At 36.0% G+C, this 144,179-nt stretch overlaps 4 protein-coding genes and 1 pseudogene across 6 annotated transcripts in view; 2 read left to right on the top strand and 3 right to left on the bottom strand.

The window, feature by feature from the left end:
• LOC131039690 (uncharacterized) overlaps positions 1 to 270 on the top strand; it is a 17,738-nt gene extending 17,468 nt beyond the window's left edge. For all 3 annotated transcript variants that reach the window (XM_057972488.2, XM_057972486.2, XM_057972487.2), the window contains one exon: positions 1 to 270. This exon is cut by the window's left edge and continues 431 nt beyond it. The gene's annotated coding sequence lies outside the window, so the exon portion shown is untranslated.
• Positions 271 to 17,454: 17,184 nt separating this feature from the next.
• Positions 17,455 to 20,871, top strand: LOC131039709 (uncharacterized). Its single transcript, XM_057972548.1, has 5 exons — positions 17,455 to 17,895; positions 18,283 to 18,487; positions 18,659 to 18,801; positions 19,087 to 19,951; positions 20,360 to 20,871. Exons 1-5 carry the CDS (start codon positions 17,455 to 17,457, stop codon positions 20,869 to 20,871), a joined length of 2,166 nt encoding a protein of 721 aa, XP_057828531.1.
• A 14,668-nt stretch (positions 20,872 to 35,539) lies between these two features.
• LOC131039683 (geraniol 8-hydroxylase) lies at positions 35,540 to 37,660 on the bottom strand. The gene is made up of 2 exons (XM_057972478.2): positions 36,694 to 37,660; positions 35,540 to 36,349 (listed from the first exon to the last, which is right to left on the bottom strand). The coding sequence occupies exons 1-2, from the start codon at positions 37,573 to 37,575 to the stop codon at positions 35,726 to 35,728; spliced, it is 1,506 nt and encodes a 501-aa protein (XP_057828461.1). The 5' UTR covers positions 37,576 to 37,660; the 3' UTR covers positions 35,540 to 35,725.
• Positions 37,661 to 68,242: 30,582 nt separating this feature from the next.
• On the bottom strand, positions 68,243 to 72,103 carry LOC131039727 (geraniol 8-hydroxylase). Its single transcript, XM_057972561.2, has 2 exons — positions 70,874 to 72,103; positions 68,243 to 69,042 (listed from the first exon to the last, which is right to left on the bottom strand). Exons 1-2 carry the CDS (start codon positions 71,762 to 71,764, stop codon positions 68,422 to 68,424), a joined length of 1,512 nt encoding a protein of 503 aa, XP_057828544.2. The 5' UTR covers positions 71,765 to 72,103; the 3' UTR covers positions 68,243 to 68,421.
• A 3,875-nt stretch (positions 72,104 to 75,978) lies between these two features.
• On the bottom strand, positions 75,979 to 105,946 carry LOC131039708 (geraniol 8-hydroxylase-like; annotated as a pseudogene).
• Between the last annotated feature and the right edge of the window lie 38,233 nt (positions 105,947 to 144,179).

The following is a 144,179-nucleotide window of genomic DNA, read 5'->3' as shown; positions in this document are numbered from 1 at the left end:
TTTTCATCCCCTCTAAGGATTCCTTAGAAGCCTAATGTAAAAAATGAATAGACGTGTCTAATTTTATGGTGCTCCTGAGAATTGATATAGCTACTCTTTTTCCTTGCGAGGCTTTAAGAGGATTTAGAACTAGGTTATGGTTATATTTAAACATAGTCAGTTGGCAACACCAAAGCTGCGATCTGAAAAGATCTCATTGTATCTTTTCCAATGAATGTAATATTGTAAAGTGCATTTATCCAGGTTCATAAAATCCTTTCTAGTTGATTATGGTGCTTTTCCTTTAATGAGAACAACGTTTTAAATAAATTCACAATCAGGAAGGTGGAATTGTCATCTTTATAGGGGTTCTATTTTAGAACTGGCTGGTTTTTTTTCTCTTACCATGTAATTTCTCTTCAGAATGAAAAATGATTTACTTGGATGATGTTGACGACAAAGTTGAAGACTATCATTTAGTAATTGTTTTTAATTTGTTGTTTTTTAGTATTAAAAAAATAGAACACAATTTCAACTTTGTATAATAATTAATTGCTTTTATAAGATTCTTTGGATGTTGCTTTGTCAGTAACCTTTTTGGGACCAGTGTAAACGGCTGTCCCTGACCCATTTAAGGCAAGCAGACAATTGACATTTCTCATCCTTGGTTTGCATCATTACGTCTTCTTGGTTAGTGATTGGATGTTTTCTCCTGATGTTATAGTGAAGTGCTGGGTACATATTGCAATTTACTCCCGTTTCAACAGTAGCCTGATTTTGTACTTAATGCAAAGCAAACACTTCCATTTATTAGAATCCCAATCATTTCGTTGTGTTTGCTAGAGTTCCTAACATACTTTGTGAAATATCATTTCAGTTTTGAAGTCACAGGAAAGTAGAAATTATGGAATTTTCATATTTTTGTATGCACAATCTTTTTCTTCTCATGCACATTCCCTTATATGCTTTACTTGTTGATGCTGCCTTAATGATGAGAGTTTGAAGCCTTTATCTATTTTGCTTCACAATATCAATGAAATCCATCCATTGGCAAACAATATCAACAAATCAGTGTTCCCATGGTCAAAACATCAGTACTTCATACTGATACGATACTGCAAAAAAGGATGAACTAAAGCAATCTACCGGAGTGTTTGCTGTCATGTGATTTGATTAGTGACATGGTGGGAATCAGTATTAACTAGCCTTCTGAAGGTGTGTATTGGTTTTCAAGGATGCTATTCAAAACGAGCTGTGGACCTTAACGGTTCATGCTATAGGTTTGTCTAAACTGAAATGTGCATAAGAAGATACGAGAGCCTGCAAGAATGCAACTAGAATATTATGCATCTTACAACTATGCGGTCTGAATCCTGAACTTTTTTGTTTTGACATTTTGTAATCTGGTTGCTTTGATGTCGGTTTTCATTGTAGGCTTGTCATACAAGTTTTTGGATTGAAAGCACAAGAATCCAAATGCAGCACCAGAGATCAAGATGATTTTCCAGTTTCAGCATGATAATGTCAGTGTCTTTGATACTTATTATGAAGTATGGTTCCACGTGTGAAGTCCTAACTTGTTCTTGGGTTCCAGCATAGCCTAAACAGGCCCTGTTTATTGATCCGCCTAATTAACGTTTTTACCATCAACGGGGGCATCAATCAACCTCACTTTCTTTGGATTTTTGACTAGGGGAATGGTCACTGTGGTTGAAGCTACACTACGAAGTGTGATTACTTAGAATTGAAATTAACATTACTTAGAATTGAAATTAACATTTCATTTTTGTAATAATTGTCCCTCACTACCTCCATGACTATAGATGAGGGTGGTGTAGTAGGGCCTTTTGATGGATTTAGGCGATAAGGATTTGCTTTCTTTGAGGTTTTGGTAGAGGATATGTGGCAGTATGGTTTGACTGGCTACATCACGTGTTCGCTTTTTAATTTTAGTAAAATGAGACGTCATATAGCTGCATTGTAATTTGGAAGTTCTGGCAACCATGAGTCGGTAAGGGAGAAAGGAGTGCATGAGAAATAAATTATCTTGCAAAACATATTTTTAGATATGAGTAAAGGTAGACATGTTGTACAGGAAGTCTGTGTTACATGAGGTGCTTTTGTTACGTGCACAATTAAGAAGAATGAAGTGAAGATACAACGGTTATTAGTTGAGTGGCAATGTCTAATGTTGTAAATGTAGATGTTTAATGGATTTTAGTTCTGTACGTTGGCATGCCTTTTCCAGTTTAAGATTAACATTTGGTTTCAGTGTTCATACATTGGTTGCGTGATATACCAAGAGAAGACTACTAAAACTCATAACTATGTGGTGCTTACACCGAATTACATAGGACCTTAATATTTCTAGACTAATGGGCCTTGAGGAGAAAGACCATGTTCCTCTCTACCTTTCTCAAGTTTTGAAGTTGGGCTCTTACTCGTATCTCTCAACTTCCTGTGTTACATGAGGTGCTTTTGTTACGTGCACAATTAAAAAAAATGAAGTGAAGATACAACGGTTATTAGTTGAGTCGCAATGTCTAATGTTGTAAATGTAGATGTTTAATGGATTTTAGTTCTGTACGTTGGCATGCCTTTTCCAGTTTAAGATTAACATTTGGTTTCAGTGTTCATACATTGGTTGCGTGATATACCAAGACAAGACAGCTAAAACTCATAACCATGTGGTGCTTACACCGAATTACATAGGACCTTAATATTTCTAGACTAATGGGCCTTGAGGAGAAAGACCATGTTCCTCTACCTTTTTCAAGTTTTGAAGTTGGGCTCTTACTCGTATCTCTCATCTTCTCATTCCCTTTAGTTTTAACTTTCTTCACTCCTTCCCTAGGCTTAATTCTTTTCTCCTTATCAACAGTCGGCTTCAAATTTTCGCCAATATTGGAGCCACCCACGAGTTTTATGTCTACAAGTAAGAAGGGACCGAAGTGTGACTCATCTTGCAAGTTGCACAACAAGAAGTGCTTTTGTTTTTTTTAGCAAATTGCCACATCAAGTGTTTTTGAAACAAATTATGAAAGATTTAGACTTCAACTTTGTCGTGAAACCCTTGGTTGAACATAATAAGAGACAGAGTATAAGTAGTTTTTGAACCCTTAGTTGAACATTAAAATATTATTTGTTATTAGAATTAGAATATCATATATTTGTTTTAAATATAATTCATCTATTACCTAAATGATTGCAATAGCTTTTTGGTAACTATGAATCTTGTTATTTTTAAACCCATACTAACCACTATTCATATGCAAATATATTATTTATTGATATTGAAAACACTATTCTTTTTCTGAATGTAACTTAGTGATAAATATAATTGTTATGCAATGTAGTCGATACCGATACTTTTGATAAAAGTGAATCTTGTTCTCTTAATCCTTATGATCGATATAAATGATCGAATATTAAGAACATGGAATTTTATTATAAACACTTACTTTTATTTAACATAAACTTATGAGACATTTTGATAGCCCTAAATCTTGTTATATATCTCTCTCTCTCTTATGTGTGACATAATAATTACTAAATATTTTGGTGATTGTGATGTATACCTGTCTTTATACATTATTTTATGTTCATTTTTTTTGTTTCGATGAATTTTGGTATTTAATTTGTTTGTGTAACATAATAATTACTAAATATCTTGGTGATTGTGATGTATACCTCTCTTTATACATTATTTTATGTTCTTTTTTTTTTTGTTTCGATGAATTTTGGTATTTAATTTGTTTGGAGTTATTTTCAATTGCCCATCCTTTGATTGTGAAAGTTAACTTCTCAATATTACCCAATTTGATGGTTCCATTCAAAATAACTATATTCAACATCAATTGACAAGGTTAATTCAAAGGTTAATTCAATGTTTTCAAAATAACTATATTCAACATCAATTGACAAGGTTAATTCAATGTTTTAATACAATATTGATGCTTTTTGAAATAAACATCTCATATCAAGTGATAAGATTAGATAGAAGTGTCATTTTCCTTATATTCAAATGCACATTGAGGGGTTTGGAGTTGTTTAGTTGGTTCGTTGGAATGGTGCAAGTTAATCTAGAGGGAAGGCTCAATGGTAGTGTGGGCTATGTTGCAGGCCCCGTCTTTGTCATTAACATCTACGTCAGTTCAATGAATCACACACGTCAATTGTAGATGAATCTTTGTCACTACAATTTTCTTCACGAGTTTTTTCCTCCCTTCGACACGATTTCCAAATTTCGATTGACTTGAAGCATTTTGTGGCATGGATTGATAATGGACATGCGTGCATTGCTTACATGTTCATTGCCACACTAGTACACAATAGTGTGTGCATTTACTTCGCTACTCTCATCCACCGATGAAGGAATTGTGGTTAGGTTGGAGTCACATTGCATTTTCTTTTGTATGTTTTGATTCCACAACCCCATTCTCTGCTCATTTCACTATGTCTATTTTGCAATTGGGAAATGTGATGAATCCCTTTGACTTTACAATTGGTGAGATTGGGAGTCATATAATGTGATGAATTATTTTGTTTCATTGTGTTTTTGAACACGCTCATCACAAAAGGAAAAAACAAAACTTGTCAGCGATTAGCATAGGTAAGGTTGTCTTCCAACCTCAAACTAGGCCAGTGAGCCATTAACATTTTCACATATATTTTTTGTTTATTTCAATTGGTTTTGAAGGTTTTGTAATTATGTTGAGAGGCGTAACACCATAATGGCACCCATCTAGCTATTTCTTTCGTGTAATTTTTGATGACTAGATAATGGATAATTTAAAAATAAGTTAAAGAATTAAATCTAAATTAAAAAGCAACTTTCTATTATTATTATTTATTAGGATTAGATAACAGATAATTTAAAAATAAGTTAAAGACTAAAATCTAAATTAAAAAGAAACTTTCTATTATTATTATTTATTAAATACAAAAAATATATATATTTAAATCTAGATTTAAAAGAAATAAATCTAAATAATTTTTTTTTGTTTTTAAATCTAGATTTAAAAGAAACTTCTATTTTTTTTTTTCATGCAAATCATTTCATATTCTAAAATAATACTAAATTGTAATAAATACTGACTAGAAATTAATTAATCTATGTTAAAGGCAAATATTTTTTAAATTTGATATCTTTCTTTGTCATCTAGATAAATTTTATTTATAAAATATAGGTATGCTAGTTTATTTTTAACTACAAACAATATTTATATTTGTACTCCATGATAGTTCCCATTTGCACATCCTTCAAAATGTTAACTTGTAATTATATGTGTCACACTACACATCATAAAATAAATTGATATCCTAATTCAAAAGTAATTGACATATCAATTATGGTATCTATATCACTTAAGGGTTCTATGTTGTGTAGATCAAGAGGTATCATAGTTATTTATATAGATTGTAGAGATATTGCTAATTAACAAATTGGCGTTTCAAGTTATATAATTATATTGCATTCTTATTAATTATTGATGTTTCAATTTATATATATCACATTATTTTATATAGTTTAGAATAAATAAATAAATGTTATATTGGATTGATAGTTTAATAAATAAATAAATAAATAAATAAATAATTTCTAATTACAAGTTTGAACAATTAATAAAAAAATTTATTTGCTTTATAAGTAATTGTAATACATGGAAAGTCATCGTATCAATCTTAATTACATTGTTTAGATAATTTCATTTCATGCACCATTTTTACATGGTATCAGAATATTTTTTGTGTTATGTGCCTATGAAATGATAGGAGTATATAATGGTAGATCTATGAGAGTAATTATTTTTTTGGTTTTTATATTATCTACAATTTGAGAAACTATTTGGAGGTGTTAAGAGGGAATAAGGGTATTTTTTGGTTGCACTGAAATAGTTACATATTATTTTGTTCTATGCAAACCCAACAAAGGACACACAATTCTAGTAAAAGAAGGTTGCCTAAAAGTTTTTGAATCTTATATCACATCATTATAAATGGGTGGATATGAGTGTTCAATTTTGTGCCATTGACCCTCCGTGACAGTTTTTAAAATTTCTACTAATATTCACAACATATCGTTCAATATTATAGTTATATTGGAATATGGTTTGAGTTTGATGATGACAGTGTTTAAAAGGAGTATTGTGCATGGTTATTTTAATACATTTTAAGATTAGTGATTGTGGGCTCAATTTAGGGTATACTTTTTTTAAGGTGTTAATAACACGTGTAGTATAGGAAATTTTGAGTATTGTAAGGGTGTCCACATAATAAATATTCAATGTACCTAATGCGTATTTTTTGAAGTCATTTATGTTACATGATAAAGATTTTCAAATTCACATGATTTTGCTATCAAAACGTTTAATGATGGATAAAGTGTAGCAAATTTAATTAGATGTTGGAGGCAATGAAGGATGAAGGACTTGCTAGCACAAGATGATATATTGCATGAGAAGCAACATTTCATATTTGTCTCCCTTCATAGAGTAAGGGGGCTTGACTTTTCCTATTGGTACAATTAATGTATTTATATTGATTGAGGTTTTTTTTGCAATAAAAGAGGGATTATTTCCACAATATGGGAAGAGGGATATTGACACACTTGGAGGAGATGTGGACACTTATAGGAGAGATTTTGATACACTTAGAGGAGATGTCGACTTTCAAAGGAATTTTCTCTCATTATGCAATGAGGATGGTGACACTTAATGTTTGATCTCATATTGTACAGATGTTTTGTAGGTTTTACAATTTGGAGATCCATTGATGGAATTGATTTGATGTTTCTTGGGTGAGCGAGGAGGATTGATGAAGGTGCTTCATCAAAGTCTCCAAAAGGGCTATTATGATAAAATCTTGCAATGTTCCATCCTTTGTTTAGATTGATGTACCAAGAGCAGGGATGTTGGATTTATTACATCATTTTAGTTTGATAAATGTAATAAATAAATAAATGTAATGTTAGTTTAGAATGATAAAATATTAGAGATGTTTCAGCGCATGTTTCTGAGAAGGATATCCTTTCTGATCTTATCGAGAGAGCGAATCGTTTGCCAGGCTATTCCAAGTAGATTGAAGGCTTTTCACCACCAAAAAGGGGCATTCAGTTGAAGCTACTCGACCGATCCATAGTCTTCACTCCAAGGTTTCTGTCGTAGGGAGTTCATTTGAAGAATTTAATTAGGGCATATGTGCAGGATCATAAATTCACAGAAGAATTACTGAAAAAGGTTATTTTAAATTTATCAGCATCAAATATCATCATCAGCCACCGATCTGCCCATACACATTGGCAGAATCATAAGTGTTGGATCTGTAGATTAGCAATCCATAAGCATTCATCAACACCAAGACAGATCAAATTTCAGCATAGCAACAAGCAACAACAGTTGATCTCAGATCGGACAAGAGCACACAACCCATCAATCGATAGCAAAACCATTTTTGATCTCAGAGTTATTTTGCATCTCACTAGAGGTAGCCGCACTTTACATACTACCACTGCATAAGTATAAATTTGGTACACAGTATCACATTTAGATTTGCAGGCGGGTTCAGTGACATCAGATTTTCTACTCTAGTTGAAGAGTATTAGTTTTACTGGTCATCTTGGTATGCTGATGCTGGTTTGCGGAGATCATCCAAATTGAAAAGAAACATATTATTCGAATTACTGCTGGAAGCATCGTCCTCAGTTACATTTTCATATTCATCTCCCTACCTAGCGGAAAGGATTTGACTTTGATAGATCTGGAGAATCCCTCAGATCTGGAGACTCCCTTAGGGAAATATTTGAGATCGGATATATAGGCGTTGTCTTCAAGATAAGGTTCCGATTAGTTTGGAGGAGTATTCAAACCGCTATCCCTCAGATTATACTTGGTTTTCAGACCTCATTTGTCAGCAGCAAGGACGACATTAAGTGGGCTTCAATCTTGCACCTAGGAGTCATCATAATTGAGGATTTTGGGCTTGCATCTCATTGTTGTTCTTGGGAGCATCAAATCAGGAGGACTTAATTTCAGATGGCCGTTGGCATGCATCGAAACAGGTGTTGGGGAGATGAGGCGGTGTTTGATCTGCTCCCCCCAAAGATCCTTTTGGCTCTCGAATAGGACATGTTCCACAATGGGTGTTCAAGGACAGCAAATGGGTTGATGTCTTGGCTTCGCCTGCTCACGTTAAAACATCCCAATCTGATTTCCCTTCTTTTGCATATTTTAAAGGGTTCTTTCGGTGAGATCACAATTTCGGGAAATGGCAGAAGGGTAGGCAAAGGTAGAATGTTAGGGTTTTTGGCAATAAGGCTCAGATTGATCTGCCGAATGCCTCTGCGAATTTGCAACCATTTTCAAAGGATTCAAGAGGTCATTTGCAGAATTTGGAATTGCCCTCTTAGCCTGCTTCGACTTCGATCTTGTTGATTGATGCCTCGGATGCCATTTTGGGGAAGAAGGCTCATGATCTTCGGGCTTTGGCAGTTGTGATTCAGGTGTGGGGTGATTCTATTCCTCTGTCCAAACTTCATTACAAACTTCATGCTCACTGGTATGGCACTTTGTACTTCCATGTTCTTTCTGCAAGTTCGTTTCTTATTGTGTTTGATTATGAATCTGCTAGAGATAAGGCTTTGAGTGCTCCATTTTTTGGCTTGGAAAAAACCTTATTTTTGTGGAAAGCTGGAAACCCTTTCTAGCGGCTACTAGGGTTGGCCCAAAACGGGTTCCAATGTGGTTTAAAATTCCTCTGTTACCATCTGAATTTATTGAATCTAATATATTAATGAAAATCGAGGATTCTTTGGGTAAATTTTTACTTTCTTGTTCTATGTTTGAGGATGGGGTGTTGGTTGTCAAAATTTGTGTCTTAACTTCCCCTAAATTCTCCCCACCAAAATTCTGTAACATTCGATCTCCGTTTGGTTTGTGGCATCAAAATTTGGTCAGGGATTATGGAGATTTTGGTTGCTCTGTAGTAACTATGGATTCTCCCCTATTCTTTCATATGAAATCCATTCGTTTTGGGTCGGGGGATATTGAATCTCCTTTTGATGAGAATGTGGAAACTTTTGCCTGGAATAAAGATCAATTTGTTGGGGCTGCCACTATTCCTCCTTCCCCCATGAAGGAGACCTTCACTTCTAGGGTTTCAACAGTGGCTCCTAAAAACTCTGTTATTTCCCCGAGGATTGGTCTGTCGAATGCTCCCCCTCTAAAAAGTTCTAATGTCACTACAAATATGGGAGTGTATTCTGAGCCTGTGGTTGAGTTGGGTAATATTTTAGGGGCTGAGTTCAGAATCCCTGTTGTTTTGAATAAAACCATGGGTGGGGATATTGCTCCAGATGTGGGTATTTTATTAGAGACCGTTTCATGAATCCCGAAGGTTTTGATAGATAGTGACAAACCCGTGGAGGTTGATGTTATTCCAGATGAGCATCTCATTGCTCAGGTACAGGATATTGTTAATACTAATAAGGTATCTCTTAATTCTCCTTTAGCTAATAAGGTAATTTCTTCGATTTCGGTTGATTTGGAGACTTTGGAGAATGATTTGGCTACTTTTCCCACCAATAACTCTTTTGAGCTTCTCAATATGGATAATAATTTGGTGGCTTCAGGTCTTGTGTCTTCTCTCACTCCCTTGGTCTCAAAAAAGGAGGAGGTTAGGGTAGATAAGGCACTTGTGGAGGTCACTCCTGGGCTTCCTTTGGTTCAAACCCTCTTATCCCTACTTCACCCTTGTCTACTCCAGGGAAAAGGGGTCGTAAGCCTAAACATATTAAGACTAAATTAGAAATCGATGCTGGAATTCAATCAACTATTCTTTCCTCTTTGGAGACTTCCAGAAAGAAAAGATCAAAGAAACCCTTTAGTCCACCTCTCGCAAGAGCCTTAGCTACTAAACGAAGTCTGCATAAGGTTTTTTCGGTTGGATTGGTTTCTCCAGTATCGTTGAATATTTCGAGGGGAGCTGATGCTTCCCCTCAGGCCCAATGAAGATTATATCCTGGAATGTTAGGGGCTTAAACACCCCTAACAAATGATGCTTGATTAAGTCATAATTAGACTTAATGAAGTGTGATCTAGTGTTGTTACAAGAAACTAAGCTAAACCTATCTTCGGCTGATAGGTTATTTTCCTCTTGGAAAGTTTGGAATTTTTGCTCATCTCCCTCTTCTGGGGCTTCGGGTGGGCTGGCAGTCCTTTGGAAATATTCTACTGTACATTTCTCATTAATTGCTTCCTCATCCAATTGGATGCTTGGGCTAGTTAAGAGCAGGTTGTCAAAGTTAAAATTCTGGTTATTTAATGTGTATGGTCCATCGGGGGTTCTAGAAAAAAGAGCACTTTGGAATTACTTGGTTTCTCTTGCCACTCCTCTGCGGAATGTTTTTCTGATTTTTGGGGGAGATTTTAATGCAATTACTAGTATGGATGAAAAGGTTGGGGGAATCATCCCTAATAAGCATGCTATGCTAGACTTTTGCAACTTCATTCACTCCTTGAATTTGGTTGATTGTAAACCTCTTAATGGGTCATTTACATGGACTAATATGCGTAGGGACTTTTGCCAAATTTCGGAAAGACTGGATTGTTTTATGGTTTTAGATAATTGGTTCAATTCGGGTTAGGATTTTGTGTCCTCAATTCTCCCCTTTACTGGCTCTGATCATTTCCCTATTCAGTTTTCTATTTTTGAGGATAGGGCTCCTAGAAAGTTACCTTTCAAGTTTGAGCCAATGTGGTTTAGGGACTGTTGGTGTAAATAAATATTCATTTTCGATATTATTACACTTTACTTAAGTTAACTTAGGATAATGCATCTCTTCGTAGTTTGGATTTGAGACACTTAGGGAAGTGTGCACATAGGGATAAAGCTTGTAGGAGAAATTCCACCTTTTGTGGTCTTATTTTGCTGTTACACTCCACATTTGGTGGGTCATCCACCTCTTGTGGAATATTATATTATTTCTCCTACCTACCTCTAGTATTTCTTACCTACCCTTGTTTCTCATTGAGCCACATGTCATAATGGTGTGCTCGTACATCCATATGGCCTTGCCTATATAAGCAGGCCTATATTCATTGTATTGGTTAATCCAGTTGATCATTTGCATATTGATGAGAATACAGTTTGTTCTTGTCATTCTATTGTCTCTCTTTTATGCTTTTCATTGTGCCCTTGATCTTGGCAAAATCCTACATGGTATCAGAGCCATTGGGGCTTCATTGATTGGCTTTTGGAGACATCGTGGAAGGCTTCTATTTTTGGATTTGGGGATCTTCATTTTTTGGGGGCGTCATACAACGATTTGGACATCATCGTTGAATCCGGGAGGCCTTTTCCATGAATTTCGACTATAAAGTCGACCTATTTTGGTGAAATTTTTTTTCCCCATTTTGGCTATTATTGTACGGATTTCGAAATTTTTTTATTTTCTAAAAAAAAAAAAAATCGAAAAAATAATTTTTTTTTTGGTTGCTTGGGGGTCCGCAGACCCCCCCGTACTCTGTCGTACCCTGCAGGTTCGACACCGACTGTACTTTGCAGGCGCTGCAGACTGTACGCTGCCGCTCGTACTTGTCCTTGGGCCTCGCTCACTGGCGTCGACACCCAGTCCTCCCGGCTTCCACTGCGCCCTACTGCCGCTCACTGTTCTGCGACTCCCGCCGGTCGCCTCGCTTCCGCCGTCGGTCGCCTCGGCTCCCGGCCCGTCGCCGGCCCCCTCGGCTCCCGGTCCGCCGGTCTCTCCTTCTTCGGCGACACCTTCCCCCCACCGGCGTCCACTAAATTGACGGACCCGCTTTCGCAACTGGCCCGCGGCCAACATCGTATGCTCTGTCACTGTGCCACGTCATCCGTACGGAAGCCCAGTCAGCAGGGAGGTGAAGTTTTTGCGACAGTCATATGGCCGTCAAATTTAAGACAGTAAACTGTTGACATCAGCACCGCATCAGCAGACTTTTGAAATTTTTCAACCCCTCTCCATTGAGCTTTTCAGTTTTGCAGTCCAACTTTGAAAGGCCATATCTTGCTCATTTTTGCTCCTTTGTTGGTGCAATTTTTTTTGAAATAGGCTAAAATTTCGTGATCTTTGCAGTGGTGTGGTTATTTTCTAATTTTGGTGCATAGGTTTTTTAGAATTTTTGAATTCTCTCAGCTATACCTGTCCAATCCTCAATTCTGCAACTTCAAAGGTCTCATTTGAGCTCATACGACCTCCTTTTCAGATGCCGTTTTTTTTGAAAGTGCATGTTTTTTCATCTACTTTCATAATATATGATCAGATTTTAGATATTTTGAGTGGAAATTGTACTTTCAAATATTGGTCTTATTTGGCCTATTAGGTACTTGTAAATTGCTTGGATCTTAGTTAGATCTCTTGCATTATAGTTTGAGTCTCTTTTGGCCTTATTGAGACAGTTGTAAAATTGTAATTAGAAGTCCACTTTGCCATCTTTTGCAAGTGGCCCATTGTATATGCACTAATTATAAAGTGCCAAATCATCACTTTTGGGGGGGGGGGGTTCTTTGATTGAGTGAATTTGGGGGGGTGTCTTGTGTGATTGTGCCTCTCTTTGTGCTCTTTCCATTTTTGTTGCAATGAGTCCTCATAAATTTCCACCTTTAACTCCACATAATTATGCATCATGGAAAATTAAAGTATGGAGTAAATTAATGGAAAAGGGTCTCACACATTACATAGATGGAACAATAAAAACACCACCTGATCCTAAGGCTGATCCAAATGCTCAGTTAGAATGGCTCACAAAGAATTGCATGGCTCTTGCAACTTTGCGCAAGTATGTATCAGATGACCTCATTTTTCACATTGAGAAGTGTAAAACAATCAAAGAGGCTTGGGATATGTTTCAAAAATTGTATGGTCAAGTTGATGAAATCAGAGGTTATCAGATTGACAATGAGCTCACCAACTTGGATCCCAAGAGTTTTGATACAATCCAAGATTATGTCACCAAAGCAAAGGAGCTAAGAGCAAAGCTTAAGGATTGTGGAATTGACAAAAAGGATGCTTAGTTGATATTCAACTTGTTGGACAAGCTTGCACCAGAATATGCAGCATTTGTATCTAGCTTCCAAACTCATCGTTTGACAGTGGGGAGTTCCTATGTTATGCCTTCATTTGATGCTTTCACAAAAATGTTAATATTGGAACAATCTAAGTTGTTGAACATGGGGTTTCTCAAGTCTTCAAAGTCCAAGGCTTTGGTGGCAAATCAAGGGAATCAAGGAAGTCAAGGCAAAGATTCCAACAAGAAGAAGAAGCACTCTAAGTCTAAGCCACACTAGGAAAAAGGACAATCATCCTCTCCATGACAAGGCGATTTTTCAACCTCTTCCAAGAAGGGGACACCACCTAAGAAGGATAAACCAACTTGTGCATATTGCAAGAAGTATGGTCATGATGAGCATCGATGCCACGCAAAGCAAGTTGATGAGTTAACTAATCTTCTCAAGAAAAACAACATCAACTTGCCATCTGCCTACACAAAGAAGGATTCATCTCCTTCCTCTTCCTCACAGTCTAAGGGAAAAGGGCAAGCATTTGTGGCTACTACAGGTTCTTCACAGCAGTGGATACTTGACTCAGGTGCCTCTTATCACATGGGTTCTACAAAGGAGCAGTTTTCTTCATTGGAGCTATCTAAGGTACCTCACATTTACATAGGTGATGATACACAAGTAGAGGTTGACGAGAAAGGTTCAGTTGACATGGATGATGGAACATTTGAGAATGTTCTCTATGTTCCTAACTTGTCTACCAACCTTCTCTCTATCTACCAAATCACTCACTATGGGAATGGGAAAAAGGTTGAGTTTACACCAGATTCAGTTGTGGTAAAGGAACTTGATGATGATGCCTTGGTAGCAGTGGGACAAGTCAATGACAACTCAAGGCCTTATTCTTTCTCTCACTTTGTGCCAAGTTCACCTTCTAGGGCCTTGCTTACTCATTCAAATTTAGAAAGTAAGCTATGGCATGAGCGGTTTGGTCACCTCAACTACCACTATCTTCAACAGCTCAACACTAAAGACATGGTCACAAGTCTACCTCGAATTAGTTTTTCAGAGGGTGTATGTTCAGGTTGTTCCATGGGCAAGCATCCCGAAGAGAAGTTTGATAAGGGGAAAGCTTGGAGAGCTTTGGAAGTTCTTCAACTTGTTCACAACGATGTAGCAGGTCCATTTCCAGCTCCTTCATTTAGTAAGGCCCGCTATGTCCTCACCTTCATTGATGACTACTCCCGCTTCACTTGGGTCTACTTTCTTATTCATAAGAGTGAAGCATTTGACAGATTTCAGGACTTCAAGACTCGTGTGGAGAAGCAATCAGGGAAAGTGGTCAAGAGTCTTCGCATAGATAATGGAAGGGAATATGTGTACAAAAGACTTGAGGATTTTTGTACACTTGAGGGTATTGATCTTCAGCATTCTGTCGCATACACTCCACAACAAAACGGGGTTGCAGAACGCAAGAATAGAACTCTCAAAGAAATGGCTAGCTGTATGATACATGCACGTTCTCTTGATCCCGCCTTTTGGGCAGAGGCTATCAGTTGTGCCACACACATCCAGAATCGGGTTCCTCACAAAGCTTTGCAAGGTATTACTCCTTTTGAGGCTTGGGCTGGTAGGAAACCGATTGTGAGACATTTTAGAGTCTTTGGGTGTCCAGCATGGGCTCGCATACCTCCGCAGAAATGCAAGGCATTGGAACCGTAGAGTCGGCCTTGCATATTTGTTGGATATCCTGAGGGTGTTAAGGCATACAGATTGATGGATCCAGAGACACATGATTTGTTCATTGAGAGGAGTGTTCACTTTGAGGAAATCTCTCCTAGCTTAGCCTCTCTACCTCCTCCACCTTCCTCCATTGTGGATAGTGATGTTAGTGATTTAGATGATGAGACTCCCTCAACTCCGACTCGCAGGGTTACACCTCCGCAGGGTCCACTTGCAATTGAGAAGCGTTGTTCTCCACCTCCACCTTGACCTCATTGGGCTCGACAAACACTTGAGTTCGTGGGTTCTCTTGTTGGGGATCCTTCAGATACATGGAGAACTCGATCACAACATCAGGATCTTCCACATGCATTCATTGCTACCGCTTCTGATCCACAGACATTTAGGGAAGCATCAGGGGTTCTTGAGTGGGACCAAGCTATGAAGGAAGAGTATAGTTCCTTGATGAGGAACAACACATGGGATTTAGTCCATCTCCCTAAGGGGAGAAAGATGGTTCGATGTAAGTGGATCTATCAGACCAAGTTTGCAGCGGATGGTAGTGTGGATAAGTATAAGGCTCGGCTTGTTGCGAAAGGTTTCTCGCAGGTTGTAGGTGTTGACTATATTGAGACCTTTGCACCCGTAGCCAAGATGAACTCCATTCGTTTGACACTTGCTATTGCTGCAACTCATGGATGGGCTGTACATCAGATGGATGTGAAGAGTGCTTTTCTTCATGGTGATCTTGATGAGGAGATTTATATGGAGCAGCCACAGGGCTTTATCCAGGATACTTCCTTGGTTTGCAGACTAAGGAAATCTCTCTATGGCCTTAAGCAGGCCCCCAGGGCTTGGTACGCCAAGATGGATTCCTTTCTTCTCTCCGCAGGGTTCACCAGGTGTCATTCTGATCCGAATGTCTACATTTTGCAATAGGATGACTCTCACTTCATACTTGTGCTCTATGTTGATGACTTGATCATTACAGGGAGTACCGCATCCATCATTAGCAGGGTCAAATCTGCTTTGCATTACATATTTGCTATGACCGACTTGGGTATTTTGCACTACTTTCTCGGGATAGAGATTTCACAGTCACCTTCCGAGATTACATTATCGCAGCCCAAGTATGCTCTTGATCTACTTGCACGCTTTCATATGGCTGATTGTAAGCCTGCCTCGACTCCCTTTCTTTCAGGAGTCAAGCTTGAGGCTCAGTGTTCTTCTCCACCAGTTGATGCCACTTTGTATCGTCAGCTTGTGGGTAGTCTCATCTACTTGACTCATACACACCCTGATATTTCATTTGTAGTTGGCATGGTTTCCCGCTTCATGCAGGAACCACATGAGTTTCATTGGAAAGCCGCCAAACACATTCTTCATTACATCCAGGGTACACATCACTATGGGATTCACTATGCAGTAGGCATAGGACTTCGCTTGCTTGGTTACATAGACTTCGATTGGGCTGGCGATCTTGATGATCGTAAGTCTACTTCTGCTTACAGTTTTCACCTTGGTTCAGGCCCCATTTGTTGGCAGAGCAAGAAGCAACATGCTATTGCTCTCTCTTCGACTGAGGCTGAGTATCGAGGCGCTGTTAACGCAGTGATTGAGACCATTTGGCTCCAGCAGATTCTCACAGAGTTTGGATTCACCACTCCATGGCCGACAGTTCTACATTGCGACAACCAAAGTGCTATTGCAATCTCGAAGAACCCGGTCCAGCACCAGCGGACCAAACACATCGAGATTCATATGCACTATATCCGAGAGCTCATCCAGGAGCAGGTCATTGATTTGCAGTATTGTCCTACAGCAGAGCAGGTTGCTGACATATTCCCAAACCTTTCACCGAGAGTAAGTTCCAGCAGTTGCGAGCTCTCTTGGGGGTGTGGGATGTGTCATTAGGGGGGGTCAGCTGACTTCTCCTTCCTCTCTTATGGGGGGGGACTTTTTCCTCTTTGAGGTTTTGTCCTTCTTCTTTGGGAGTCTTTTGTACATTCATCTCTCTTTTGGGGGGGAGTTTTTTTTCCCACTGGGCTTTCTCCCTTTCTCCGTTTGTGAGAGATTGCATTGCATGGTTTTGCTTGCATTTGCATATTGTACATGGGTACCTATCATGGCCTAGTAGCCGGGACCCATCTTGCATTGTTGACTTGAGTCTTCATTCCCCTAAGTTGCACTTAAGGGGGGGTGTTGGTGTAAATAAATATTCATTTTGGATATTATTACACTTTACTTAAGTTAACTTAGGATAATGCACCTCTTCGTAGTTTGGATTTGAGACACTTAGGGAAGTGTGCATATAGGGATAGAGCTTGTAGGAGAAATTCCACCTTTTGTGGTCTTATTTTGCTGTTACACTCCACATTTGGTGGGTCATCCACCTCTTGTGGAATATTATATTATTTCTCCTACCTACCTCTAGTATTTCTTACCTACCCTTGTTTCTCATTGAGCCACATGTCATAATGGTGTGCTCATACATCCATATGGCCTTGCCTATATAAGCAGGCCTATATTCATTGTATTGGTTAATCCAGTTGATCATTTGCATATTGATGAGAATACAATTTGTTCTTGTCATTCTATTGTCTCTCTTTTATGCTTTTCATTGTGCCCTTGATCTTGGCAAAATCCTACAGGGACCAACCGTTTTTGCCTTCCTTAAAACATTGGTGGTATTCAGCTCCATTTTTTCCTGGGTCGTGGATGTTTCAGCTTGTTAAGAAACTGGGCTTTTTAAAGTCAAGGATTAAGGATTGGAATGTGATGCATTTTAAGAATATTTTTGGTGAAAAGGCCAGGATTCAGGAGGAAATTGAGCAGCTTAATGAAAGCATTATTGCTTCAGGGTTGTCTCTTGCAATATATGATAAGCTAAAGTTGTTGAACTTGCAGTTGAGTGAGACCTTGGCTAGGGAAGAATCTTATTGGAGACAGAAGTCTAGGGATCTTTGGCTTTTTGAAGGCGATCGAAATACTAAATTCTTTCATTCCTCTTCTAAGCTCAAGAGACTTCACAATCGAATCTCTTGTATTCACGACTCTAATGGTAATACTCTGATAGATGAGGATGGTATAGCCGCTGAAGCTGTAAGGTTCTTTAAGTCTCTTCTTTCAGTGGAGCCGGTGGTGGTTGATGATGAGTTTGTAAATTCGATCCCCTCTTTAGTTTCCCCTGAGGATAATAGGTTGCTTATGGCCCCCTTTTCGTTGGTTGAATTGAAAGAGATAGTCTTTTCCATGCATCCGGAAAAGGCCCCGAGTCCGGATGGATTTACGACCTTATTCTTTCAAAGATGTTGGGATTTTATTGGAAAAGATTTGTTGTTAGCCTTGGAGGAGTCTAGAAGGAATAGGTCGATCTTAAGAGAAATTAATACTACTCTTATAGCTATTATTCCAAAAGTAGATAATCCTACCTCTTTTTCGGACTTTCGTCCAATTGCCTTGTGTAACACCTTATACAAAATCTTTACTAAGGCAATTTCAGTTAGGCTGTCTAAACTCCTTCCTCGGATAATTTCTTTGGAGTAGGGTGGTTTTTTGCCTGGATGGAAAACTCCTGAAGGTGTTATTGTAGCACATGAAATCCTGCACTCCATATCCCAGCAAAAGGTCCTAGCAATGATTCTTAAACTAGACATGCTTAAAGCCTATGATCGTGTTAATTGGCAGTCCCTGGTGGCGGTCTTGTATCGTTTTGGGTTTTCGCATAGTTGGGTCAAGTGGGTCTTTTCATGTATATCCTCTGCTCGCTTTTTCAGTTTTGATTAATGGTTCTCCCTCGGGCTTTTTTGCTTCCTCCCGGGGAATTAGGCAAGGAGATCCTCTATCCCCTTTTTGTTTATTCTTTTGGCGGAAGCATTGAGCAGAGCTATATCTAATGCTATGACTTCGGGTCTATGGTTAGGTATCAGAGTGGATGGCCTCCCTTCTTCACAATCTCATTGTTTATTTGCTGATGATACACTTCTGTTTGGGATGGCTTCTATGAGGGAAGCTCGAGTTATTAAGAAAATTATTTCTGATTACGCTGCCTTTTCTGGTCAAAAGGTTAATAATCAGAAGTCCAAAGTCTTTTTTGTGAATGTCCCCAGATTAGTTCGGGACAATCTTGCCCGCTTTTGGAGCTTTCATGTTGGGACCTTTCCTTGTATGTACTTGGGCATCCCTTTCTTTTTGGGTTCAGATAAGACCTCCTTTTGGGATAAAGTAGTCCATTCTATTACCTCCAGAATTACCTCTTGGAATCATAAGTGGCTAACAATGGCTGGTAAGATCCTTCTAATCAAATCAATGTTGAGTGCCATTCCTACATACTTGATGTCTATCTTGCAGGTGCCTTCTCAACTCATTAAGAAGATTAAGGTTTCCCTCAGGACGTTCCTTTGGAGTGACAACTTAGGAGGACAAACAAAGATCCCTCTTCTTGCTTGGGATAAAATATGTCGTCCCAAGGAGGTGGGGGGTGCGGGTATCCGCGACCTAGTTATTCAGAATAAAGCATTAGGGGCAAAATTGATTTGGAAGTTATATGCAAACCCACGGAGTAAATGGGCTTCCGTCATGCTTGCCAAGTATTTAAGGGGAGCACCCAATGAAAGGATTTTTACTGCAACATCCCTTCCGAAGGGCTTTGCGTTTTGGAATTTTTTGATTTCTTGTATGGAGGTGATCTTACCACATTTATCTTGGGTGGTCCATAATGGGAAAAAGGCTCATTTTTGGGATGAAGTTTGGAATGGGCATCTTGCTCTCTCAGCTATTCGTGACTGGTCCCCTTTACTGGATATTTTGTCGGATCTTTGGGGACCTTTTGTTGCAGATTATTTCAACATTGTCACCTCAGGTCCATGTTTAGTGGCTAAATGGAAGGATATCCCTCCCCTATCTATTAATAATGATATCATGTTAGCTTTTATAGAAAAACTTCGTAAAAGACCTTTACTTTTCCATATGAAGGAGGACTCTTTGGTTTGGGTTAAAAATGCTACAGGTTCCTATTCAGTTAAAGAGGGGTACAATTCTTTGGTTCAGGCCCCCTTGCCATCTTGTTGGCCTACTAAGCTTTTTTGGCATCCTGCTTGTCTTCCAAAGGTAGGGGCTTTTGCTTGGTTGGCAGTCCAAGATAAAGTCCTTACTGGAATGCGGTTGGATAGACTTGGGATTACAACAGTTTTTCCTTGTGTTTTCTGTGGTTATTGTATGGAATCGATGGATCACCTTTTCTTGCTATGTCCTTTTGCCTTTGAGTGTTGGTATTGGTTGTTTGATATGTTAGGATGGTCTTTTTCTCTCTGTCCAAATCTACTTTTACAATTTATGTCATGGCCCTTGTTGTTTCCCTCTTCGTTCTATTCATCTCTTTGGGTTGTCGCTCCATCTTTGCTGATTTGGAATCTTTGGCTTGAAAGGAATTCAAGAATCTTCAAATATAAATCCTCATCTTTGATAGTCATAATTGGTAAAAATCAAGCTTCCATTAGTGAAGTGGTGCTTGCTTTCATTCATAGAAATTTAGATCATCTCAGGTCCTTTTCTCATTGGGATAATTGGGTCACTTGGCGATGGTCTTTACTTCATTTGATGCCTTCTCATGGGGTTATAACAGATGGAGTTTCTTCGACTCTTAAGCGCAAGATGGCTAAATGGAGTCCTCCTCCTTTTCCTTCACTCAAACTTCAGTTTGATGGGGCCTCTAAGGGTAATCCGTGGAGGTCTGGGATTGGGGTAATTATTTTTGATCACTCCTCAAAGATCATCAAAGTAGTGGGTAAATATATTGGTCATGCCACTAATAATGTGGCTGAGTTTCAAGCCTTATCCTTTGAACTTGATCTTGCTCGTTCTTTAAACATTAAGGACATTGTTATTGAAGGTGATTCAATGCTAGTATTTCAGGCGGTTGCTAGAAAAAAGTGTCTCTCTTGGCACTTGCAGTATTTTTTAGAGCACATTCTCCTTCAACTAAATGGATTTTCCACTTTCTCTATTTCTCACTGTTTTAGAGAAATTAATGCTTTCACGGATTTTCTTGCAAACAAGGCTGTTGTTGAGGGTACCGATCATATAGAACTTGCCCCTTCGGATTTTCCTATCTCTTGCATGAAACTTCTCTCTTAATAGACCTTTCATTCAGAAACTTCCTTCATTCCCTATTCTTGGTGTGGTTGTCCTTTTCTTTGTTATATTCCGGATGAGAGACAGGTTATTTGGTGGTGCAGATGGCTCCTTATCTTGTTGTTGTTGTTATGGCTTTTGCTTTGGATTCTTTTATGGATATGCCTCTCCTTGATTCCTGAGGGTTTTTTCCATCCTTCTTTGCTTATTATATGGATGGGCATATGTTTGATAACTATTCTTGTGTTGTCAGGACTGCTTTTACTTGGTTCCCTTCTGGCTGTGGGTTTGTTCTCTGCAGGGCCTTGGAGTCATGCGATGCATAGAGAATTTGGTCCCTTTTGGGTGATGACACTATTTTTGTGGACATGGTGGTCTCATTTTGGGGTGCCATCTTCTTCACTGATTCCTATAAGCTTTTTCCAAGCTTCCTTTATATCTAATGCGATTGATATTGTAATCACGGGTTGTATCTGAGTTGCCTATGGGCTTTTGTAATGGGTAAATAGGCTTTTATTTTTTGAGCAATACTAAAGGGTTTTCTTACTGGTTCTTTCCCTTCAGTGCTCATTGAACCAGACACCATGTAAAAAAAAATATAAAGATTTAATATAATTTCAGTGGTTCATCCACTTTTATCAAAAAAATAAAAATAAAAATGTTAGTTTAGAATAATAATAAATAAATGTACTGTAAGAATTTTAGTTTGATAAATAAATTAATAATTAGTTAATGAGGAAAAATAAAGGCTTTATAAATCATTGTAACACATTGAAAAATCATCAAAATATACTAATATTAATCACATTTTTTTATTATATTTCTATGTATTCATGACTTAGATAATTTTAGATTTATGCTCACCACTTTTACGTGTGTGTATGTGTATATGTATGTGTATGTGTATGCGTGTGTAGTTAATTAGTTTGTAAATAGACAAATATTTTTATTATAATTTTGTTGCAAGCAATATAAAACCCTTAATCGATATATTTAACATAACTAATATATTTTATTATGATGGGGTTTCAAATTGTATATCAAACCTTTAACATAGACATAATTGATATATGCACGTGTGTATTCTGTGTTGTGTGTTAGGGGTTATCTATAACTTGAAACACCATTATAATATAAATATCTCTTTATCAAACTTAAGTTAGGGGCTATATATATAGCTCAAAACTCCATTATAATAAAAATATATTAGTTAAGGGTTATATACCTATATTAGATAAGGGCTGTGTGAGTGTGTTTTGTATATATACACACACACATTAAGTGTTATATATAACTTGAAACAACAATATAACAAGAAAATTTATGACCATTTTGCAAACTAATTAATTGATATATAAATCTAGACAAATATTATGATATTTTTATATATGCAAACATAGATTAACCTGAGGATGTATAAATAAATAACATGAACATATTATTATTGTATACAACATTTCACTCGATCACATAACATATTTGTATTATCAAGAACAATTCATTTAATCACATAATAGTAATGGTATAAACAAACTTGGTTCCTTGTATATAAATGAACTGCCTTCAAAACAATGACAAAAATAAATTGGCATGCAATCTATCATGTTGTTTTAACCTGAGAATTACATGACTTCGGAAAACCATCCATCCCTTACGATGTAACATTTTCAAAACATCGTGTAAAGGAGAATCTAGATGATTGCATGGGGTTTTTTGATGCGTTGCTTCTTAGCGAACCTTGCTAAACCAATTGGTTTTCCATGGTTGTTTGCAAAGCTATATGACTGCTACATGAATGACCCTATGTAAAAATTGAGTTACGCATTAACGTAGAATACCAAGGGCAATGGATAGATAAGTACATGAATATTGCATGTTCATTCAAAGTATTTAAGGATTACTCAAAAATATCTTTGCCTATTTTCAACAATTTGTCAATCAATTCCTTCAACATTTTCAAACCAACATTAGACCTTAGGTTATATGACTTATTTGGTTCATTGTAAGCAAGAGATAAAAGACAAAGTGATTGACTTTGTAGGGCGCTACCAAGACCTCTCCTCTCAAATCCCATATTCTCTTTTGGATGGTGCAATGGGTTTTCTTTGGAAACCTACATTTGGTCCTTCAGAGAAATGTTGATGAAATATTCCTCATTCACACATCTTTGCATGTCTCTTCATGTCTACCAAGTGTTTGTTAGGCAGTATGAGGGATCTTCCTTGTCAAGTCTCATTGGTCAATGCGAGGTTGCCACTACATATTACCAATCATTCGAAAAATAAAATGAAAAACCCCATCAATATTAATTCTTGTTCTTCCAACATTATTCCATCACAAGTTGTGGTCACAATATCTCTTGCTATGACCCCCTTTCAACATAGACCGAGGAAGCGACAATTATGGTTGCTTTCCAAACCTCTTCATTCCATTAAGTTGTAGCTACTTAAAAATAACTTGATTCAACTTCCTCCTATTCACCCTATTGATAGTAGCAAATCTCTAGCTCCTCCTTACAACCCAAAGGCCTTTTGCCAATATCATTGAACACCCAGGCATGATACTAATTGATGCATATCCCTTAAACATTAAGTGTAGGACCTCATCAAATCTAATATTATTCAAGTGGCCTTCGCAAATTAAATGACAAAATAAATAATTTCATAGCACCACTAAATCAACACTTGCAAATCTATACCAATCCACTACCTTTCCATTCAACAAAACTTATAGAGCCATCTATTGATACAACGGTCACTATTATAACTTTTGATCATCAAAATAAACTAGTGGATAAGCTAGTTTCTATGGTAGATGATCACCCTCATTGAGAACAAGAAAAACTCGAACAAGATATCACCTTCACCTACATTAATTCCTCTATGTATACACCTGGCGGTCCTCTTTATATTATTGCTAGAATGAATGACAAACCCACACAAGGAGTACTCGTTGATCATGTATACTTAATAAATGTAGGTACTAAAGAGTTCCTTTTTGTGCATGACTTGTACCAAGATAAGTTGTGTGATGAAAAATGTGCATGCTAAACTAAGGGCTAAAAAGAAAGCTAATTAATCGAACAAACACAATACATCATACACCTCAAGATTAGAATGATAAAATCAAAACAAGCAGGAAAACAATAACACAAATGCAAACCAAATGCCCGCTTCGATTTGATTATTCTACGATTGGATGTGTGCTCATGACATAGCTTCAAATGTTTGATACTACTCCATGATAGCAAATGCAAATGATAATGGATTGATGGATGAAAATGATAAAGGATGGGTTGAGTGATAATTCCATCAGAGTAACGGTATGATGTATGAAAAGTGGATTCGAGAGGTATTATTTCGACATTCAGACGATATGATTAAAAAAAGGTGGATCAGAGAGAGTTTGGTCAAAAAATGGAGGGATTAAATAGGCAAGATGAGGAAGGGAAGGAGAGGTGAAGAGGAGACACTTGTCCTCCAAAAAAGGACAAGCGACTCAACTAGATGGAAAAGGAATGACACGTGTCCATGATGACACATGTCTATTTTGGGCATCTGCCTAAAAATAGGAAGAGTGACATGCGTCAATTTTGAAAAATGCCACCCAAAATAGGATATTTTCCCCCAAATTAGGAATTGGTTAGGATGTGCATACATGTGTGGGAGGTTAGAAGGGATAAAATAAGGTTGGTTGGAGGGATGACTAGGCTAGGGAATAAGGTTGGAAGGATATGGTTAATTAGGATAGGATTGGAAGGAGGTTAGGGATAAAAGTTAGGAGCCATGTGCTCAAATAGGAATTTGAACAAAATTAATTAATCCATTGTCTTGTAAAGGGGATATTTAATTAATTAAAGTAATTAATAAAAAAAGATGGACAACAAGGATAATTAATTAATTAGGAGGAAATGAGTTGGGGAATTAATTAATTGGATTAATTAATTAGAAGAATAGGATTGGGGATTAATTAATTAGGATTTAATTAATTAATTAGATTAATTAATTGGAAGAATAGGATTTAAATTTGATTAAATTAACTAGCCAAATTTAGGTGTCTACACAAGTATAATAAATTAGACGTCTTAATTAGAGCGCATTGTGGGTCCACTCATCATACCATTGGTGTCATGAACCTTCATGTCTAGATTTGACCAAAAAGCGTAGATGTATCTTTTTCCATAATTCCAACTTCAAATCAATTTTGTGTGAAGTTGGATCACTTGTGGCTCACTTCCATGAGGTTGGTCCTATTCGTAATCCATGTGTCTAAAGTTTTCATTTGAAGGATAGGTACATGTTGCACATCCTAGTGGGTTTTGACCCTTGCCTCTCCATGGAAACTTTCACTTGATTACTTCTGGCTACAACTAGTTGATCTTGTTCAAACTCATGGTGATGTTCTATTTTTCTCATAAAAAATTCAAAGCTAGCCAAATTGCTCAATTTTCTATGGATAACTCGAGTGCCATTCAAATTGCTACTAATGAGGCTCATTGATCTTTTGCAGCTATGATAGTAATTCATCCCGTTTTACTAATAGTGAGTGTAATAGGTAAAAAATTAGGGTTTCACTAATTAAGGTAATAAAACAACTAAATTTCCTTAAAAGAACATTACATTAAAAGAGGGAGGGACCTAAAAGATCTAGGCTTGATCTCTCTAAAGAAAAAGCTGTGAAATACTAGTAAGGTTCCACTTGTGGATTAGGGTTTTATTCCCCCTTTCCAAAATTGAATTGTGAAAATGCTGAAATTAGGGCAAATGGGTGAATATTGGAGAGATCGAACATAAACAGTGAGCTACAGTTATTGTACTGAGGCACTGACTTGGATCTAAGCAAAGATGATGGTTTAGATGTGTTCCCAGAAGTTTGACCTGATTTGTTGGGACTGTGGTGGTGGTCACCTTGGTCCTCCAAATTTCTCGCTATCAAAAGGTGAACTTGTTTGCTTTTGTGAAACCTGCCAACCCTCCTAAACACGGCTCTGTACTTATTCCTAAACACAATGAAAAAGGGGAAAATTATTGGGAATAGGGATAGGGGTTTGCCTAAGTCAAACCTTGATTTAAGAATTAACCTTGAATGAAATAATGCAAATACTGAAATAACTACTGGAAAGATATACCTTAGATTTGCAATTGTTGATGATGATGCTTTTTTCTTTGAAAGCAATCACATATGTTGTATGAAATGGCATGAACATGACAAAACCCTACTCACACATACATGCTTGCACAGGAATGATGTAATTTTACTCCACAATGGTTGAATGATGAATATGCAACCTTGAATATCTCTGAAAATGCCTGATAATGAATACTGCACAGAAGCAAGAATGATAGATTGCTTGTAGATAAAGACTTAAAATTGATAGATGAAATTAGGTTGATAAAATGTCTTTATATAGGGGTATCTAGGTAAATTACCAATTAGGCCAACCTCCAATGGTCATGTGGAGCCATGTGGATCAATTCTTGTTGGGGAAATACAACTCTTGCCCAATTGAGAGGCACCATGGCGTTGGGTGCCATGGTCCAAACCAGGGCGTTGGGCATCATGGTCCTTCTACATAAGGGACCAAGATAAGGCTCAGGGGGGAGGGGTACCTCACCAGGGGACCCACCAACATATGTTCATGGTCTCAGAGCTAGAGAATAGGCACAAAACGAAACTAGAACAATGATGAGGATAAGACACGCTAAAGTAGGGGCACAAACATGAGGTATAAATTGGCTTGGTGACAATTTACAATGCTATAGTGAGAAAACCACAACTTGAACCGAGTGTCCTTCCCCAACCTTGAGCATCTAATGTCTATGTTGAGGTACACCTTTTCCATAATACCAAGAACCATGAGGAAAACACTTATAATAGCCTAAATGTCCTCAGACTATAGGGATCAGTTTTGTTCCTCTTACCTCTTTCGAGTTTAGAGGAAAATAGTACATTGTGCAAAGACCTTCTTCTCCTATTGTCTCCAAACCTTTGATGCATCCTTTTGTTCCTAATCTTGTTCCCAAATAAAGGAAGAAAAGACATTGATATTGGGAAACGCCCTAGTTCCCCTAGACATGCTCTGAATCATATAAGACAAAATTAAAATATAAAAGAACACAAGAGATGACATCATGCTATGACTCGCCAACTTGCTTTAGGGAATGAACCTTTGCCTAATATTCCTTCTCCTATGTGGATAGATCTTGACTTTTCCCCACTCTCTCAACCATCTTTTTCATCCCCAACTCCTAACTCTACTTTACCCTTGTTACCTAAACATGAGCCCTAATCATCCTAACCAATTAAAAAATGTAAGTGTTCACTGCCTTTTCCACCGTCAAGTCCATGAGATTCTTCTATTTATCCTTGTAAATATTCTTCTCCTATGATTGATAATGCTCACGACCATGATATTAACACTATCATATCACGTGGTCTTTCTGATATACTGAGATAGTGATTTAGATGGCATGGTTGAACCATTAGAAAATAATTCAAAATTGTCCTTGATTTTCACACAATCAATGGACTTAGCTTCTAGGGCTATGTGTGATGATCCTTCTTTTGTGAATGATCTATAATATATTGAACCAAAAAATTCATGTACCAAACTTGTTGCAGTCCCTCTAGCATCTTTCTCACCATCTCTTTATTATGAGCAAGATTGGGATGCAGTTGATTCGCTATAGATTGGCTCACAAGAATGATCGTACCCTTTGTCTTTTGTGTTATGCTTGCATGTGATGATATCCTTGAAACATGATAATTGATGTGTATATGATTTTTTTGTTCTCTTTGGATGACCCTTGAATCTCTTGTTGAGACAAGGATACAAAGGGAACAAATCTATTATGATATTCCTCTTAATGTATCTTCATTCTTCAATTTTTTTAAAATGGAACTTTTATGCTTTTTGGGGATGACGCAAGGCATTGAGATATTTTGGTATCTTCCATGTCAACCTAAAATTATTATTTGTTTTAATACATGATCTTCTTCCCTTGTACTTATAGTTTCACGATATTCAATAAATGAGGTCAATTTAATTTTTTTTATATCAGTTATCATACATTCATATTGACCCTAGGTCTTTGGATGCCTTATGTGCTATTGTATGATGTTCCTTGTTATATGTGGCATCACCTCAATTTTCCTATCTCGGGGCCAACCCATTGTCACGATGTGCCTATTTTGCATGTATCACTCTTTCTACCTTAAATGCAATTCCTTGGTATTGACATTAGCAATTAATTTAAGGTGGGGACATATATTCTGCATTGTGCTTTGCTTCATTCATATACCAAGAAGCTGGTTGTGCTATCATGACACCTTTTGATCATCCTTGTAGCACTCTTTTAGAGTTACCTAGCAAAGAAAATGTTCCACTTGGCCTATAATTTTTGATAGCGTTGATATGAAATTAACCTAGTAAATCTATGGATTTTGCTGGTATGTGTTATTTTTATTTGCCACTTGTGAAGTCACTTGGTAAATATGCGGATCTTACTAGTCTGTGATGTTTTCACTTTCTCATAAGCCACTTACTAAAAATGGGTTTAACAAACCTATGACTTATGAATTTTGTTTTAGATGTGGATCATAGTAAGAATTTGCAGATCTTGCTAGTCCAAGAGACCATACCTTGTATGATTTTGTTTTTCCCGTATGCTTTGTGTATGTTTGAATTTTGACCTTATTATGTCGCTAACTATAGTTGTTTCAACATATAATATTTGGTCTTATCATTGTGTGTAGCCTTTTCATCCTAATATTGATAGGATACTAAGCTTAAGGGCTATCACATCTCTCACCTTAGTGTCATCTTGTCCTTTTGGTGTTTTGGTGAAGATACTTTGGATTCTCTGTACTTTAATGTGTGTATGAATGCAAGTTTATACCCTTGCTAAAGTGGGGGCTATATGTAGCATTGTAAATTATTTCCGCTTACAATTTCATGCTAGGTTTGACACTTAGTTTAGAATTTGTGTTTGGCATGCTTGTTTAATCACCTTTCTAAAAAAATGGTTAAGTCTTTTGTTATCAATTTCTTTGGGAGAAATTATGCCTAGACTCTAGTGTGGTATACTAGCATCCAATTCTAGATTCTAAAGATTTGAATTCAAATGTTGGCCTAGTTACATAAAAGGATGTGACCTTGCTTGTTGACCTCACCTAAATGATTACTTGAAGATGCACTTAGTTTTATATATAACCTTCTCTCTCCTTTATTGAGGATGGATAATAAGAGAAAGTGACAAGATACAATACACATGGGAGAGAACATAATACAAGCACACAACAAAAGACAAAAGAGAAGAATTTATTTTTTTACTATCTATAATATGTGATATGCAAGTTTATAAATTCCATTATTACACTGAAGATTTTATTGAGTATTGTTTGATGTTCTTATCTATTATTACCATTATATATACTAACATTTTACAGGATGTCAAGGAAGCCCATTCCTTTGCCTTGTGTGAGACTTGTGTGACAATATCAATCCAACAAGGGTTATAGATATGTATGGTAAAATCTATTCTTGTCTTGTTTATCATTATCATTGGTATTTATTTAGAATCTACTCTTGGTGACAACACACCTTTTATCAACATAATCATTTGTATTGTGGATGTGGAAACATTAAACATAGGATTCGACTGAAACAAGCCCTTATATAGCACAAACCTTTTTCCTCTTTCCATCTTATAGATATCTAGGTTGTTGTGGCACAAGGAAGATTGTGTTAGGAAATGGTGTCTCAACCTTTCAATTTCAAAAAGGTATCATTGATAAAAGGTCATTGTTGATACGTGAGCGCGAGGGGTACCCCCCTTGCGGGCTTTGGTCCCCTCATTGGCTGGGGGCTAGTGGTAGCATGCCTTAGCAGGGGTTTTTGGAGGTAGCACCCCATAAACAAAATTTCATTTATAATTCAATATTTCAAATCTTGATCATTTATCATTAGGTAATATATCTAACAATGGATATTTTGTGCGCTTTGTTTTTCCTAGAAGGCAACCCTATTTTATGAGGGCATTGTATTACGACTATGTATTGTGATGTATTTTGAGAGACTGGTAGTTGTTGAGTTGCCTCTAGATCTCCGTTGGTGATACTCAAGTGTGAGAATCTTTCTCTCCAAGTATATTGTAATTTGTTGTTTGATTTTTGAATATTATCTTAGGAAAATTTTGGAGTGTTAGTTTTTTTCCCAAAAGGGTTTTCCCCATGTAAATCACTATGTTGTGGTATGCATGCTATTATTTTTACTTTTGTTAGATTTCTGTAACTATTGTAAAGATCGATAAAAGTTTCGCATTACCCTCCTCTCAAGATTAGTGTAGGAATTTGTTCCACTACCATAATTTCCTTACAAATTCGACCTCTCGATCCTTTTGGAGACTCCTAAAACCCTATCTCTTGCCTTTCCTAGTTATTGTAGATAGATTAGATTATTCTAATTATTCAAGTATATTTGCATATTAAATTTTGATTCTTCTTTGTTACAGGCATATAGGTTGTGTTGGATATGTATAGACATACAACCTTAATATTTTGCACCTTTGAGACTTTAGCATGGCATGTTGGTGTCCACATAGTGCATATGGGTTTATATTAGTTTGGCCTAATCTTTGATGCCATGTTTCTCTTCATGTAATCTTTTTGGATCTACTTTTTGTTTGTATTAATTTGTCCTATAACATCTGCATTCAATTAATTTACTCAATTTGATCACTGTCAATCTAGTTCATTGAATCATCTTTCAATCAAGTTTTAATTACAATAAAGGAACCAAACTCACCAACTAGTATGGCTCTTCCTTGGGCACTATAGTCAAGCACAACTCTTTGGTTGGATTTGTATTCTAATGTTTGGTTGGAAATATTGATTTAGAATAGTTCTATTAGTCTAGATTCTCTTTTCACCAATCAAACAACAACCACAACAAGAAATATTGGATATGATAATCCAAATTAATGAGACTGTAGAATTTTATGATATATTGATACAACAATTTTAGGAAACTTAAACACAAATTATTACATCCACAATGAAAGCAAGTGTTGTGCAAACTCAATATTACTAATAGGTACCACCATTAAAGTCCAATATGACCTCTGAGTGAGATCATTCCTTCAACTAAGAGGCTTTTTATCCTTTGGTACATGAGATTTAGAGTTATCCTTTATCAGGCTCCAATACATTTATAGGTTTTCATCCTTGAATATGTGCATTTTGACATGAGTGCTTAGAACAATTTTCTAGTTAGGGTACCCACAAAAATAAAGTTGAAGATTATATTGAATACCAAGATCTCATGACTATTGTACAATAGAGAACATCCATACATAACAAGCATTGTTTTTACCTTAAGTTGTGCCATGTGTGCTTGGATGTACTTGGAAGAAGTCAATAAATATTTATTTCAATTTATAGATATCCTCTATAATAATGGTGATTTTCCCCATAGGTATAAACTCTAACCATTGCATTAATGGCAACAAAGAACACCTTCTTTATTTGCATCATTGGAGACACTTGTGGATCCACACCTTAAATATCAAATAATGAGTAGTGAAAAATAGGTAGATGTATTAGAGTTCGTGATTTAGAGACAATCCATGACTCTTACCATTGGTTAGAGATCAAAGTTCAAGTAGGAGACATGATGGTAAGGACAAGTCAAAAAATTTGACAAGGCGAGGAAAAGGAGGAAGGGTTGGAGGAAATGGATGATGAGAAGGAAAACTTTGATAGCTTGAAAGGATAAGGGAATGAAGGCAATAAATGGATGCGAGGTATGTGGAGATGGATAAGTCCAACACTTTGACAGGAATAAAGGAAAAGTAGAGTTGGGCAAAAAGATATGTCGAGAAGGTAAAGTTTACAATTTTGGCAAGAATTAAGGAAAAGCCAAACTTAGATGGAAAGACATGCCTGGATGATAAATTATTAATCTTTGTTGACTTAGAGACTTAGTACTGTTACTATCTCCATACTTAGAGACTTGAAGGACCTTAGATGGACTTAAAGGAAAAGAAAATGAAGAATGCATACACAAATTATACTAGAGGAGATGTAAGAAATATGAAATAAACATTTTGGTCCATAAGAAATTTTTTTATAAAAAGGGGACATGACAATGACATGGCAACACTTGATATGCATGCCATCTTATGGCCATTGCATTGGGTGGACCATAACAACTTTCTATATAAGTGATTTTTTTTAACCTTGCTCTCTCCATTTCTTTCTTATGATCATAGAAACTAAATTAATTGAGCTTGTTTTTATCTTTACATGTGTGACAAAAGTCACTCATTGCACATATTCTCTATTTTGTAGGTTGTCATGAGCACAACTGCGAGCATTCACAAACATGCATGAAATGTAAATATTGAAACATAAGATGATATTAGAGTCCATTAAAAGTAATGAGTTGAACTGCATATCTTTCTATATGGTCATCATTTAGCATGTGTGCTTGTGGGAAACTACAAAATAGAGAATATGTGCAATGAGTCACTTTTGTCACACATGTAAAGATAAAAACAAGCTCAATGAATTTAGTTTCTATGATCATAAGAAAGAAAGGGAGAGAGGAAAGTAAAAAAATCACTTAAATACAAAGTCGTTATGGTCCATCCAATGCAATGGCTATAGGATGACATAGCATATCAGGTGTTGCCATGTCATTGTCATGTCCCCTTTTTATTAAAACTTGTCTTATGGACCAAATTTTTTATTTCATATTTCTTACATTTCCTTTGATCTAATTTGTATATGCATTCTTCATTTTCTTTTCCTTTAAGTGCATCTAAGGTCCATTTTAGGATTCACATACACCTATTAAAGCTTGGGAAAAATATAATGGTAAAAATTGCACACCTCTGCCAATTCCTATTAGTATTGGATCACTTTTTCAATCGATGAATAAGATAATCTCTTAGAGAATTCTCTCATGAAAAGTCCACAAAAACCTCATTATAGTTTTGCATCAATATTAAGTAGCAGATGACCAAAAATCCCAAAAGAGCTTATTAAAAAGACAAAATCTTCTTGAACCCAAATTTGTCACACAAAGAAAACTTAGTTGATATCAAACAATCTGAATATGTGAAATGAGTAGATTCTTTCCTCCTCCTCTTTTGGGATATAAGGGCCTTCATTTCCCACTATCAATATCTTTTATTCTCCATGTTTAAACTTCCAATTATTGCCTTCTACATTTGCTAATTGACCATAATTCGCTTTGATTCATTTTCTTTCAATTCGTGAGGTAGCAAGAATGCTAGTCGAATCTAGTTGAACTTCTTCTTCTAGCTCCTATGAGGCTCTACAAAAATCCATGCAAAAATCAATCCCCATTTCATTCAAGTTTGCCACAAGAGACCCTACCTCATATAATGTTTAGATTTTAAGAAACTAAAGGATTCAAATATTTAGAAGCAAGTAAAATCCTTTCAACCAAATAGTTCATAGTCACACAAGCACACTTTAGAGGAGAGAAGCACTTAGAAAAAAAACTTCCCACTGTTATGCCTTACAAAAACATTATCCAAATTTTGAAAATTTTGTTTCCATTTCTAAAGAATAGATGACTCTAAGGTGCAAACCACAACCTTATATCCCAGTAGATTGCAATGAAAACATTTAAATGAAAAGCCTTTAAAGCTGAGGAGTTGAGACCAAGAGCAATGTGAGGTAACAATTTTTATGGAATTGTTTTGGACCCATTTTAATGAAATTACTTAATACAATTACAATCAATAAATGGTATGCTCTTGTACAAAGTGCGTATCATCCTTGATTCTCCACCCCTATCCATTTGCACTCATTCTTATACATTTGAACCCATCCTATCCATACTTGCACTCATGTTGATATATTTGCCATAACTAACCTTCTATTACACTCATGTCTACATATACTTCCATATAATCACCTTTTGCCTTAATATTACCACATCCCTATCTTGGGTCAATCCTGCAATGTATGAGATAAGTCTTGCATCATGTGGAGTTGACCCAAATTTAAAATTTAAATTTCAAATATGTGGGTTGAGCCTTAGTTATTTCACTAGTCATTATATGTTGACTTGGTACATGTTTACGTGATTAGTTTTTGTCTTCATATTTAAAAGCATTCAATGTGTGTCTTTTCACATTCAAGTATTATTGATTATCATTTACATTTCCTAAATGCTTCAACAAGAATTATTTGAGGAACACTTCACTTTTGAGCACTAAAGGAACCTAACTTTGCATCGAATCATTCTAGGACATTTGCATTATTGAAGAATGTTGTCTTCGATTTCTCCAAGGCCATAAAGTCAATCTAAACAAGGGAGTCAAATTAAGAGATCTTAGCTCTTACCTTTTGAAGGTTTCCCTAAAGGTATTTTTGATACCATTGGTCTTTAATAGTTAGCAAGGAGAAAAGATCATGCTGAAATAGGTTGTGTTTCTCCACTATCGATGGGGTAATTCCGTAGGGTTGCATATCACTTCCATACATTAAGTCATTCTCATGGCGAGCGAGATTTGTCCCATATGAAATATATTTGATCCACAAAGATTTAAAAGGTTATTTGAGTCCTAAAGCACACATTAACTTGAAACATTAGTTTCAAATACTAAAACAAATAAGATTCAAAGTGTCACCAAATTTTATTGTTTATTATTATTCCACAAACTAAATACACACTCCCTTTCATTTACTTTTTGAAACAACATGTTCGATTTATTATTCTCAAATAACTATTAATATACAATCAAATTGATCTTTTATACTTGATTTGTATGCATTATTCAACTAACCTACACTAAACTTTCAAGGACAGCTTTTATTTTTTTTTTCCCCCTTAACACAGACCATGCTAATGAGTTTCATTTATACTAGGTATTTTATGTGGATAGGTAAGTCTTGTGAAATGGAAATGTTCAGCCATGATTCATCAAATTCCAGAATTCTTACCACAAGAAATATAATATGGCTTTATGTTCAGAGAATTCTTCAATTATTAGAGAAGCAAATAAATACCAATATAGTTCTGACCTCTATGCCAGACCGATCCATCCGATTCAATCCAATCACCATAATAGAGATGGTCTCAAGCATTGGATTTCAATCCAGATATCACTTTTTTGATGGTGTTCATCCACTATCAACACTATCAAAAGCACCAAATTTTGGTTCTCTCTTGTGTTTCAGCCGAAATATGTTTTCAATGACTCAAGCATCTGCCACTTTTTAATGCTTGTCTTTAATTCACTCTCTTTTAAATTCATAATGGCTTAGATATTTGAGCCATCTATTCTAATGTGTATGGATATTTGGTTGGATAAATATATTCATGAACACTTAATGATTAGTTTTCAGATCAAATGGTTTTCCAAGAAAAAGCTACTTATTGCAAAGAATGCACAATTTTTTTAATTGAAGGTTTAAAAAAAAAAAATAATAAACAAAAAGTCTATTGTCTTTAAGATCGTCGAGATCAATTTTCATTGCAAATTTAAAAACAAACTAATGTATATAAGTTATTGGTCTGTTGGTGAAGTTGAAAGATTCTTAATGAGTCTATCAAAGAGCAAGTCTTGCTGAATGCAAAATTCTGACATCATAAGAGATGAAGTCAAGATCATACCCCAAAATACCCCAAACAAACAAACCAGCATCTCTTTGCATATTGTATTGTTTAACTAACTAGTTTAGACTGCAAAATTCGTCCTGCATTTACATAAAGATAATACTTATTTCAACTGCTGCTCTTCTGCCTTTATTTCTCCTATCATACACCTTTTATTTGCAATTTTTTTTCCCCCCTCTAATAGCTCCTGCTAATGTTCAACTAATAAAGTTGAGCTTGGGATAAACGTGGTTTAGGAATAGCAACCAGAGGAACTGCTTTATGCATGACAAAACCAAATTTCTCAGACATGTCCACCTTCTCTCCAGATTGCAGAGACCAGTCAAAAGAATGAAGAAGAGAAGCTAATGTATAATGAACCATCCGAGTGGCCATGGAAATTCCTGCACAGATCCTCCTCCCAGACCCAAATGGAATATAATCAAACTCACGCCCATTGTATTCCCATTTATGAGGGTCCTGCATGAATCTCTCTGGATCAAACACTAATGGATTCTTCCACACTTCTGGGTTCCTCTGAATTTTCCAAACATTGATCATAATTTCAGCTCCCTTTGGAATGACATAGCCGCTTATTTGGCAGGTCTTATCTGGGCTGTGGGGAACAAGCAGAGGGACTGTAGGGTGCAAACGTAGTGTTTCCTTTACTATTGCGTCCATGTATGGCAGCCTGGATAAGTGGGATTCTTCTACTCTGTGGTCAAGACCCACAGCTTGTTTCAATTCCTCTTGAGCTCTCTTCATTATCTCTGGATTTTGCAGGAGCTCTGCCATTGCCCATTCAACTGTGGAGGATGTGGTCTCTGTCGATCCACTTACCATGTCCTATAAACAGATCAATAAACAAACATATCATAATTTGGAAAGTAGCAATATGCCACAATGTAGGTCACAGAGGAAATATTACTGGTAGAAATAAAACAAAGGTAGTGGCGACCCTGGAGGTTGATAGACTGTTTGGTAACATTAAATTTTATTTTGATTTTCAATTCTTTAATTAAGTAAGAGACGTCGGTTTATTTTATTTTGATTTTCAATTGTGATATTGTTGTTCTTGTCATAAGATTCAAACCTCGCTGAAATGCTCTTATTCTCACCAGCTCATAACTCAAGTAAAAAATATTTACTCCTAAAAAAAACCTTAATAACAGAAATCTTTATTAACTTACCAGGATCAGAGCCTTAACATCCCTCAAGGTGAGCTGAAAGCCCATATCATCCTCCTCAACCACAGCTCTATTTACTAGATGAAGCAGAAGTTGCAGAAAATCATTTCCCTCACTTTCTCCCTTCACCCTCTCCTGAATAATCCTATCAAAAAGCCCATCAAGCTTCACAAACACTTTCTGCATCCTTCTGTAAAGCCCTTGCACATCTAGCCTTTCCAAAAAGGGAAACAGATCTGAAAGATTGGGAATACTCCACACATCAAGCTCTTCAGCCATGAGATCCTTAAATTCCAGGACCCTCTCACCATTTTTACTCCACATCATGTTTGTAATAAGATTAAATGAAGTAGCAAAAGCCTTAGCCCCCACATCAACACTGATTCCATTCACAGAGTCCCTGTAAATATCCCCAATTGTTCTGTGCACTTCTTCCCTTCTCAGAGGATGCAGGGTCTCCATGCTCTTTGCAGAAAAAAGCTCCTTAGCACAGATTTTTCTAAGGAAACGCCATTTGGGTCCATAGGGACTCCAAAGAATATCAGACCCATCATATGCAAAGCACCTGGCTACTACTGGAACGACTCTGTTTGCAAATGTCTGGTCATTGTCTTTGAGGATTTCTTTTGCCATTGCCGAAGAGGAGACCACAATTGATGTTTTCATGCCAAACTTGAGAGTCATGAGAGGCCCATATTTGTTGGAAAGAGTAGACAGCCATTCATGAAGGTTGGGTTGCAGGAGATGAAGATGACCTAACAAGGGTAGCGCAAATGGTCCTGGAGGAAGCCTCACATTTCTCCTCTTTACAATAAACACTGCTATAATCAGAGCCAAGGCCCCTGTACCACAGTAATACCAGATACCATTGCTGCTCATATCCATTTTCTTTTACAACACAGCAGATTGATCATAAGGCCTTCCTGTAACTACTGTAATGTGGATGCCTTTCAAATTCTATGCTATAAACAAGAGGCAATTGGTCAATGTACAGAGATACACGTTTCCACGAATCTAGCAAATATATTATTTGTCGTGGCACATGCATTGAGTGCTCACTGGTATAATTTTTTATAGAATTTAATTTATGATCTTATCTTATTTTATTTTATTTTTAAGAATTGATTTTTTTTTAGATTATCTATTCATTATTTTAAATTAAATCATAGAGAAGGGTAGTTGTAATTTTGGACTTTTGAAATTTAAAAAATGTTTAATTTTGTCTGTAAGTTGACTTGATGTTAGAGTATAATTTATAAGTGTGCATAACTTTTGATCTATATAATTTTTTATAGCCAGATTAATATATTGATTCAAATGAAAGTTTATAGCATTAAATCTCATATATCCAAAAAAAACCAACTCCAAAGCCCCCAAAAAATTTCTGCACTCGGAGTGGATATAGAGTTTTACTTACAAACACTAATCCTTATCAAACCTCGTAAAGCATTCAATTTTTTTTTAAAGTTTGAAGCTACGAAAATGAAAGCATAGCAGATATTTTATGAAAGTTATTATTTTAGCAGAGGAATTTAAAAAACCAACTAATGGCTTTGAGACGGCCTCAAAAGGAAAAAAACCCTAACTAAACACCTATCTGGTTAAGAATCCTCTTCTAGCATTGATGAAGGCATTGGAGCTCGGCCTCTTCCAGAATCTCTATGCGGAGGACGACCCCTTCCACGGGCAGGAGCGCGATCAGAACCTCTGCTACCACCTCGCTTGCTCTGTTCTTCTTGGGGGTCATCTGCTTCTATTTTTGGAGGCAAGACACCATTAAGTCTAGCGAATTCTAAAAACTCTTCTTCCCTACCCAAATCTTCCAGATTATCCCCCAAAAAATGCCATTTTAGGAATCTGAGGCCCATGCCTGCAAAGGTTGTATGCTTTTGAAGGTCCTTTCCCGTAAGGTCAAGCAGAAAAGGGTAGAATTTGATCAGCTCGCTGGAGATGTTGAATAGAATTCTCTCACTTGGCCAAGGAGCCCCAGAATCATGTTGCGCCTTGTTAAGAACCTTTTGCAGTTGGAGCAAGATGTCATTAGGAAATAGTCTTTTGGTGAGGGTCTAGATTGCTTGTTTGTCAAGATTTAGATCCATGAGGGAGGCGACAAATCGAGATGAGATGCTAGTGTTATCTCAGGGGTATTCTTCCCTGCTTATATGCTCACTACCAAGGATGAGCTTAACGATCAGGATGATTGTTGGCTCAGGAAATAGGAGGAGCCTCTTCAGCCTCAGGCCCGTGAGTTTCCTGAAGGAGACTTGGCGGGTGGAGGTCGAGAGAGAAATGAGAGTGTCTGCACCAGAACATGAGATTGGTCTAGGGTAGACACTCATAATAAATCCAAACGAATCCTCACCAGACATAGCTTCAAGAATCTGTAGCAACTTGATCTTCTTTGTGTGCGATTGCAGAGATAAACTAGTTGATAATCGAGAATCTGTAGCAGCTTGACCTTCTTTGTATGTGATTGCAGAGATAAACTAGTTGATAATCTTGCAGAGGAAGCTAAATAAAAGCTAGAAGGCACTTTCTTCGACATGCATTAATGAGAAGTGCCTTGAAATGAATTCGCCTGCAAAGTTGGTGAATATTTGTCTCAAATCATGCCAAATCTCCCGGCTAAAGAGTTAATCTCTATCCAACAGACAACGCATGCCTCGTACTTAGAATGACGGCGGACCGCAGGTTGTCTTTTCGAGAGGCGAGTGGGAGAATTTGCTGATAGAAAGGCCAAGATTAGGTGACGTCTGAGATGACGGGTCAGATTCGATTCTTAAAGTTGACGGAAAAGTTTGAATTCAAAGAAGTAGCCGTTTCACCATACTTTAATGTCAGAGTTAATGCCCGAGGAGTAGAAACAAGAAACCACTGCTGGGCAAGATAGATTAACTCTCTGAAGGTTGACCTTGGGAACTTCTGCCCTGCTCTCACCAGAGCAATAGAAAGCCATCTGCTACAGATTTAAAATTAAAGTCTGCCTCTGATAGTATGTTTAGCTAATAATGGAAAAACTTTGTAGGTTAGCCTTGGCGATTGCCATCCTGCTCCCACTAATGAAAAGAGATGCCTTCTGCTGTAGATTTTGAGAGAGCATCTTCCTTTGTGTTCGCTTCTCTGTAGATATGTTCAACCTCGTATTACCTTAATATAGCCAAATTGTCAATTATGCTATCCAGAATTGCCTGTAGCCGCCAGTTTGGGGTTTTCTTCAATTTAATTGCATTGATTGCTATCTCTGAATCTCCCTCTATTATGATACTTCTTAACCCATGATTGAGACAATCCAGTAGGCCTAAAAGCAAATCTTTGAATTCTGCTATATTATTGGTATCCGGTGGCAATGGCTTGGCCATTTTTCCAATAATTGACCCTAAATAATCTCTAACCACATATCCTATACCTGAAGGACTTGTGTTACCTTTGGAGGATCCATCAAAGTTTAATTTGAACCATCCCTTCTTAGGAGGGGACCACATAGCTTCCTTTTGAGCATTAGGTTTTTGCCCAAATGAAGGAGGAATCTTGATTCCTTGCCAGTTATTTCTTATACTATCATTCGAAGAAGAAAATATTTTGGAAGAATCTATTGAGAAAGTTAGTTTGCAATTTACTGTCTCAACAATTGAGGTTTCAATTGAGATCAAAACTGATCCAAATCTCCTTGCTTTATTGTCAAAAAGCCTTCGATTCTTTTCTTTCCAAATTTCCCAAACAAGGCAGGAAGGAGAAATTTCAAAAATCTGGCTTAAAGTGCTTTCCTTAGAAGGAAGAGGCCAACATTGAAAAAGAGAGACTACATCATTAGGAAGGGGTGATATCCACCCCAATTTTGCACAAAGCCATTGCCAACATTTTGAGGCAAAAGGGAAATTCAAGAGAAGGTGATCAAATGTCTCTGCATGGGCTTTGCACAAGATGCATCTCGAGGGCCCTTCATAGCCCATTTTAGTGAATCTTTCTACAGTAAGAATCCTCTTTTTGAAGGCCAACCATGCAAAGATTCCTGCTTTTGGGATGATCTTACTGCTCCAAAAGAGCCTAATTGGAATATCATGTTCCTCTTGATTCCCAAAGTTAACTAGAACCCTATAGCCATCTTTAACATTATATTGACCTATTTTTGAATAAGCCCAAATAAGAGTATCTTTCCCTCTTCTAGGATTAATATTTCTTACTCTTGTAAGGTCTAAAAGCTGTTTGATTTAAGCAAATGGAATAGGCAATCCTTCCATAGGCTTCCAACTCCATCCTTGCATGCTAGAGGTCCTTTCCAAAACCATATAATTGCTAACCTGGGATCACTAGTGTTGTTTAAGCCAGTGCTAGCTATTGGAATGTTAAGAGAACTTTCAATGCTTGGGTATCATCCCCATGAGTCTTCCCAGAAGGGGTTACAAGAACCATCATGTATATCCCAAAACAAGGAATCTGCAATTATGTTTCTACAAGAGAAAATGAAATTTTAAGTTCTAGAACCCTTTGGATGAAAATTAGATCTATGGAGGTTTTGAGGATCCCCATCTATTAGATATTTAGTTTCCATCATCCTAACCCATGTTGCTTTGGGATCTTTAATGAACTTCCAAACTAGTTTAGCTCCTAAGGCTTTGTTCTGCAGTTGAAGATCTTTGATTCCTAGACCCCCCATAGATTTAGGTTTGATAATTTTATCCCATGCAATTAAGGCAATTTTATGTTTTTCTTCAGTGTTTTGCCAAAAGAAGTTTCTCATCTTCTTGATGATGAAGGAATTTGCACCAACAGTTAGGGATAAGAAGGATAAAAGGTAGATGGGAAGGACCGAAATAACTGCTTGGAGCATTACTAATCTACCAGCCCATGAAAGCCATTTCCCTTTCCACGAGTTTATATTTTGATCCATCTTTAGCTTTAGAGGGTCCCAAAGTTTAGTGTTGCTCAATCCTTTATCAATTGGAATGCTCAGATGTATATAGGGGAGGATGCTTGATCTACAGTTCAAAATTCTTTGGATATTAACCTCTAGGGGGGAAGGGGTGGAGAAGAAGAAAACTTTTATTTTTTCTTTGTTGATGATTTGTCCTGAAGCCTTCCCAAAGGATTCTAGAAACATTTTTAGTTGAATTGTTTCCTTGACTTTTGTTGCACCCAGCAAAACGTTATCATCTGCAAATTGTTGGTGTGTGACAACAAAATTTGTGGTTACTTTGAATCCTTCCAATAGGTTGTTAGATATTTGATTTAATGGCCCCCCCTAGAGCTTCCACCATGATAATGTAGAGAAATAGAGAGATGGGATCTCCTTGCCGGATGCTCCTTGAGGAGGAGAAGAAACTTGCTGGCTTCCCATTTATCAAGATTCAAAATTTGGGCGTAGAAATGCATTCAAAAATCCAGTTGATTCATTTTTTTGTCAAAACCAAAAGCCTGCATTATTTTGCATAGCAACCACCAATCCACATTATCATAAGATTTAGAGGTATCTAGTTTGATTATCATACTTGGTATCTTTGTATTTTGAAGAGTGTGGATAGCTTCTAAGGCCACAATGACACCATCGAGAATTGAATGGTCAGGGATGAATCCAGTTTGTTCATCTGATATAATGCAAGCCATAAGGGGCTTCATTCTGTTCGTCATGACTTTTGAGAGGATTTTGTAAACTGTGTTGTAGAGTGAAATAGGCCTGAAGTCCCCTAATTTAGAATCTTTCTCCTTTTTTGGAATAAGGGCTATAAACGTATTGTTGATTTCTTTGAGCAAGTTGCCTGATCTTCTTGCAAACTCCACAACCTTACAAGATCTTGTCCCAAAATATGCCAACATTTCTTGAAGAAGTCAAAAGGGAATCCAATTGGGCCAGGAGCCTTTCCAAAAGGAAGTTGATTAAGAGCTTGAGTTACTTCTTCCAGTAAAAATTTCTCTTTTAACTTCTGATTTTGTTCATCTGAAATGATCTTTGGAATCAAGGCCAAGAAATTTCCTTGCTCTGTAAGATGAGTACCTTCTGTGTTGGTTAGTAGAGTAGAGTAATATGAGATTATTTCTCTCTTAATCTCTTCAGGGTCTTCTATAGTTTGGTTCTAATTCAAATCCAGTTTTAAGATCCTATTCACGCTCTTGCGAATCTTTGTCACATTATGGAAGAACTTAGTATTCTTGTCACCCATCTGAAGCCAATTTTCTCTAGACTTCTGCTTCCAGAAAATTTCTTCTTTACATAGGGTATCCTCATAATCCGTGAGAAGACTCTTTTCATGTTCAAAGGAGTCTTGATCCATGCCTTCAGAAATAATTTTGGCATTTAGAACAACCAACCTCTCTTCTAAAGATGTTTTGGAGGAAAAGATGTTTTTAAAATGTTGAGAATTCCATTGCAACAACTTTTGTTTTACATATTTTAACTTTGAAATGAAGCAATAAAGTTTGGAGCCTTCAAATGTTTCTTCTTTCCACCAGTCTTCTATCAAGGTTAGAAAAATTGGATCTTTCATCCACATGTTCTCAAATCTAAAAGGAGATTTGGAGGTGTCAGAGACTCCTTGAAGGGAAAGCATAATGGGGAAGTGATCAGATCCTGAACAGGCTAGAACCGAACACTCAAAGGAGAAGGGAAAAGAGCAGAGATCCTCCAACCAGAAAAATCTATCAATTTTCTCTGAGATGTTGCTAAAACCTTTTCTCTTGTTTGTCAATGTAAAGGAATCCCCCGAGTCAATATCTAACAACCCATTCCTATCTATCCAATCATTAAAATCTTGTTGAGATCTGCCTAACCTAATAATGCCTCCCCTTTTATCTGACGCATACCTGATAGCATTAAAGTCACCTCCTATGATGAGCTGTTGATCTAAAAGTTGGGATATGACCCCATCAAGGGATAGCCAGAGGAGCTGCCTGTTTTGAGGAGACGTTGGTCCATAAGTGTTGATGATAAAAAAGTAAGTATTTGTTTGTAAGTGAGTGATCTTTACTAGTAGCCAGTTTCTATTAGAAGCAACACCTTCCACATGAACTTGAGAAGGCTTCCAGATTATCATTAGACCCCCAGAGGCCCCTTCTAAAGTAACTATTGATTGAAAAGAAGCTTGAAAGAGGGAGCTAATTCCCAAACCAAAGGAAACAACTTGTTGGCAATCTAACTTAGTTTCTTGGAGGAGGGTAATATCTGCACTGACCAAGAGAATCCTTCTCTTGATCACCCTCTGTTTGTTAGGGGCATTGAGGCCCCTAACATTCCAAGAAAGGATTTTCATTGTTGTTTAGGAAGGGTGTTTCCATTCCCTACTTTCAAAGGTCTGTGATTTTGGATTAGCTCTATGCTGCCCCTTCTTGAGTTCTTGCTTCATTCAAAGATCTGCGACCCTTCTTGGGAGGAGAGGAGCCGAAATCAGGTTTCCCCTTTCCATCTATGAATTGGTTTAGTCCCAGTTTCCTTTTCTCCTTGATCTTTGAATTCATTACAGTTAAGGGAGTATCTAGGACCAAATCCATATCCTCATCATCAATCATATAATCCTGAAGAAGTTTCTGAGTCTTATGATCCAAGTGCATATCCAAATCATGTGGAAACAAGGAAGGCGACATCATGAGAGGATTAGGAAGTTCAACCGAAAGATTGAAGCATTGTTTTGACGACAGAAGATCATTTAATGGGGAGGCCGAGCAATCAAAAATTTCCTTTGAGGGGATCCCTGAGGAGGGAGGTAGAGGGCTAAGAGGCGAATTGGTTTGGAATTTAATTGGAGATGCCTTTCCATCTAAGTGAGAAAGATCATCTTCAACCTCCATGTCTGCTTTTATGTCTTTAGCAATAACATCCTCCTCCTGTAAAATGTTAGCTATAGGCAAGTTTACCTTTGTTTGATTCTATTAAAACTCAAGCACCCCCTGCTCGCTCTCACTTAACTTTTTTCTTTCTTTTTGAAACCTTTATGGGATTCTGAGAAATTATATTGAAGGCTCCCTTAATCAGAGAAGGGGTTTTCTTTTGGCCAAATAGACTCCTCACAGTCTTGTTGGTTTGGATCTTAACTATCGAAGACAGGATGAGTGAGGGAAAGTATGGAGGAGGGTGGGGAGAAGAGGGAGAACCAGAACCTGGGAGTGACTGATATTTCAAGTTTACAATCTGATGCTCTGCAAAAAGGGAAGGTTAGTCATTGATAACCAAACACAAACAAGAAGAAAAGACAAACTATTAGTGTCAGAAATCACAAACAAAATACTTTCCTACACAAGCATATCAAAAGAGATATCAAAAGCATGATAAAATATCTAACTAAGAAGGTAAATATGATGAGGCATCTCCAAAGGCCTCCTAACATGCTCTTGGTTTCTTCTCCCTTGTTCCTCTTCTCTCCAAGTTCCAAAATAGTGTAGCTCTCAGCAGCTTTTTGCACTATGGATGCTTATGGAGGTTTGAGATTGAAGTATTTGCTTTAAATATGAATAAAAAGTTAATACTATGCTATTGATACTAAAATGATTTATTTTAACCAAAATGACAATATTATTAGTTGATTATGCTAAAATGCTCTCTCAAAATGCCTATAGCTTAAATGCATACAAGTTTTTCAGGATCTGGATTATGAAGAAATGAGCTCTATTTATAGGAAAAATGGAGCAATGGATGGTTGAGATTGAACAATCTCAACAAGGGTCAGGATTGAATGGTTTGAGATCCATATGAGGGCTTTCAACCCAATCCCAGGATGACAAGTGTCAATGTGAGATAGGTTGAGAGGAGAGGGAATAAGCATTAAATGCTTGACATGACCTTGGGAGTTAAGGTCAATGGTTAGTTGAATGAATAAACTCTTTATTCAAAGAATAAAACTTTTATCCAATGGATAAACTCTTGTGCAAAAAGCAAAAGGGATAAACATGGTCAAAACAATAAATGCTTGAGGAGACCCATGAGTGCAAGTTGAAATAACCATGAATGGTTATGTAAGAGCCATTAATGGTCATGTAAGAGCCATTAGTGGTTTTGGAAGACTTTGGAGGTTAAATTGTTGAACACGTAAAACATTTAATGCTTTTCAAAGACTTTGAAGTCTTTGAGAAGTGACTTAAAGTTGCTCAGGAATGTGACAATAATTAGGGGATGGATTAGGCTAATTAGGAAGGGGTTAGAAGAATCTAGAAGGGGGTTTAGGAATGCAAGTGGATTTGGTGGGTGAGGGAAAATAAAATTTTATTAAAATAAAATTCATTTATTTCAATAAATGTGTGCAAGTTGCATTTGTAGGAAAAGGCAAGTGGGGGGGATAAATGATTTAAATAAATGTTTGATTTAATTTATTTAAAAGAGGAATAGGGGATTAAATGAAATAAATATGATTTATTCATTTAATTGATTTGAATTTGGTTTAATGAATTACTTAAAATAAATTGAATAATTTATTTAATTAATAGGAGAATGTTTGAAGATGAATTAATTAAATGTTAATTTAATTAACTGATGGCTAGTGGATTTTTAATCAAATAAATAGGAAATAGTCATTTAATTAAATTGGACAGATTTATGTGACTACATTTGCCCCTCTTTGAGATGATGCGGTTTATCGCGTCATTTCAAAGAAAGAGAAATAGGTGTGAAGAAATGCCCCATAAAATGTTAATTTAATGGGTGGTATGCCCCCTCGAGAGATGGGCCGAAAATTTTCGAAAAATCGGGCGATCTCTCGAAAAAGAATGAAAATTGGCAGGGTGGTAGAAGAGAAGAAGTTAGCAACGCAGGTGAAAAATAGAAGAAATCGAGGGTAAAATGGAGAAATGAGAGGCTCGGGAAGTTTACGGGGACCACGAGGGTGAGCAGTGGAAAGGTTACGGTGACGACGAAGGGTTTATATGGGGAGAAAGGGGTGAAAACAGGATCATTTGTTATCGCGACCAGTGTGAAACTATAGCTCTGAGATTGACTTTTGAGAGGAGCGAGCAACAGTCAAGATGTCGGTACCAGTTGCAGAGCACTGATTCGAGCGAGTCCATCAGTTCCAGCGGCCAAACGGCTATGGACCAGCGGTACGCAAATTTGAATTTTCATTTTTTATGCATTTTTGATACACTTTTTACTGAGTCGAAGTTGAGTTGGAACAATAGCGTTGAAACTACGTTTTGGTGCTATTGTCCAATTAACTAGCGCTATTGTGCCGCAATGACGCTATTGAGGTGCTGTTTGAGAGCTTTTGAATCTTTTAGCGCTATTGCAGGCTAGTTTAGGTGCTTTTGATGGATGAGCGCTATTGAGTGGTTAATTGAGCACTATTGAGTGGTTAATTGAGCGCTTTTGTCGTTAATCAGCGCTATTGTATAGTTGTTGTAGCGCGTTTGCAGTTTTAGCACTGTTGGTAGCTGATTAAGTGCTTTTGTTAGGGGTTTAGTGTTATTGTAGAGAAGTAGCGCTTTTGTGTGCAAAATAGTGCTTTTGTTTGTAAGATAAGGAATGCCCCAGTTTGTGTGAAAATCTCCCGATGCCAAAGATGGATGGATAGGGAGGCGAAGTGGGAGTTATTTTGAACCATAGCAGCTTGATGAGACTTAGGTCATTAGGATAAATGCCTGTTGAAGTTTAGGTGTGCCATGATTGCTTACCTGTTGAGACCCAAAGATACTTGATCAAAGTATCTGTTGATAGTCTTAGGTTTAAACTTTAAGAAAGTTTGAAAACAAAACAACTGATGAGGATTGATTGATGTCCGTATGCAGGAAGATCTACGCGTGTTGCAGTTACGTGAGAGACATCCGACGACACAGGGGTTGCGGGATCGGCTGACAGAGGTCGAGATCGATTGCATTGCAGCTACCAGTTTGTATGATGTGATGCACATGCCCGTGATTCAGATGAATCACGAATTGATTACCGCATTAGCAGAGCGCTGGCACAATGAGATGTGCACTTTTCACCTTGCGCAGGGGGAGATGATAGTGACCCTGGACGATGTGTGGCGCATCCTACGTATTCCGATTCGGGGGGAGCTGGTGACATATGATAGATCTTGGGGGGCATTAGCAGTACAGAGATTTTTTGATGAGGATGTTTTCATCGATGATGGCTCCATTGCTTGGGAGGAGATTGCTACCTTATACGAGCCTTTACCAGCAGTTGTATCTGGCATTGTGGGAGGACTACTGTGTCCTGATAGGCGCTCACATGGTCTGGCCGTCAGATGGGGACAGGTGATAGAGCAGATGATTACAGAGGGGACCCGATTTGCCTGGGGACCGTGCATGCTGGCGCACCTTTATCAGGAGCTGCATGAGGTGGTATACCGTGGGAGGGGCTCATTAGCAATGGGGGTGACGCTGCTACATATTTGGGCGTGGGAGCACCTACTAGTGACTCGACCAGTGAGTCTTAGGTTTCGAGCAATGGATCAACCGTATATGTTCATGTATAGCGGTATGATGAGTCAGCCCCACCTGGGGAAGTTAGAGTGGTGGCGGCGGGCATTGGATGATCTTGATGTAGTGATATGAAGACCCTATCTGGAGTGCGAGCCCTGGGATGATGATGCTGAGGCACTACCATATGTGTTTATGACCCGATTCCTCATTGGGAGGACTTCGTACCATGTAGAGAGACAAGTGCCCGGTAGAGTGATGAGGCAGTTTGGACGGCAGCAGGGATTGTTTAGGGGATCAGGGGAGTATGCTCGGGTGATACGAGAGAGATATGCTTGGGGGCCGATACTTCCCTATGACTAGGCACTGGCAGAGTTTCGGATGCTGCAGGCGAGACCTTGGGATATACGACCGAGGGTTGTGGATGCAGGGGTATCAGATGAGTATACGCAGTACCTGGCGGCTCATCTAATTCTACGGATATCTGATCCAGCAGAGCCGGTGCCCGATTTTGAGGATGAGAGGGGACAAAGATGGAGGAGGGCAGGAGGTCGAGGACTGATAGCAAGTGGAGGGAGAGGAGATGGTGGAGGAGGTGGTGGGGGTGGTGGAGGAGGTGGTGGGTTGGGCAGTCGGATCTAGTGGAGAGGGAGAGGCGGATTGCCACTGCGGATATCGCAGGGACCGTTGATGCAGGGAGGAGTTAGATTGGGCGGGAGAGGGATGGAGAGGAAGATACCGATGGATAGAGGGGAGGGAGCCACTAGAGAGGGATATATTGATGAGGCATCCATGGAGACAGGAGAGGGATCAGGTGGAGATGTGCGGGAGCGACTGATAGTACATTTACAGTCTCAACTTGAGGCATCTGAGACACGGGTGGAGGTTTTGGAGGCAGAGGTTGTAGCTAGAGATGTTCAGCTATTTGCACGAGAGGCGGAGCTGACTGTAGTGCTGCGGGAGAGGGATAGTGCAGTGGAAAGATTAGCAGAGCTACATGAGAGAGTCCGGGTTGGAGTAGGAGCACAGGGTCCTACTGGGGAGGTGATGAGACAGTTTGGACGGGCACAAGCTGAGATAGAGTATTGGTGGGGATTATATGAGCAGGTGGTGCCAGCTAGTCAGCGAGCACTGAGCTATACACAGATGTGACAGACCAGGTCAGAGCGGTCGCAGAGGATGCAGAGCAGTGGGGGAGTGATGGGTCCTCTACGGAGAGACAGGTCAGGGGGTACAGGAGCTAGTGGGGGATTGATGGGGCCTCCACGGAGAGATAGATCAGATGGTGCGGGGCCCAGTGGGGGAGCAGGTGGCAATGGTGGTACAACATCTGGTCAGAGTGGCATCCGAGAGAGCATTTTGCATATATGTATTTTATTTTTGAACTGTATCTTGGATGGCTCTTGGTAGCTGATTTTGTAAACTTCATTATACTCTGATACATGAGATGATATATATGAGGAGATCCCATTTTTTGATTTATATGCATATTGTGATGTATGGATGCTATGCAGGATGGTGTTTTGTGAGTTTATGCTTAGATGGATACGCGTATATGTATGCTTTTATGAGATGATTCCTATATGCATGCTTTTATGATGATTTATGATGTTGGAGACTGACATATGAATGTAGGTTTATACATGTGTACACATTTTGTTTGATGTAATGCTTTATGTATGTAATGCCATGATGATGGTGTATGCTTATGATAATTTATGAACATGATTTTGATGTTTCGTATTTTGATATAATGATGAGATAATGATATGCAATGATGTTAATGCAATGTTTGAATGAATGATGTTATGTATGTTTATGCATCTAGATGTTTTTAGATGAATGTAATATGGATAAACAAAATGTAAAGTACAAATGTTTATATGATAATGTCTAAATGAATGCATATGTATAATGGATATATAAAATGGTATGAACCAATGTTTGGAAACAAATGGTTTTATGATTCTAAATGCCTTAATATGATTAAGTAAAAATGATAATGTGATGATACTACAACTTATGGTTTAATAACTGCACCTTAATGCAATTAAAAAGGGATAATGAATGCAATGTAAAATGAATCCTAAAATGAGCATAATAAGATACTTAATAATGGATGAATGAATGCACCTTTCAATCAATGAATAGATAAGTGAATGTATGCAATGATAAAGGATGATAAAATGATAATGGATAATTGATACTAAATGAATGCATAGCCAATGGTTAATATAATCAAGGATAATTTGATCATATGAATGAATTATGCAATGATGCAAATGATTTAATGAAAACTAATGGCAATAAATTAAATGAACTATATGCAATTTTAATTAAAAATGACATGAATGTACTTAATGCAAAATGCAACTTAAATGTAATGATGGCATGATCATGATGAATGCAAGGTTTTTTAGACTTTGCATGATGCATTGATGATGTATCAGAGTACTCGGTCGTGATTGTATCCAAGACCAACTCAATTCTCACATAATTGTTCATATTAACCTTGTTCATATTTGCATACAAATCATATATATGAATGAGTGAATGGATGGGTGATATGCAACAAAATGCAATATATAAACAGATGGGATGACATGACAATCCATAGTGCTCTATTTTCATCATTGAGCTTTAAAATGTTGGAAGAGAATACAAGCATCTTGACATAAAGATTCAAGATGACCTGAGTATTTCTTACATGGATTTTGATATAGTAAGTTAATACAAACGACTTGATATAAGGCTCAAGTCGACCAGAGTATTGCTTGCGGAACAGACAAGGATCATCTTCGTTCATGTATGACTTGGATCGTCCTCCTTGATCTTGAATTGATCATATCCTGAGACAAGTTCATACCTTAATAAGAAACAAAACCTTTCTCCAATTGGATGAGGAGGAACCAAAGAAGGAGCATTGTTCCTGTAAGCAAACAATATGTACATAAAGAATAAAGAATATGGATCCTTGGTAATGGTTCATGCTCATATGGTCGAGGTATACGCTGTAGTCAGCAAGCTGTAGTGATCTATGACTACATTTTGCATGAGATCACGTAGCTTAGTGAACTTCCCACGTAGACACCATGAGGACATGCCCCAATACTTCATCGGAATAATTCGCAGAAGATACACAAACAATGCTGTAAGAACCTGATACATATAAACAAATGAATTACTTCACTAATCAACCAAGTATTTGATAGCTTAACACAATTTTCTTGTCAAAGAAAACGTCATTTTGTCTTTGTTTTGGTAAGGAAGGATGCATCCTTGTTGAAGACAATTTGATTGTTGATGTCGATTGTTTTGGTCAATTTTGAGAAGTGATCATCGTGCGAGTATCTTTCAATGCTTGTTTGGTGTCTGCTCGGATGAGTATGTACAAGGTGTTGCCATGTTTTTGTGTGATTTTTGATGTTTTCTGATGTTTTTGGATTTTTGTGAGATAGTTTTAAATGTTTTTGGATTTTTGAATTGTTTTGAATGTTTTTGGATTTTTGAATTGTTTTGAATGTTTTTGGATTTTGTGAGATAGTTTTGAATGTTTTTGGATTTTGTGAGATAGTTTTGAATGTTTAACTTTAATGAATCACAAGACAAAGTAGAATCCACTTCCATCAATAGGCTAAGGGTATTGCCCCCAGTTTAGTCAGAACTATGAAAAAGAGGGATGCAAGACGCATGCAGTACTTTCTTAATTGCAGATGTATAACAAGCCATGGTTTGGGACAGATGGATGTATTTATGAAGTAGATGGGATCGCAACAAGTTTGAAAGACAATGGAGCCATAGCTTTTTACGAGTGGTGCCTGTTTGCCAGGTTTTCACCATCGTACTTACCCAAGGTGCCACCGGAGTGGTTGTTCACCGTTTGGATGCATGATTTTTCTTTACTATTTTGATGTTTTTGTATTTTCTTCAGGTCATTGATCTGGATGTTTTTGGTATTTTTGCCAGTATAGATGGGAGCCTGATGCTCTGTACAACTTTTTTAGGTGTAAAACCGTTTGAGGTGCATGCTGTTGATCGGATCTGCTAGCAGTTCCCCTTCTGACGTAGCCAACTGATATGCCCCAGACCCAAATACAGTAGTGACAACATATGGGCCCAACCAATTTGATTCAAACTTTCCTTGATGTTATCGGTTGGGTTGGTTACGAGGATTTTCTCGAAGAACAAGATCACCTACCTCGAATGTACGAGGCCTAACTCGATGATTATAACTTCTGCTCATGCGTTGTTGATAGGCTTTGAGGTGGTTGTATGCAGCTTGTCGTTTCTCATCAAGTAGCTCTAAGTCTTGGAGACGGGATATTCTGTATGCTTCATCATCGATGAGATTGTGCAAGGAAACTCGTAGGGATGGTATCTCAACCTCAATAGGTAGAATAGCTTTTGCACCATAGACCAATGAGTATGGAGTTGCGCTTGTGGGGGTTCGAATGCTAGTTCGATATGCCCATAGTGTTGGATTCAATTGAACATGCCAATCACGACTGACATCATTGACTGTCTTCTTTAGGATCCTTAATATGTTTTTGTTTGATGCTTCGGCCTGGCCATTTCCTTGTGGGTAATAGGGAGTGGAAAAGCGGTGTTGGATGTGAAATTTTTCACAGAGTTCACGGACATCTTGGTTTTGAAAGGAAGACCATTATCTGTGATGATGGACATGGGTACACCATACCGACAGATGATGTAATTGAGGATGAATGAGGCGATCTGCTTGCCGGTAACTTGGGTAAGTGGAACAACTTCGATCCACTTTGTGAAGTATTCGGTGGCCGTAATAATGAATTTATGGCCATTGGATGAAGATGGATGGATTTTACCCACAAGGTCAAGGCCCCATTGACAAAAAGGCCATGGTGTTGTGATTGGTTGCAATTCTTGTGCCGGTGCATGTATTAGGTCTCCATGAATTTGACATTTCTTGCACTTCCTGACAAAGTAGTAGGAGTCTTTTTCCATAGATGGCCAATAGTATCCATTGCGTAGGAGTTTCTTGGCTAGTGACGGACCGCTTGCATGAGTTCCACAAATTCCTTCATGTACCTCTTCCAAGGCCTTTTTTATCTCATCCTGTTCCAGACATCGAAGGAGAGTACCATCAAGACTGTGTCGGTATAGGGTTTCGACAATAATGGTATATCGAGCAGTTTGGCGAATGAAGGTTTTACGTTGGTTATTCGATTGGTTAGGAGGAAGGGTGTGATCGCAGAGATAGGTGTAGAAATCACTGTACCATGGGGATTCAGAACCGACAAGGCAACATATCATCTCGGATTCGGGGATATCATAAGCAGGGATCCAAAGCTGTTCTAACAAGAACTCGTAGCGTGTTGAATTCTGCAAAAGATCTAGGAGAGATGCGATAGTAGCCATAGCATCAGCAACTCAATTCTGATCTCTAGGTATCTGCTCAAAGGTAATTGTAGTAAATGATGCCTTTAGACTGTCCACCATTTGCTTGTATGGCATGAGTTTGTCATCCTTGGTTTGATATTCATCAGTTGCTTGTCGAATGACTAGTTGTGAGTCGCCATATACTTGTAGTTCTTGTAATTTCCATTGTACGACCAGCCTGAGTCCTGTGATCAAGGCCTCATACTCTGCTATGTTGTTGGTGCATGGAAATGTGAGCCTGTAAGACTTCGGGATGCTGTCACCTTGAGGTGTGATAAACAAAATGCCTGCCCCCGAGCCATGCCTAGTGTATGAACCATCAAAGTATAGTTTCCATGGTTGTGCTGTTGTGATTATGAATATCTCTTCATCTGGAAAATTGGAAATGAGAGGATGATCGTCTATGAGTGGTGCTTCGGCCAATTGATTTGCAATAACTTGACCTTTGATAGCTTTACGGTCCACATACTTGATGTCAAATTCACTAAGAATCATTACCCATTTGGCCAAGCGGCCTGTCAATGCTGCTTTGCTGAGTTAATACTTGAGTGGATCAATCTTTGCAATGAGTTGTACCTTGTGTGTTAACAGATAGTGCCTCAGTTTAGTGGCTGCCAAGATCACTGCTAGGCAAGCTTGCTCAATAGGTGTGTAATTGAGTTCATAGCCCACTAGTGTACGAGATATGTAGTAAACAACGCACTCTTTCCCTTTTGCATTATGTTGTGCCAATAGTACACCCAATGCTGTACTTGTTGCTGATATATAGAGTAACAGAGGTCTACTTCGATCTGGTGGGATCAACAATGGTGTATTCATGAGACAGTCTTTAAGCATTTGGAATGCTTGTTGGCATCTGGCATCCCACTAAAAGCGGATATTTTTGTGTAGCAGGTGTGTAAAGGGATGACACTTATCTGCCAGTTGTGCAATGAATCTTCAGATGGATTGGAGGCGTCCTTGTAATGTCCTTAGCTGACTGATATTCTTTGGTGGTGGCATGTCCATGATTGCTTTTACCTTTGCTGGGTCGACCTCAATACCTTTGCTTGAGACAATGTATCCTAAAAGCTTCCCTGCGGTTACTCCAAAGACACATTTCTTTGGGTTGAGTCGAACATGGTATTGTTCCAGTCTATCAAAGATTTTATCTAATATGTCGAGATCACCTTCTCTGGTGAGTGATTTTGCTAGTAAGTCATCAACATAATCTTCCATCATAGTATGCATCATGTCATGGAAGATGGTGGTCATTGCTCGTTGATAGGTCGCTCCTGCATTCTTTAGGCCGAAAGGCATTACATTCCAGCAATATGTGCCCCATGGACATGTGAAGGCTGTCTTATGTTGATCCTTTGGTGCGATCTTTATCTGATTGTATCTTGAAAAGCCATCCATGAGTGAAAGCATGGCATGTCCTGTTGTTAGGTCCACTATGATGTCGATGTTTGGTAGGGGGAAGTCATCCTTAGGACATGCCTTGTTCAGATCTCTGAAGTCAGTACAAATGTGGATGCCCCCTTTTGGTTTCCCGATAGGCACAATGTTGGATATCCAATCTGCATAATCAATTGGTCTAATGAAACCAACAACTAGGAGTTTCTTGAGTTCTGTTTTGACTAGTATTGCAATCTGAGGATGCATCTTGCGAAGCTTCTGTTTGACAGGTTTGGCTCCTTCTGCTACTGTGAGGTGATGGATGACTAAATCAGGATCAAGCCCAGACATGTCTGCATATGACCATGAGAAGTTAATCTGGCGCTTCTGGAAGAATTCGACAAACTTGGGTTGTTCCTCTGGAGTTAAAAGAGATGCCAGATGTATGAGGTGAGGAGTTTCAAGAGTCCCCACATTGTATTCTTTGGTTTCTTCAATGAGAATTGTTGATCGTTCCTGTTGTGTACTAGCAGGGAGAATGTCAAACCCTTCATCCTCAGGTGCCTCAGAGAGGTTTTCACCATTGGATACGCTCTTTCTTTTTACTTTTGTTGAATCAAACAGTGCCATGGTGTGGTTTTCACTGGAAGATCCATGTTTTATTGTGATATTTTTGAAGCTGAAAGGTTTGGCATCTGCCCCGAAGTATGCTACGCTATTAAGTTCTATGGCAAATCCAGCTTTGTGATCCCTACTTGGCAGGTTATCCCTTAATTCCAAAAAGTCAACGATGGCCTCGTCGTTTTGGAAGAGGTCAAGACATGGGGGATTTGGTTGGTTCCATTCGATGAGTTCAGGATGGATAATGGGCATTACTTCATTGATTAGGTTAAGTTCATTAGATGTATCAGTGAGGGTTAAGATGTTATGGTGAAGGTCGTTGATGGTACTCTCCCTGTCAGAATCAGGCGTAGGATGTGATGTAGGGTCTGTGGAAGATGTTTCCAGCTCAGGAACCCAAGAAGTCTTTATTTGTGCTTCTCCGTAAATAGGGATGTCTTTGCGAGGTGGAGGTAGTGATGTGTCTTCCTCATCTGAAGTGTTTAGCTGTATGGAATCAAATTCCCATTCATGTGAGTCGGTCTTTGAATCACTTTCCAACATCCGATTACTATACCATACTGGGATGTCCTTTGTGTTAAACACTGCGGGTGTGATCGGTTGATGTACCGTTGTAGATGAAGTGATTGGTGTTGCAGGAAGGATGATGGGGATTATTGAATGTGATACGGGGAGTATCGGTAGTGTTGACTCAGATGCTTTTGCTGGAACTGCTGGTGTTGTAGATGCTGCTGCGAGTTCGGATACAGTTGCTGCTGCTAATGGTGTTATTGATGGTATTGCTGCTGCTGATGGGATTACTGGTTTGATTGGTGGGATGACTGACATTGTAGATGGTTGTGTTGGGATTTTGAGCCTCGGTGGGGCAGTTGTGATGGTGTTTGATACTACTTTGATAATGAAAGGTGTCCTCTTTGTAATAGGCTGATATAGTGGTTTGCTGGGTTTTCCTTTGAATCGGAGCTTAGGAAAGATCTCCTTTTCAAAGCCTAGGCCTGTATTACCTTTGGGCTTTAATTCCAGCAGCAGTGGTTCATGTCTTCCTTGTTTGCAAGATCCCAAAGCCCTCTGACCATCATACCCCATTCTTTGCATAATGAGGAGGCCTTTGCCATATTGATCCGTGGGAAGTGTAGCTTGCGGTATATCAGTGGTGATGGGATCTTTATAGATCCATTCCGCTAAGTCCTCATCTTGGGTTTCTTCTTCTTGACTCTTTCCAAGGATGAAAGGCGTCAAAGCACATGCTGGCGTGATTAGTGGTTGCTGGAGTAACTGTTGCGGTTTGCCATATGTTCTAGGAGAAGTGGGCGTTTGTCCCACACAAAAGAGTTGACTCAAATTGTATTCCCCAGGACCTTCCTCTACTATTTTCATCTTAAGCTTTTCTTGCTTGGGTATAGTGGTGTTCGAACTGGCAAGAGAGGCTGGACTTATATATGATGTGGAGGAGATGGCTTCTCTATTATTAGGAACGGTAATCTCTGGTTGATGACTGATATTATGACAATATGCAAAGGGATTTGCATCGCCCAGGATTGTGATCTCTACGCCGTTATGTGGGAATTTTATACACTGATGGTAGGTGGATGGAACGGCTTGCATGGCATGTATCCAAGGTCTTCCTAATAATAGATTGTATGGCAGAGGAAGGTCCAAAACCTGATAGATGATGTGTTTTACCACAGGGCCAACTCGGATTGGTAGTACCATTGCTCCTTTGGAGGAATGCTCTGCATCATCATAGGCCTTGATTGTGATCTTCTTGCGAGGATCCATGGATTCAATGGCATATCCCAATGCTGTGACGAACTATAGTGTACAAATATTCAGGCCTCCTCCATTATCGATCAAGACTCGCTTGATCCTATGTTGGTTGATAAAGCCTTCAATGTGTAGCGAAGCGTTATGAGGTTGCTGGAAGGAAGAGTTGTCACTTTCAGAAAAAGTGAGACAAGGTGATGACTTTAGACTTCCAACCATGGCTTGAAATTGGTTTGTATTCAGGTTAGCAGGGACTGACGCTTCTTGGAGAGCTTGATCCAAGATTGTTTTATGAGATGGAGACAAGTGCAATAGCTCTAAAATGGATATAAGCACAGACGTTTTGTCTAATTGTTCCACAAGATTGTACTACTTTGGTATGGAGGTGGTGCCTTGTGGAGCTGCCTTTATGGTAACTTTGTTGCGACGTGTAACAACATTGCAATTGGAGCTGGGATTCTTGATGGTTATAGTTGCAATTTGTTCACTGGCATCATATAGGTGATTTACAGTATAATTATACGTAGCCTGCGTATAATCAGTGGTATCAGTGCCTCTCCTGGAAGTGGAAGGACCCCTTTGATCTTGTGATGGAAGTGGATTTTTGAACATTAGATGATCATTGTTTGTTGTTTTTGGGTCATGCCCTTCGATTTCAATTTCACCTTGGTCAATAAGATCCTGAATAAGATCTTTCAATATGTGACAATTACTTCTCTTGTGTCCTCTCCCTTGATGGAAATCACAGTGTTCAATATCTCTCCACCATGCAAGTTTGACCTGAGGCTCATAGTTTGATGTTTTAGGTAGAGTTACCAAATTTTGAGAAACCAGTTGTCCCAATACTGTTTCGATGGGTTCCCCTAAGGGAGTGTATGTTAGTTTTTGTTTTTGCTGACGAGGTCTAGGTTCATCTTGAGATGTGATGCGACCTTGATTTGAAGGAACAATTGTGTTATTCTGAGGTGGAGGATTCCGTTCTGCAAATTGAACCACAGGTTGTGCACTTTTGATAGTTCTGGCATCCACAACCCCATTGTTGACGATATTCTTGTTTTTGTTCCAGAAGCTTGGTTTATCACTATTGAAGCATGGGCGAGGACCATCCTTTGGTTCATTATAGATTTTGATAAGTCCTTTCTTGATGAGGGCCCGCTCACATTTCAAACCCTTGGTGATCATGTCATTAAAAGAGTCCGTGTCCTTAACATCCAGGTGAAATTCCATTTCTTCGTTTAAGTTGGAAATGAATATTTCCACTAGTTCTCATTCAGGCAACTGAAGAGAACGTCTGCTAGACATTTGACACCATCGTTGCAGGAATACTGAGAATAGTTCACCTGGTTTTTGTTTAGTGTTGCACAGATCAGCCATGGTGATGTCGAGTTCAATGTTATGAGAGTAATGTGCCAAGAACTTCTGAATTAGCTCTTCAAAGGTCCTAATGCCACCTGGTAGCCGAGAAAACCATGATGTGGTTGTTCCTCCCAACATTTGGGGAAAAAGGCGCATTAGGTATGTGTCTTCATATGCCACTTCGAGGCAAGTAGAATGAAATTCCATGACATGATCGCGAGGATCTCCCTTTCCCCTATATTTTTCGAATTTGGGTGTTTCGAATCCTCGTGGAAAGGGTGGCATATAAAGATTCCTATCAAAGGGATAGGGACAGATGTCATCGAGTGAGAACTGGTTAGTCTTGACACCACTATGAAGTTGTTGGGCAAGATTTTTGACTTGTTGCCGCAACATCTCCATTTCATTTGGAGGAGGAGGTGGTGGATTACCTCGAGGAATGTTATATCTGATGGGATCTCTACCTCTTTCCTCTTCATGGTGACTTTGCCATTCTGATGCTTGTCTTAATTGGGCAAGATCAAAGTCAGAGGGGAGTTTGGGTCCTTCTTGAACGAGCTTTAAAAAGTGAGCATTTGCATTGCTCCAGAGTATTTCGTCAAAAAGTCTGTTAAAAAGAGGGTTATGCTGGGCCCTTTCTATTGTTGCAGGAGTAGGAGTACTTGGGTTTTCGTCATTCACATTTCCTCCAAGTGCTTCTTGAAATTCATTGATATTTTCCTCCTCTTCTTCTTCAATTTCTGCTTCTCGTTGTCGTGAGTGTGATCGGGTGTGAGCCATTTTGTTTACAAGTTTTTCTTGAAGTTGAGCGAAAATGATGATGAGTTGTTGATGAAATGAGAGATTGATGGTTGGTGAATTGTGTTGCATGTGGATCTCTAGCCCTTTAAAGGTGGATGTAACTGAAATTCCTTCTTTGAATTACTTGTTTGTTTGATAAGGTTTGATGTGATAAGGTGTAGAGAAATCTGAGATGTGTTACAGATTTAACTACCTAGTAATGAGAGGATTCACTCATGAACTAGTTTTAACCTGCGTAGATGTGTCTCTTAGGATGAGCTTATCCTAGATGTAGAAACAATCTAAAAAGTGATGTGATGTGTTTGATTCAAGCAATATCTAAAAAGAGAACTTAGGACAAGAACCTTTTAATGTTTTGAGAGTTTGGAATGGATTGATGATGATGTGTGATGATGTATGAATGAGGTGATGGATGAAATGTTTTAACTTCAATAAAAGCTTTGTGTCACAAATGGAACAAATTCTACCTCTTCCCTTTCGAGCGTTGGTGGCGTTTCTCGAGTTATGTTGTATGTGATACAAACGTTTGGGAAGAAGTTGGGATTGATCTCGCCTCCTTGGTTTTTGTGATAACTCAAAGCTCTATATTGCATAAAAGCTCTATAGTTTAATGATTCTGAATCAAATTCGTTTGTTTTGCCTTGAAGGTAGAGACACATGTGATGTAGAAAAACTCTATGAGAGACAAAGATTTGCCTATTGAGATAGAATAATTTCCTCCTTTTGATCAAAGCCTTTGAGCTCAATGGTCTTCTTTTCAAGTTGATGTTCTGATGACGATTCTTCTTTTGCAAGATGTGAAGAATGGTCATAAAGTTTTGATACTTTGTTGTTTGCACTTTGTTTTTGATATTTTTGGTTGTTTTGAAAGATGTTTGGTTGGATGAATACTTGTTTTGGAATTGATTTTTTGATTCTTCTTTGACAAGAAAACAAAGCAAGCACACAAACACAAGAATGTTGCCTTAAAAAGGCACAAATGAGTATGGGTCTAGATCAACCCAATCTTTGGACTTTTTATGACCCTTTCCTTTAAGTGTATTTTAGGTGTTTTCTTTCCAAAGCCTGAAGTTGGCTCAACTTGTACTTGGTCTTTGACTAAAACGAAAACACTTCAAACACTTTGTATCTCTAAGGTCAAATGGTCAGTTGCGATAAATTCAGCCCACATCTTGATATTTCTTCGACTTTGGTACTACGTACCTTATGAATCCCGCTGTGGCAGGTAAGGATGTGATATACTAAGTCTTGTGCGAGTATAACAAATAGATGATCCCTATGATGGGGGAGTCACCACTTTTATCAAGCCACAAGTGACTTTTCAAAAAGCTATGTTTCTACTCAAGGAAATATGTATGGTGAGTATCTTGGGAGCAAAACCATCTATGCTCTTGCACTGAATTATATCTCAAATATTCTCAATCAATAGAACGGGTGGGCTACTACTTAAAGGTGTTTAGTCATTTTCGATGTCTTTGGACATAAGTTCATTCTGCAGTGACTCACTGAAGAGCCTTGTAACTTGTGGTGGGGCCCATTTGTCCTTTCGGCAAGTTACACTGTAGGAATAGCTATACCCAAGGCTACAACTTTCTCTTACCTGATTTCTATAGCGGCTCGAATGATTTACCGCGCGAGTTCGTTCCCAAGAGTGATGTGTCTCTTGGCAGGCCTCTCTTAAAAAGATAAAAATTTGAGTGTTACTAACACTTTTCTCTTGCACCTAAGACCACGAAAGCCAAGGGAGAGGATAGTGTGTGTTAGAAGTAGGACCACTCGACCAACTCTTTGCACAAGTGTGCCAAGCACGAAAAACACTCGTTCTTTTTAACTTGCCATTGCAATGTGTTCTAACTATTTGGAGATGTTGCTCCAACAATCATGGTGTTCTTTTAAACCTCAAATGCAAAATTTTAAGTAAACTAGAACTTTGAAAATCCCGGTCAACTTAATTTGAAGCACGTATGAAGGAAAAATTGCTTTGCAAAATTTTTGAAACAAGTGGATTGTAAGTTTTAATTACACCAAAAATTGAAGTGTGGATTGTAAATTTTTGCTTAAGTTTGATGCTAGAAATGGATTTGTTTTGTTGATTTTAAGCACCAAATGAAAAGTTAAGCCTAAACTTGCAATAAACAAAAGTTGTTTTGTTCAATTTTAGAGCACCAAACACAAATTTTGATCCTAAGCTTGCAAGAAAGCAAATTTTGTGTTGTTCAATTTTAAAACACCAAAAGGAAGTTTTTGATTTTAAAGAGGTTGGTTTTTAGACCTGCACAAGAGACAAATAGTTAGTAAAAATCGAACCTATGGTGGGCTTCCACAAGCCTAAGAATTTTTATTTTTTCGGTTACAGGGTCGTTTTTACAACGTTCTGTTACAATAGCGCTACTTTGTGTTTAAACAGAAGTGCTATTTAACACAAACACGCTAAAAGAAGAAAATGACAGAAAAGGCAAAAGCGCTCAAACATGCTCAATAACGCCAAAACAAGGTCACAAGCGCTCAAACAATGTCAATAGCACTAAACTTGGTACAATAGCACTATTGTAAGAACAATAGCGCTAGAACAACAAGTTGCAATAGCGCTACAACGTGATCAATAGCACTAAAGTGCAACCTGTGTGTCAAGTTCAACATTCAAACATGTTAGTTGTCAAAAAAAATTGTTTTATAGGTGTTTAGATTCACGTCGGGTTCACCAAATGATGCTTTGCAAAAAGGGAAGGTTGGTCAATGATAACCAAACACAAACAAGAAGAAAAGGCAAACTGTTAGTGTCAGAAATCACAAACAAAATACTTTCCTACACAAACACAAACAAGAAGAAAAGGCAAACTGTTAGTGTCAGAAATCACAAACAAAATACTTTCCTACACAAGCATATCAAAAGAGATATCAAAAGCATGATAAAATATCTAACTAAGAAGGTAGATATGATGAGGCATCTCCAAATGCCTCCTAACATGCTCTTGGTTTCTTCTCCCTTGTTCCTCTCCTCTCCAAGTTCCAAAATAGTGTAGCTCTCAGCAGCGTTTTGCACTATGGATGCTTATGGAGGTTTGAGATTGAAGTATTTGCTCTAAATATGAATAAAAAGCTAATACTATGCTATTGATACTAAAATGATTTATTTTAACCAAAATGACAATATTATGAGTTGATTATGCTAAAATGCTCTCTCAAAATACCTATAGCTTAAATGCATACGAGTTTTTCAGGATCTGGATTATGAAGAAATGAGCTCTATTTATAGGAAAAATGGAGCAATGGATGGTTGAGATTGAGCAATCTCAACAAGGGTTAGGATTGAATGGTTTGAGATCCATGTGAGGGCTTTCAACCCAATCCCAGGATGACAAGTGTCAATGTGAGATAGGTTGAGAGGAGAGGGAATAAGCATTAAATGCTTGACATGACCTGAAGGTTAACTTGGGAGTTAAGGTCAATGTTAGTTGAATGAATAAATTCTTTATTCAAAGAATAAAGCTTTTATCCAATGGATAAACTCTTGTGCAAAGGCAAAAGGGATAACCATGGTCAAAGCAATAAATGCTTGAGGAGACACATGAGTGCAAGTTGAAATAACCATAAATGGTCATGTAAGAGCCATTAGTGGTTTTGGAAGACTTTGGAGGTTGAATTGTTGAACACACAAAGCATTAAATGCTTTTCAAAGACTTTGAAGTCTTTGAGAAGTGACTCCAAGTTGCTTAGGAATGTGACAATAATTAGGGGATGGATTAGGCTAATTAGGAAGGGGTTAGAAGAATATAGAAGGAGTTTAGGAATGCAAGTGGATTTGGTGGGTGAGGGAAAATAGGATTTTATTAAAAATAAAATTCATTTATTTCAATAAATGTGTGCAAGTTGCATTTGTAGGAAAATGCAAGTGGGGGGATAAATGATTTAAATAAATGTTTTATTTAATTTATTTAAAAGAGGAAAAGGGGGATTTAATTAAATAAATAGATTTTATTCATTTAATTGATTTGAATTTGGTTTAATGAATTAATTAAAATAAATTGAATAATTTATTTAATTAATAGGAGAATATTTGAAGATGAATTAATTAAATATTAATTTAGTTAACTGATGGCTAGTGGATTTTTAATCAAATAAATAGGAAATATTCATTTAATTAAAATGGACAGATTTGTGTGACTACGCAATCAAATCATTTGAGAGCTGAGAGGGCCTTGGAGTTTGAATATAGCATGAGGCTGCAGTAACAGGCGATTTTGTTGGAGACGCCAATCCCCTATTCTCCATCTGAAGGTTCATTTCATCATTTTTTAGAACAACATCTAGAACAAGCGGTTATGTCGGAGTCGCCAATCCCTTGTTCTCCCTGTGAAGATTCATTTCATTATTTTTTAAAACAACAACTGTTTGAAGGGGAGAGATTGCACCTCTAGCTGCAGCCATAGAGTAGTTGCTAATTTGTTGATTTCGAAGAATGCATTTACCAGGAGTCTCCTTTCCCAGTCTCTGAACTTTCTGCTTCCATCTACCCACCTCTGAGATTATCTCTAATTCGCTGTAAAAGCCTTGTTTTAAATCTATTTCCACATAGATGTTAGCCACATCCCCCTCAAGTCCATTCAGGAAGTCTTCCTCAATACCCACTAGAGATCCTAAAGCATCTCCTATCTTCAAAAGGGCCTCCGAACACCAAAACTCAGATGGAAGACCAACTAGAGAAAGCCATACTAGAGATTTCTAAAATCTGTGATTAGCCGGGTCGAAGCTTGGTTTCCGGTCTAAGAAATGGAAGGTCGAACCTTGAAAAAAGAGAGGGCTACCATTAATGATAACATCTTTCAGTGTAGAGTCCGCACAATCTAAAAACAAAAAACTTATTTTGCAATGGTCTGATTGAGGTCATTCCTGGGAAAAAGGAAGTCCACTAGGACATGATTTCTTTGCTATCCCCTCGGCAACCGCACCATTGAGCAAAAAGGGCATTCTCCTTAAGGCGGGCAATTGTTGGTTTTAGAGAATCCGAAGGAAGGACAAAAAGCTTACTGCCCATGCCTTTCCTATTACATTTTTGGTGCTTATGATCGAAAGGAGGGACTTGCCAAGGAGGAAAGGAATTTTTGAAACCCAAAACCCCACAATCTTTGCGACTAGGTAGCTCTTTGGGAGCCCTGAAGTGGGAATGAAGACATTGAGAATGAGTCAGTATTTGGAAGGGAAGGGCCTCATTGGATGGAGCAAAGTTGGACTTCCTAGTTTGAAGAGGAATGCTATTTGGACATGTTGCCACTTTGCTTGCCCAAGAGTCTATGCTAGGCTTCTTTGAAGAAACATCAATCTAGGAAGGGAGGGACCTTGGGTGTCGAGAAAAACCAACATTTCGAGGCTTTCCATGGTTATGTCATTTCAACCTACTGTAGTTTTATTCTTTAGTATTCTTGTTTTCCCAAAGATTTTGTTCTTTTGCTCGCCAAGGGCAAGCAGAGCTACGACTAAAGGAGGTGCCCAGCCGTGTCGAACGCAAAGGAAAGCCTACCCAGTTCCATGTCTAATCACTCCTCTTAAAACTGTTGTTGCTCTGATTCCTCTGATTTCTATGGGACCTCTGGATTCTTTGAATTCTCCAGTTTCTCTGGATTCTCTGGATTCTCTGGATCCACTCCATCATTCCTTTATTATTATTGGCAAACTTGAAAACATGCTTTAGAACCACTTAACCATATCACTTATTTTATTACTTTTGATCTATATAATTGAAGCTCTCTCTCTCTCTCTCTCTCTCTCTCTCTCTCTCTCTCTCTCTCTCTCTCTATTTTTTTTAATGAAAGTTCATAGAGATCTATGATCTAATTATCAATATATTAGTCAATTATGTCACACTTTGAAAATACATATATGTATGTATGTATGTATGTATGTATGTTTGAGCGTGGTCTCTAATCAAAATTCACTTAAGATTGATTTAGTTGTGTAGAAGTTATGGATTAATTTTTAGGTTCAAATTTGTTGAAATGTAAAATTAATAAAATTACCATTTTGCTATTTTTTAACAATTTGATTGTTCTAGACAATTTTTAATTTGATTGTTTAGTTGGTACATCTTAGTTATCCTAAATAGTGGGCTATTTGTGATTTCATTTTCAAGGAAGACTCTTATGCATTTTTGGTTAAGTTGTTGAAAAATAATATAGAGGTTTTGGTGTTTTTATTGTTAAAAGATTATTGGTAGATTTTTTCTTGTATTTTTGGATTCTTCATGATCTAAAGCACATTTGTGCATATTTGTGTGCTATTTGTTCTATTTAAGAAAAATCATCATTCATTTGTAAATCGCTTGGGAGATAAAATGATTATTATGAGAGCATCCATACGAGAACATCATAATTGTATCAATTACTTGCAACATCATCCTAGGCATACTGCATGCTATCTTTAAAGTTGGTTTATCATTGTTAAATTGAGTTACCTAGAGACTTGGTCAAAGCAAAATCAATCTTTCCATAGAAAGTTTCAAAATTGCGTCTATGAAAATTATTTTCCCAAATATAGGTCATAGACACATAAGAAAATAAAAAACTCGTGTTTCAAGCATCTAAGGCTTGAAAAGGAAATAAAATCGCCTTTTTGATATCTAGGATTAAAGTGAGGAAACCAACACAACTAAATAATTAATATTAGAACAAGGATTTAAAATAGTAATTAAAATGTTTATATTTTTGAAACGATAAGAAAGGATAAGAAATTAGTTTTGTGTATGATTAGAGATTTTTAATTGTATATTATGTAATGATTTAAAATATATTTAGTTCTAGAATGCTTAAATGAAAAATGATTAATTGACTTTTTATTTTGTTCTAGATTGAATTCACACTTAATCAATATGAAAGAACCAGATTAAATAACAAAAAGTGACTCTTAGGAAGCCCTACCCATATAACTAGAGGGTTGACCGAGAACAAATAAAAGGAGAGATTTCTTTGCCTCTTAGAATCTAAATATGTAAAATAATCTATGTGATAAACATATTTGAGGAGTTCTTTAAGTATCTTCTCCTTTGGTCAGATCTTTAGTATCTATTTTTATGGTTTTGGCATAATGATCAAAGACAACATGCAACCATGCAAGATTTCTAATTTGTTGCTAAGTGTAAGTGCTTATGAATTTCTATAACGTAATTAGGTTCTCTCTATTCATACAACACCCACATGTAAGTTTAAATGTTTTATGCTCGAGTCAATGGGTAATGATTAACTAGAAAAGGGTTGTCTTGGACCCATAATTAAATTTGAACTAAAAAGTTTTGGGATCATTTCCATGTATGGATATTTGACCCAATTGGATGAATCAAGAAATCAAGGATCTTGACTAGGCCTTGGGAATGTGTGCAAATGGAATTGAATTAGGTTTTAAGTAACTTACCAACTCTTATGAAAACACACACGTACACTACTTAAATTCCCAAAAAAACCCAATTAAAGTGGGTCCAAAACAAATGGGAATAGTGCAAAATTTTCTCAATATAAGAATGTAAGGGTGAAAGTGCATCCTTAGCATTGTTTTTCTTCATTTTAAAATTACTTTGATCGTTTTCCTTGAATGCAATGAACTAAGGTTCAATTAACATATTTATGTCCAAGAGTTAGCATACATCTTGTACAATAACATATATTGGATGCAAGTTTCTATATAAATCGAAAATTGGATAATGGTTCGTATATTGAGTTCTATTTAAACAAGAAAAGATTATTTAAACAAAAATGCATTCTATTTTTCTCTTCATCTTTTTGTTGCTAGTTATGTTGTTTGTTGGAAAATCCTTGCGTTTTATTGATTTCTTTCTAGAGCATGTTAGAAATAACTGAGTGTAAGGTTTATAGTTTCTGTGCAAACTATTGCATAGATATACACCTCTATCAATCAAATATGGTGGGTGAGATTTGACAGTATGACACGAGCATTGACAGTAGGTAACTTTTTAAAGATTGCCTAATTCTAAGTTTATTTTAGAATTTTTTGTTTTTGAGACGTCATTAGTTAATCTTTTGAAGTTCAAATTTATTAGTAATACTACAATATTTTGAAAATACAATTGAAAAATGAATTTATCATTTGAGTAAATGCATTTTTCTTCTTTAAAATCCAATCTTGAGAATTTCTTTACTTTCATACCACAAATATTTTTCAGTTTGGATGTCAAAGCAACCAAGAAAACACCATTCGATGGTCATGGGTATGCAAAAATAAATTGCTTTTCACTCTATATATCAAATGTGCAATAAGCATCTCTTTTTATTGATAACAATTCACATGCCTTAAAATAAATTGCTTTTCACTCTATATATCAAATGTGCAATAAGCATCTCTTTTTCTTGATAACAATTCACATGCCTTATTCGCTTCCACATTTTGCATGCAAGTTTACTTACAATGTTTCCGATACTCCATCTTTTATGTCTAAATGTTATTCCAAAATACCATAGTGTGCAATTGTTGGTTTTAATTTTTTTTATTTAAATTTAATTGGACACTACATATGGTGTTAAAACAAGAGCCATCAAGAATTCATAGATCAACTTAATGATGAAAGTCCTGAAATATATTTGAACAATAGACTAGCTAAAAATGAAAATGGAATGAGCTTTGCATGTCACTTTCAGGGCTTTGTAGGCATTACCTTATCCTTTCAATTAATTTATGTCCTTCTATATTTGTGGAATTAACCATAAAACATGCATTACATTTTTTCCTACACTCTCAACTATAATATTTCATCTTGTTGCAGAAACAATTCTATAATATTACAAATTATTATTACACACTCTCTTCTACAATTTTATAATATTACAAATTATTATTATTTTCTCTACTCTTAACACCAATATTACAATGCCATTGATCAATATTACAAATTATTATTACGCATTTATAATATTGTATCAAAATTCTTAAAATAAAACTTGTTCAATACACCTCCTTTCAATACAAGTACTAGTACCTATAGATTAAAAAGTAAGTATAAGATTGATGATAAAATAGAAGAAATCCTAACTAAATAGTCCTAGTATCCTGCCTTAGAATCCACTAATCATAGAGATTGGGCTGCAACAAACGGGGCTTAGGAATAGCAACCAGAGGAACTGCTTTGCGTAGCACAATTCCATACTTCTCAGCCATGTTCAGTTTCTCCCCAACAGGAAGAGACCAATCAAAAGAATGCAGAAGAGAAGCCAATGCATAATGCACCATCCTGTTTGCCATAGAAAGCCCTGCACAGATCCTTCTCCCTGACCCAAATGGAAAGTAGTCAAAATCCCTTCCATTGTAATCCCACTTTGAATCTGCAAACCTCTCTGGATCAAACACTAATGGATCCTTCCACGCTTTTGGATTCCTCTGAATACTCCACACATTGATCAGCACTTGGGTGTCCTTTGGAATGATGTACCCTCCAATCTCACAGTCCTTTTCTGGACGGTGTGGTGCAAGCAGAGGCAGTGCAGGGTGTAACCTTAATATTTCCTTCACTATTATGTCTAGGTATGGCAGTTGGGATAGGTGTCTTTCTTCTACTATATTGTCAAGCCCCACAACTTGTTCCAGTTCTTTTTGGGCTCTTTGCATTATCTCTGGCTGTTGTAACAGCTCTGCCATTGCCCATTCCACTGTGTTGGATGTTGTATCTGTTGATCCAGTCACCATGTCCTTATGAAAACACCAAACAAACCAGAGATTAGATGAGAAAAGAATACACCGGAAAAACTCCATTACAATTGATACAGCTTCTGGGTGGTAAGTATTAACTATTTTGTAAGGCATTTGAAGAGATTTTCAGGAAGCTAGTACTCTGAGAACATGTAGAATTTCTAAATATTTTTTTATTATATAGTAAAAATAACTCTTTTTATAAAAAATAAATAAGAATAATGTAAAGAAATAAAAATAAAATAAAATAGGTGTCTCATATTGAGATATATTGTTTTACACAATTTTTTTAAAGATAGGTATATTAGTTCATAATATATAATTATGAGGAGAATCTTAATTATAATGATAATAAAAGCTAAAATGTAATAGGTATGGGGCTTCGGCCCTAGCTCACCCGGTCGTGGATCACAACTTAAGGCGTGGGTATGCTCCCCATGGTCTTGTGTGTGTTGCTACCTTGTGAGTGGGTCGTACACACTGGGGGATTAGTCTTGCTTCGGCAAGGACACCTCCAGATTCCACTATAGTGAATATAAAAAAATGTAATACGTATATGTTAATAAAAATTATTAAAGAATAGTTTCAAATATTACAATTATAAAATAATTTTGAAGTTAATAAAAATAATTTTTTACTTAAAAATATAATAAAAATAAAATAATTTTAAAAAATCTTATGTCTATAAATGTCAATGAGATCTCATGGATTGTGGAAGCCTTCTGTCTATTAAATCTTATATATTAAATAAAATAAATATAATTGATATCAATTAAATTAAATTATTTAAAATAAAGTCAAGAGTTTATTTATGATATCTATTTCAATCAATTTATCATATATAAATGAAGTAGACATCTCCAAGGAAAATCTCTTAGCGTGTTTAGATAGATCTTTTTAAAGATCAATATACTAGTGGTGGCAAGGATTAAAGTCTAAGAGCATGAACATGTTAAAAAAACTATTAAAAACTCTACATATAAAAATAATAAAAGATATGACGTAAACAGCATATTAAAGTAATACAAACTAAAACATTTTCAAAAACTATACATCCTTAAAATAAATAGTCTACATATAATATTAATAAAAAATGTTCAAAGTCATGTTGTAGACATCTAGATGATGTTGAGTTCATAAGCCCTATAATACAAAGTAATAATAATAAAAATAAAATATATGACAAACAACTTATAAAAATAAATAAAAACTAAAACACTTTGAAGAACTATAAATCTTTAAAAAGAAACATCCATATGTGAAAGCCTTCAGAATAAAGAAGCATATAGTCAGTATGGCCAAAGAATTGTGTGTGCCAACTATTATCTTAAACCACTGTTTTTTCTGCGTAACGCACAGGCACTTTTAGCTGGCAGATTTTAATCTGGAACTCTATTAAAATAATCTGGAGGTGATATTGTATAATAATAATATATGTCAAGTCCAAAGGTCACCGAGAAGATAAGAAAATGGTTGTAATCAAACAAGCACTAGCAAGAAACTGGTATAAGAAAATGATTGGAAACTGTTAAGAGTTTAGAGATGATGGTAAATTTTATTAATTAGTATTGAATATTAATTTAAAATTTAAAATTTTAAAATTAAAATTAGTTGTAATCAAATAAGCACTATCAGATTTTCTCCATCACTGTTTCGGATCATACTGTATGAACCACCATCAGTATGATCCACCATCACAATGAAATGCATAGAAAATAGAATTGATCAGAGATCATGCAATATGATACCAAATCTTGACGAAAATAAATTTTACAAAACTTAATTCAAAAAGCTAAAAAAAAAATCTTCATACAGAATTTAAAAGACTTACCATCAACAATACTTTAACATCCTTCATGGTGAGCTGCACACTATCAGGATCATGTTCATCCACACCTCTTTCCACCAGATCAAGCAAAGACTGCAAAAAATCCTGCCCCTTGCTCTTACCACTCATCCTGTCCTGAATAATACTATCAAACAGCCTATCAAATCTCACAAAAACCTTCTGCATCCTCCTGTAAAGCCCCTGAACATCCATTCTCTCCAGAAAGGGGAAAAGATCAGAAGCATTGGGCACACCCAGAACATAAACAAGTTCCCCAACCAGATCCTTAAATTCCATCCCCCTTTCACCAGTCTCAGTACTGGTGCTCCACATCATATTTGTAATTAGATTCAGTGAAGTCATAAAGGCCTTTGCCCCCACATCAACACTCACCCCTTTAACAGAGTCCTTATAAATGTTCCCAATTGTTCTGCGCACCTCCTCTCTTCTCAGAGGCTGCAGGGCCTCTGTACTTTTGGGGCTGAAAAGCTCCTTAACACAGATTTTTCTGAGCAATCGCCATCTGGGTCCACTGGGGCTCCACAGAATATCTGATGCATCATATGCAATGCATCTGGCAACAACAGGAATGCTTCTGTTTGCAAAGGTCTGGTCATTATCTTTCAGAATCTCCTTTGCCATTGAAGAGGAGGACACCACAATTGATGTCTTCATGCCAAACTTGAAGGACATGAGAGGCCCATATTTCTCAGAGATCTTTGAGAGGCATTCATGAACATTGGGCTCCAGCAGATGAAGATGGCCCAACAGGGGCAATGCAAAAGGCCCTGGAGGAAGCCTCTTAGATCTCCATTTTTTGATACCCACAGTCAGAAATATAAGAATACCCAAGGCACCACTTGCCCAGTAGTACCATATGCTACTCATATCCATGATTTTTGCTCAATCTGAAACTCAGCTTGTTCTCTGTACTGAACTCTGTGAAATTTATTTGGGGAAGAACACAAGTTCAACTCATACAGGACAACAGTCGGATTAACGCATCTGCTGCTGAAAATGCAACGGTATAAACTTGAAAAGGGTTGGGTTGGGACGGCTTTTTTAAAATAAAATTGTTCTTTGTTTTGTTGGGCTGATCCAAATGTGATTGGGTTACACCGACGAGGCCGGTGCAGGTATTTTGGTGCGAGGAAAAACTATGTATTAATCAGGTGTGGAGAAAACCATTTTCAATTAGGGTTCATGGAGGATGTAGCAGTATGAAGCTTTCTTATCACCCTCTTAACTTTTATTATGACTTTTATTTTTGGATTTTACAATTGTCAATTAGTTTTTATTTTATTGTGAGTAAATGTAATGAGAAAGAAGAGTTTTGAAAGGGTCTAATTTTTATACAAAAGTCAATGAAGATATATTGTTGATATCTGAATAGTAATATGGGATAATAGCATAGAATGAATTGTGCATAGTAAACAAAACAACAACAAATCAATAATCCAGATGAAGTAGATAGGGTAGAGAATCTAATAACAATGACAATATCAATAATAAAAGGTGGGCATGACGTCAAATTGAACTGGAGAACTTTGATCCTATTTGCCATCTTATCCTTCAACTCCATCATGAATATTTTTTTCCTAGACTTCTCATTACACTTCCTGACTTGAACCATCTTCTTGTTTTTCCTTATTGAAGGTCTTCAAGGAGGTTGAACACGGAGATTTAACTTTAGGGTTGAGAGCATAAGAATCAAGGAGATCCTCAACTAGTCCTTCCCCAATAGTTTCTTTCTTACAAATCTCTTCTGAACAACACTCATTAGGATGAAATCCACACATCGAAGTAAGAATGAATCCATTCAAGTTAGTCTCATCCATCTCCTAAATACATCTTATACAAAACTCATCTCTAACATGAATAACAAAAGAAACCTTCCAAACCTTTTACTTCTTGTAACTTTGGTATCCTCTAGAGACCTTAAATCAAATAGTAGTATGGTCAAGCATGTGACAATAAAGAAAAAACATAAAAAAAATCTACAGAAACTACTATCCAATTAATTAATACATTTGTACAGCCTATCAATGTTAGCAATAATACATAACGAAGCGAAAATAGAAATTGTCTTAGATTTGATTATCTAATCAACAACAAAGAGTTGGTCAAAAGAAATATACTTTTTCTTTCTATTCTTTTTTATATGAAACTTTTCTGTTCATTTCTTAATTAGCAGATAATCACACTTACAAACTCCCATCTGCTAACGGTCTTCATTTTGATCTGTGATCTTTCGTTTCATCTCGACATAAATTAATACCATTTTTTTCACAGGTAGACTCTGTTATTCCCATACTCACTAATTAGTCGTCGAATTGATTAAGAGATTTTGTTGTCTGGCAAATCTTATTTAATATGCATTTAATACTTGAATGTTGAAATGGTATGAGTTATTTATTTCAACTGCATGATTAACGTGCACCCATGCTGTCAATATTTTATTGCCTGTGCAGAACTTTAGTATATTAAAATTGCACAAACGAATCTTGCAAATGGCATTTTTATTAAATAATTGGAAACCCGCACGCTTGAATTTCGATAATCAAAACTTTTATGACGATAACCTTGAACTCATTCAATGCTTTGTCATTTTATCTCCATGTAACATTCTCAGCAAATATAAATGTCTTTGAAGGAATAGTTTGTTCACTAGTGAATTATCTTAGTGCAAGTTACAAATACTTTGCTTGGTATCTCCCACTATATTATGATCTAAACTAAGAATATCATGTCAACAGAGTCTACATCCTTCAAAAACCCTAAAGACTATCTGTAGAAAATTAAATCAAACTCTCATTATATGTGATATTAAGCTTCTAATAGAAACATTGTTCACATCTAACATGGACATGGTATGGATATGGTATTTAATCGAAGACATTAATTTGAGATTAATGGATTTCTTTTAAATAAATCAAACATTATCAATTATAAGTTAAAAAAGAATTTCAATATAATTTTATGTGCAAATATTATTCCAATTCTAATCATTTTTATAAATTTTATTTGTAAAAGTTACATATATTGCATCAACAATCTTTCTAATAGAAATCATATTCTTTGTTAGTTCAATGTGTAAGAGTCTAGATATCGACTTCACTCTTCCATCTCAAAACATCGACTTAACCTTACCCTAATCCTTAATCTTATGAGAAAAGCTGTCCCATAAAAGGAAATCAGCTCCAACAAAACTCATACTTAGAGAACCACTCATTGTGAGGATTCGTTAGACAATTAATCAATCACGTATCACTACATGAATTAATCTTAATGATGTGAAGAATGTACATCTTTACGTTCTTCATTAGAAAAATCAAATCCCATTGAAGATGTATCATTCGAAAAACTATTTTTATTTATTTAAGAATTATTTTATTTAATTCACTAGTTTTAGTTTTAGATCTTTAGTAAATGTTAAAATAAGTAACTTATCTATACATAAACACTCACCAACCCAAACACAAAACAACCACTAAAATTTGATAGTAGTTCTAAAACCTAGTAATATCCTAGACTAACGCAAATAGTACTCTTCCTTGTTGGTCCTAAGATAAGTATACTATTGACAATAAAAACTAAATCACACACAATCCCATCTAGCTAAGAACTCCCATGAAATCCACCATGCCCTTCCCAATCATCTAGCTTACATTGATACCAACATTACCAAAGTTGTTGATTTTTACATTAACGTCTTTACCAAGAATTCCTTTGTTAACACCAACATTGTCATTTTTTATTTTATTTATGAATATTTGTATAATTGATTAATGTGACGTGAATTATAAAATTCATTTAACAAGTTATTAAATTAATTATACAACATACAATTGAATTTCATAACAATATTGATATCATTTAAAAATCGTAATGAACCTCATGATTAACATTAGAGAGGGCCTAGTTGAGGAGCTCCTTGATTCTCATGCCCTGACCCATACACTTGAATGATGATGTTCACCTTTCCTGAAGACCTCTAACAAGAAAAATACAATGGTTCAAACCAAGAATTGTAATGACAAATCTTATTCAACTTAATGAAATCAAAAGATGAGATGGCAAAGGATCCTTAAAACAATTTTGCTTCATGTCACCATGACTTGTAAGTTTTGCTGTTTTCCAAAAAAAAATTGGCTGGTCTACCCTGTCTACTTCAGCTTTACCCATTATGATGGAGGATTGTTGATTTTTTTTTGTTTATTTTAGTAGGCACAATTTTGTTTAATGTTGTCGTCCCATATTATTATTCAGATGCCTATGCTTATGTATAAGGTTGGGCCTTGTCGTTGTCACTTACCACATTTGGATAAGCCGAACATTTTATTCAAACAAAGCCGTCCCAACCACTTCCTAGTTTATACTCTTGGATTTTCAGCAGCAGCTGCGTAATCCGGCTCTTGTCGTGTATGAGCTGAACTTGGATTCTCCCACAAATAAATTTAATAGAGCTTAGTACAGAGGACAAGGTGAGTTTTAGATTACGCAGAAATCATGGATATGAGCAGTAGAAACAGTGTATGGTACTACTGGGTGAGTGGTGCCTTGAGTTTTGTTATATTTCTGATTGTGGGTATTGAAAAATGGAGATCTGAGAGGCTTCCTCCGGGACCTCTTGCATTGCCTCTGTTAGGCCATTTTCATCTGCTGGAGCCCAATGTACATGAATGCCTCTCAAAGATCTCTTTGGGCCTCTCATGCCAAGTTTGACATGAAGATATCAATTGTGAATGTGTGATTTAAGTCGTCCTGATTGGGGGTGTCCTCCTCTGCAATGGCGGAGGAGATTCTGAAAGATGATGACCAGACCTTTGCAAACAGAAGCATTCCTGTAGTTGCCAGATGCATTGCATATGATGCATCATATATTCTGTGGAGCCTCAACGGACCCAGATGGCGTTTGCTCAGAAAAATCTGTGTCAAGGAGCTTTTCAGCACCAAGAGCATGGAGGCCCTGCAACCTCTCAGAAGAGAGGAGGTGCGCAGAACAATTGGGAACATTTATAAGGACTTTGTTAAAGGTCTCAGCATTGATGTGGGGGCTAAGGCCTTTACTACTTCACTGAATCTGATTACAAATATGATGTGGAGCATCAGTAGTAAGTACTGAGACTGATGAAAGGGGGATGGAATTTTAGGATCTGGTTGGGGAACTTGTTTATGTTCTGGGTGTGCCCAATGCTTCTGATCTCTTTTCCTTTCTGGTGAGACTGGATGTCCAGGGGCTTTACAGGAGGATGCAGTAGGTGTTTGGTAGATTTGATAAGCTGTTTGATAGTATTATTCAGGACAAGGTGAGTGGTAAGAGCCAGGGGCAAAATTTTCTGCAATCTTTGCTTGATCTGGTAGAAAGAGGCGTGGATGAACATGATCCTGACAGTGTTCAGCTCACCATGAAGGATGTAAAACTTTTGTTGTTGGTAAGTCCTACTCTCTTTTTTTTCTTTAATTGGAAGAATACAAAAAATTAACCCTAACAGTTCATAGAGATTGGGCTGCAACAAACGGGGCTTAGGCAGGGCAACCAGAGGAACTGCTTTGCGTAGTACAAATCCATACTTCTAGGCCATGTTCAGCTTCTCCCCCATTGGAAGAGATCAATCAAAAGAATGCAGAAGAGAAGCCAATGCATAATTCACCATTATGTTTGCCATGGAAATACCTGCGCAGATCCTTCTCCCAGACCCAAATGGAAAATAGTCAAAATCCCTTCCATTGAAATCCCACTTTGAATCTGCAAACCTCTCAGGATCAAACACTGATGGGTCCTTCCACACTTGTGGATTCCTCTGAATACTCCACACATTGATCAGCACTTGGGTGTCCTTTGGAATGATGTACACTCCAATCTCACTTGCAGTGCAGGGCGTAACCTTAGTACTTCCTTCACTATTATGTCCAGGTATGGCAGTTGGGATAGGTGGCATTCTTCTACTATATTGTCAAGCCACACAACTTGTTCCAGTTCTTTTTGGGCTCTTTTCAGGTCAGCCTTAAACTCCACACACTAAGCAACATATTTTTTTGATGGGTCACATTAAGCAACATATTAAGTCTAGAGAATGTCAGCCAATTCTGAATGTTTAACACTTTTAAGCCTACAATTCAAAACTTAATATGTGTGATTTAAGCCATCCCCTCTTTTTTTCATTATCTCTGACTTTTGTAACAACTCTGCCATTACCTATTCATTGTATCTGTTGATCTAGTCACCATTTCCTTATCAAAACAACAAAGAAATCAGAGATTAGATAAGAAAAAATTACACTCGAAAAACTCCATTACAATTAATACAGCTTCTAGGTGCTAAGTATAACTGTTTTGTAAGGCATTTGAAGAGATTTTTTAGGAAGCTAATACTCGAAAAACTTGTGAAATTCAGTTTCTGAAACTTTGTCATGTTGTCCATAATATTTAAGGAAAAGAACAAAAATTAAATTAATTATAGAAAATTGTAAAGAAATAATTTTAATCAAAGCTATTAGATTTTTACAATCCATTCAAATATTGTATGCAATTTCGGATTTGATTGTTTGGAATTTTTTAACCATCACCCTTTCAAACCACACTCTTTGATCATTAGAATGCAAGAGAGTTGACCATAAAATGTAAGAGAGTTCAAGGAGTAATAAGATCTTATAATTCCTTGAACTCTCTTGCATCTTGATGATGGATCAGGGAGTGTGATTTGAAACATTGCATGTGAGGGAGTGTGATTCAAAACGTTGATGGTTAAAAAATTATCACACAATCAAATCCATAAACTGTGTACACTATAAGAAATGATTTTACTAGAGATAAGATTTCCACAGTTCATTCTCATTACTGCTATGTTTCTAGATTATATTGTGTGTGATTTTGTTTGCATCAACGTTTCCAACTACACTTCATAATCTATTATGAGAATGAGAGTGAGATTTTTTCGATCATCAAGATGAGAGTGAGAATGTCCATCATCAACTTGTTGCTCAGGATAAAGCTCATTATTGTTCTTTGTATTTTCTGCTGTCCCTTTGGTTGTACTGTTCTCTTTGGATTTCAATAAATTTTTACCCCTCTTTTAGTGAAAAAAAAGAAAAAAGAATGTCCATCATCAAGATGGGTGTGAGAATGTGATCTAAAACCCAGGTTTGAGAAATAGAAATTTATAGTAAATACTTTTGGACTAAATAGAAAATAACTTTTTAATTAAAATTAATATAAAGTAAAATAATTGTTAATAAATAAAGTGAAACAAAATAAAATTTTAATGTAAAAATATTTAATAAAATAAATATAATTGTTTAATTAATTATTTAACATAAAATCAAGAGATAATTTTTTAAGGTTTTCATTTATAATATTTTTGTCATATATAGGTGAAATAGGCATTCCAAAAAGAATATCTCATAATATATTATAGATAAATCTTTTTAAAGATCAAAATATTAGTTATATGGGGGCAAGGATTAGAGTCTTAAGAGATTGAGGATGTTTATAAAAACTATTACTAGCACTTGAACCAAAAGGGGGTGCAAGGGTTATGTTGATAGTAACATATAGATGAACTATTTGAGATGAAGAGGTTGTTGTCACATTTATAATTAGAGAAGTAAATAGAGCTAGTTGAATGATTTCTAACTTTCTTTTTTCTCCAAATAAATTTTATTTTAAGAATACAAATCCTAAAAAATATGAGAGAGAAAGAACAAGATTATCCCATTTGTATATAATACATTAGTTTTGTTTTATATTAATATGATCTATGTAACTCTCTTTTTTCTCCAATTAAATTTTATTTTAAGAATAAAAATCATAAAAAATATGATTAATATTTTTGCAAATGAAAGAGAAATGACAAGATTATCCTATTTCTATATAATAGATCAATTTTATTCAATATTATATTAATATAATCAAAAGGATAGATTTTAGATATACTTGTTTGTTTCTATCTCACATCCTTTTTTTTTTTGAAGTTAATGAGTCATTATAGGTTTAGAAGCAAAATTTGGCAATTATAGGTTTAGAAGCAAAAACTGGTAATTATAAGTTTAGAAGCAAAAATTGGTATTCTATAAAATGATATTTAAGTATGTGAGATTTTGCCAAGATCAAGAGCTTAATGAAAAGTACAAAATAGAAAGACAAAATATAGGACAAGAATAAACTGTATTCTCATCAATAGATAAATGATCAATTGTTTAATTATTACATACAATGAATATGAGCCTGCTTATATAGGCAAGGCTATATGGATATGTGAGCACACAAACATGACATGTGGCTCAATAAGAAACAAGGGTAGGTAGGGATAAGTAGGGGTAGGTAGGAGAAACAATATAATATTCCACATGGGGTGGATCACACACCGAATGTGGAATGTAACAACAAGATAAGACCACAAAAGGTGGAAATTCTCCTACACACACTATCCCAATGTGGCACAAACACCCAAGTGTCTCATTACCCAAACTACTATGAAATGCATTATCCTAAGTAAAATTAAGTAAGGTGTAATAATATCCAACATGGATAATTAATTACACCAACAAAGTAGTGCAACTCAAAAATTCTTGTCATTTGGTTTTGCACATCTGGCCATTCAATTTTGGCAGAATTCCTTGCTTAGTTGAGAGACTTCAAACCCTCTTTTATCTAGGGAAAACACAACACAAATACAATTCAAAGCTTGTAAACTTTGGTTTCACAAAGTTGGCCATTATGATTTGGGATTGTTCCTTTTTCTTGTTGTGAGACCTTCACAACACTCCTCTATCTAGCAAAAAGATTGACACCAATTGAACTTTATCATGTACTTCCCCTCTAAAATTCAATGTCGTGGAGAATGAAAATTTTTAAAGGGTACCAAACAAACAAAGTTTTGGTATTCATTAAGAATTGGAAAAAACAAATAGAAGTGTAGGATTGTTGAAAAATATTTTCAGCTCAAAAAATTAGAGAAATTTATTATATGGTAATTATTACTATTAGGAAAGGGGATCACCTGTTAGTGTAACGGTGAGATGGTTGCATTGTGTATGGTGCAACCAAGGTTCAAATCCCTGCCTGGACCAAAGTGGTATGTTCATATACCGTTTTGTTCCCACCTTGGTAGGCGAAATTGATGGCGACTGATCTTGGAGGACGTACAGGTGATCTTGGCGGACGCGTGGATTGACCAACCATGCTTGACCCTTGCTGGGTTGGTGTGCTTGCGGACCCCGTTCCTCGTATGTGTGTGCTGCTCGTGGATCCAGTTTCTCATTGGCGTGTGCTGCTCGTGGACTTCTGTCGAACCCACATGCAACCATGCTTGACCCCTGTTAGGCTGGTGTGCTTGCGGACCTCGTTCCTCGTAGGCATGTGCTGCTCGTGGATCCAATTTCTTGTTGGCGTGTGCTGCTCGTGGAATTTTGTCGGACCCACATGGGTCTTTCATGCCTTGCGATGTTGTATCAGACCCACACAGGTCTTTCACCTCTGTTGGTTCGTGGTCCCTGTTGGGCTACCCTGCTCGCGGTTCTACACTGTTGGTCTCAAAGATATAAGGTTGAGGAAGGCATCACATAGAGATAAGGGTGTATGAACATCGTAACAAATGAGGATGAGGCCCCTAAAAAATGTGATCTCACTAGTTCATAGCTCTAGTCAAAAGTGATTACCAATAAAAAATTTATTACCATTAGGAAAAATTATAATGCATTTACAATCTATAAAAGCTTAAGAAATGTTTTCAAAAGGAAAATGCTAATTGCCAAATCCAAATATTGTAACTAAAGACCTTCTGGTAAAACTTTTCACTTTCATATCCAATATTCCACAAAATACAATAATTAAAGACCACCCTCTCGTGAATCTTATATTGTTTTCTTAATGTTTGCTCAAGCTAGAATCTACATAATAGCTTTCCAAATAAATCGTTGTGTATTTTAATGTGACAAATGGGTACACTTAAAGAATACAAATTATTACTTAATTTTTTGAGTAAAATGACTTCTTTACAATTTAGTTTTAGAATACTCAACTATTTAATTAATTTAAATAATTAGTGTTAATACTAAATTAGTAATAAAATTTAATATTTACATAATAGCCTTCCAAATAAATTGTTATATACTTAAAAGTCACAAATACATTCACCTAAAGATTACATATTATTAATTAATTTGATTAGTGTTGGATTATTTACCTAAAGATTACATATTATTAATTAATTTGATTAGTGTTGGATTATTTGCTTTTTTAAAAAGTACTTTAAGTTTCACATAATTACCATTTCTTTTTAAATAATACATCTAAAACAATCAATTAAAAAATAGTAATTAAATTAATATTTACGTGATAGTAATGGAAAAAAATTACCAGCCTTTCAAGTTTTGGCAATACATAGGAAATTTTTGAATAATTAACTATTTAATTAGTTTTAAAAATTAGAGTTAAAATTGATATTTTTAAAGAACTATTTTACTTTTCAAATAGACATTATTTGTTTTTAGTAATAAATTTAAAAGAGATAGTAAATTAGTACTGAAATTTAATATTTACATAATAGCCTTCCAAATAAATCTTTTTATATTTTAAATAAATTATTCAGTTCTAAGAGATTTCCATAATCCATCATATTCAGAGTGTAGTTTCTGGATTCGATTGTGTGTAAGATTTTTGCATCAACGTTTCGGATCACACTCCATGATCCATCATCAGGATGAAGAGAGTCAAATAATGATGATGGATCACAGAGTGTGAACCGAAACGTTGATGCAAAATCTTACACACAATCGAATCCAGAAACTACACTCTGAAAGAAATTATTTTAAAAAATATAATAGATGCAAAAAATAATATAATCCTTAAATAATTATTAAATGCATGTTATCTCACTTTGGCTAAATTTCTGTCGATCATTCTTATCTCTCACTCTGGTTTTTCCCTCTGCATAACCATTACTAGTTCCGCGCTGCTTACCAACTTCACTCTGGAGGAAGCTGCTATGGGGGGAGATTTAGTCCGGGTTGAGCCAGACATTATTGATGGCTGCTTCTGCAATGACCCATGTGTTTGGATGTATGCCAAGGAAGGGGGCATTATCTGGTTCATGGAAGCTATGACTGGGTTTGACGAAAACCTCTCCATGCAGTTTGTCAGCAACTGGAATGATAGGAGAGTTGTTATGGGGGATATTTCGTTTGAAATTAATGAAGACGTCATCGTCCAGGCCACGAGTCTTTCAACTGAGGGAAGGAAGTGGAAGAAAACCAACAGGGTCACATATGAGACTAGTTTGAATAGATTCTACAAAAAGGGTGAGGAACCAGTTAAGATGCGTGGGGGTTTCAACAGAGAGTGCCTACCTTACCCGTGGGACCAGGTGTGTAAAATTATTATGAAATATTTTACCCTTGAGGGAAGATATGGTGTTTTCTATTATTACCATTTCCCATTGCTCAATCATTTTCACAACCATGATACTATTTCCTTTCTGTTCTTTTTACTTCATGCCTTAGAGTCTACTGTTAAAGAAGTCCATCATTGCATGAGTCAAGATAGCAATTTCACCATCCTCCACCAGGGTTTGATGTTTCGGCTCTACAATTTCCACAAGGCCCTGTGTCCACCTAAACCCATCTCTGTTCAACCTACTCCCCCCTCCACGACCCCCCCGCTGGTACTAAAACAGGTAATAAAAAGACCTCAAAAAATCCTATTATGCCTTGTCAATCCCCTGACCACACCCCTCTCATTTCCCCCAAAATTGGGGAGAAAAACAAAAGCAATCCTTCCGCTGCTAAAGCTACCACCAAGACACCCAGGAAAGGACCTAAGATCCTATTAGTTGAGTCTGACGCAGAGGACGGTGTGACCCCACGGAGGTCCAACAAATTTGCTGGAAAACCCCGTATGAAACAAATTATTGTGAGGAAGAACTATGTCAATGAGGGTGAGGAAGATTCTAAGAAGACAGAAAGTGATAAGGCCGAGGATGATATGGAGGCAACATAGGGCTTGGAGTCTTCCAAGCTGGATACCAATGCCCCTGAATCTGAGACTAGTAAGAATGATAATAAGAACACCTCCCCTTCTTCTGCCACTTCCCCCCCGCATAATCAAATCTATGAGGAGGATGGGAGAAAGTCTGAGGGTGGTCAGACTGCTGTTGAAGGTGGAGAGAAGGAGGAGGTGGTGCACTATGCGGGAAGTAATGCTATCTCCGAGGACCTAAACAGAGTGAAGAAGAAGCTAGACTATTTGGATTCCCACGTCAGCAAAATTGCGAAATTTGCCATTAAAGTTATGCACTCCTTGACCACATCAATGTGCCTGTTGCACCAGGAAAAAGTGAAACAGGGTGGGTTGGAAGGTGACACCACGAAGGAACTGTTTGAGTTCCTGGCTGAAGATTGGACCGGGCTTCTGCTCTCCCAACACATGGGAGCTGGAAAAAATGATTAATGGTGGATGCTTTCCTTTTTTGTTAAAGTTTTAGTTTCAGGATCGGCTGGATCCCTGTTAAGTTTAATTTCTTTATCAGCCATATGAGGCTTGCCAAGGCTCTTGCTACTTTCTTTATTTTTTATAGTATGAACAATATGCTTATCTCTAAGGATAGATGGTTTAAGGTTAATTGCTTTTTGATTATCTGCTGTTTAAGTTGCTTTATGGACAAGATTGTTATCAATCTTGGGTTATTCTATAGCTGCAGGTGGTTTTTGTTTTTGATGATTAAGATAGGGATTGGCTGACTGCCATTTGGCAGCTGTTTATGTGCTGGTTTTGCTCTCTGTGAGACTTACTGTGTAATCCGGGTCAACCCCCTTATTTTGGCTGCTTTATTTTAAAAAACAAATGCATGTTAATTTTATGGAAAAGCATGAAACAATTTTTAAATGTATTCATGCATGTGAAAAGTAATGATTAAAATATTAATGATTAAGCACTCAATGTGATCAGAAATGAATGGTTAATAAATTAACTATATATGGCAGATTAAACATATATGCAATTTAATAATTAAAAAACTATTAGAGAACTCCTGTGAACTCTTTTACTTCCACAAAATTTTGTTTGTAGGTAAGGAAAAGTCAAACATTCAAAAATGAAACAAAGAGAAAAGGTAGCGATTTTTAATTTTTTGAACTGCCACGCAACAACTTGGAAAGGGTAGTCGACGATGGGAAACCACAATTCTATGGCAACAAAAGGAAAAATCAGGCATAAGACATGAGGAGAATTCGGTGCAGGGTTCTCTGCATAAATAATTTATTGGTTAAAAATGTCTACATATAAAAACAATAAGAGAAATGACGCAAACAATATCTAAAAATAATACAAACTAAAATACGTCGAAAAACTATACATCCTTGAAAAGTAGTCTACATATAATTTTTTACTTAAAAGATAAAATAATTAACAAGTAAATAAAATACTTCAAAAATAATTTTTAGATAATAAATAAAATAAATAGAATTGATGTAAACTAAAACTTATTTTAGTTAAAGACATTTATCTATTTTAATCGATTTGTCATATATATAAGTGACTTATACATTTCAAAGAAAAATCACTTAACATAATTTAGATTAGATCTTTTTAAAGATCAATATACTAATTATATGATGAAAATGATTAGAGTCTAAGGGCACGAGCATGTTAATAAAAACTATGAAAAAATCTGCATATACATATAAAAGTAATACAAACTAAAACGATATGAAAAATTATACATCCCTAAAACTAAATAACAACAACAACAACAACAACAACAACAACAACATTAATAATAATAATAATAATAATAATAATAATAATAATAATAATAATAATAATAATAATAATAATAATAATAATAATAAAAGATGTCCAAAGTCCATGTAGTAGGCACCTAGATGGTGTTGTGTTCATATCTTCTACAATACAAAATAATTATAATAAAATGTATAATGTGGAAATTGAGGGAAGGAGAAGGTCACAAAGAATTGCCTCACGGGGCTCTGGTGAGAAAAAAGAAAAGAAGTAGATTGATGTTGATATCGAGGAGGATATTGAAGGGGAGAGGCTGGTGAAAATGAACTTGAGGGCAAGGAGATTGATACTAGGGTTTTAGATGCTAGTAATTTGGGTGGTCTTAGCCCCCCTTTGGGCCCCTAGGATTTGGATAAAAATAATATGCACCCTGCTAATAATTTGGAAGATGTGGCCCTGGACAAAATTCTGTGGAAGGTTGACCCATTCATGGTGATGGCATCTGATTTGTGTATCGAAGGGACTGAGGGTAAGGAAGGGGATGTTGTTGATGAAATTGACAAGGGAAAGAAAGGTAGTAAGAAGAAGGGGGAGAGGAAAAAAGAAAAAAAGAGCGATAATCCCACGGAAGAGGACAAACAGAATATGAAGGTGGAAGAGTATGTGGTGCCCATTGACTAGCTTAGGGATGATGAGATTCAGGCCCTTAAACGTGAGGTTCGAGAGCTGAGGAGCTCTCTGGATAGTCATGAGATGAATGGGGAACTACAGGCCTTGAGGGAAGAGATAAAGGAGATGAAGTGCAAATGGGACTCTAGGGACAAACAACTTGTCGACATCAACAAGTTTTGCATTAGAGTAATGCACAACTTGGCTATGACTCTTTGCCTGTTGCAGTATAAGGTTGTTGAAGAGGATGCTGATAAACAAGCCTACAAGGAACTCTACAATTTCCTTATGAAGGATTGGGACAATGTCCCAAGTCTGGCTGGGCTTCTTAAGCCAACTTCTTAGGTCTTGGTCTATTTAGTTTTTGTTTTGTGTTTCCTGGTTCTCTAGACTTGCGAGGTATGCCCATGTTGCTCTTTTCATTCTCTATTGTTAGACTTTCATTTTCAGTTTGATATTTTATTGTTAATGTGTTGTTGATAGCTTTTAGTTATGTTAAGGGTCATTGTCCTAGTTAACCTTGCTTTTATAATAAAAAACAACTTATAAAAAATAATTTGGAAAACTATACATCTTTAAAAGAAATTGTATGCAAACTGTAAAAGATAAAATAAACAACTTAAAATGTCAAAGATGCATATTATTTAATTATTATTAAATATTAGTGATAATTATTTTTTAGAACTATTTTAGTTGTTTAATTTATATATGATTTTAATTAAAAAACAAATCAACTTTATTATATTTATATACTAAATTAATAAAAATAAAATTTTAATTTTTATAAAACTAGCATATGGATATTTTCAAAAATTTATGTAAAAGAGGCAGAAAAAATATCATATTTGTTTATTTTTTCACTTAAAAATTACAACTAAATTATTATTATATTTTTATTTTTCAATTAAATTCTTTACGAAAACAAATAAAAAATATTAAACTTAGATTATTATTATATTATCATATCACCATATTTTTATTAGTTCGTGCTACTATTGCAATCATTTGATTCTATTATTTTATTAGTTTAACTAATGATCACAAATAATTAAAATTTTATGAGAATTGGAAATCAATATGACATATTCTTAATGGTCAGGATAGAGAGTCAATTTTGACAAAGGAAATATGTGAGCCACAAAGAGGTCCAATAGAGAGAAGTGTCTCATTGAAAGTCATTGATTCATCTGTCCAAACATGTTATGAGGAAGCCCAAGCCAGTTTCATAGAGGAATTGGCAGATCAAGATTTAGGAGAGGACAATGAAAATGGAATTTGTTCCATCTCTTTCAAATTTGAAAAAGTTGGGGACATGTTTTCAACTCCAATAAGGGCAAAAAGAGGTAGATCATTTGGGAGTTTAAAAAAGAAGAAGGAGAAGAAATTCACTGCAACAAATTCTTAAACAATAGTAGTTTAGAGTCTAAAAACAGACAGACAAAGATCTCTTGGGCTCTTGGAAAATAATAACCTGAAAGGCTCATAGTCCGTGCCAGTCAAGAAGCTTGAGTCTTTAACCTCACTTGTATGTTTTTAAGGGAAAGAAAAAAAATAGTCAACAACTAATGACTTGAAGTTGGATGATACATGTAAAAAGATTGGATGCGGGAACACCAGTTTTCTTACGATGCATCCCCTTCCGATCATAGGAGGACTACCATAACAAAGGAAAATAATTCACTTCTACTAGAATTGGAAGCAGTTTATGACTTCTTGGGTATTTTGGATCCCCAAATTGAAGAGAAACAAGAGATAATGAAGAAAATTCTAGATCTAGATGAAATAGAGGATGAGGAACTTGGATTGATATGTTCAGAATCATGTGAAAATAACCCTAATATGGAAAAAACAGATTGTGGGCAATCACAAAGAAACAAGAGAGGTAGAAGTCTCTATTGGACCTTAGGAAATTGGATGGAGAAGCAAATGATTAGATGAAAATTGCAACTCTATGGAATTTAGGGAATGGGACGGTCATTCCCTTGGAGCAATGAAGCTAATATCTTGGAATGTTAGGGGAATGAATGCCCCTAACAAACAACGTTTTCTTAGACGTTGTATTAGAACTTCAAAAGTAGAAGTAGTCATGCTTCAAGAGACAAAACTGAATGTAAAATAGATATTAACATTCAAAAATAAATTAGGTTTGTGGAAGGTTGAGTTAGTGGAATTTGTGGGAGCTTCAAGAGGTTTGGCCATCTTCTAGAACCCAAGGAGAGTGACTTTTGAGAAGTTATCAGGAAATAGTCATTGGCAAGGGGGCTCTTTAAGAAATATTAATGGAGATCTTAAATTTATAATACGAAATATATATGGGTCAACTCCTAATAACCAAAAATTGGAATTGTGGAGAGAGGTGGAGGATTTCTTTCAAAATATCCCTAAACAAAAATATTTTCTTAGGAGGAGATTTCAATGCTATCGTAAACTTGTTGGAAAAAAGTGGGGGAATCCAAAAGGAGTCTCAATCTCAAGTGGATTTTAGCAGTTGGGTAGCAAGCAATAATTTAATGAATATAGAAACTGAGAATGGGATTTTTACATGGAACAATAGGAGATTGGGTTTCAGCTACATAGTGAGAAAACTAGACAGGTTTTTCTTCAAAGGAGATCTCACCAAATTCCCCTTTTAGTTTAAATTTTTTATCAAGCCTGCTTCAGGGTCAGATCATTTTCTCGTTCAACTAGAAATCTTGGGGGAGAAAAAACCTTTGTATTGTCCTTTTAAGTTTAAAAAATGTGGATGAAGGATAAAAAGTTCTTCCAGTTGATAGAAAGATGGTGGAAGGAAGAGCAATTTGAGGGCTCCAAACTATTTTGTTTTGTGTCCAAATTAAAATTAATAAAATAAAAATTATTAAAGTGGAAAATAGAACACTTCTCCAATATATTCTCAGCTAAAACTAAAGTAGGGGAGGAGCTGGACATTTTGAATGCAGAAGTAATAAGGCACATAATGGATCAGAACAAATTTCTTAAAGAAAAGGAGCTCCTTGATGAGTACGAGGAAGTGGTGGCCAAGAAAGAGATTTTCTGGAAATAAAAAATAAAGAGAAGTATGGTTCACGAAGGGAGACGGGGATTCAAAGTTTTTTCATAATAGAACCAAGCAAAGAAGCGCTCTCACTAGGATCTATAAACTAAAAGATGAATTTGAGAATACGAAGGAAGAACAATAGGGAAGGGTTTGATTATCAGGCTTAAAATTAATTGTTGAACAACATTCCAAGGTTGGTCTCAAATGGACAAAATAAGATGCTGATAGATAAGTTCTCAACTTTGGAAATTGAAATAGCTTGATCCAGACAAAGCACCAGCTGAAACCTTTAAGATATTTAAGTTGATTTTCCATGAGATCAAAGATATCCAGTTGAAACAAAGAGCTGACAACAGTAACATGGAGGTTGTTAAAGAAAAGGTTAAGCAAATGGATAAAGTGCAGGTATTTGATGAGAATAGCCCCTGGTCTAAGAAGGAGAAGGCCTTTGTCATCAATTGCCTTAAGACCACTATGGAGGCTTTTGATAATTTAAAAAAAGACTATGAAGTTAGGATGGCAACTCAGGAAGAGCAAATTGCAAAAATAAAGGAATCCATCAAAAGCTGTTGTTAAAACTAGTCATGGTGTAATTGGTGCCATAGTGGAAAGTTTCAAGATTATGATTAGAAGTCTTCAAGAGCAGATCTAGCCGAAAGATGTGGTGGATGTGGACATAAATAATGATCAGGGTATCTCCCCGGGCCCCAGCAAAAAGACTAGAGGCACCTTGAAGGGAAAGGTAGTGGGATCGCCTCCTGACTTTCAGAAGCTTAAGAAGATCATTGATGCCATGATTGAGATTGGAAAAGAGATGGCACAATCTATGGAATTGTTGGACTAGTGCTGGTGTTTTGTTGTCCCTGTGCTGGTTCTGATTCTGTTGGTCTTTTTGTTGTCCGATTTTATCTGCTGGTTTCAAGTTGTTATTTTGGTATGTTTAGCATATGCCCCTTTGTTGTATTGAGGCTTAATGATTTTCTATGGGGCTATTTGGATTTTGTGGTCTTTTTGGCGTAATGCCTTGTTAAGTCTGGAGTACTCTATGCTTTATTGTTAAAGGGTTTCGGGTCCCTTCAAAACCTATTTTTGCCTTAATAAAAAACAATACCTTCATAGCTTTAATCCCCAAGAAAGAGAAAGCTTTGAGTCTAGATAAATTTAGATCTATATCCCTATGTAATACTATCTATAAAGTCTTGACCAAAGCTTTAGCTAATAGGGTGAAGAAGATTCTTCCATTCATTATCTCAGAAGAGCAAACTAAATCTGTGCCAAGGAGATCAATATTTGATGGAGTAATAATAGCTCAAGAATCAATCCATTCTATACAAAAAAACCAAGCATGATAATTAAGTTGGATATTAAGAAAGCATATGATAAAGTTGATTGGAGGTTTTTATGTAATGTTTAGAAGCTTTTGGGTTTTCAAAAGAATGGGTAAATCTGATTTTAACAATGTCTCTAGTCCTAGGTTTTTAGCTTTAGTGAATGGATCTCCAGAAGGATTTTTAAAAAAATTTCTAGAGGTATTCGACAAGGGGACCCTATTTCTCCTTTTCTCTTTATAATAATGGTAGAGGCTCTAGGGAGGTCTTTGAGTAGAGCCCAATAAGATGAACATTTGAGAGGCATTAATATTTTTAATGGGGTTGAGGTAGTTTCTCATGAATATTCTGCAGATGACACTATGCTCGTTTAATATGCGGATAGAAAGAGGCATAAAAATTTAGGGAAATTCTCAAAATCTATTCGACGACATCGGGACATAGGTAAACTAGTCCAAGTTAGAGATATTTTTCTTCAATGTCAAGTCTAGCATAGAGAGGGAGATATTTACACTTTTGGACTTTAAGGCAAGGAAGCTACCTTGCTCATATTTAGGACTACCCTTAGATAAATGATTGAGGACCACCAAAGTGTGGGATCCAATTGGTGAAAAAATGAATAGAAAAATGAATCCTGGAAAACAAAATGGCTCTCATGGGTAGGGAGAATCACTATGTTGAAGGTTGTTTTATCGGCTCTTCCTATTTATTTAATGTCATTCCTATCTCTGTCAATAGGACAAATTCAAAGTTGGTGAAGAAAATGAGATCCTTTTATTTGCAAGGTATGGTTGAGAAGAAAAAAATGGTGTTGATTGCCTGGGATAGGATTTGCAGGCCTAGACCTTTAATGGGAGTGATATTGAGAAATCAGGTGCGACAAAATAAAGCATTGGGAGCTAATTTAATTTGGTTTGGAAATTGTATAAGGACTCTCACTTTAGATGGGTTATAATTCTTAAAAGTAATACTTAGAAGACATGAGCCCAAAAGGTTTCTTCAAGACTCCAAATCCTCCAAAAGGGTCAAGAGTTTGGAACTTTATATTAATTGTAGAGAACTGATTACATAATAGATCTCTTGGGATGTGGCAGATGGTCAAAGGGACCTTTTTTGGTCAGACTCATGGGGAGTTTATTCCGCTATAGATAAAATGATGAATGTCAACAATATAAGAGAATTATGTGAAAGATATTGGGGACTGTATGTTAGGGATTACATTGTGTTTCATGACGAAAATCCCTCTTTGGGTTGGAAATGGAGAAAGTTTAAGGAACTTTGGAAAGAAGTAAAATTAGGTATTTTTAATTCTAAAGATGGATATAGATCAATTGTTGAGAAGCAATGCTTTCAAAAGACTAATATTCTGATCCAATTATGTTGGTATAAAATGTGTCTGCCTAAAGAACGAATTTTCACTTGGGCAACCCTTCAAGGTAGAATTTAACTATAGAATGGTTCAAGAAGATTGGATTTGTTGGCCCATCCATCTATGTCTTATGCGAACAGAGTGAAGAGATAGTTGATCATTTACTATTAAGTTGTCCCTTTGCTCATAGATGTTGGCAATGACTATGCACAAGATTGGGATGGATAACAACTCTTCCCATTGATATTATGAGTATGTTTCAAGGTTGGCCCAAATTATTGTCTTCAAGTTTGTATGGTATTATTTGGATTTCCTCCCCTTCTTTATTGATATGGGAATTATGGAAGGAAAGGAATCAAAGGATATTCCAGGAGAAAAAGATGACTTGGGAGGCCCTATCCAATAAGATTGAAGGTGCTATTTTGGAGGCAGTTAATAGTATATTATCAACCTACAAGTCAAAAGATATCCATTTCTCCAGTTGGGATGATAAGTTGAGGGGTAGATGGTTTGGGCTGAAGATTCCTTCCTATGTTGGTAAGGGGGGTAAAACATCCAAGTAAAAGAGAAGTCGATGCTTGTGGGTTCCTCCTAAAGAAGGTTGGTATAAGATGAACTTTGATGGAGCTTCTTGAGGAAACCTTGGAGCTTCAAGAGCAAGGCCTGCAGTTCATTCTTAGGAGGGAATTTTAATTAGTTGACAAGCAGGCCAAATCATTAGAGATAGACACAAATAATATAGCAAAACTTAAGGTTGTAGTAGAAGGGCTTTTAATTTGCAGAGAATTAGGTATCAAGAAGGTGGAAATTGAGGGGGATTATGCAATAGTTATTAACGCTCTCAGAACAAGAGCAAACCCAAATTGGAGGTTGAATTCAATCCTAGGTAGGACATTAAAGCTTCTTAAGTTTTTTGAATATGTTATGATCAATCACATCTATAGAGAAGCAAATGGTCTTCTAGATCATTTAGCAAATATAGGAGCTGATGGAATAGACAGTAAAGAGATCAAATGGTTTCAAAATAATAAGATATAATGATATAAGATAAACATTTGTTTTCAAACTCCATGGCAGAAAACAATAGATCATATGATTTGAATGAGAGTTAAGGTCAAAGAAAATAGTTATTTCAAACATAATTTAGTCAATGCATTTTATTTGACATCGAGTTTAGATTTAAAAGAAGATAATAATGAAAAAATTTTATTTACTCATTCATAGTATGCAAGGTAATCATAAATTTTTGGTTGCTAAGCATTAGAAAGCTTAGCTCACCTTTTTCATAAAGTCCATTGAAGTACTGAAGGCCTAGTTGGTGGCAGTCCTAGGAAGGAGGCGGTTTAAAACACATCCTAGGTGGCAAATCTTTTAAAATTTTGAATATGACTTCTCTCAGGCAAGAGTTGTACTAGTCTATTGGCATTCAAATTGTGCTGGATCGATCATATCTGGGGTGGTGGTTAGGCTGGCATATGACGGTGTTCGTGGTTAGCTGCCTATTCTTTTTTAGCCAAGGGGGCAGATATAGTTAGTGAATCTTATATGGTAAGTCTATTGAAAAGTTTGATTTTGATTTCTGCTAGGCAAAAGGACAACTAGCCGGAATTGTTAGTGGATTTTTTTTCACGTTTTGGGCCAATCACATCTCATTAACATTTGGGGTGGAGTATAGGTTGGCAATTGGTGGTAGTTGTGGTTAGTAGCTAAACCCTTTTTTAGCCAAGGAGGAGGATAAAGTTAGTAAAGGTGGTAGCTAGTCATCTTCTTTCCTTAGCCATCAAGTTAGGGGTGATCATAACTAAGAGATAAGTCTATAAAAGTAACACAAGGGAGAAGGATTCAAACATAGACAAAAGATAATGCATTTATTGGTCTCCCCTTCACGATTTTAAATAGCGTTACTCTCTATTTTTCAAAAACATCAAAATCATTCTCGAGCTTTCAAGGAGGGATTTATGGGTTTTAGTGGAGTCAGAAAGATCTAGTGATGGAGTGTCCTATATGTTTGTTTGCTACCAAAAGGTAGATGACCTTTTTTGGCAAGATTAAGGATATAATATTGAAAGAAGTATTGAATCACTCTCATATTATGGTTATATGTGTAGTTAAGAGGATATTGGGAGAAGCTTTCATCTCGGTGGACCACAAATACTGAGTCAATACAAAGATACTGACAGTGTTCCTTGCCACTCTCCTTCATGTGGGTGTAGCTAGAGACAAAATAAAGAAACTATGCAGAAATGTTTTTAGGGAAGAATTGTTGGATGACTTGGAAAGGGTATTGCAAAATATAGACGCATATTTGTCCATTCCTTACCCCAAAGATTACATGGTAATGATTTAGAATGGCAAACCTCTGCCTCACTTCCTAATTTTGGTTATAGAAGATGTGGTGCCCTTCTAAGCAAGGAAATTTGGAATCAAGAATAATGTAGATTTTATAATGAAGTTATTTATGCTAAGGAAAAAGGAAGGAGACAACTGGATTAAAAATTACTTGTCAGTGGATGGGATAGACACAGAGGGAGAGGTTGATGGGGTCAACGTGTGGGTGGAGGAGTTGTTGGAAATCTTTGAAGAACTAGGGATAGAACCGAGTGATGCGAAATATTGCATTCCTATCGAACCTCTTCAATTTATCGTTTGGCATGAAGTTGCTATTATAGGCCATCATGGATTGAACTTAGGAGATGGTTCTTCTAATTCAATTGTAGGGGTTTGAGCTCTTGATTTCTATCCTCCCCTTCCTTTTTGAATCAATCATTTGAAAACTTTATATGTTTCGATTATTGGTATTCCCTTGAGAAAGATGGTAGTTTCTAAAAAAATTGAATTCTAGGATGAAACTTAACAAAATCTTTAGAATAGTTTTCCTTTTTTTTCCCAATATCTTGCAAACAACAAGGCTTTAGGGTTTTGCATGTTATGGCATATCTGCAAATCCTTTGTTATGTATATTTTTGAACTTTTATATTAATATTAACTGATCTTGGCTTCAACCTTTTTTCAAGCAAAAAAAAAAAAATTGAACCAAAACTCTATAGTCTAAAATTTTATTTTTATTTTAAATTATTATAAAGTGACCTTTTTCTTTATTTTTATTGGCAACAATAAGTGTAAAATTCTATTTTCCCAAAAAAAAACACATTTTTACACATTCAACTCATTAAATAATTACTCGCTATTTGTACAACTCTTAAATAAATAAAATAAAATAAAGTTAATGTGCCCCACCTTACTCTCTTTAGTCTGCAACAACTAATCAAGACCACCACGTTGTACAAGTTTATAAACGTTAAAATATAAGATGTAATTATTAGTTCTTCCCAAGGCAAGATAATGTTGCATCCATTCAATTTTGGTTTTTAGTTAGTTTAACCAATCATATTAAATAATTTAAATTTTAGTTTACATTTAATTTTTATTTTCAATAATTTAAAAAAGTCATTTTTTAAAGAGAAAATGCCATTTTTCTATGTTTTTACACTAGGTAGAAAAATAAATTTAAAAGAAAAACAACTTTATACAAAGGACATTAACACTAAAGAAGCAGGTACATGTTATAATGATTTCGCTACAGTTGTTGCCAAGTGGTCGACTTGGGAACAACTTTTTTGTTTTTCCCGCCAGCTCCCATTGTTTTCACTTATTAGTGAAATGTACTTGGTTGTACAATCCAAATCTTTTCCCTGAAGTTTCCGGTGTATAAAAATTGTATTTTTAAAAACTTGTTGCATCGCTCCACATTAGGTCGTAAAGAAAGGTGTGTCAGCAAGATTTTTTGATGAACAGTTGGCTTGTATTTTAATATTACTGACCTAAACAAAATGACGACCTTTTAAAAAAAATATAATTATGAAATGAAAATATTAACTCAACTTAAAAAAATAAATATATAAAATCTATTGAATTTAACTTTTTATTTATGTTGAAAATGCATTATTAATATATAAATTAAAAAATAGTTCATATTTTTTCTTTAATTTTATTAAAATTTAAGATTTAAAAATAAAAAACAAGTCAAAATGTTTTTTAAATTTAAATATACTAAAACATATAAATACAATATTAAAAATAAAAAATCAAATAAATATATAAAAAGTGAAGAAAAGGTAGAGAATAAATTGAGAATTATTGGATGTATTATTCATAAGAATTTCAAAACTTAAAATTTTCTTATATGCATTTTTTTCATACTCCACCAAATAATTTTATAAAATCTATTTTAGTTTTCAACAACCATAAAAAGTAGATAACTAATTTTGTTATAACGAGTTAGCAATGCATTATTAATATATAAATTAAAAGTATTTTATCTCTTCATCTTTATTAAATTTAAGATTCTAAAATGAATAAAATAATTAATTTTTAAAATAAATAAATTGATCAATTAATATTAAAAATTACTTGGATTACATAATAGAATAGCAATAAAAGTCAATTCTCGTAACATAGTCACTTTCATTAATTAAAAAATAATTCAATTTATCTATGATTATTGATTCTAATTTTATGAAGTGTGTTATTGTCTAATATTTTTTTTGACAAATAAAGTGTGTCAACATTATATTAATTAGATTATGAGGGCTAATTACTTCAACCACACCCCCTTTTATTCCCTTGTATCCTCTCATGACCTCCCTTCAGGCTCTAAAATATGGAACAACATTGTCAAAAGCCAGAAACTGCTTAAGGGAGGCCTAAAATGGTAGTTGGGCAATGGTGAGAAGATTAGATTCTGGGAGGATAACTGGATTGGGGATAGACCCTTGGCCTTTACTTGCTTCAGCTGCCTCATGGAGAGTCTCAAGGAATCACTTGGTCCTCTTGTGATGAATTACATATCCCCCCTTCGCCACTGGTTGAGGCTTGCTGATGGCTTGGGGGATAACACTCATTTGGGTCATTTGGTGGGAGATCTTCAATCTATTCTCAAGGAGGTCAGGATTCCCCCATCCCGCCATGCTGACAAGTTTGTTTGGGCTTTGAATCCCTCCGAGTCCTTCAGTGTCAAGTTAGCCTACAATCTTCTCATCACTCCTACCAATGATTGCTACAACTGGAGGAAAGTTTGGAATTCACAGCTTATCCCAAAAATAATTTTTTTTCTTCTGGTGGACGACTCTCCATGGGAAGATTCTAACCATTGATAACCTTAAAAGGAGAGGCTTTTTGATGGCCAATTGGTGTGTGTTGTGCAATTGCGCTGAGGAAAGTATCAATCATCTCTTTATTCATTGCCCCTTCGCCTCCATGGTCTGGTACAAAGTCTTACAAAAATTCAACATTGCCTGGACCTTTTTAGAAGACTTGCAACAGTTTATCACCAACTGGAAGTGCCCGTCTTCTCACCCCCCAATTAGACAGTTTTGGAAACTCATCCCTCCTCATATCTGTTGGAACATCTAGAAAGAAAGGAATAACTGGATCTTCCATGATACCAACAACTCTGTGGACATAGTGGTCGGCATAATGGAGAAGCCTCTTAGGGAGAATGCTCTGGTCTACAAATGGAAAAAGCCGCAATATGCCCCTTTGGAGATGGATTGTAGTTGGGTTAGGATATGGAATTTGCCTGACAACTTCTTCCAATATGACAATTCTAAAAGGTTGGAGAGATTCACCACTAGATGGTCAACCCCTCCTCCCTCATGGTTTAAACTCAACTTTGATGGTGCTGCTCGCAGAGGGGTTGCGGTGGGAGGTGGAGTTATAAGGGACAACTTGGGCAATTTGGTTTTGGCCTATGCTGGAAATTTTGGTTCAGCCTCAAGTAACATGGCTGAAGCCTTAGCACTCTTCTGGGGTCTTAAATTCGCTCTCACTATTGACGCTAAAAGATTGGTCATTGAGGGGGATTCTAAGCTGATCATTGAGGCGACTACCGGTGTGTCTGGGATCAGCTGGATGATTCACAACATTCTCAAGGACATATGGTCTATGATTGTTTGGCTGGAGGAATTTTAAATTCAACATATTTATAGAGAGGGCAATTCGGTGGCGGACTCCCTGGCTGCGACGAGCCTTGAGATGAAAGGCATGAGGTGTTGGAGACACTTGGCATCGCTTTCTGTCAAACAAAAATCCCTCATAGGGAGAGATCAAAATTACCTTACCAACCAATTAATTTCTATGGTTTATGTTACGAGTGGATATACTGGTCTATCTCGGGGATCATGATGAAGGCGAGAAATTCAAATTTGAATTGGGCGGGTTTTGCCAAGGTGGCCAATGGTGGTCCCCATACTCTTGACCACTTTGACCTGGCAATGACGTGTTTGGCCACCTATACTTGTAATACCGACGGTTTGCAACTTCATATTTAATCAATATTATGATAGACCATAGCAAGTACAATAATTATTGCTTTAACTGGAGTTCGAGATTTTTCCAAAATGAAGCTTTTAGCAAGTTGGCAGAGGAGATAAGAGGTGTCCTTTCGCATGCTTATCGGAGCTGGCGGATACTTGCCTTGGGAAGCACCATAAATGATAATTATTGTCTTTTTTATTACACTTCATCTAAAATTCTGTTGGTCATTCTTGCTCTTCACGTTGGTTTCTCTCTTTGCAAGTCCATATTCAGTTCGACGTTGCTTACCAACATCACTCTGGAGGAAACTGATATGGGGGGGGGGGGGGGATTTAGTCCAGGTTGAGTTGGACATTATTGATGAGAGCATCTGCAACGAACCTTGTGTGTGGATGTATGTCAAGGAAGGGGGTATTGTTCCATTCATGGAAGCCATGATTGGGTTTGATGAAAGTCTTTCCATGTAGTTTGTTAATAGTTGGAACGACATGAGAGTCGTCATGGGTGATATCTCTTTTGAAATCAATGAGGATGGCATTTCCTAGGCTACGGGTCTATCTACCGAGGGAAGGAAATGGAAAAAGACTAGCAGGGTCACTGACGAAACCAACATGAACAAATTCTTCAAAAAAGGTGAGGAGCCTGTTAAGTTGCAGGGGGGCTTCAATAGAGATTGTCTTCCTTATCCGTGGGACCAGGTGTGTAAAATTGTCATAAAGTATTTTACCCTTGAAGGGAAATATGGGTTTTTTTTATTACTACCACTTCCCGTTGCTTAATCATTTTCATAACCATGATATTATTTCCTTTCCCTTCTTTTTACTGCATGCTTTGGAGTCCATTGTTAAGGATGTTCAACAATGTATGAGTCAAGACAACAATTTTACTATCCTTCACCAAGGTTTAATGTTTCGTCTCTACAATTTCCACTGGGCCCTCTGTCCGCCCAAACCTATCTTTGTCCAGTCTGCCCCCTCCTACCCGAGCCCCTCTGTTGACCTTGCTGGTGATGAAAAGGGAAATAAGAAGACCTCAAAGAAGCCCAATACCCCCTATCAATCTCCTAGCAACCCCCCCTCATTTCCCCTCCTAAAATTGGGGAAAAAAACAAATGTAACCCTTTTGCTGCCAAAGTCGCCTCCAAAAAACCTAGAAATGATCCCAAGGTCCTTTTAGTTGAGTTTGACGCGGAAGATGGTGTGACGTCTCGTAGGTCCAATAGATTCACTGGTAAACCCCGCATGAAATAACTTGTTGTAAGAAAAAACTATGTCAAAGATGATATGGAAGACCCAGAGAAGGAGGACAGTGATAAGGTCGAGGATGACATGGAGGACATGAAGGTTTCGAAGTCTTCTAAGCTAGACACCAATGCTCCCGACTCTAGGACCTTGCAGGAAGAAAGTAAGAATACCTCCCCTTTAATTGCTACTCCCCCCCCCCCCCCCCAATGATAAAGGTAAACAGATCTGTGAGAAGGATGGGAGGAATTCTAAGGGCTTTCAGACTACTATTGATGGAGGTGAAAAGGAGGATGTTGTTCAATGTGTGGGATGTAAAACTATTTCCGAGGAACTGAACAGTGTGAAAAAGAAGTTGGACTCTCTGGATATGCATGTCAACAGAATTGCGAAATTTGCCCAGAAGGTCATGCATTCCTCGACCACTACTCTGTGTCTTCTGCATCAGGACAAAGAGAACCAGGGAGGCTTGGGAGGTGATACCACGAAGGATCTGTTTGAGTTCCTTGCTGATGATTGGACCGGTTTGCTGCTTTCCTAACACATGGTGGCTGGAAAAAATGATTAATGGGTGTTTTTTTCCATTTTTGTTTAAGGTTTCAATGCTAGATTTGCTGGATCATGGTTATGTTTAATTTCAGCATCAACCCTGTGTGGCTTGTTAAGACTCTTTTTATTTTTTCCAGATACTATAGTATGAGCAATATGCTTACTACTAGGGATAATTAGTTTAATGTTAGTTTCTTTGTAGATATTTGCTTTATTAGACATTATATGGACATGATTGCCATCAATCTTGTGATCTTCTATATTAGTAGGTGGATTATGTTTTTGATAGTTAAGATAAGGATTGGCTGAGACTCTGTCATTTGGCTGCTGTTCGTGTGGTGTTAATGCTCTCTTTGAGGCTTGTTGTGTTATCTGGGTCAACCCCCTTGTTTTGGCTGCTTTATTATAAAAAACATTATATTAATTAGAAAATATATACACATATTCTAATCAATTTTGATTGTCAACAACCATGAAAGTTAGATTATTAAGTTTTGTGATTTTTAGTTCTTACCATGGCACAGGTATACTATTGCATTCAACCTCTTTCAACAATTTAACCAATCATAGCATAGAATAATTTTTTCCGCACACAATTCCTATAGTTATATTTAATTTTCTATTTTAAAATTACTGTAAAATATCATTCGTTTGTGTTACTATTGGTTTATATTGAAAATAGTTAGGTTTCATAGAAATACAAAAGAGTATGCACCTACAAACGGTGTTGTACTTTTTTCTTTTATTTTGATTCATTATATTTCAACATAATCTAGAATTTTTTATTTCATTTTTGTTTTTTATTTTCTTAGTCTCATTTTAGAAATTAATTCAATTGAATAATAGAAATTTAAAATTAAATTTTAGTGTTTATTAGAGTGATAAAAAAACAAATGTTAATTCGTCTTAAAAATATAATTTATTTTTATTGGAGGGATTATATTATGTTAGTGGAAACATTTAATAAAATATAATATAAAAAACAATTTACTTTAAATTTATTTAAAACGAGTGAAAATCTAATAAAAATAAAAAATCTTCATGAATTTCATTTGTGTTCATGATGAACTTTTATAACCATGGAGGTAAGAGATTTACATATTTATATATTAATAATAAATAATAATAATTAGATCATATTTTAGAAATAAAAAAGTGTTATTTTTAATGTAATTATATAATATTTTTTTATGTCAATAATTGATCATATTTTATAATTATGATTAAAATAGAAAATAAAAATTTAACAAATATAAATAGAAAGAGGTTACTCAAGGGACTATCCTCTTGACATTGAAAATCAAGAAATCTTTCGAACAATGCTAAAAAAAAGTTGCATGTTGAGGGAGCCAATGGGCTAGTCAATTCAAACAAGGAAATGATAGGTAGTGTCAAATTAACTTCTATAATCCTCAAGGTCCTCAACTTATGCAGACGGTCTAGACCCAAAAGGGATAGGAAGAATAGCTTCCTTGCAAACCCATGGTATGATGAAGAGTGTAAGGCAACAAAGAAAATGGTCAAAATACAGGGTAATAACAAGGAATATACAAGACTAGTGAGAATGAAAAAAGAGGATTACATGAAAACAAGGAGAAAAGAGTTGATTAAGCTCGGGAGGCACAACCCAAGAGGTTTTTGGAAAGAGCTACAATAGAGAGACACAAGCAAAGAAAATAATATCATGGATCTTCAATGGTTAGAGTATGCAAAGTAGTTATATGAGAGGGATCAAGACAAAGATACCCCACCGATGATCAAATCAAGAATTAAACTCTTCTCCTCAGATAATATCAAAGAAGGAATTAGAAAGCTTGCGGTGGGTAAAACTCGGGATATAGATGGCATACAAGAAGAACATTTAAGATGGGGGTTGGAAATCCTCACACCTCACATCAAAAGAATATTTAATGGAGTTATTCAAAATGGATTTCCGACAAATTGGTCAACTAGTGTTGTTGTCCTCTTGCTCAAAAGTGGAGACATCAATAACCCCTCAAATTACCACACTATAATGATCAATCCTCACTTCAATAAACTTTTTGGGAGCATGATTGAAAGACAAATCAACATATGGGCTGAAAAAGAGGTTAAGAGAGCAAAAGGACAAGCAGGCTTCAGGCCTAATTTTTTTACCACTGATCATTGCATTACACTCAGACATTTGATTGAGAAGGTATGGGATAAACAGGGAGGGGAAGTATTCTACTGCTTTGTTGATTTCAAAAAAGATTTTGATACAGTACGCAAAAGCAAATTGTGGAGCAAAATGGAAGAGTTGGAAATTCCAGTGCAATATAGAGTTGTTGTTCATATATTATATAACCAAGTCTGGGCCAAGATACAAACCAAACATGGATTATCAGAATGCTTTAGAAGTGAGATTGGAGTCAAGTAGGGCTTCCCATTATCCCCTACCCTATTTGGGTTATACATTGACAAGTTAGAGGAATGGATAAACAAGTTTGGTGGTGGGGGAGTTCATTTGGCCAATTACTTTATAAAGTTGCTCTTATATGTTGATGATCTTATCTTAATGGAAAAACCAACACAAGATTTGAAAGAACACTTGAAGGCTCTAGAACATTTTGTCATGAGGTGGGGATGCAAGTGAACACTAGCAAAACCAAGGTCATGATCTTCACCTTGAAGAGAAAGAAGGCTCGTAGAGAATTTGTTTTTGAGGGCAACTTCTTACAAATGGTTAATGAATTTAAGTACCTTGGCCTAGACTTCCACAATAAACTCAATTGGGAGACATGTAGGGCAAAAAGGATCCAAGGGGGCTAGAAATCCTTATACTCACTTCAAAATAGATGTAGAGGAGCTGAGTTATGGGATTGGAAAAATAAGAAAACTCTTTTTGGGCTTCTTGTGGTTCCGGTGGTACTATATGGATGTGAAGTATGGGGCAACAACACTTCAACAAGGAAATGAAAAACATTTAGAAAGATTACAAAAGCATTTGATTACGGCTAGCCTCAAGATTAAGTCATCTATCCCATATGAGATTGTCCTTGCAAAGGCTTTCCCCATTGAAGCATCAACTATGTTCTAATTGCTAAGTTATTTAAGGAGGATAGAAAACATGGAGGTACATCACTAACCAAAAATAACAGCAGGATAAAGACTAGATAGAAGGAAAAGCACATGGATGAAACAAAACATTAAGTGGATGAATAAATGGGGCATTAATCTAAACGATTGCCCAAATAACAATGGAGAAATAAAGAAATATGTGCAAGATAAATTCAAAGAAAACATGTGGACAGGTCAATTAGGGAGAAAAAAAGGAATACTATATCAAACATTTCAATCCTACACATGACCATACACAAAAAAAACTATATAGGAATGGACATAAAATGGAAGGCAAAAATGTTAATTTCTCAGATAAGGACCAACTCACATCAGCTTAGATGCGAAACAGAGAGATGTATGATACCGAAAGAGGAATGGGAAGATAGAAGATGTAGATATTGCACTCAAGGGGTTGTGGAGACGAAATGGCTTTACATCATGGAGTGTCCAGCCTACAATGACATTCAGACCAATTATGTTGAGACATTAAATGTACATACACCTTTGAGTAATCTATTTGTCGAGGAAAAGATAACAAGAGTTGTGGATCTCCTAATCAAGATACACAACAAGAGAACCAAGTTGCAGAAAGAGAAAGAGGCCTAGCAGTCCCAGTTTTCATTCTGGGTTTGTTTTTGGCTTAACATGCTTTGCTAGCTATCTGTGGGTCCCATAGGTTGTTCGGCCTTGTGGACATTATTAAAAACATTCATTCATTCATTCAGTCATAATGTTTAGAAGAAATCATTTTAAAAAGTACAAATGGTTGTTGTACTTTTTCCTTTTATTTTGATATTTCAACATAATCTAGAATTTTATATTTCATTTTTGTTTTTATTTTCTTAGTCTCATTTTAGAAATTAATTCAATTGAATAATAGAACCTTTAAAATTAAATTTTAGTTACATGTTTTCTTTCTTCATAAGAGATTATTTAAGTATAATATATTCAAATTGTTTATTAGAGTGATAAAAAAGAACAAATGTTAATTCATCTTAAAAATATAATTTGTTTTTATTGGAGGGATATTATATTATGTTAGCGGAAACATTTAATAAAATATAATATAAAACCAATTTACTTTAAATTTATTTTAAACAAGTGAAAATCTAATAAAAATAATTTTTTTCCTGAATTTTATTTGTGTTCATAAAATCATGATGAACTCATATTTAGTTTTCTAATCATAATTTTAAAAAGAAATATCACTTGACTTCTTATTTTTTAATAAATCAAGTTTCTATTTTTTATTTCACTCTTAAGCTCTTTTTATATATTTATTTGTTCCTCTTCACTTCTTTTTATGCAAATATGTAGATAGTCATCTGCAACTAACAAATCTCTCACTCAGGCATACTTTATTTCTCCCTCCCAACCTCTCTCTCTCTCTCTCTCTCTCACACACACACACACACACACACACACACACACACACACACACACTCTTCCACCTCTCTCATTATTTTCCTACTATCTCTATTTCTCTGTATCGTTTTGGACATCTTTCCCTCTCTATATATCTATATTGCTCTTACACCTCTTCTATCTTTCCCCAAGTATATATCCTTCTTATTCCTATCTCTCCTTCTTTCTATGCCGATCTATTCCTCTCTCCTTATCATACTTATCATACACACATTCTCTATCTCCATCTCTCTATCTTTTCCCCTCTCTATCCCCTTCTCTACCTCTAATACCTCTCTCTACTACTTGTCTTTGTCACCTTCTCCCACTCTCACTCTTGCCCCTCTATCTCTAAACTAACCAAATCCTTTTATGTTTTCTACTCTAAACTAACCACACCATTGGCAAGATGACTCTGGAAGATTTTCCTTATTTAATGTCCATCAGTAAAAAAATTCACAGCTTTATTTAATGTCCATCAATAAAGATTTTCATGGCTTTATTTAATGTCCATCAATACTGATTTTCATAGCCTTATTTAATGTCCATCCAAATATATTTTGGAATATGATAGAAGAAAAGACATAAAGCACAAGATTCACAACCATATAAGGAAAAAAACTAAAAACCAACATAATACATCATAACCTTCTCTTTTTCTTTTAACAAATTTAATCAATTTGATATTTTGTAGTGACTTTGTTACAAATATCAATTATATTTCATATATATATATTTTAAATTTTATTTTATTTTATAATAATTTTTATAATTTATTAAAAAATAAATATTGTTTACATGTATTCTTTACATTATACGAAAAAAATAACAAACCAAATAAAATTACTTTTAAAAAGTAAAGTGAAGATTTGTTTCATAACCAAAGGCAGTAATATAAAAACTCACTATGCATGCCTCGTTCCTTCAATCATTATCCTTATTACTTACAACTTTTATCAAAATATATAAGCTTTTCTGTACATATATGATTTAATATATAGCATTATCTAACAAAATTTAATATTGCATTTGGTTGTAATCAAACAAGAAGATCAGAAAATGGTTGCAATCAAACAAGTAATAGCAATAAGCTGGTAAAAAAACAAATTTTTCTGTAGTTCTCTGGATTAAGTTGTGTAAAGAATTTTTTATCATCATTTTAGATTATACTGCATGATCCATCATCAGAATGAAATGAATAAAAAGCAGAATTGATCATAAATCATATAGTATGAAATATTGTTAAAAAAAATGAAATGCATAAAAAGCAGAATTGATCATAGATCATATAGTATGAAATATTGTTAAAAAAAATCTTTTACACAACTTAATCCAGAAAGCTAAATGAAATCTTCATGAACTTTAGAAACTACATAAATTTAAAAGCATGACTTACCATTAAGAAAACTTTAACATCCTTCATGGTGAGCTGCACACTATCAGGATCATGTTCATTCACACCTCTTTCCACCAGATCAAGCAAAGACTACAGAAAATCTTGCCCCTTGCTCTTACCCCTCACTCTGTCCTGAATAATACTATCAAATAGCTTATCAAATCTCACAAAAACCTTCTGCATCCTCCTGTAAAGCCCCTGAACATCCAGTCTCTCCAGAAAGGGAAAAAGATCAGAAGCATTGGGCACACCCAGAACATAAACAAGTTCCCCAACCAAATCCTTAAATTCCATCCCCCTTCCACCAGTCTCAGTACTGGTGCTCCACATCATATTTGTAATCAGATTCAGTTAAGTAATAAAGGCCTTTGCCTCCATATCAACACTGACCCCTTTTACAGAGTCCTTATAAATGTTCCCAATTGTTCTGCGCACCTCCTCTCTTCTCAGAGGCTGCAGGGCCTCTATATTCTTGGGGCTAAAAAGCTCCTTAACACAGATTGTTTTGAGCAAACGCCATCTGGGTCCATTTGGGCTCCACAGAATATATGATGCATCTTATGCAATGCATCTGGCAACCATAGGAATGCTTCTGTTTGCAAAGGTCTGGTCATTATCTTTCAGAATCTCCTTCGCCATTGCAGAGGAGGACACCCCCCAATCAGTACCACTTAAATCACACATTAAGTTTTGATCTTTAGACTTAAAAAATACCACAATTGATATCTCTTCATGGACATGAGAGGGCCATGTCTCTGCGGGATCTTTGAAAGGCATTCATGTACATTGGGCTCCAGCAGATGAAGATGACCTAACAGGGGCAATGCAAAAGGCCCTGGAGAAAGCCTATTAGATCTCCATTTTTTGATACCCACTATCAGAAATATAACAAAACCCAAGGCAGCACTCAGCCAGTAGTACAATATGCTGTTTCTGCTGCTCATATCCATGATTTCTGTTCAATCTGAAACTCAGCTTGTTCTCTGTACCGAACTCTGTGAAATTTATTTGGGAGAGAACACAAGTTCAACTCATAAACGACAAGAGTCGGATTACGCATCTGCTGATGAAAATGCAACAGTATAAACTTGCGAAGGGTTGTGACGACTTTTCTAATGAATATAATTGTCTTTTGTTTTGTTGGGCTGGTCCGAATGTGATGTGTTGGCTGGTGCAGGTATCTAGGTACGAGGAAAATCTATATGTTAATCAGGTGTGGAGAAAACCATTGGGCTGATCAGAATGTGATGTGTTGGCTGGTGCATGTATTTAGGTACGAGGAAAAACTAAAATTATATATTAATCAAGTGTGGAGAAAACCATTTTCAATTGGGTCCAATGAAGCTAAGGATTTAGCAATATGAAGTTTTTTTTATGGGTCCGTTAATTTACACATAAAGCAGTATTTTGTACATTTAATCTTCAAAACATAAGGGAATTTTGTAAAATTTTCAGTAGCCAAATTTTTATGATCTCCATCTTTATTGCTGTAAAAACACAAAAAATAGGGAAAAAAACAGTGTTTTGAGCAGTATCATTTTGTGTGGAGATTAGCTGCTGGCTTTTTTATCACCCTTTTATTTTTTATTGACTTTTTTATTTTGGATTTTGTAATAGTCATTTAGTTTTTATTTTATTGTGAGTAATATTTTTTATTGGAGTTATAAATAAGAAAGAGGAATTTTGAAAGGGTCTCATCCTCATATAGATATATATACCCTTAATAATAACATGGGACAATCACAAACCAACAACCACACATCACTAGAGGTAAGGATAAAGTAGATAGGGTAGACCGCCTAATATTTACAACAAAACAAGTCAAGGTGGCATGAAGCCAAATTGTTTTAGGGGACTTCGAATCCTATTCACCATAGACTTCTCAAGTACACTTCTTGGCTTGGACCATCTTCTTATTTTCCTTATTAGAGGTCTTCAATGAGGTTGAATACCGAAATCCAATTGTAGGGTTGAGGGCACGATAATCAAGGAGATCCTCATCTATACCCTCCCTAATAGTTTCCTTCTCCTTACAAATCTCCTCCACACAACTCTCATTAGGATGAGATCCACACTTAGAAGCAATAATAAATCTATTCAAATTAGTCATGTTCATAAGAGGATCAACCACCTCCTAAATACATCATATACGAGACTCATTTGCAACATAAGTAACATAAGGAACCTTCTAAACCTTTTGCTTTATGTGACTTTGGTATCCTCTAGAGATCCTCCATCGAATAGTAGCATGACAAAGCATGTGACAATGGTGAAAAAACACCAAAGGAATTCACATGCATGATTTATGCACCCTATCAATATTAGCAACTAACATATCTATAATTTGAAAACATTATGTAAAAGACATCGATATATATCATATTTGTTCATTATTCCACTTAAAAAATTATTATATTATTACAATGTAATTATTATTAAATCATTATTATATTATGATATTGTAATTAATACTAAATTATTATTATATATGATTATTTTAATTGTTATATATTTATATTTCTATTAAACTATATTAAGCTAAATTACTGTTATTGTATTTTTAGATTTTTATTAAACTCTTTAAAAAAAATTAATTATAGACTAAATTATTATTATTTTTTATTGGTAAAGTGTTATTTTATTAGTTATTAAAGAAAGTAAAGTATTACATTGCTTAATTTACACCCGTCCCTGATTGTGTGAAGAAAAAAACTAGAGCCCAAATGCCAGATTTTAACCCAACCCCCATAGTCATCAAAACACCACCATATTCCCTTTACAAGGTAAAAATTCCAAGTTTCGACTGTCATACCCATCTCCAATTCCGTACTATAGAGATACACTATATCTGCAACTATAACATATTTAGACAAATACCCTTACATCCCTGTGTTTGGGCTTCCACACAAAAAACTGAAAAACCCTAGACCATCAGCCCAAATTTCAGACCCTACCCCATAGTCACAGTATTGTTATTACACATTTACAAAAAAACCTTTCCCTATACACAGAGGAAACAACTAAACATTGTCATAGCAGAATTTACAAAATTTGAACCAAAACAGAGAAAAACTTTTCAATTTTTGTCAATAGAGAGCTGAAGCAAAATTAATTTCCTACCACCACCCAAGTAGCACGGTCAATTACTGACCTCGAGTACGCTTGCCACGACGCCGAGCTCGATCACGACCATCATTCATGTTCAAACCACTCACATTTGCCACCAAAACCAACGCTTTTCCACCTACAACCATCCTCTGTCGCAAAAGGTTCTTCAGAGAATCCCATGCAAGCACTGCCTCCACCCTTCGTTCAACTCTATTGAAGCCGGTCGGCCAACGCATGAAGGGAACTAATTCATGGAGGTTCACAATCCTTTGGTTTGCAAAGCACTCACTAACATCAAAGCCTGCCCCTAGAATAGCCCATTCTAGAATCGAGTTCAGACCCACCAACCACTCATCATCTAGTATTGTCTACACAACCCATTCCACATTTTCTATGGAGTCACCCAATTTGAGCCCTCACGCCACCACCATAGTCACCACGTCCATATTCGAACGAAACCTAGGTTTCGCCTCCAGAAACACCACGCCAAGTAATGACTCCATAATGTGGATGAATTCATCATCCTTAACCTTGAATAAACGTTTCATTCTGAGTGACGAGACAAGGCCAAAAAAAGCAGCCTGCGACCTGTCTGTATAAAGAGGGAAATTCGCCTCCATCCTCGCCAACCACCTCAAATTGTTGTTGAGAGAAGGAATAAAAATGAATGCCACTATATCCACCGTCCGCTGATTTATTGATCATCCCACATGTGTTGTCTCATCACTCAAACACAAACCCCTACCATTTCATAAATGCATCATAATGAAAATGAGTGCCAATTCATAAATCCTCGAAAGCCACGATACAAAAATCTTCCACACGAGCTTCACCGATTTCGTTGAACCCAACCGCCCTTTTTGATAGAGTGTCAGCCACGTCATTTGCTGATCTATGAACATGACCAACTTGGAAGCATTAAACATCTACCAACTCATCCCTAATTATAGAGACTATCTTACTCAAGTGCCATGCCTGATATTCACCAACAATAATGGCATTAACAATTATCAAAGAGTCACTTTCAATATGAATTTTGGATAAACCCAAGGATTGCCATTAATGCCGCCATTCCTTCCATAGATTTATTTGTTCCAGTCTCAATTCTTTGAGCCGCAAGTGCCATAATATCTCCCCGCCAATCTCGAGCAACAACACCAATCCTTGATGGCCCCAAATAGCCTTTTGAGGCTCCATCGAAATTTATTTTTACCCATCCTTCCTTTGGTTTACACCATTCTTCCTTTTGCCTACTGTTGCAAATCGGATCCACCCGACTAAGCCCATTCACGAGCCATTATAGACTAATTATTATTATAATATTATCATATCATTATATTTTTATTTTATATTTGTTCTTATCCTTATGCTGCAATAGTGAGGAATGTGTTTCTCACCTCTTCTTTCAGTGCTCCTTCTGCTAGGCAATTTGGCATTTCTAGTGGAGACTTTGGAACCAACCCTGCTAGCATGTTTTCTCTTTAGGTTAATTCTAGGCCCGTTGGGGTAAGCCTCTTGTTAAGACTTTTTTTTCTCCAAGTTTCTTGGGCTATTGGACCCTCTTTCATTATTTGGCATATTTGGCTAGAGAAAAATCGTCAGATTTTTCATGATGCTAGGATGGTTGTTCAACATTTGTGGTGGAGAATCATTCATTCTATTCATGAGATTGTTATGGCAAAGTGTGATTTTGATGGGGGGGTGGATCCTGGGGATGTTGATGTTGATATATGTAATTGGTTCAATTTTCCTCTGTAAGGAGGTGTTCCTTCTCTTGGGGGGCAACATGCTTGGTGGATAATGAGAAATACATGTCGTCAACCTTTGCGGAAGATTGACAAGGAGGGTCATTGTTCCTCTCCTCCTCAAGGATTTTTGAAACTTAAAACTAATGGTTCTTCTCGGGTGAATCCTTGTCATGCTAGTATTCGTGGAGTCAGTCGTGATAGTTTTGGAGATATCCAATTTATCTTCTCAATTTATGAGGGTTTTCATACCAATAATTTAATGGAGGCTCTTGTCATTTTGTTTGTGTTCTTGGTTGGAAACAAATTATTTGTGAATTTGATTCTCAGGTGGTGATGACTTTGTTGAATGAGCGACGATTAGATGAGGTTAGTTGGCACTTGGCTATGGTGATTAGGCAGATTCTTTGTTTGTGTAATTCCTTAGAAGCTACAATTTTTAATCACATTCCTAAGGAATGGAATGGAGTAGTTCATTGTGTAGCCAAATGGGCTTCTAATAATTTGGGCAGGTTTGGAATATAGTGGATAAGGGGCAATTATCTCTAGATATGTCTCATTCATTGGACCATTTAGTGGAAATTGATAGAGTTGTGCAATTTTGTCTCTGCTGGGCGTTTGGCCCTTCTTGCTTTGTATCTATTTTTTTGATCTAATATATTTTTACCCCTCTTTTAGTTAAAACAACAAATAGTTGGTCAAAAGAAATATACTTCTTTTTTATATGAAACAATAGTTCATTTCTTAATTAATAGCTATCACTCTTACAAACACCCATCTGCTAACACTTTTCATTTTGATTTGTGATCTTTCATTTCATCTCATTGTTATTTTTCTAGGTAAACTCTATTATTCCCATATAGATTTTGTTGTCTGGAAAATCTTATTTAATATGTATTTAATACTTAAATGTTCAAATCGTAGGAGTTATTTATTTGAACTGCAAGATTAACATGCACCCATGTTGTCTATATTTTATTTGTTGAAGAAATTAACATGCACACATGATGTTAATATTTTATTGCTTGAGGAAATTTAGTATTTTAAAATTGTACGAATGAATCTTGCAAATGTCATTTTTAAACAAGAAACGAAATGCGTCAAGTTCGTGTTGAGAGATTTTAAGTTGTTGTGTATATGTAGTGGTAGAAGCATCTGGTTTAATCTTTTATATAGAAGAGACTGTTATCTATGTCTTAACATTTAATCCATTTGCACAGTATATGAAGATTGTAATGTTTAAACCAAAATTCCAAAAATATGTTATGATATACATGGGCACAATATAGATGTGAATAGTAAACATATTATACAAACTCCACCGAAACCTAAATAGAGTAGTCTTTCATACTTGTGTGAAGAAATTTATAATATTGTCAAGATGAGTTCACATAAAAAAGATTGAAATAGTTCGTCTATCAACAAGAGGTATTTAACATACATGAATTGGGAATCTAAGTATATACTTGGTGAATAAAAATCAGAAAAAGTGACCATGTGAACAACAAGTGAAAAGTTAAATAACAAATCGCAATTTTGATTATTAAACTATACAATAATTAATATGAGCTAAAATTGTACATAATTATCTGTCTGACAATGTTTTTCAAAGATTGAGTGTTAATGGTTTGTTAGAATTCAACTCAAGTGATTTATCTGTTGAGAGAAACAAAGCTCAAAATTTTTGACGTTGATTGGTAAATAGATGAAATGGTAAGAAAAGAAGTTGAATGATTGACTGGTGCAACGTGAGGAGACCACTTTCGAGAGAAACAAACAAACATAACAAAAGGGCCACAATGGAAACAATCATCAATAATTGATGAGTGAGTGTAGAATTGGTATGAAGATTGTGAGATTTTGCCAAGATCAAGAGCTCAATGAAAAGTACAAAATAGAGAGACGAAATATAGGACAAGAATAAATTGTATTCTCATCAATAGATAAATGATCAATAGTTCAATAGTTGTTCATACAATGAATATGATCCTGCATATATATGCAAGGCTATATGGATATGTGAGCACACAAACATGACATGTGACTCAATAAGAAACAAGGGTAGGTAGGAAATAGGTGTGGTAGGTAGGAGAAACAATAAAATATTCCACATGAGGTGGATCACCCACCAAAGGTGGAATGTAACAACAAGACCACAAAAGGTGGAAATTCTCCTACACACACTATCCCAATGTGGCACAAACACCCAAGTGTCTCATACCCAAACTACTATGATATGCATTATCCTAAGTAAACTTAAGTAAGGTGTAATAATATCCAACATGAATAAATAATTACACCAACACCCCCCTTAAGTGCAACTTAGGGGAATGCACTTAAGTCTACAATGCAACTAAGCAATGCAAGATGGGTCCCGACTACAAGGCCATGTTAGGTAGCCATGTACAAATGCAAATGCAATCTCCCATAAAGCAGGGAAAGAGAGAAAAACCACATGGGAAAAAACTCCCCCCCAAAAGAGAGATGATGAAAGCTAGATACAAAGAACTCTCATAGAAGTATGCGAAGGAATAAAACCCCATGTGAGGAAAAAGTCCCCCCCCCCCCCCCCCTCCCATATGAGAGAAGAAGAGAAGATAGGTATCCCCCCCCCAATGTAGAATCTACACCAATGGTAGAAGCTCGAGAATGAATGAAGAAACTACTCCAAGAACGTCGAACAACATTCCTCCCCTTAGGAAGAAACAAAACCAAATGTGTATCCATGAAGTCTCCCCAATCATGAAGGGAAGAGGTAGGAAAAAAATTCATGATGAATAAAGTTTCTGAAAACTACTCAAGTGTCCCCATGTCAATGATGAAAGATACCCCCTCCAAAGGTGGTGAACTGCTCCACACTGCTAAAAAAGGCACTCCAAGATCTAGTGGAGAAGAATGTAGAACAAGTCCCAAAGACTCACACGTCTCCTCTAAAGATAAAGAGACCTCCTCCAACTGTTTTACATAAGTATCCACAATCATATCAACCTCGAAAGAATGATCATGTAGAGAATGAACAAGAGGGTCAGAGTGTTCCCTTGCAACAATCGAAGAAGGATCATCTTCATCAAAGAGAAGATGAATATCATCAATGATGTCTCCCAAATCTGCAATGTAGGATTCAACAAACAAACCTGCAATGTCTGTCAAGTAATCATCCCACGAAACTGAAGCTAGAAGACAAGATATATCCTGCTGCACTGAATCACAAGAAGGCAAAATTGTCGCACTATTTGCATCATCAAGTGCAATAGGTGATGTGATATCAATAGGAGGAGATGAAATACAAGGCTCAAGAATGGGGTCACATATGAGAATCCCCAAGTTCAAGTACCCAGAGTTCTCGTCAAAATCTGAATCGTCACAAGAAGTGTGATCATCATGTGAAGAATCATCATATGCGAAATCAGCCTCATCAACAAAATTTAAAAAGGATTATAACTGAGATGAATGATCAACCACCCCAGTCGCAATGATAGCTCTAGTCTCCAAGTCTCTAATGAAAACCAACTCAGGTGTGAACTCCAAAATTCTCTTAGTTGCCCCATGTGTGATTTGATAGATGAAAAGGAGATTGTTTGTCAAATGGGGTACACACAACACATTATTGAAGGAGTTATCCCCAATGACAATAGATCCTTTCCCAATCACATCCATGTATGTATGATTGCCCATCAAAATCTACGGCATGGTGCAAGACTCAAATGTAGAAAACATAGATTGCGAAGATGTCATATGATGAGAAGCCCCTGAATCTAGAAGCCATCTCCTTGAATCAAGACTTGTAGTAGCACAAAGAGCTTGTCCTTTTCTTTTCCAAAAGGAGTGAGTCCTCCAACTTGTAGATGCCATGAATGCTTTCCCTTTCCCCTTTGAATGTGAGGAAGTCGAAGGTGATGAATCCTCCTTCTTGTAGGCATCAATGTTGTGCTTTTTGAGCATATGTGTGAGCTCATCAATCTTCTTAGAATGGCAACGATGCTCCTCATGACCAACCCTTTTACAATAGGCATAAGTAGGTCTCTCCCTCTTTGGTGAATTGTCCCTCTTGGAAGAGGATGAATCTCCTTGTTGTGGAGAAGATGGTGCTTTCTCCTTAGGCTTTGATTGCCATCTCTTCTTGTTTGAGTTGTCCTTTCCTTGATTTCCTTTGTTCCCTTGATTTGCCACTAATGCTTGAGACTTAGAAGTCTTAAGAATGCCCATTCTTATCAACTTAGTTTGTTCCATCATTAATATTTCAGCGAAAGCATCAAATGTAGGCATTGTGTAGCTTAAACCCATTATCATCCTATGGGTTTGGAAACTAGAAACAAATGTTGCATATTCTTGTGGAAGCTTGCCCATCAAGTTGAAGATTAATTGAGTATCCTTCTTATCAATGCCACAATCCTTGAGTTGTGCCCTCAACTCTTTTGCCTTAGTGACATAATCTTGTATAGTATCAAAGTTCTTGGGATCTAACATGGTGAGATCACTATCAATCTGATATCCCCTAATCTCATCAACTTGACCATACAAGTCTTGAAACTTCTGCCAAGCATCCTTGATTAGAGTACATTTCTCAATATGAAAAATGAGATCCTTTGATACATACTTTTTAAGGTACCAATTGCCATAATATTCTTAAAGAGCCAATCCAAGAGAGCAACAAGATCAGCCTTAGGATCAACGGGAGCAACAATAGTTCCATCAATGTAATGAGTTAGTCATTTTTCCATAAGTTTACTCCATGCATCAATTTTCCAAGTAGCATAATTATGAGGAATTAAGAGAGGAAACTTAGGAGAACCCATAGTAGAAAAGGGAAGGAACACACGATCACAAAAGCACAAGATACACCCCCCAAAATTCACTCAATCAAAGTACTCCCCCCCCCCCAAAAAAAAAAAATAAAATAAAATAAAAATGATGATTTTGGCACTTTATATGTAGTGCGTGTCCAATAGGCCACTTGCAAACAATGACAAGGTGGACTTCTGATTTTTTTTTACAATTGCCTCAATAGGCTAAGAACTACAATGCAAAAGACCAGAAAGATAGATCTATGCAATACAAGTGCCAAATTGGCCAAAAAATACCATATGCTGAAAGTACAATTTCTACTCAAAATCACTGCAAAATGATAGTAGATGAAAAATTATGCACTTTAAAAAAAATGACACCTGAAAAGGAGTTCGTATGAGCCCAAAAGGAGTCCCGAAAGTTGCAAAAATGGGGATTGGACAGGTACAGTCACCAAAAACTAAGATTTTTGAGAAATATGTCCATCAAAATCAAAAAATAATGCCACCACGAGAAATAACACGAAAAATTATCCCATTTCAAAAAAAATTGCTCCCAAAAAGGAGCAAAAATGAGCAAGATATGGCTTTCCAAAGTTGGACTGCAAAACTAATAAGTTCAACAAGAGGGGGCTGATAAATTTTTTAAAAATGATGATGTCAACAAACTGCGGGATTAAATTTGACAGTCATATGGCCATCGCCAAAACTTCGCCTCCCTGCCTGTGTGGCGTCCGTACTGTACGGACGAATGACGTGTCACAGTCTGATTGGCGGATAATGACGTGGAAAGTGTACGACCAATGATTGTTTGATGATGCGGCTGCTGACTATGCAAATTGTATAGTGATGTGGCACACTTACGTGGACTGCTGATTGGGTAGATCCGATGATGCCAACGTGGCACTGAGATGGTAGTCCACGTGGAGGATTCAGGATCTGCCACGTGGATGCGCCGAACAGGATAACGCTACGTGTCAGTTTGCGTGACACAAAGGTGCTGACTGAGCACTGAGGGAGCAAATTATTGGCCGCCACATGGAACTTGGTTGTTTGCCTGTATTGGCAAGTACTGGGCTCAATGACAAATGTGGGGCTGTCACATGGTGGCGGGCTGACAGGGCTCTACGAAAGATAGAATGCGGAGGCAATGGGTTGGAGGATGTCGCAGCCAATGTGAAAGAACGATAGCCGGCAAGGAAAAATACAACACTGACAAAGGGAGGCAGTGGTCATCAGCAAAGACAGGCAGACAGTGGTCGCAGGTGCCGGTTGTTGCAGGTTGCCGACGGTGGACGAGATCATGGGAGCAACAGTGGCAAGAGCGAGGAGTTCGTCGGAGCAGCCAGAAAACCTGCAGCGGCAGTGATACGGTGCTTGCCGACAATGCAGAGGAAGTACAAAGTACGGGGGGGTGGTCATGGGACCCCCCCTCAATACAAAAAAAAAATTGATTTTTGTTTTTTTAAACTTTTTCAAAACTAAAACAACTGCGGAAAAATGATTTTTTTTAAAAAATACCGTAGAAAATATATATATTTTTTAAAAACAATTTCAAAAATCCAAACTGTACCGCTCAAATTGGGCAAAATTTTTCCTCCAAGCCCCAAATTTGGCTTTCACCCAATATAGGCTAATTTATAGTCAAAATTCATGGAAACGACCACCCAGACGCAATGGTGAGGTCGGATCTGGTCTAAGACGCCTCCAAAAGACGCTTCTCCTTAGATCCGCCTCTTGACGCTACAATAATGCCTCTCAAAGATGAATCAATGACGTTCTAATAGCTCTGATACCATGTGAGATTTTGCCAAGATCAAGAGCTCAATGAAAAGTACAAAATAGAGAGACAAAATATAGGACAAGAATAAACTGTATTCTCATCAATAGATAAATGATCAATAGTTCAATAGTTGTTCATACAATGTATATGGGCCTGCATATATAGGCAAGGCTATATGGATATGTGAGCACACAAACATGACATGTGGCTCAATAAGAAACAAGGGTAGGTAGGAAATGGGTGTGGTAGGTAGGAGAAACAATAAAATATTCCACATGAGGTGGATCACCCATCGAAGGTGGAATGTAACAACAAAACCACAAAAGGTGCAAATTCTCCTACACACACTATCCCAATGTGGCACAAACACCCCAAGTGTCTCATACCCAAACTACCATGATATGCATTATCCTAAGTAAACTTAAGTAAGGTGTAATAATATCCAACATAAATATATAATTACACCAACAAAGATGAAATGATTATTAACTAAAAGCACACATAAAACATAACCCACAATTCCCTACTATAGAAAATTATTTCTGCAAAAGATTAGTATATTTACCTATTTGTTTTTCAATAACATGGATATACTAAATGTTTCTTTCCAACCTACCAGAAATGGCTTTTGAAATTCAGAGTTTTAAAACTTGTAGACTCCTAACTGTTCACCTCAAACAAGGGGTTCCCTAAGGCATCAATCAACAACAAAACACCACAATCATGTTGTGCTTTCCATTGAAACAATGATATTTTTTTATATATTTAGATCAAATCAGATATTGCACATAACATGAAATTACAAGTACATGGATTTGATTAATTTCTCAGTCTTGTTTGTCCATATAGGACATTGCTAACACATATATAGCATAGTAGATATACACATTTTAAGATATGAAAGCCTGTGATTATCTCATTTGTATAGAGACTGGCTAGGTTTTTTAGGGTCAAAATGAATAGCTTCTGCAAACAAATATTTTCTTTAGACCAAGAAACTTGTCTAGCAGGGTTTGTTTCAAACATACAATTTGATAGTTTTCAAATTGTAGAGACCAAATTCAGAAAGCATATTGTTATGACAATTTTCAAATTGCAGAGACCAAATTTAAAAAGCATAGACTATGTTTATCTTTAAAGTCACGATTTCAGGATAAGTGACCAAATACCAAATACATAAACCATCAAGCTTTTGGGAAAATGGTTTTTCCTTGTATTGAAGTTATAGGGCTCAGTAAAGTTAGCAGACATGCAAATGCATTACTTGTGAGTATTTTTGAAACTCTTTTCCATTGCAACGAATTATGTCAGATGTAGGTTTGCAATCATTGTGAATTACTGAAGTGTAATATAAAAGAAAACAATCTTATATGTAAACAAGATGAAACATCATTTATTGATGTAGGACAAAAACCATATTGTAGTAAGATTTCAAAGCATTTGCAAAGTATTAAAAGGCTAAACTCCTTGGTCTCCTCTCTTGGTAAAATGAAACATACATTATGTGAGTGCATAATATGAAAAAGTCTTATGAGCATTTCTAGCATTTCAAATAGAGTATTTAACTGAGTTAATGGTACATATATGTATATTTAAGTGATAGTTTGAGGAACTCAAGAGAAGTATAATATTTTAATTAGAAAAAGCAAATTTACAGCCAATTTGCTTTGATGTAGTAAGTAGTAGTGCTCCATATGACAACTATCTGTGAATTATCCTTTTTGCATGGTTTGCTTCTTGTAAAAGCTGCATTATGATTCTTGTTAAGAAATTAATATTGTATCGCAAAATATAGTAAATGGAAATATCTGTATTGAAGAGAGAAAAATGTAATGTAATATGTTTACATTTTTATAGAATGTATTGATCATTCTTTAACAACAATGGCATGGATGATCACATTGTTTAGGTTGAGGGTGAAGTGTCCTTTTATTGTGAAGTCACATAGAATGAAGATAACTCTTGATTTGTCTTGGTTGTAGTCTTCAAATGTTGTATTTTGAAGTGTGGGCAACAATAGTTGGATAATGGACTTATCAAGACAACATTGTATAGTTTGTTTATTCTTAGTTATGAGAATTGTTTTGAGATGAAGTGAGTATACATATGTGACTTCTTGATCACATCTGGTGCAATGAACAGTTTGATCCTCAAGCATGCCATAGTTCTCAAATTTGTAATTACATTGTGGACAAAATGAATGGAATTGAATTGAGAATGCATTTGCCACTTATAAGATACCATCAACCTGTAAGAGATGCTCCAATGTCATTCTAGTTTGCAAACACATAAATTGAAAGATTAGGAGTTCAATTTTTTAAAGATGCTTACCTCAAATGTCAACTACAGTAACCCATTCAACCCTTCCAATGCTATTTTTCCATTTAGTTTGCATATGAATGTGGAGAGGCTTGTGCGGAATGTGTTTTTCATATCTAGCCTTTTTACAACATTACAAGGATTTCATTTCTTTGCAACTGATCTTCTATTGCCAGGTATTGTTGTCCAAAACTTGGATGCAATAGTAGCTATTGAACAATAAAATAGTTAGTTTTTGTGTTTAAAAGAATTTCATTTCAAAGAATGATGCAGTGGAGAGAATTGTGAAGTCGATTAGTATTGAAGAATGAAGAGGTAGGTGTACCTGTACTTTGTATGTCTCATTATGCCCATCTTTGATTTCAATTGTGTATTGTTAACCTTGTTTCTTTGTCCCAGTTACCAATGCACCTATTGCTCCAATAGGGAACTCATTTGTACTTGCGAGTAGTTGTTTTATCATTGTGATTGGTATGAAATTGTATTCTTGACACAAGTGGGCTATTGTTCCAACTGTAATTGATTCTTTGAGGATTAGTATGAAGTCACAGTCACCACAGTCAGTCTATTTGGGGAGCAATATCAAAACTTGATATGCATATTGTCAATCCTGGGACTATATTGTCTTCATATTGTTGTACAAGTGGACCAATAACATTCAGTGTAATTGTCATTTCTGCTTTATAATTTGTTAAGTTTGCATGAAGTACTTCCCTTGTTTTGTTGACTTTGTCAATTGTGGCTTTCTAGACAATGAGCACATCCCCTTCAAAGGTGTTCCCTACTTTCCTTGCATTTAAGTATTCAATGGATATGGAATTGAGCCTTTTGAATTTTGATCTACAAAAACTTTAATAGTATTGTGGTATTATTCAAAAATTTAAGAAATGTATGTTAGATGGATATAAGGTGAGTTGAATACTTTTTTGTTGTTCGTTCTTGCTTCATTTGAGTTTGTTTTCCTATTCTTTTGCTTGGATCCATTGTTGTGCTGCAAGAAAAAGTATGTAGTATTGGAATGTGTTTTATGGAATTGCAGTACTTTGTTTGCATGTATGAATGCAATATTTGTGAATTGTAATAACAAGGTTGTATGTGTGGTGGGAAAATAATATTTGTATTATGTTCCAAGAATGCATTTTACATGATTGTGTCTGTTGATATTTTTCTTAGCACTTTGAAGTTTAATTTGTGCACTGGGTAAGATGCAAGTTTATAAAAGTAGCAAGGTGATTAGTTCAATATGCTTCTACTTTGTAAATAGAGCATACATTTGTGTTTGAATTAGACCAGATATGATCAATTCATGGTTTGATTATATTGTGTGATTGGTTCAACAATAATTGTATATTGTGTTTTTGCATATAAATTTGAAGGATTTTTTTGTGTTTGCTTTCTATGGTCATGTCAATATTGAAATCTCCTAAAATGTACAATTTTTTTTTCTTTTTCTTTGATCGGTAAAAGGCCGAAGCCAAATAATTTTATTAATTCTCAAGACCTATTACAACCCGACTCACTAGGGGTATCGGTAGGAAGAATCAAGTAGAGAAAACCTTCGGTCTTGCCCCATAAAGGAAAATGTAATACAGTAATACATATACAAGTTTGAAGGATTTCCCAGCTACAACATAATTTGTCTACTTGCTCCAATATATCGGATTCAACAGATTTCAATCTACTAAAATCCTTGGAAATATGTCTCTCTCCCATTGTCCTCTTGGGAGGGCACAAAAATTTCCCTTGCTACATCCTTCCCTGAAATCCAGCTCTCAATACCGAGGTCAATAAGTGTGACTCCTGCACAACAGATGCCAAAACAACTTCCAAACAACCAAACCATTTGATAAATCGTATCAACCATAAGCAATAGCATATCCATAGAAGCAAAAACTGAATTAATAAAATTGAACCATCCTTAGTAAAAAAGACTATCACCAAAATAGCTGACCAACATATATATAAATAGAAGCTTCCAATTATGAAATAAAGTCCATCTGGCTAGTGCCATCACTACTAGATTGTCGAAAATCCATACTGAAAAGCCATATTGAAGTGTATCCCAAGAAGCCAAATCTAGGAGAATCCAAGATCTCAGGAGTTTCTAATATATACTATCATAAGGACAAGAGAACATTATATGAACATAGACCCTCATAGCACAATATGCCCAAGAACATGTAAAAAAGGGGTCAAAATGTACAAAATATTTTTTATTTGTATGCAGACAAGGAAAAAAATCCTACAAGTAGTATGAAAATTGAATAACTTTAAGTTACTATAAAAAAAGATTTTTTTTTTAATAAAATACAAACTTTTTGGACTATTGAAAGGAGCAAGAGGAAAAAACATAATTGAATATGTATAATTTACCATATCGAAAGCCATTTCAACACACTACTAATCTTGCCTTCATTCAAATTAAATGTAAAGCTTGTAGATGATACAATAACATGACTGTAGAAGGGTTTTGATAAATTGAACAAGATATTAGAGCAAAGACAATGGACTCCATACAAAAGATAGTTTTTGACAACTTTCCAAGAGTACAAAGCATAGGGTTTCTAGGGATTATCTCTTTCATAGAATTTTGCATTCTAAAATCAAAGAAAAAGCCTACTAAACCCATATTTCTAGGGGAAGAAGAAAGATCAGAAGCAAACCAACAAGAAGCTCCAAAAAAGATTACACTTCAACCACTTAAAACAAAGAAGGCAAAAGGCAAATGATTACAACAAAAATGAACTCAGGAGGAAGGAGCTATATATTTCCTACAAGAAGCCATGAGAACTTGGTCATAGATGCTTGCCAAGGGCCAAATCCACTATATTGAAGTGATATATTATGATGATTCATATCTTGCAGAATCAAATTCCCAACAAATTCTAGAAAAATAGATCATTGAACATAAGGCAACAAATTGTGGAGAAACAGATCATTAAGCATGAAGCACTGAAAATTCTCTAGCAAAAGGAAGAAATTATTAAACTAGACGTACAAAAAGTTATAAAGTAGCAGAAGGAATCAACATTATAGGTTAAAGGTGTTGGAAATATAAATTTTATTTAATCACACTTTTGAAGTATCTGTTACATAAAGACAAGTACCATGTAGAAACATGTTGTAAAATAAAATAAATCCTAAGAAAAAGTCAAGTAAAATATGTTAATTTTTCACTTTGCTATTAATTTCTTATACTTCTAAAACATTGTTAAATTGATTTCCAAATAAAAAATCCCCAATGTGCTTTGGTATCTCTATCCAAGAAGAAGACATTTTTTTTTATTGAAAAAAGTAACCAAACCAAAACTAATATGTAAATATTTACAAGGCCCAAACTAACCACCCAAAAATACTCACTCGATTAGTTTTTCTTCTTTAAAATTTCCATCAAGAACATCATACAAAGGAAATAGGAACAAATTAAGAGGTGGCAAACAAAAGAAACAACACGTTGAGAGCATTGGACACCAAATAGGTGGGGACATGGCATATAAGGATGACTTGATTTCCACATTTGGCATTTATTTTTGTATATGTGGCTTGTCTTTGGCAGATGCTTATGGTTACAAACAAAGCAATTGATCTCCCTCAAATTTTCAAACCTTAGACAACAAGCACATGGATTGAGAAAAGGGATTTCAAAGCTTTTAGTTTTTGAACAAAGATAGAGGGGAATTAACTGGTAAGTGCAAGAATAGGAAAATTATAGAGTGTAATCAATGTGTTTGGAAGAAATTAACACCAGGTTTGTGCAATTCAAGTAGATAGACCAATATTAACAAGAGTGTTGAAATCACAAACAGAGAAGAGCGAAGTTATAGAGCAATGTGTGAATTAGGTAAGCAAAATAATTGAAAGTGAGGAGCCTGCATAAGTTATCGATTCCAGACAGAGTAGTAAGCAAGTGAAATAAATTACAAGTGATCAAGGGGTTCAGTAGAAGAAAGAGGAAAAAATTAACTTAGAAATTGTTTCCTCTCCCTCCTACCAATTAATTTTCATCTACCATCTTCGATCTTAAAATTCACCTCATAAGCATGTTATGTTGCTCTATCGGCCTTTTACTTCCCTTTGGAACCGAGCTTTGTCTTTTCTAAAGTTCCCAAGAAGTTTGACCTCTCAATTCTCCTCATCCTTGTGCCAACTCATGTTTTTGGCTAGCAAATCTTGATGACTTAGAACTACCCTTGCATTTCTTGAATAATCAAGAAGCCTGATCTTGCGATCTCTATGATTAGCGACACCTATTGGCTAATTGGTCAACATACAAACTCCAACATTTCTTCCAATGATGTTTAAAAGTTCAACCTTTCCAAGTAGCCGACACTTCTCTTGAGTATAAAGGATCATATCAAGTAACACGACAGTCATACTTGCATTGGGGTATCAAAGGATCCGAGAACTTATGGTACTATGTTGTAAAATCTTTAACTTGTTGATCACCGTGCATTACGCTCTTCCCAAGAACTAATCCTATGAAGATTTGCATGTACATCTCCATGATGGCTGATTAAACAGTGAAAGACATGCAAGGGTGGTGGCACAAGTTATATAGCATTTAATGATGCCATTTCTTGCACAAGACATTTAATGTATTTTCTCTTGCTCATTATGACCTTCAAAGTTGGCTGAAGTAATGTATCATCATATTTTAGTATTGGTTTTGGCCCATAATGATCAGTTTCCTATAATCAACCTTAATTTGAATTGGCCAGAAAATGAACAAAGATATATTACACTTAGACTGTATGCTCTCGCATGGAAGCAACAAACTTGTTTTGTAGGGTATAGGGAGACAATGACATTGCTAGGAAAGATAGAAAGGAAAGTTGATAATCACGACTGCCAATTACAAAAGGAAATTATTGTAGCTAGGAATCTAGGAAATTAGTTTAGTAGATTGTGTATGGAAAGATGGTGCTTCAAGGAGATGGACCTACATCGATAATGCAACCAGATACATAATTTACAAAAAATCCACAGGAGGACATCCTTTCCGGGTTGACAAACTTAGCTTGGTGATACAAATGGAGTTATGCTGAATTCACGAGGGTGATTTTGGTGCTTGAAGAAGAAGAGGAAAAAGCTAAAAGGCATGACACTTTCCTTCAAAGGGAGCTCGACATGTGGAGGAATCCTATTCCTCCTGCCATTTAAGTGTTGGTTAGAATAGCTAAGTTAGTTTTCTAAATTTTGGCTTTGAATTTGTTACATCCCACTTGTGCCCTAGCTGTAAATATGCAATGATTACACCATGATATATGTTGCCTTGGTGTATTTATGCTATAGTTGCAAGATGTTTAACGTGCCTTAGTTCTCATGTTTTAATTGAATGAATGTGCCCTAGTTTTTTTTTCATGCATATTGAATAAAGTCAACTATGCTTAGAATGATGATTCGATGAATCATAATGGTAAATTGATGACTTGATAGTTAACATTATGACATGATGTTTTACTTTTGTCAATGATCTATGAAATGTCTGAATAGGACAAATTTTGATCTAACTCATTAAAATTGGCTGTGTGTGTGCAGGAGATTGTCGTCCTCCGCAAAGGGAGGGAAAGTATCATCAAGTCAAGAGGTAAAGGGAAAAAAGAACTAATGTCATCTGAAACCCTAACCCTGAGTCAGGTAGTCTCATGATTGACTTGTCAAACTTCGTCAGTCGTTGCGTCAAGTAACTTAGTTGGTCCATACAGAGATTTTAGGGTTCACCACCCTAGGTTTCTTATTGTGTTTCGAGGTAACTCATTATTATTATTTTAAGGAATTTTTGATTAATTATTATTTAAATTTCGCAAAGGCTCATGTTTTATCATGTAAATATATTTATAAATGTATGTATATCAATATATCTTATGCATAGCATGTATCTGAGAGTACGTACACTCGACATTATACGTGCCCCCATAGGCATGGATTCATAAGGCATATATTCATATATATAAATATATGAATATGTTATACAAAACTCTTGAGAAGATTAAGTCACCTTAAAAATAAAAGAAATGGTAAAAACCTTGTTATTTATTTAACTGTAAAGAAAACCCATCCTCTAGTCGATAGAGGTATAAGTGGCGTGAAGAAATAAAGTACTAAACAAAACATTTACAATCCCCCTTTCATATCACCATGCACATTATATATTATTAATTAATGAGCAACTCATATTTCTTATCGGGCAAATTAAGATATAGGGACTTAACATATAAGATCAACATTTCATTATTTTTTATATGAAATAAGAAGGTTCTAAAATATGAAAAGAAGCTCTCAGGCATTCTTTTGGTGTGAAGTGTCGAACCTTCTCCGAGAAGCTTGAGATAGGAAAAATGTGTGAAGGATGGAGGCATGATTGTGGCATGACTCCTCCTGAGGTGGTTTTGCAAATACGCCTGGTATTAGGGTGGAACACATGATGGAAAACATTTTGGAGATGATAATAGGGGGTTTGTGCATTCAATGACACATGATTCATTTCTTCTAGCCGCAAAAGAAAGAGGTATTGGCTCTGCATTTTACCATTTTCTTGTTGCATGACTTGCATTTTCTGCTCTGCAATTTCAAGAGCAAAGGATTTTTCTAAAGGGAAAGGTGCTGGAAGACACTCTTCAGATGTTTTTCTTCTTCATACAAGCCATGGCGTTTGCTTCTAACCCTATAAGCTATGCATACTTCCTTCCTTTCGATTTAAAAAAAAAAAAGAAAAAAAAAGGGTTATGATGAAGTGTTAGCAGAGTGCAATTCTTCATTTATACTCTATGCACTTGTCAAATTCAGAAGCCCTCCTTCCTCTCTCTTATTTCCGCTCTTAGCTAAGAGAAAAATACGGAATGTTTCTATTACATCTTGATTCTTCTCTAGAATATGCAATTGGTGACATGAATATTGAAATTGCTTGAATAACGAAAAGGATTAAACCCTTCTGCAGTTTAAAAATGAAAATACGTATTGTATTTGCCAATCTTTCCTACCATAAAAAACCTGATTTATTTCACTACTCTTGGACTGAGAAGAGTTTGAAATTATTTGAAGCAATCCTCATACCTATATATATATATATATATATATATATATATATATATATATATATATATATATATATATATATATATATATATATATATATATATATATATAATGAGAAGTCATGAAAATTTATGCTATTGGTATGTTGTTGATAATTCATACAAGTTAGGGTGTTTATATTCTTCAGCTGATATAAATTTCTAGAACTACAAGTAGGGTTGATCAAATTCTTGTTTCAAAACCTCTTTAATGATTTTGTTTTTATAAAAAAAAATATAATTCCTATAGCTTTAGCAATATAGCAAGGTTAACTGATATTAGACCAGCACATAGGAGGTCTATATATATATATTAATACACTTTTAGTGTGTGTGTGTGTGTGTAGGCTTAATGCAGGTCTGCGAGTTAGATTTACATGTATGGTGAACTCACAATATTGGTTCCCACTTTTTGATCAACTTTGACACTTAGATGAACATTTTGAAAAAAAACTTCACTTTCTGACACCTATAACTTTTAAACCATTAAGAATTTGAAGATGATGTAAACTAGTGATTTGTAACATCTTGTTTATAGATTCTAAATATGTTTTTTTCAAATGTTTTTGAATAAAATCTAATTGATTTTTCCATCTCCCTCAAAAAGTAGTTTTTTACAACAAACAACATTTTTTAAGAGTGATGTGCATCCCGAAACGCCTAATTTCAATACCCAAGGCATGCAGTTGGTTTGATAGTGATATGTTGAATATTTTTTATTTTATTAAGTTTTGAAGTCTGACTAATAATTTAGATATAAGTGTACGTTTGAACACATAGCTTGTTCTATATATATCAAAATTCAACTTAATTTATTTTGTTAGAAATAAGACATCAATACCTAGTGCATAGATATTTTTCAGTTTTTTTTTTGAATTAGTTTACTATTTTTCCCAATGCATTGAACAAAATAGTTCATGCTCGGTGAAAAACCTACATTCATAAGAAATAAAATAAAAATATATTAATGAAATTAAATATATTAAAAATTATACTATTTGGAAAGCTTATAAGAAGGACTAAATACTTAAAAAAATAAAACTTCTAAATGAATTCATTTGACCCCCAAAAGCTAATGTAAAATTGGTTTTTTATCATCCTTTGATAGAAGCAAAGGAGACTCTATTGCAAGTATGATTTAGAAGTAGAGAGGTTCTATCCAAGAAATTTTGATCTAAGAGCCTTTGATCTAACTCTTTTCAATTAATTACTTCAAATGGGACCTCTTAAAGCTTAGATCATTATATTTTCTAAAAAATGTATGATTTCAACAAAAATCAGGATGTACCAAAAAGTGGGAACCAACATTTTGAGTTCACCCTGTACCATTTAGTTTGAACTATAATCTGAAATCATAAAATTATAACCTGAATGGGGAGTAACAATATTCCCTTTAGTTGGAGGGGGGTTTGTATACCCAGTACTGCATTATGAAGAATTTACCTCTTTTTTGAGCTATTTCCAAATTTGTCTAAGTATGAATAGTCAAAACAACAATAAGGATAAATTATCTGATTGAGATTACCATTCCTTGATTATGATAAAACTAAATACCCTAGTCTACGAAGGTAGTGGGTAGAAGGGCACTGTTGTACCTCGATGTAGATAGCATCACCATTGAAATAATACTCTCAAGATGCCAGGACAATAGAGTCATGTCAGACATGGTTTACATTCCATTCTTATGAGTTGGATGTACAACTGGCAGCTCTTATGCCCCCTATTTTCCCATCCCAGGGATTTAATTGTATCATTATAAATCTTTGCAAAAATGAATGAGAAGAAATAAACAGTAACTTTTAAGAGTACTGGTGTTGATATCAAATGAAAGTTAAACATATGTTTGGTCATAGTTCCTTTATGAGTTTAGTTGAACCCATTTGACCCTAGACCTATTCTGAGAAGGGTGGTGATCATTGACAACACTTTTATTCAAGCTTGTAGTGTTTAAACCTTGGCCAAGGTGGTGTTGCATATTGCAAACTACCATCAGATCATTAGCACCAGATACACCTCTAGTCAGGAGCGTCATACTAGTAGGGAGTTACCCTTAGTGTATGACCGACTAGTTGGTGTAGATCCTAGACACTAAGTCTTATATGGCATGAGTTCCACTTTCCGTTACCTCCCTGTGAAGGGTCGGGCCAATCTAGTCGGATATGACACGAGGGAATAGTAAGTCCGTGGTTGGGCGGAAAAGAACCCTAATGATACTTTCCCTCCTCACTGGTATGTTGATTAAGTTATGAAGTTCAAAATGTTAGCATCAGATGAAATATACTCTCTAAACCCTCTCTAATCATTTTAATGCAATGTGTTAAATACTTTAATATCTTTCGTTCATGTTTTTGGTTTAGTTCATTGTGATGCAATTCGCAGTTAAAAGCTAGTTTGAGTTAGTTACTTTCAGATATTTGTTCATACTAAAAAAATAAATAAAAAATCTCTTCCTTTATATGTTAAGTTGCAATGTTCCCGTTAATAGTTATATTTGTTTTAGCATGTTACATTTATGTTTTAAATGCTTTATTTCATCTCAGCATGTTATTTCATTTTAGTATATTACATATGGTATTAGAACACCAGGTGATGCTCTGCAAAAAGGATTAGAAAATCTGTTTGATGGCAACACACACAAGAGCACAAGAAACAAACGTTAGTGTTAGCAACAAAAGATTATCTTAAACAGGCATATCAAGAGAGATATTAAGCATGAAATAGAAAGCATATAAACATAGAATAAAATAGCTAATCAAGATGCTCATAGTTGCTCCTCCCTTGTTCCTCTCCTCTCCAAGTCCCAAATGAGTGTAGCTCTCAGCTTTTAGCACTAGCCATGGATGCCATATGGAGATTCAAGATAGTTGAATATGATAAGCAAATAATATGCAAGTGTAGATAGTGATGCTATGAGAAAGCTCTATGCTAATGCCAGTATAACAACAATACTCTAATGCTTCCTTTTTGCTTGAGGAGAAGGGTTCTATTTATAGAAGAAATGGGGAAATGAAGGGTTAAGATTGAGTAATCTTAATAAGGGTTAGGATTGAAAGATATTCAATCCATGTGAGACTTTCAACCCAATCCCATGTTGACAAGTGTCACCATGAGGAGGCTTGAGAGGAGTGATAAGGAGCATTAAATGCTTGAGGGGACATCATGGTTACCCTAGTCAAAGAAATAAATGCTTTGAAGAGACACATGGGTTACATGGGGGTTAAGTTAGGGGTCAAAGTCCTTAACCATGGGTGCAAGTGGAATTAACCATTAATGGTCATGTAAGAGCCATAAGTGGTTTGGAAGACTTTAGAGGTTAATTTGTTGAACACACAAAACATTAATTATTTTTCAAAGACTTTGGAGTCTTTGGGAAGTGACTCCAATTTGCTTAGGAATGTGACAATATTTAGGGGATGGATTAGGTTAATTAGGAAGGGTTTAGAAGAATCTAGAAGGGGTTTAGGCATGCAAGTGGATTTTGTAGGAAAATGCAAGTGGGAGAAATTTTTGTATTTTCAATTAAAATAAAATCATTTATTTCAATTAAATGGTGTAATTTGCATTTGGATAAATATTCAAATAAATATTAATTTATTTAAATGAGAAAAAAGAAGATAAAACATTAAAATGCTTGAAGACTTTGAGGGAAACCATTATGAAGACTTTAAGGGAAGCAATTAAAGTCTTAAGAAGACTTTAAGGGAAGCCATTAAGTTTGAAGACTTTAAGGGAAACCATTAAAGGCTTAAGAAGACTATAGAAGGAAGCCATCAAGTTTGAAGACTTTAAAGCCATTAAGTTTTGAAGACTTTAAGGGAAACCATTAAAGGTTTGAGAAGACTCTAGAAGGAAGCCATTAAGTTTGAAGACTTTAAGGGAAACCATTAAAGGTTTCAAGTGGGTGAGGATAAATAGGATTTTAAATAAATAATTTATTTAAAATAGTTGTGCAACTTGCTTTTGTAGGAAAATACAAGTGGGTGGAGGATAAAGGTGATTTAAATAAATTATTTATTTAAAATAATTGTGCAACTTGCATTTGTAGGAAAATGCAAGTGGGTAGAGGATAAAGGTGATTTAAATAAATGTTAATTTATTTAAATGTGAGAGGTGGGATTTTGGGGGATTTAAATAAATATTAATTTATTTAAATGTGAGAGAATATTTAATTAAATAAATATGATTTATTTATTTAATTAATGGTTTGAATTTGGTTAAGTGAATTAAATCAAATAAATTGAATAATTTATTTAATTAATAGGAGAAGAGGGTTAAGATGAATTAATTAAATATTAATTTAATTAATTATTAATTGATGGTTAAATAATCAAATAAATACTAAGTATTCATTTAATTAAGTGGACAGATTTATGTGACTACACCAGGTTTGACACTAAACCTAGGGCTCACTACAACGACAAAAACTTATGATAAAAAAATTGAAGCAAAATATTTTGGCATTTTCTAGGATGTTTCACACAACAAAACGTAAACAAGTGTGCGATCTAGTCTACCTTCAGCTGTGGAAGGTAATAAACCACAAGTATGATTATTCATACTGCTCAATGCCATCAGACGACAAAACCTTAGCAGATGTCATGAAAAGGATTGTCAAGGAAAGACAACCTTGGACTACTACTAGGAAGGCAAGCAACGGTACGAACCAAAATATTAGCCAACAAAGCACCTAAACCGATTAAGACCATAACTAAGAAGATGAAATTTCACATTGCTGTCATCCATCCTAAGCTTGAGGAATCGAAGAAGGTTTAGATACCCCGACTGTGTATCCGATTGGTACCTTTTTTTAATTTTGAGGGGCATGAAGAGCCCATTACAGAACCAGATAGTATCTCTTAGAGGAGCTTTATTTTTGTACATATTGAAAGACTGAAAACCCCGAACTATTTTTGAGAGTAACTCCTTGGCTGAGTTACATTGTATATATTGAAACAAAACCCCCTTATTGCTTTTGAAAGTATTTTTAGATAAAACTTTATATGATATATGTGTGTGTGTGTGTGTGTGGATAGTTGGATTGTAAAAAAAAATTCACGTTTCAATTTCATTCTCTTATTGATGAAATTAGATAAAAAACTAAAACTTCATATTATGAAATAACAGGTTAAACAAGAAACTATAACATGTCTCAACACCAAGAAGGTAGAGGAGAATCCGAAGGTCCATAAACTTCAATGGATAAGTTAGATAAACTCATCTAGATGGTTGAAAACATGCAAAACATGCTCCAAGTCTTAGAGTAGAGGGCAAGTGGCCACACAAAAACCCCAAGTGTTGAATATGAGTCTCAATTTAAAGACAAGCATACCGAGCAGGAACAAATTCATCAGAATGGTTTCCAAGGGATACAAACCCACACCCAGAACCATAAGGATAAATAGATTATGAGAGTCATATCGAATGATATGAAGAAAGTTAAACCTCCACAATATGATGGGTTTGAAGAAGGATATGTCGTCGAAGCTTGGCTTAATGGCATGGAAAATAACTTTGAAATCATAGATTACACCGAAAAACATGAAGGCTGTCTGGGGAGCCTACCAACTAACTAGAGAAGCTACCGATTGGTGGGAGAACAAAAAGGTAGGACTTGGTCTGAAATTAGATAACATAACTTGGAGTAAGTTTGTAGAGGTATTTAAGCAAAGGTGGCTGCCACAGTTATTCTTTGAGAAAAAACTGACAGATTTTCAGGATTTAAAGCAAGGGGAACTTTTTGTTCATGCATATTAGAAAAAATTCACTCATCTCCTGAAATATGTACCTCACTTTCAAGTAGATGAGAAATATAAGATCAGGAAGTTTATCATGGGTTTAAATATTCGAATGGGAGGATCAATAGACATCCTAGCTCCTACTACTATGGATGAAGCCTATGAAAAGGTTGTTAGGCAAGAGAAAAAACTTCGAAAGGATGATTTTATAAGAGATAGAAAAAGGAAAAAGAGCATTTGGGCACAATATTCTTGGACCTTTAAAAAGAAGGGAGATAAATATGGATCCAACAATAAAAACAACAAAGGGTACAAAGGAGGTCAACATAATAACTGAGGAGATCGAAAAGGCTATGACAAACCCAAATGAGAAAATGGGGGAAACAACAACAGATCCGAAAAGAAAGGACCACCAAGAGGTTTCTTTAATTGTGGTGGCGATCACTATGCCAATTAGTGCCCAACAATAAAACAAGGAGGGCAACAACAGAGAAACCTGTTGCCACCTCAGTAGGTAGTGTTCCAACAAAGAATTCATGAAGTTGTTGATAACCGTCAAGCTGACCAGTGGAGACTCCAGGTACTTTATATGGTATTCCTATTACTATACTCATTGATACAAGAGCCACTGAAAATTTTATTTCACCTAAGTTGCTTAGTAAGTTTCCTAGGAGAGTTGGCTATATGGCTAACTCCTGGACTGTAGAATATGCCAACCAGTCAAGATCTTAGGTAGAGAAATGCCTGTTTGGAGAAAGAATATATCTTCCAAACTTTACTATCGAAGTTGACCTTTTTGTAGTACTGATAGGAACGTATGATGTAATTTTAGGAATGAAGTGGCTGGGACAACACATGGCTAAACTCAATTAATTTGACAAGATAGTTGAGTGTCAGGATGATTATCGCAATAAGGTACTTTTGCAAGGAATCCAATGGGAAATAAGATTGTGGCAACTTTCTGCCATGCAGTTGAGGCAAAGCGAAAAGAAAGGGTGTCAGGTGTTTGTAGTTAAAATGGAAGAAATCAATGAATCAAAGGATGTCAAATATCAGGATGACATGATGATGTGTGAGAATTGTGATCATCATGCAGAAGAGTTTAGTGAGAGTGAGAAACCAGAAGAGCCTTTCGAAGAGAAATACCCTTACCTTCAAGATTATTAGGATGTATTTCCAGAAGAACTGCCTAGTTTACCACAAAAAAGATATTTGAGTTCTCAATCGAACTAGTACTAGGGGCAACTTCTGTATCTAAAGCTCCTTATCATATGACAACTGTCGAGTTGATGGAGTTAAAGGTTTATCTTCAGGAACTTCTGGACAAAGGGTTGATAAGACCTAGTGTGTCGCCATGGGGGGCACTAGTAATTTTTGTCAAAAAGAAAGATGGGACTCTTCGACTTTGCATATATTATAGGATGTTGAATAAGCTAACAATATGAAACAAATATCCTCTACCTTGCATTGATGATTTATTGATCAAATGCATGGAGCATCGGTATTCTCCAAGATTGATTTGCGATCAAGGTACCATCAATTGAGGTTAAAGGATGAGGATATTCATAAAATTGCCTTTAGAACTCATTATAGGCATTACAAGTTCATTGTTCTACCATTGGGACTCACCAATGCCCCGACTACTTTCATGAACTTAATGAACAATGTATTCCACGACTGCCTTGACAAATTTATCTTGGTGTTCTTGGATGACATTTTAATATATTCCAAGAATGAAGAAGAACACCTACAATACTTACGGGAAAACAAGTTGTATGAGAAATTATCTAAGTGTAACTTCTTTCAAAGGGAAGTACAATACCTAGGGCATATAATTTTAGCCAAGGGGATAGCAGTAGATTCAAAAAAGATTAAAGCCATTTTTGAGTGGCCAACTCCAAGGAAAGTGCATGAAGTAAGAAGATTCATGAGGTTAGCTGGGTATTATAGGAAGTTTGTAATGAACGTTTTGCGCATTGCAAACCCCATAACATCATTGCAGAGGAAGGGAAAGATATTTGAGTGTTTTGAAAAATGTCAAGTGGCTTTTGAACTCCTTAAAGAGAATCTGACCACGACACCAAATCTAAAAGTGTCAGATCCAAAAGACCAATTCTTAGTAGTGACTAATGCTTTAGGGGAAGGACCAGGTAGAGTCCTGATGGAAAAGGGGCAAGTAATTGCATATGAGTCCCAGAAGCTTAAAAATTATGAGCAGAGCTATTCACCGCATGATCTAGAGCTCGCAGCAATAGTCCATGCTCTGCAAACGTGGCGTCACTGTTTTCTTGGCAAACCATTTGAGCTGTGGTCAGATCACCAAGGGTTGAAATACATTTTCACTCAACCCAATCTCAATGCACAATAGAGACGATGGTTACAAATAATCTCAGATTATGATTTTGATATCAGCTACATTAAGGGTAAAGAAAATCGAGTGGAAGACACATTGAGTCGCAAATGCCATATTAGTGCCATCACTATAGTGCATACAGATTTTAGAAACCATGTCCTATAGTTGTTAGGAGAGGATAGATTTTACCAATAGGTAAAAGAAGCTCTACGAATAGATTTCAATTATCTAAGGTATGAAGGATTCTGAATTGAAACATATGGACTATTAAAATACCAAGGTAGGATGTATACACCTGAGTCCATCGAGTTGAAAAATTTAGTGTTAAAATAAGTACACATTGCACCTTACTCCGGACATCCGAGAGTAACTAAATTGCTAGCTGACATCAATCCCTTGTATTTCTGGAAAGGAATTAAAATGGGCGTCGCAAGGTTTGTGGCCAATTGTTTTGAATGCGCGAGTTAAGGCTGAACATCAACACCCAATAGGGTTGTTACAACCCAACGCAGTACTTGACTAGAAATGGCAGATAACCAACATGGACTTTGTTTAGGGTTTACCTATGTCCAGGAACAAACAAAATGTCATTCTAGTAGCGGTGGATAGATTAACTAAAGTGGCTCACTTCATACCAGGTAACTTATCAGATGGAGTACCTACAATAGCTTATAAATTTTTGCAAGATATATTTCGATTATATGGAGTACCAAAGAAAATAATCTTAGATAGGGATGCCAGAATGACATCCATATTTTGGCAAAATAAAGAGTCAACTAGGTTTTAGAGGACCTTTTAAGAATGTACTACATGGATCAGTAGTACAAATGGGAAGATTATCTTCCTTTGGTTGAATTTTCCTATAACAATTCCTACTAGTCATCCATTAAGATGGCGCCCTTCGAAGCACTATATGGAAGGAGTTGTAGAACTCCTATCAGCTGGGATAAGCTGGAAGATAGGATAACCCTCGGTCCATAAATTCTCTCAGAAATGGAGGAGCAAGTTAAGCTGATCAGAAAAGGTTAGTAGAAGCTAACGATCGACAAAAAATCTATACAAATGTAAAGCGTACTCCCAGACAGTTTGTAGTGGGAGAGAAAGTGCTTCTACAGGTGAAACCAAACAAAAGTAGCATAAAATTTGGAAAGTCCTCCAAACTAGCTCCCATATATGTGGGATCTTTTGAAGTACTGGAAATCATTAACCCAGTTGCCTATAGAATTTCTCTACCACCAGCTCTTGCTCGGTTGCATGATGTATTCCATGTTTCCTATTTGAAGAAGTATGTTTTAGATTTTGCACATATGATTGATTGTAACTCCTTGCAAGTACAAGACCCAGGGGTGGTCATGATCAAGCCAATCAAGGTGCTTGAGGTACATAAGCAACACTTACGTAACAAATAAGTCACTTAGTGCAAGGTCCAATGGGACCAGTACACTGAGGACAGTGCCACCTGGGAGGATTATAATGAAATCCATCAACGTTTCCCTCATTTGTTTAATGTTTTCAACAGTTAAACTTATTTCTTGTTAAAAGATGGATAAACAATGTAAAGTTCATATTTGTTTAAAATGACTTATAATCATCGAGGACGACGATTCACAAGGGGAAGGATATGTTACATCCCACTTGTGCCCTAGTTATAAATATGCAGTGATTACACCATGATATATGTTGCCCTAGTGTATTTATGCTATACTTGCAAGATGTTTAACGTGCCCTAGTTCTCATGTTTTAATTGAATGAATGTGCCCTAGTTTTTCATGTTTAAATTTTATGAATGTGACCTAGTTCTTTTTCCATGCATATTGAATGAAGTCAACTATACTTAGAATGGTGATTTGATGAATCATAATGGTAAATTGATGACTTGATAGTTAACATTATGATATGATGTTTTACTTTTGTCAATGATCTATGAAATGTCAGAATAGGACAAATTTTGCTCTAACTCGTTAAAATTGGTCATGTGTGTGCAGGAGATCATCGTCCTCCGTGAAGGGAGGGAAAGTATCATCAGGTCAAGAGGTGAAGGGAAAAAAAAATAATGTCGTTTGAAACCCTAACCTTGAGTCAGGTAGCCTCATGATTGACTTGTCAAATTTTGTCAGTCGTCGCGTCAGGTAACTTAGTTGGTCCATACAGATATTTTAGGGTTCACCACCCTAGGTTTTTGATTGCGTTTCAAGGTAACTCGTTATTATTATTTTAAAGAATTTTTAATTAATTATGATTGAAATTTTGCAGAGGCTCATGTTTTATCATGCAAATATATTTATAAATGTATATATATCAATATATATCTTATGCATAACATGTATATGATAGTACGTATACTCGACAGTATACGCGCCCCCATAGGCATGCATACATAAGGCATATATATATCATGTATATAAATATATGAATATGTTATACAAAACTCTTGAAAAGGTTAAACAACCTTAAAAATAAAAGAAATGGTAAAAATCTTGTTATTTATTTAATTATAAAGAAAACCCATCCTCTAGTCGTTAGAGGTATAAGTAAACAGAACATTTACAACCCCCCTTTCATATTTCCATGCACATTATATATTATTAATTAATGAGCAAGTTATATTTCTTATTGGAAAAATTAAGATAAAGGGAATTAACATAATATCAACATTTCATTATTTTTTGATATGAAATAAGAAGGTTAAAAAATATGAAAAGAATCTCTTGGGCATTCTTTTGGCGTGAATTATCGAATCTTGTCCAAAGAGCTTGAGATAGGAAAAATGCATGAAGGATGGAGGCATGATTGTGGCGTGACTCCTCTTGAGGTGGTTTTGGAAATACGCTCGGTATTAGGATGAAACACATGATGAAAAATATATTGGAGATGATATTAGGGGGTTTCTGCATTGAACAACACATGATTCATTGCTTTTGGCCATAAAAGAAAGAGGTATTGGCTCTGTGTTTTACCATTTTCTTGTTGCACGACTTGCATTTTCTACTCCACGATTTCAAGAGCAAAGGGGTTTATTGAAGGGAAAGGTGCTGGAAGACACTCTTCAAACATTTTTCTTCTTCATACAGGTCATGGCATTTGCTTCTAACCCTATAAGCTATGCATACTTCCTTCCTTTCAATTTAAAAAAAAAAAGAGAAAACAAAAAAAAGTAAGGGTTATGATGAAGTGTTAGTAGAGTGCAATCCTTCTTTTATACTCTATGCACTTGCCAACAGAAGCCCTCCTTCATCTCTCTTATTTTTGCTCTTAGCTAAGAAGGAAATACATAATTTTTTTGTTATTGTATATGGTGAAAATGGATAACAATAATAACAATATTGAAAGGCTAAATGAATTCAACCACAAAACCCTAGCCTAACAATCAACAAAGATCCACCATAACATATGAAGATTACCTAAGACAATGCAAATCACATGAAATCACAAAGATTATACCATCACATGTCCAATAGGGTTTTGATCTCCATTCTTCCTATCTCCATTGATCTTGCTTGATATATTTGCTCTCAGATTTTATGTGCACAAGAGCTCAACAAAGAACGGAATGTGGTTGCAAGTAGGATCGTAGTGTAGTCAAGTCCTCCAAATTGTCGATTAGGGTATTTCAGTCATTAGAATGCTTGATTAGGGTTGATAATGAAGGAAGCATCTCCTTATATAGAAGACACTATATGAAATGGAGGGATAAGATTGAGAGGTGTAAAAAGAGGTCGGCTATGATTAGAGGGTAGGTAGAAGAAATAGTAAAATAATGAAAGGGGTAGGTAGTGTATGAATTAAGAGATGAATGACATGTGTCATGTGTAGAAAAGGCTAATGAATTAATTAAATAAATAAAGATTTGTTTAATTAATAGAAGAAATGAGATCAATTAAATAAATAAAATATTTATTTAATTTAGGAAAATGATAATTTAAATAAATAAATGTATTTATTTAAATGAGAAATAAGGCTAGAAGAGGATAAATGAATTAATTAAATAAATAAAGATTTGTTTAATTAATAGAAGAATTAAGCTTAGATAATTAAATAAATAAAATATTTATTTAATTAGACATGACAATTTTAGGTGTCTACAGTTACATCTTGGTTTTTTTCTGGAATATGCAATTGGTGACATGAATATTGAAATTGCTTGAATGAGGAAAAGGGTTAAACCCTTCTGCAGTTTAAAAATGAAAATACATACTGTATCTGTCAAATTTTCCTACCATAATTTTTTTTTTTACTTCAATACTCTTGGACTTTGAGAAGAGTTTGAAATTATTGGAAGTGGTCCTCATGCCTGCACACACACACACACATAACTATGTATATATGTATTATGAGAAGTTAGGAAAATTTATGCTATTGGAATGTTGTTGATAATTCATACCAGTTAGGGTGTTTATATTCTTTAATTGATATGAATTTCTGGAACTACAAGTAGGGTTAATCAAATTCTTGTTTCAAACCCTCATTAATGATTTTGTTTTTATAAAAAAAATATAATTCCTGTAACTTTAACAGTATAGCAAGGTTAACTGATATCAGACCATCACACATGAGGTCTATATATATTAATACACTTTAAAGTGTGTATTTATATATATAAATGTGTGTGTGTGTGTATAGGCTTAATGCAGGTCTGTGAGTTAGATTTACATGTACCATTCAGTTTAAACTATAATCTGAAATCATAAAATTATAACCTGAATGAGGAGCTACAATATTCCCTTCTCTATGTGAAGGACCATGGATGTTCAGCAAGCCAAATTTGGCTTTACAGAAATGGGCTCCTAACCTTTCTCTTGATGAGTCCTTTTTTGTGTCGGTGCCTATGTGGACGCACCTCCTGGGTCTCCCACTGGAGTTCTGGAATGAGGAAGTCTTCAAGGGGATAGCGAGTTCTTTTGGAGAACTTCTCTCAATCGATCCAATGACTTTAGCTAAATCAAGGTTGGTTTTTGCTTGTATTTGTGTTAATGTTAATCAAATGACATATATGTCCCAATCTATTGAGATTATATCTAAATTAGGGAAATGGACCCAAGTGATTGAATATGAATCGCTCCCATTTGCTTGTTTTCATTGTAAAAAATTGGGTCATTGGGCAAAATCTTGTCCGCTTAAGAAGAGTAAGAATAACGAGAGTGATAGCAGCTTGAAGTAGAAATGGCAAACGAAAGATAAGAGACAAGACCCATCAGTAGAGTGCGTTCCTAATAAGGAAGTGATTGAGCTGGAAAATGAGGCGAAGAAGGATGCGAATAGTAATAATGAAAAACCTGTTTGTGCCTGTTATAATAATCAAATAGAAAGTACTAAAGAAGAAGAGAAAAGGATAGAGGAAAATGCTCAAAAACATGATCCAGATTACCAGAAGGGAGGGCCTATCAGTCAGGATAAAGCAGAGGAAAGTTCCAATGACGATGCCTCTGCTTCATCTTATACAAAAGCAAACAGGGAAGACTTCAATGAAGCGCAGGATTACAACATTTCTGATTTTGAACCTCTTTTGTTATTAACCAATGGAAGCCCAAAGTCATTTCAATGAAAAACCCCATCTAATAGTGTGGAAATGGCAGCCCTGGAGGGAAATCTTAGGATTCTCAGTACTAAAGAGGGAAAATCAAATAAGGAAGGACCCAATGGAGGTATCTCAACTAGAAGCAAGAACAAGAAAAATGCAGATGTTGGAAACCAAAACAAAAAGCAGGGGAGACCTTCTCTAAAACATTAAAGGGAACATGAAAGTTGGAAGAACCGTGCTGATGGAACACAGAGCTCCATCAAGTCAGCTCTATCCCCGGTTAAAGTATGAAGATTATTTCCTAGAATATAAGAGGGTTGAATGCCCCTCATAAGAAGGATGTGTTACGTAATATTATAAGAGATCATAAACCGGATGTGGTCCTTGTTCAAGAAACTAATATGTGTAAGGATAAAGTGGAAAGGATTAGAATATTTAAAAATAATGGAGTTATAGGAACTAGTTCGGCGGGAGCCTCTGGAGGAACAACGATTTTTGGAACCAAAATACTATTAAAGGTAAGGAAATCATTTTTGAAATCAATAGGAATTTTGTGCTACTTGAGCATATCAAGGATAACTTTGTTTGGGTTATCACTAATGTCTATGCGCCTAATACCAAAGCTGGGAGATTTAAATATTGGAGAAGCCTTGCAGAAGATAGACTAAATTTTGCTGATAAAAGATGGATAATAATGGGAGATTTCAATACTCTGCTTAAAGAGGAAGAGAAGATGGGAAGCCTCCCCTTTCAGCTTGATGGTAAACAAGATCTTATGGACTTCATCAATGATCAAACTCTTATGGATGTGGATCTCCAAGGGATCAACTATACCTGGACTAATAGAAGAACTGGAGCTGATCTTATTCAAGTTAAGCTAGACAGAACCTTAATTTCTCTTGAGTGGCTATCTAAGTATAGTTGTTCTTTGGTGTCTATTATTAAGATTGGTTCTGATAATTACCCTATTTCTTTTACTGCCAATTCTTTTTCTGCTAAGAGAAATTTCCATTTTAGATTTGAAAAAGCGTGGTTATCCCATCTGTCTCTGGAAGTTTGTGTTGCTGATTGGTGGAGTTCTAAGGTTGAGGGAACGACTTTATTTTAGAATAGCCAAAAAGCTCAATATTATAAAGGCTAAAATCAAAATTTGGAACAAAGAGACTTTTGGGGATATCTTCAATAGTAAAGCCCAAATTAAAACTGAAATAAAAGAAGTTCAAGATAAAATCCAAAAGGACGGGCTTTTAGAAGAATTGAGATCTGTGGAATATGGTTTGTTGTCTAAATACCACACTATTATTTCTAATGAAGAGACATTTTTGAGACAAAGATTAAGAGCCTTGTATTTGAAGGAAGATGATAAAAATATCCAGTTTTTTCACTTAACTGTTCTAAAGCACAGGGTGACAAACAAGATTTCCAGGTTATCCTGTAATAGGGGGATTTTAACGGATGATAAGGAAATGAGAAAGGAAGTTCTGGATTATTTTAGCAACCTAATGGGAGAAGTGGATGATCTTGATGTCAGTAATCAAAACCTCCTTTTGCAAGCTATTCCTTCTACCTTGACTGAGGAAGACAACAAATATATCTCTCGAATACCTTCTAGTCAGGAAATCAAAAGGGCGACGTTTTCTTTTCAAGGAGATAAGTCTCCTGGTTCAGATGGTTTTCCAATGTTCTTTTTCCAATCCTTCTGGCACATTGTGGAGACTGATATCTGTAAAGGAGTTAAAGAATTATTTGGTTCTAGAAGGCTTTTAAAATAATTGAATGCAACCTTCATTGTTCTAATTCCGAAGATTTCTGGAGCTGACTCTCTCAATAAGTTTAGACCTATTAGTCTTTGTAATTCTATTTACAAGATTTTGTATAAGGTTCTCACCTCAAGATTGCTGGCTTTTCTTCCAAGAATTATTTCTGCTCAACAAAATGGTTTTGTCCCTAGTAGACAGATTCTGGATTCCATTATTTTAGTTCATGAAAATATTCATTCTCTAATGGTTGTAAAAAGCCAGAGCTTTTTTCTTAAGTTAGATATGTCTAAAGCCTATGATAGAGTGAATTGGCCATTTCTTTTTAGGATTATGAAAGCCTTTGGATTAGGAGAAAAAGTTATTCATCTTTGTTCTCAATTGATGGAAACTTCCTCACCTACTGTTATTGTCATTGGATCTCCTTCTAGTTTCTTGAAAAGCACTAGAGGTCTAAGACAGGGGGATCCCATCTCCCCTATCTTGTTTACTATTTTAGCTGAAAGTTTGGACATATTTATTTTTAAAAATGTGGAAGAAGGTAATCTCAAAGGATTGAAACCTTCTTCGTCCAATATTACTTGTACTCATGAACAGTTTGTTGATGATTCGATCACCATGGGGGAAGCTACTATAAGGGAAGCAAAAAATATGAAGAATGTTATGGATATTTATGAATCTGCTTCTGGCCAAAAAATTAATTGGGACAAGAGCTTGTTGTTCTTCATCAATACCCCTGTTCAAAGACAATTAAGGATTGAAAGAATTATTGGATGTAAAATTGTTGAGTTTCCCTCTACTTACCTGGGGCTTCCCCTTTGTATTAAGCCTGCAGATAACTTCTGGATTAAGTTGGTTGACAGATTCAACTCTAAACTAGTAGGTTGGAAAGGGGCTATCCTTAGTCAAGCAGGCAAGGTTACGCTACTTAAAGCTACTCTCCAAAACTTGCCTATTTATGCTCTTAGCCTATTTAAAATCCCTAGAAAGTTTGCAGAGGCAATTGAAAAAATCCAAAAAAAATTTCTTTGGTCAGGAGTGGAAGACAAGAATAGAATTCCCCTTATAGCTTGGAATAAAATCTGCTCTCCCAAGGCCTCTAGGGGGTTGGGTTTAAGGAATATTATCTCTATGAATAATGCCTTATTAGCAAAATAAATCTGGAGAATGAAAGGGGAGGAAAGAGAGTGGAATTTAATCTAGAGAAAGAAATATCTTCATATGCAACCTTCTGAGGAAGAATTTTTGGATAAATATTTTATAGTTGAAGGCTCTACAATCTAGAATGTAGTTCAATCGGCTAAAAGTTGGGCTGTTGCTGGAAGAATGTGGAAATTGGGGAATGGTAGAAGTATAAGATTTTGGGAAGATGGATGGCTTATGGATAAACCTTTGGAGGAAATTCCAATCCTTTATGATTGGAAAGAATAGGCATGGGGGCTTGGTCAGAGACTACTGGAGAAATGGGAATTGGATTGAGTTTAGCCAACATTGTCCGAGTTTAAAGTTTCTTGAGATCTTGCTTTCTTCTAAAATTTTGAGGGACAACAAAGAGGATAGTTTGATTTGGAGGCAAACCCCAGATGGGAACTATTCTATGTCTTCAGTTGTGGCTATCCACAACAAAGTTATGGAAGACATTCTTATTTGGGCTAAAATGTGGAATAAGAAGTTAACTCCTAAAGTTAATATCTTTTTTTGGATATTTATCCAAAATAAGGTGTTGACTTTGGACGACCTCCAAAAGTGAGGATTTGTTTTTCCTAATAGGTGTTCTCTTTGTTGCAAGGAAGAAGAGTCAGCTTGCCATACTCTCCACCAGTGTACTTTCAGCCAGGAAATTTGGAAAATTATTTTTAGTAGGTGGAAGTTGAGCTGGATTTTTTCGAACTCTCTAGGGGAGTCCTGGAAGCAATGGTACTGTCCTAACCCCAACCCTAAGATTGTGGAGCTTTGGAAACTTACTTTCCCTAATGTTATCTGGAACATCTAGAAGGAGTGCAATAATAAGATTTTTAGGGATAAAAATGCTAATCCTGAAGTTGTGGTGGATAAAATATACAGAAGTATATTTGAATGTCTGAATGGTACTGATCATGGTCTAGTAGCTAAAGAAGACTTTAATGATAGGTGGAACCTTTCTACAACCAAATGTAGTAAGGAGAAGGGTAGGGAAGGTCTGGTGTGGTGCTTTCCACTTCAGGGATGGATAAAGGCCAACTTTGATGGGGTGTCGAAGGGGAATCTGGGTAAAGCTGGTTATGGGGGCATAGTCAGGAATTTTGCTGGAAGTTGCCTAGTGGAGGTTGCTGGCCCTCTGGGTAGTCAAACCAGTCATTATGCTGAAGCTTCAGCTGCTCTGAATACTCTGATTATTGCTAAGAACCTAAATCATGACAACTTATGGCTCGAGGGAGACTCACTAAATATTATCAAGTGCTTGAAGGGGGAAATCGAGCCATCGTGGTCTATTGAAAACATAATTTTGAAAGCAAGATAAATTATTGCTAGTTTTAAAGTTATCATAATTGAACATGCCTTTAGAGAAAAAATTTGGTTGCGGATGGCTTGGCGAACCTAGGCGTTAATTCTGAAGCTCAAACTATTTGGCATGGGGAAGATAATATTAATTTTAGTATTAAAGATCTCCTAAGAAAGGATAGATTCACGAGGAAAGAAGGACCGCATAATTATGATAGTTGAAATGTGTAATTTATGCATTTATAGAAAAGTGACGATTACTTGGCAAAGTGGCAGAATTGCAATCAAAGATATTAACACTCTGCACACTTTGTGGGTTATCATTTTTAAAATTCCAAGAGACAACGGGAAGAAAGCTTTGAGCTTGCAGAAGAACAGAGGTGACATTCTGAAACTGAATATGGGAGGGGATCTAAGGAGGGAGGAACTAGACAACATTTCCAGATGGAAGGAAATGCCAAAAGTATGGATGAAGCTGGAAAAAGGGTCCCTGGCGAATTTTATGGAGAAGTTGGTTGATTACGATA

Source organism: Cryptomeria japonica, chromosome 6, assembly GCF_030272615.1.
Source record: "Cryptomeria japonica chromosome 6, Sugi_1.0, whole genome shotgun sequence".
Lineage (NCBI taxonomy): Eukaryota > Viridiplantae > Streptophyta > Pinopsida > Cupressales > Cupressaceae > Cryptomeria > Cryptomeria japonica.
Note: the sequence above shows the minus strand (reverse complement) of the source record. Positions and strands in the feature narration are given on the sequence as shown.

Coding starts and splice junctions, on each gene's coding strand:
- LOC131039709 (XM_057972548.1), top strand. CDS start 17,455: ATGTTTCAGCTTGTTAAGAAACTGGGCTTTTTAAAGTCAAGGATTAAG. Junction 18,488..18,658: donor GGTCAAGTGGGTCTTTTCAT/GTATATCCTCTG, acceptor GTCTATGGTTAG/GTATCAGAGTGGATGGCCTC. Junction 19,952..20,359: donor TTGTGTTTTCTGTGGTTATT/GTATGGAATCGA, acceptor GGGTTATAACAG/ATGGAGTTTCTTCGACTCTT.
- LOC131039727 (XM_057972561.2), bottom strand. CDS start 71,764: ATGGATATGAGTAGCATATGGTACTACTGGGCAAGTGGTGCCTTGGGT. Junction 69,043..70,873: donor ATGTTAAAGTATTGTTGATG/GTAAGTCTTTTA, acceptor TGTTTTCATAAG/GACATGGTGACTGGATCAAC.
- LOC131039683 (XM_057972478.2), bottom strand. CDS start 37,575: ATGGATATGAGCAGCAATGGTATCTGGTATTACTGTGGTACAGGGGCC. Junction 36,350..36,693: donor ATGTTAAGGCTCTGATCCTG/GTAAGTTAATAA, acceptor ATCTGTTTATAG/GACATGGTAAGTGGATCGAC.